At 41.8% G+C, this 130,878-nt stretch overlaps 1 protein-coding gene across 1 annotated transcript; it reads left to right on the top strand.

The window, feature by feature from the left end:
• Positions 1 to 47,136: 47,136 nt before the first annotated feature.
• Positions 47,137 to 115,633, top strand: GRXCR1 (glutaredoxin and cysteine rich domain containing 1). Its single transcript, XM_061584745.1, has 5 exons — positions 47,137 to 47,525; positions 67,796 to 67,805; positions 85,044 to 85,283; positions 113,343 to 113,408; positions 115,454 to 115,633. The coding sequence occupies exons 1-5, from the start codon at positions 47,137 to 47,139 to the stop codon at positions 115,631 to 115,633; spliced, it is 885 nt and encodes a 294-aa protein (XP_061440729.1).
• Positions 115,634 to 130,878: the final 15,245 nt, after the last annotated feature.

Consider the following 130,878-nt stretch of genomic DNA (forward strand, 5'->3'; position numbering starts at 1 on the left):
TCTTTCCCTCCTTCACAGGTTTTACCCATTGTCTTAAAATGTATATTACTACATCTCCCCCCCCACCTTATATTGGCTGTTTAACAAATAAAGAAATGTGCACCTTTTGCTAGTCTGATTGTGAGGTATGCATAGGAGCGTATCCTTTGCCTCTCTTTTGGAATGGGAAGCTTAGTGGGAAAAAGGCAATACATCATATCTGGAAAGGCAATGAGTTTAAATAAAAGTTGCATTGATCTGTTTTTCTTTTACAGACTCCTTAATGAATCTGCAATAATGATATTTACTGGACATTGATTAATTTTGTAGCTCTAATTGTGTCTTAAGCTTTAGAAAAAGTGAGTTTGCAAGTGGGAAGTGTCTTAGGCTTTAGAAAAAGTGAGTTTGTAAGTGGAATTTTTTTAAAAATCCAAATTATTTCTGTGGAGGATGAAATCAAATGTGGATAAAAGTACAGTAACACATTACTGATTATGAAATGTTTCAGTTATGATGAGCACATTCTCCCTCCATGTTCCCTGTGTTTCAGTGCATGCGATTATCCCTCAAGACTATCTTCTGTGTGCTATTAGTAGTATACTATAGCCAGAGCTTGGAAAAGTTACTTTTTTGAACTACAACTCCCATCAGTCCAATCCAGTGGCCATGCTGGCTGGGGCTGATGGGAGTTGTAGTTCAAAAAAGTAACTTTTCCAAGCTCTAACTATAGCATACTTCAACAGCGAGGGTCACTCTAACAATGGGAAGACTGCTGGTGGGCCAGTGGCTCAATCCCTGCCCATTCTAAAGTGGCCTGCCAGAAAATTCAGTTGCCACATGTGATGTTCTCTCTCTGATGCACCAGTAAAGATATTGGCCAGCCTTCTTAAGTATAATGTTTCATTTTTTTAACAGAAGATAGCTTTAATATTGCCTTTTACCTAGTTCTTTGCTATGCTGTACTAACTGTATCTTCCACCACGTCCATAGTCTGACTCCTCTGCTCAGACTCCCTCCAAAACTAAGCAAACTAAGGGATATCACCACATCACAGATTCCACTGAAGCTTTCTTCAGATGTTCTAAATGCATGGTGAGGAGGATGAGTGTACTAGGTTTGCCCCCTGCCACTGTTTTTGTCACCATTAATTAATTGAATCGTGAAAGGAGAAGCATCCTGTACTTGTGGGGGTTCCCTACACATTTTAGAATGCTGGAAAATGAGGATTATAACATAATCAGACATTCACCTTCCAATTCATGGAGGGTGATAAGAATGGAAGGAGGGTACAGCGACAAGCTCTTTCAACAAGCCTTTTAAGTAAAGACCTTATCCCAGTCTGTGTCTGTGTTGGAATTGCTTTTTAAGATGTTTTTAAAGCTTGTTTAAAAAGATCATAGAATCATAGAATAGTAGAGTTGGAAGGGGCCTATAAGGCCATCAAGTCCAACCCCCTGCTCAATGCAGGAATCCAAATCAAAGCATTCCTGACAGATGGCTGTCCAACTGCCTCTTGAATGCCTCCAGTGTCGAAGAGCCCACTACCTCTCTAGGTAATTGGTTCCATTGTCGTATGGCTCTAACAGTTAGGAAGTTTTTCATGATGTTCAATCAAAATCTGGCTTCCTGCAACTTGAGCCCATTATTCCGTGTCCTGCACTCTGGGACGATTGAGAAGAGATCCCGGGCCTCCTCTGTGTGACAACATTTCATGTACTTGAAGAGTGCTATCATATCTCCCCTCAGTCTTCTCTTCTCCAGGCTAACCATGCCCAGTTCTTTCAGTCTCTCCTCTCAGGGCTTTGTTTCCAGTCCCCTGATCATCCTTGTTGCCCTCCTCTGAACCTGTTCCAGTTTGTCTGCATCCTTCTTGAAGTGTGGAAATCAGAACTGGATGCAGTACTCAAGATGAGGCCTAACTAGTGCTGAATAGAGGGCAACTAATACTTCACGCGATTTGGAAACTATCTTTATGTATTTCTATATCTTTATGTATTTCTGTAAACCTCTTGGTTTCCCAAGTATGCTGATGCTAAGGATGGGGGATAAATTGTTTTCCATAAAATAGTTAGCACTTTAACATGAACTTACCAAATTTGCACTTCCGAAACCAATGCACAAACTGAAACACAACTCTCCTTTAAAATTTGCACTTCTCTGAATTTTGTGATGCAACTCTCCAACCAAAAAATTCATACAAAAATGTGTGTATATTGTTAAACATGCACATAAAAATGTGTATAGTAGAGAAAATAGCTACACTTCTGTTAATGCAGCCTAATATAGCATTTGCCTTTTTTGCAGCCACATCGCACTGTTGGCCCATATTCAGCTTGTGATCAACGATAATTCCAAGATCCTTCTCACATGTCATATTGCTGAGCCAAGTATTCCCCATCTTATAACTGTGCATTTGGTTTCTTTTTCCTAAGTGTAGAACTTTGCATTTATCCCTGTTGAATTTCATTCTGTTGTTTTCGGCCCAATGCTCCAGCCTATCAAGGTCCCTTTGAATTTTGTTTCTGTCTTCCACAGTATTAGCTGTGCCCCCCAATTTTGTATCATCTGCAAATTTGATAAGCATGCTCTGTACTTCCTCATCCAAGTCATTAATGAAAATGTTGAAGAGCACTGGACCCAGGACCCAGGACCCAGCCCTGTGGTACGCCATTCGTCTGCTCAGTTTGAGAAGGAACCATTGATAAGCACCCTTTGATTACGATTCTGGAGCCAACTGTGGATCTACTTGATAGTTGGTCCATCCAGTCCACATTTAGCTAGCTTGCTAATCAGAATATCTGTTGAGCCCCAGTTCCCCCAGGTGGATCGGGGAGAGGTGTTGGAGGAGGACGAGGCTTTCGAGGACACTGAGGGAGGGGGAGATGCTGACAGCCCGCAAGTTTCCACGGACAGCCCGCCCGTCAACGCAGCTCCCGCTCCGACTGCAAGCACTCCAACAGAGTCGTTGGCAAGCAATCTCTCTCGCATGCCAACTCCATCCCCCCCAGGATTCCCCGCTTGGCACTTCAAATGCGTCCCTGCCAACCTGTTCCCCGCCCCCAAGGTTGAGCCGGCACCTAGCTAGCCTTTGCTATCAGATGAGCAGCCAGAGGCTCACCCCCTCTCACCCCATGTGAGACGACGCAAGAAGCGGGATGGTCAGAAGGCGGTACTTCGCAGGAATCAGAGATTATGGGCAAAGACCTTCCCTATTTAAGGTAGTGCCCCTTGACTCGGGTGCTGAGTCAACTTACTCCATACGCTACAGAGAATTTCTAGTTAGCTTAGTAAGAGTCATTAGTGAGTCAGCATAGTTAGGTTTATGAAGTGCACTGCTTTTGATGTAACTTACTTTAATAAAACAAGAATTAATTCCAGCCTCACCTCCGTCTCGTGTCTCGTACTCTGGGCAGGACAATATCAGAAGATGTTTTTAAATATTTTGTTTTAATATGTTTTTTAAGATGTTTTGTTTTAATATATTTTAAAGTCTGTTCTTAAGATGTTTTAGAGTGTTTTTAGTACTTTTGTTTGCTGCCCTGGGCTCTTACTGGGAGGAAGGGTGGGAGAGAATGAATGAATAAATAAATACATAAATAATAAACCTGAAGGATCATCTCTAGCCTCCCTCATTTGTTTATTCAAGGCATTGCCTGCAGACAGCTTTTGTTTAATCTGTTTTATCTGTAGCCTGATAAATTGTGGAGGCCAGATAACTTTTCAATGAGTCTAATTTGGCCCAAGGACCTCTAGGTACTAACATCTTCTCTTGACTTCACAAAAAGGCAATTGTGGAATCTATTCAAATACCCAGAGTAGTTTAACAAACAATCACTCTTCCCAGGGAACTCTAGGAATTGTAGCTCTGTGAGGCGAAAAGGGGTTGTCTAACAACTCTCCGCACCCTTAACAAACTTCAAAGTATCATAGAATAGTAGAGTTGGAGAGGCCTATAAGGCCATCAGATCCAACCCCCTGCTCAATGCAAGAATCCAACTTAAAGCATATCTGACTGATTTTATGCAGTGCTGTGTGCAGTATGCAAATGTTATCTGCAATAATCCTGAGGGAGCAATAAGGATCCAAAGAGAAATGTTTATATGTGTAGGAGCTTAAATACATGCTTTTATTTGAACTAGCCAGCCAATTTATTTGGTTGTAGTCTTCTTGTCTTTTGGAATAATGAATTTCACAAAATCATTCCTGGCAAACTGACTCCCAGGCAAGCCTTCAATTCAGATGGAAGGACTCAGGGCCCAAACGGAGGAATCCATGACTGGATATCCCAATGTCTTTTTCAAAATTTAATCTGACATAGATTAGGGAAACATGGGAGACGGTTTCCTCCTACACCATATTTCTGATTGAAATCACAGCTGCTAGTAGTGTTGCTGGCAGGAGTGAGGTATGTGGAGACTGGCATATTATGAATATCTATCCTTGCTTCCCCAGGATGACTTAGTGACTGAATTCATGTAGGGAAATGGTGCAGAAAATGGAAATGGACTGCCTTGAAGTCGATCCCAATTTATGGTGACCTTATGAATAGTGTTTTCATGGTAAGCGGTATTCAGAGGTGGTTTACCATTGCCTTCCTCTGAGGCTGAGAGGCAGTGACTGGCCCAAAGTCACCCAGTGAGCTTCATGGCTGTGTGGCGATTCAAATCCTGGTCTCCCAGATCATAGAGGGGAAGGGATTAAACCAGTACTGCAGCCCTGATCCAACAGTACCTCTGCTGCATTTAAACTTTGAAAAAGATATTGGCAGAACTGCTCATAGATCACCCCCATGCCACATGTCATTTGGCCCCATATGTTTTGGGATTGCTAATTTGGATTGTCCACAATGAGGGTTCATGGTCAATTTTGTCAGATGCAGTCAATTAATATGGCCTTTTTATTATTCAAATTTGTCTTGTTCATGGTTCATTTTCAAGATCAGAATTTGATACATCCTGGAGAAAAAGTTTCAATCAAAATGTGTTGAATCATGATCTATACTCGGCTTGAACATTTCACTGGATATCTATTCTGGCAAAAATAATTTCATAATAACTTCAACATGTAAATTATTATCATAGAAATCTGCTCCCTGTCTTAACAAATTGTGAGACAGGGCAGGAATCACGAGATGTAAAACTTAACAAACGCAGGGTGATTTTTTTCTTCAAAAACTTATTAGGGAGCTTTTCCAATGTGCTTTTCAAGCATATTTGAAGCTGCTTTGAATCATCATTTCCCTCTGCATCCTATAATTATAGATAATTTATTTTCCACAGCTGGAAAATCTCACACTTGTATCAAGAATCCAAGGCTGCAAGGGGGGGTAATGCCTCAGAGACCACACATTTCCTCTGTTGCTCAAATGAATATTTTTACCTTGTACCTAGTCTGATTTAAAATTAATGCAGCTGTGTGCTGGTGCAGGGACTTAACCTTCTGCAGTTCACTGCAGGATGGAAAAAATATTTCAGCTCATTAACTTTGGATAGTGTTTTTCTTGAAAAATATGTTGTTGTGCTATTGCCCTGGCTCAGAGAGGGAGATTCTGATATCATTCACTGAAAAATAATAATTCCCTTGTTTTGTATAGATGAATGTCATTCTTTGAGTCTTGCTTGGGTATCATCTGACAACCATAGCCATCCTTATTCTCATTGGTTGCTATTCTCTTCTATTCTTTTTGTTCTGCCTTTGAAACTTCTACAGATGGTCCCCACAAGATTCATAGCCAAGGAGAAAGAATAAAGAACAATAAAACCTTGCTTTATTTCAGGCACAGGAGAAAAACTGCATATTATACAGCCACGAGAGAGGCTGTATACTATAGCCAGTGTGGATTTTTCACATTCCGCAATGTTAAATTAAAAATACCCCCCATGCCATTTTGATGCTTCCCATAAACTCATTTCAAAACAAAGCCTTACAAAACTTATAGTCCTGAACTCAGAAACGCTTGCTTAACAACTCTCTACATTTTCATGGCGATACACAAAACAGTCAGAGAGAATAGAGAGTTCAAAGTCTAAAAAGAGACCAAAAAAACCCCCAGAGCCCTTTTGGACTTTTTTCTGTCAGAGTTCTCATAATCTGTTGAAATAAATTAAAAATCAGCCATGTTCACGGAGTACCTGTAAACCTATTACTGACCTTGCCACATACTCTGACCTTCATCTTCTGCAGTTTAAAAGTTAAAAAAAATGCCTGGCTGATTTTTAATTAATTTAAGACATTTTACATTGAACTGAATGATAGTGTTGGGCATGCTCAGTAAGAACCAACTGCCAGTGTTCTAAAAGCCAGGTTCCCAGCTGCTGGGATTGCCTAATCAGGGGGCCACACCCACACCAGACTTTGATTTCACTGGAGACAGTCATGGCTTCCCCCAAAGAATTCTGGGCAGTGTAGTTTCTGAAGGGTGCTAAGAGGAGGCTCCTATTCCCCTGACAGAGCTCCAGTGGCCAGAGTGGTTTAACAGTCAGCCACTCTGATTGAAGCTCTGTGAGGGGAACAGGGCACCTCGTAGCAACTAACTTCACTAACTACAGTTCCCAGGATTCCTTGAGAGAAGCCACGACTATCCAAAGTGAAATAAAGGCCTGGTATGGATGTGGCCAGGGACAGCTTTAGTTTAAATTTGGGTGGGAGGCTACATGTGCCTGCTGTAGAATAAAAAAGGAGGGAGAAATGCTGAAAAGCAATGATACTGTTCACAATGTTTTCCTTTTGGAAAGAAAAGGGGCTTCTTCTCTGCCCAGTGCCCACCCACCCAATCTCCTCTCCTGCTCCTACCGGGTCAGTGTTGGACTATGACCTGGGAGACCAGGGTACAAATCTCCACACAGCCATAAAGCTCACTGGGTGACCTTGGGCCAGTCACTGCCTTTCAGCCTCAGAGGAAGGCAATGGTAAAACCACCTCTGAATACCGTTTGCCATGAAAACCTATTCACAGGGTTGCCATAAGTTGGGATCAACTTGAAGGCAGTCCATTTCCATTTTCAAACATGATTGCATGGATATAAATCCTATTGAACTCAAAAAGTATGCAAATGATCAAACCCACCCTCCCTTCTCCTCCCTCCTATCCCCTCCCTCTTCCCCTTCCCTCCCCCTTTCTTTGCCCCTCTATCCCCATCCTCTTCCAATCCCCTCCTTCCACTTCCCATTCCTCCCCCTTCCCCCCTCCCCATGGTCAGTTTTAGCTAAATACCATTGAACTCTATAAGCATGCTAATGATCCAACCTGCCCTCCCCTCCCCCTTCCTTTGCCCCCTCCAATCTCCCCCTTCCCCTCCTCCTCCCCCATAGTCAGTTTTACCTATCTTAACCATGATTGCATAGGAGTAAATCCCATTGAAAGTGGGTCTCTGCCATGTGTGTTTTGTATTGTTTTTGTTTTGTTTAAATATAGTTGCTGGTTTGTGTGTTTTTAACTTTTTTTGCTATTTTTATTGTACATTGCCTTGAGATGCTTGTGTAGAAGGCAATTAATAGAATCATCATCAGAACTTGAAGATCTGAGAATTCTCCATTGAAAAGCAGTATGTTTGAGGGGCTTTTTGAGAGGAGATTTTAGCCGCTGTGTGGCTCATTTGTTTGTGTATAAAACTACAGGCTAGAAATAGATGTGATGGGAGATGTGTAGCCACCACTGAAAACAGAAGCTCCTTGTCTCCTCCTAGCTCATCCACTAACAGTTTTCCAGCCCTCTTTCCACTGACTCCTGCATGTGGGGGTGAGGAAGCCCAGTGTTTTGCATTACCAAGGAGAGAAGAGGAAGAGCTAATGGATGGATGGTTTGGGTAGCAGCCATGCATCTCCCATCACATCTTGCTCTAGGCTAGGGATGGGAAGTTCTGTCAATTTCTATTCACTCAGTTTCTCACTTTTTAAATCTTAAATTTAGTTTTCCACATTTCTACAGCAATTAGTGATTAAAAAAAAAAATTCTCATGAAAATTATCCAGCATTTTTGTGCAATTTTCTTTTAATAAACACATTTTTGTAGGCAGTTTTGACTAATGTACACATTTTTGCAAGCAATTTTTGCATTTTATTTTCACTCATATATTCATTTGTATGCACACTTCCCTTGCCATGTGCATTTTTGTAAACATTGGTTGGCGAACTGCATTGCAATATTCAAATAAATGTGAATTTCAAAGCCTGGCTATGTTTTGGTTCTCATATTGTTTTGGAAAGTGCAAATTTTATAGATTCAGCTTCAAATGTGAACTGAATCGAATTTCTTGCCTATCCCTATTCTACGCTCAGTCGGCAAGTGATGATGAGCATACAAGTATAAATCATTTTTCACATTCTGATGGTCTCTTAGCTCTGGATAAGTGAACACAAACAGAAACATTATCTGTATTTAAGAAGATAAGAAAGATGCAGTGCAAAATATAAATACAATTGGCCGTTTCCTCTCATGCTTACAGTTCTGTTATTTTATGTGTTAAGAAGCACTGAGCATACTACTTGCCAAGGACAACTGTTGGCCAATATTGTCAAGACAAATATCAAAAAAGAACACAGAGCCATTTCTTAACAGTGAAACAAATCATGAAGGATGTTTATTGATCAAGTTGGTTTGCTTATCCATTATTCTCTTATGGAGAATGTTCTGGAGCCCATAAGTTACTGGACTGTGACTCCAAATGATGGATTTACTACTGTATCCATCTGCTCATTAATTAGAATGAATTATTTATAGACCTTCTTGGAGAAAGATGTAATTATTATGGATAATCATACTAACAAAAGTCTTGAGTGCTTTGTGAAAAGAGCATGCCTAATCGGGTTATTCAAAATGTACATAATTTGGCCATGGTACAGAGAGAAGTTGAAATACATTTTGACCTCACTCCATCATTGCTATGCATCAGAACTTTCCAGTGTGTTGGTGAAGAGAGATGATTTTCATGTGATAAAATGTCTGTCAAGAGTGCTCAAGTGAGTGAGAAATAATTAGCAAAGAAAAAAAGGAAAGAGTGCTGAAGCAAAATCCTATAAGAGAATAAAGCAGAGTAAAACATTTGTAAATATTCATTTGAAATTTACCACAATGTCTTAATCTGTCCAGAGGGTTTAGTCATGTGATTATTTCAGCCTGTGGCAGTTGTTTTCAGTCAGCCTATGGTGATGTCCAGTCAAACCAGTTCATTGTGGGTTACCAGATGCAAAGGACCAGGTACTTTGCGTAGAAGAGGAAAAGTTATCAGGTATACTTTTCTTATGTATTGCCTCACAAACTGCACCTTTCAAGTTCACTGGCTGATAACATATTTTTAATGAATTTATAATGATCACTTTATTAAAGCAGATGATGGATAGGATTCAAAACTGTCAAAATATTCACATGAAGCTAATTAGAAATGGCGGGGATGCAGTTGCATTGGTCAACCTGGTTTCTTCTAGAACAAACTTTTCATTCTTGGCACATAACCAGATGTCAAGCATATTCTTTGACTTGTTAATAACTCAATGTTGTTAAAGGCTGAAAAAGTAAAAAATGTTTGTCATGCTGGAATCCAAATTATAATAATGCAGAAGAAACCCACAATCTTTTGATAGATCATATTTTTAAATACTAAACTCTCCTCTCCCAGACTACATGTGTGCACTTACAATGAAGCAGGGATTGGGCTGACTTCAAGCTTGTTGGATCTATTTTATATTTTACTAGAATTACGAGATCTACTAACCAGAGTCACATACAAAACAGAATAGGTGAAATCCATCTAAGTCATAGAATAAACCCATTGAAGTTGATCCAGAGTAGACCCATTGAAATCAAAGAGCATATTCTGAATATGACTAATGTTGGATATCATCCATACAGCTACAATGAAAGAACAGAGTGTCTCTGAACACACTGTGAGCCTAGGAATTTGTTTTCGGTATCAGAACAGAACTGAGCTCATGGCCCTTTCAGACAAAAGTCTGCTTCCTGATTAGCTTTCTTCATTTCAGTGACCTAATTTAGGCAGAGCTTGGCAAAGTTACTTTTTTGAACTACAACTCCCATCAGTGGCCATGCTGGCTGGGGCTGATGGGAGTTGTAGTTCAAAAAAGTAACTTTGCCAAGCTCTGAATTTAGGTGGGAACATCATTTTGCTATTGCTATTGTTTTACATCTAGGGGTCAGGAACCCTTTCTGATCGACTGCAAACCACCCAGAGATACCAGTGTATCCCAGTCTATCTTTTGCCACCCCTGCAATAAGGGTTTATCTGTTTAAGAAAGTGTTTTTTGTATGATACTACTTACCGTCATGGAGTGCTGGCACCTCTTTTTGTGCTGCCCATGGCAGCCATTTTGTGCTGGCACTCATGGCACTTTTATTAAGATATGAGTGCTTATATTTTACCAAAACAGCATTGATTTAAGGTATTTTTAAATATTTCTGGGGTGGTTAATTTATGTGAAATGAATATTATGGAGAACAGAAATGAGGTACTGTTTTTCAACCTTAGGTCCCCAAATGTTGTCAGACTACAAGTCCCATCAACTCCCTTGGCCATTGGCTAAGCTGGCTGAGGTTGATGGGAGTTGTAGTCTGATAACATCTGGGGACCCAAGATAGAAGAACAGTAAGGTAGAGGATGGGCTTGTATAGCAGGCTGTCCCACCTGCCTGAAGTCACTGGTCCACTGACAAGGAGAATTGTATCCCTCAGTGCTCCTAGGCCAATAATATTTCCACAGTCATGAATGGTGCATATTAACATCGAGATGGGAAAGTACAGAAGTGCACGTGAGCACGCATTTGAAATTTGTGAAGTAAATAAAGATGAGAATGTCTCTGAGCACATGCTGCATGCCAGTTCCTCATCTTTGAAATACAGGCCACATCATGAATCTGAAATTAAGAGACTGCGCTTCAGATCACTGGGTGTTAAGTACAGTACCTGATATCCCTTTGTGTGGGATTGTGGGTGGGTGGGTGTGAAATTGGTTATTGCTGCCAGGTTTAAAATAATAATTTAGTCACATTTATAATGATTAACACTAAATATTTTCTTTGTTTTTATGACTTTAAGGTACCTATTTGGAAATGTTATTCCTAGAGCCCAGCTCTATTTAATTAATTTATTTATATGCCTCCTTTCAGGAAGACCTCACCAAGCAGTTTACATAAGATTATTACAACAACAACAACACACACACACAAATGGAAAAGACAGCTTGTTTGTTTAAGAAGAAGCTGTTAGTGCTCCTTCTCACTCCCCTCAGGGCAAGATAGTTCTGCAGATGCCCCTGTGGTGAAGGGGGAAGGAGGGTGGGGCCACTATGGCAGCTGGATAGACATAGTTCCTCCAACTTCTTCCTTCTCTTCACTATGCTTTCGCGAAAATTCCATTAATCTCTGTGGGAGCTATCATATGCTATCATATCACTGCAAGAATTTAGCCACACTAAATTCTGGAGATGGTGAACATAGACTGTCATGACCTACACAGTGGTCTCTGCAATACATTTATTAATATACTTGCATGTATACCCTCATGTGGCAGCATGAAAGTACTACATCTGCACCAAAAGATGGTCATTTATAAGTATGTACATTTTGTTTGGGGGAAAGAATCGGAGAGAAATCCCCCATTACCCTGTTTGTAAATAAGTACGATGTTATAAACATGGCTGTTTAGCCTGGGCAATCCACTGGACAGAACCAAATCTACTAGATTGCCCATAGCAATCTATTTATTACTATTATTTATAAAAATATTTATAAACCATCTATTCATATAAAATATTAACGTAGGGTATAACAATATATGCCAGTATAATAAAAAACATAAGTACCGTAAAAACAACACAAAATAATCATACAAATAATTGGCTCATCTTGAGAAAATATTAAACATCCGAATAGGCCTGTTGACATAAAAAAAAGTCTTCAAGAGACATCTGAAAGTGAGCAGCGAGGATGCCTGCTGAATCTGTGCTGGAAGAGAATCCTACAGCATGAGGCTGGTGACAGTAAATGCTTGACTTCTAGCTGAAGCCAGCTGGGCTTCTGAATTACAGGGGGCAGCTAACAGCGCTCCTTCAGGTTATCTCAGTGGTAGAGCTGGGGTTTAAGGGCTCAGGCAGTCCTTAGGTATCCTGGACCCAGCTATATATTAATACCCACATGGAAGAGAGAGGTACCAACTAATTTGGAGTGATCCTGAGATCTGCATAAGTACATTGAAATTTTTTTTAGCTCGGGGGGGATACATTTCTCAAAAAAGCCCAATGAGAATTGAGCATAGCCCCACTTACTTCCTCATGCAATGTTAATTGCATGGCGGAGAGCTCTCAAAGAGGGTTTTTTCCAGTAAAGACAATTAAAGAGTCTTGTGGCACCTTAAAAAGTAACACATTTATTTATCACAGCATAAGCTTTTGAGGACTCACACTTGGGTATATAAAATCTTATGCCAGAATACATAATTTGTTAGCCTTGAAGATTTCACAAGACTCTTTGTTTGGTTTTGCTGCAAGAGACAAAGCATCTACCTCCCTGGAAATGTTTTTCTAGTATATCTTTAATCAAATTTATCACCACTGTTTTGGTCTTTGAAAATATCAGTGGACAACAAGCTATGGAAATAATGAATGAATATATTATATCCAGTTGGGTGTGTGTGCAAAGGTCCCAAGACTCACATTGTATCTGTTTTTTTTAAAAGAAACTTTTTCTCAGTTACTCTGTGCTCTCTCTGCCTTGATATGCATTGCAGGTTCTGAGCTGCTCTGTAAAAAAAATGAAGGTCTGTGTTCCCCATTCATTATAATGAATATTTCAAAAGGCTGTAACTTCCCCCCTTTTGGCTAAAAGGGATGAAGTTTACAGGTACAGGAGCTCCCTGCCCCATAAAGCCTGCTAAATTGCAAACAAATAGGTCTAGGGGTTTTTTTTTGGAGAGAAAGTAAAAGGGATTCACTTTCCTCCATAATCTCCCAGGGGGGTGGCAGGGCAGGGGTTTATCTCATGTTCTTTTTTATCTTAAAATAATTGAGATGGCTGGATGGTGTGTATTCTTGTTTGTACATTTTTTTAAACCTTTGCAGCTTCACACTGGCCTTTCTGGTGGTTGCTTGTGTCCTCAGATAGGCCTTACAACATGAGGCTGTCTAAACTGTTACCTGCAGAGTTCTGAAGAGCTTTAGGTTGATTTTTGTTGTTGTTAAAGTAGAACAGTGTAGTATTTTTAAAAATACTTAAACGAAGGCTTGAACTTAAAATCATCATCGCCATCCTCTGCAATGTTTTAACAAAAAATAAACAAATCCTGAGCTCTTCAGTGCTCTGCTGGCAATGTTTTCGACAGCCTCACTTCTTTAGGCCCATAGACCTAGAGAAACAGAGAGATATAAGAAAATATAGGGTAGAAAAGTACACAAACAACAGAGTGATGCAAGGCTTTGTGGGGCTATGATCCGAGTGGGGTGTTCTTGACATCACACTTTAACCCAGGGGAGAAAATGCTCCAAATCACTCCAGTATGCCTTGTTATTTGTCTCGCCTACAGAGCCAATGCACACCCTTGATATCCAGATGTTGAAGAGCCTTCAATACAATGTGTAATTACTGTGTGGGCTTCCAAAATTATCCTTGATTTAAGATCAGGGGTGTTACAACCATGTCCCTACCTATCTACATCTGTGATATGTTGGAGGACATAGAGTAAAATATGAATCACAAGAATGGGAGAACTGCCACTTAAGTGACTGTGCAAGATTTCCATGAAAATTTTTGATTTGTTGCCTGACAATTTTAAAGCTTTTAAACATTTAACATATTGGCTAAAATGTTTCCTATTTGAATTACAATTTTAAAAATCTATTTGTATTGTATTTTAAAAAATGTTATGATAGATAAGTGCAGGGGTGTAGTGGTCCAGGGTCTCAGGGGTCTTTGGCCCTTTACTTTTTCGGGAGTAGGGTCCAAGCAGGGTCCCTAAGTCTTCAGCATCCTATGAGCCAATCAGCATAAAAGGGGAGTGTGCTGGCCACAGAGAAGAGTCTCATAACATGCTTCCTTGTCTTTTCCTGCTGATTGGAGCCAATCAGAGTAAAAGGAGGTGAGTCAGCCACTGAGAATACTCTTCTCAGTAGCTAACACACTCCCCTTTCATGCTGATTGGCTCCTAGTGATGTCTGTTGTTACGGGAGAAATTGCACATGGGAAGAACTGAGGAGTATGGAGATAACAGAGCAAGTGAGTGAGCAATGGGGTATGGCTGTAAGGGGATGTGGCATGACTATCACAAAGGGACCCTGCACTTCTGAATTTGTCACTACACTACACTATATATAATTTTGTAAATATAAAAATATATTTTTAGTCATAGAATTCCCTCATGAAGGACCTGATAGGTCTGAAATGCATTGAATTATAAACTTTTGGATATTAAACTGTTTCTTCTATTCCTTTGCTTCTTGCTTGTTTTCTAAAAATTTTAAATTGCCAGTATATGCTCATATTGCTTTATGACTTTAGCTGGATATAATAGCTCAGAATCCCTAAATGTAAGCAAAACAGCTGATTGATTCATTAGTGCATTATAAACGGCACAAAAGCTTATTTCTCATTCTGTCGCTATGTAGATTTATTGCTATGGAAACCAAAATAGATAGTGGGTAGGTCAATACCTCGAAATACCATGTAAGATTGTGTAATTCCTGAGCAAATAGTATGAATTGTGCTTACCACACCTATGTTTATACATCAGACCCAAGCATTGATAACATTGTGCATAGAAGAACACCCTTTTATAGGTTGCCATCAACCTGGCTTTCCTCCAGGTATATTTACATTTTAGAACCATGTGTTGGCAAATCTTCAAGGTAGTCTCCATCACATACCTTAAATATACCTGCACTAAGATACCTTAAAAGGAAACTGCCAAGTTACAGGCCAGAATTTCTGTCATCCGTGTAGCAATTTGCGCTGCAGTGCTTATTTATGACATCAGTTTGTGTGTGTCAGTGGTATCATCAGAACACAACAGCCTGGCTGGATCAGACCACAGGTCCAGCTAGACAAACAGCCTGTTCCCCAGTTTATCTAGCCTGGTACCCTGGAAGCTTACAAGCAGGGCAGAAAGCTGACAGCCTTCCTGTGTTGTTTATCACCAACATCTGGTACTGAATTTGTACATAAAGGTTTCATTTACCTTTAACGCCATTGACAGATCTATCACCCATAAATTATCAGTTCATAGCCACTGAACAGTGGTGCTGTCAGGTTAGGATTTGGGGGCAAAAATCCAGGGCCCCACTCTAGTGTCAAGCAGGAGGGCCATCAAACACAGAAGTGGCAGTTTGTTCCATTTTGAATTAAAGTGAAGCAATACACATTATCACCTAAAGAGGGGCCCATCGTAAGACCATTAAGTCTAGGATCTAAAATTACTTAACTGTATTGCTGCAGCCAAGGTTGTCCTGGGGCTTTTTTTTATGATTTAAGTCAGTAAGACTACTTCGCCGCTAGGGTTTATTTATACATGCATGGTCACCACTTGATGATTCCCAGCCAAATGTTTGACATTGAAAAGTGTTGTGTTTAATATCCATATCACTCTTAGGCAGAGAGCCCAAACACAATTTCCTGGGAATAAGCCCTACTGAACACAGGGGGACTTTCTTTGAGTAGACATTGCCACCCTGGGCTCCTGCTGGGAGGAAGGGTGGGATATAAATGAAATAAATGAAATAATAATAATAATAATAATAATAATAATAATAATAATAGTAGTAGTAGTAGTAGTAGTAGTAGTAGTAATAATAATAATAATAATAATAATAATAATAATAATAATAATAATAATAATAATAATAATAATAATAATAGACATGCATAGGATTCCACCGACAATCCATTGCTGCCTGCTTAGCTATGTGAAAATCCCCAATCTCAAAAAAATGGAAGAATGTTTGTTATACATAATAACAATTGTTAGATTAACCTTTGCAAATAAATGGAAGAATTCTGTAAGACTCATATAAAAAAGAATAGTTACAAAAAACAATGGAGTGGGACCATTTAATAAAATGGACCATATCAAAGGCATATTGGAGACTGTAAAAATAGTAGAATATTGAAAACAGATAACATAGTGACAACTTTAATGGGGTTGTCAATAACCACCATTAATTATATTTGATTTAGAATTTAAAATGTTATATCTATACATATGAGAGTTCTGAATCAGCTCTTTTTAAAAAAAATGTTTTTTTCTTTTTCATTTCATTTCATTTTCATTTCAAAATGTACAATACATACATATGACATCAACATTTTCAATTATTCAAATATTCAGTCCACCCTTTCCCCTCCTTATGGGATTGACAGTACACTGAAAAACTAATCCGATGCTGATCTCACTGCAACACTTTCTCTTTCTATCAAAACTGAGCTCAGGTAAGTAAGACTAAGTAATAATTGCTACTGATTAACTAATAACAACTCTATTTTAATCTGATTCTAATTTCATTTTCTTTTCAGATGTTCCAGGCAGTACCAGGATAAGAATAAAATGCTCCTCAAGCATACCACAGATGTACATAGGCACTTGGGGGGGATGAATGCTGATTTTCATCATTGTTAACAAAATTGATAAAGGGCATCCGTACTCTTATAAAAATGTCTTTTTCTGTCCTCTCATAGCCCTCAGATTTTGTGAAAGCTTCCCCAATAATGCAACCTACCAAACTCTTTTATACCATTATCCCAAAGTTACTTGTCTGAACTCCTTCCAATTACATGCTGTCACTGATCTTGCAGCTGAAAATAACTGATTCAGCAATTCCTTACATTTAAATCTCTATCTATGCCCTCAAACAAACACAAACATGCCGTGTGGGATAATAATAATAATAATAATAAAATTTAATTTATGTGTCGCCTATCTGGCCGATGGCCACTCTAGGCGACGTACATGTAAACAGTTAAAACACAATGTGATAAAATACATTAATACAATATATAAACAATACAGCAGCAACAACAATATTAGTGCAGGGTAAGAGGCATTTCAGTCATAAAAGTTAACCCTCCCCGGAAATCCCAAAGGATAGATCTTATCCTGAAATACTCCTGAAATATTCCACCCAGAAGGCTTGCACCACTGGGCAATCCCACCACATATCACATATGTGTTAATTAAACTGCAGTTTCCTCATCAAACAGAACATCACCCAGGCTTACTCTGGATCCTTATACTAAGGGCCACAGCCTGTTGGACTTTTCTATAACACCTATAAAGATGCCAACAGATCCAGCGGCACTGACTGAGAGGCAGAACCTTTGGGTATATTCTCTGGACACATTGGCACCACATGGTCTTAACCTGGAGGACAGTATAAACTTTATTTAGCTTCAGCAAATGAAGCCCCTCTGAGGATTCCATCCCCAAAGCTCTATAACTGCCACCTTGGTAACTGCATTTGTATGTTAGCAGCTGATGAAGGTGGAAGCCAGAACGTTTTGGTAGAAATATATGTGTGTGGTACCATGTGATATGAAAATTCTCTCTATGCTGACCAATTTGTGAGGTCTCATTCATACTTCATAATGTGTGCATTTGCCAAACTAGGGTGCCCAGATGAAAATGAGAAGCGGGCTGCTGCACCTTTAATAGTTGTGTAGAAGAAATAATTTCAGCGTGATAAGCTGCTTCTGCTGAAATTTCCACTTCTACACAACTATTAAAGGGGCAGGGTCCTTCTCTTTTTTCACCTGGTTACCCTAGCTATAAGATCCTCCGTGGCGCAGAGTGGTAAGTGGCGGTAATGCAGCCGAAGCTCTGCTCACGGCCGGAGTTCGATTCCAACGGAAGGAGGAAGTCAAATCTCCAGTAAAAGGGCTCAAGGTCATGTGACGTCCTTCTCCAGCACCACCTGTGAAGCTCTCACTTTGTGGCTACCAGCAGACAGGAACGTCAGGTTTATTCTTACCCTTTACAGCTCTAGCACCGATCTCAAAAGATCCCACTGCTAGGCAGCACCACCCGACACTCTGTAACCCTTTTAGCCAATAGACTGTGCCTAATCTCTGCCGGGGTATTCTGATACCTTGTGTCAATGGGTATAGGTAATCTGTAACCCCCCCTGCAGCCCCTTGACTCTGAAGCATACAGCCCTGGGTTTCTCTGTGGGACTGGATACACTTTCCTCCGATCCGCCGCTGCCACCATTCAATACAACTGTTCAGCCTTGGTTACTTGCTATCCTCCCTGGTTTGTGTTTCCCAGCTGAAGGAATCAGGCTTTTGTTTAACCAAGAAATATTTATTGAACACTAAAAATAACAAGATGTTGACAAGCTTATGGTTTCATATTATGTTCTGACATGTACTTTACTTCTCATTAATTGCCTCAGAACTCCGACTCACTCTCAACAACAACACCAACCTCCAAAAACCACCAAAACCTCTCTTTCACCTCTTTAAACCTCCAACATCCACCCCCCTGATTCAACTGTCATTCTTCCATTTATACTCCCAGCCATTCAAACACTCAGCCAATCATCCAGCATTCTACTGCTCATGTACTCCCCTCCTCTTTCACTCCACTTACCATATGTCTTCTATATAACCAGCACTTACCATATTTACAATATAAGCAGGAACATCACAGTCCACTCAGCCTTCCATCCATCCGTGGTCGGTAAAATGAGTACCTGGCATATACGCTGGGGGGTAAAGAAAGGCCGGGGAAGGAACTGGCAAACCCACCCCATATATATGGTCTGCTTAGTAAACATTGCAAGATGTCACCCTAAGAGTCGGAAACGACTCGCACTATAAGTGCAGGGGCAACTTTACCTTTTTTACCCTAGCTATAGCTGATCTGAAGTTTTACACTTTGGGTTGTGATTCACAATAAGCCACTTTATCTAGGAAAGTGGCACTTCAGTTTGACTTACCTAATTGCTCTCTGTGGTATTAGACCAGTTTAAAATGTACAACTTTATGTAATTTAAAAATGACATTTGTTTATTTGTTACAACGAAATAAGAAAATGTCCAGAGTGGGTATTTCTCTGCTTGGGATATCCAAAGTCCAAGTGAGCAGGGTATTTTGGCCTATGTTTATTCTTAGCTATCCCACATGGCTAAAATGAACTGGAGCAAGACTGTTACGGGTTGTACCATATTCATTTATTGTACGTATGTACTCATAGGCTTCCTGCACTGTGCGAATTTGGTTATCTCATGTGTCTTTCCTTAGGAAACGTGCTCAAAAGCCAGCTATGTACAACGGTACCCAATTAGAAATACAGAAAGTGAATGTGTGAACATCCCAACCAGGGATGTAGTCATACAGAGTCTCTGGGGGTCTTACACCCCTTACCTTTTTAGAAGTAGGGTCCTGATGTCTCCAGTATCCTACTAGCCTATCAGAGTAAAAGGAGTGAGCCAGCCAATGAGAAGACTCTTCACAGTAGCTAACACTCTCCCCTTTCATGCTAATGAGCTCCTAGGGATGTCTGTTGTGGGAGGAGGCATTAACAAGGACCTCATTCTTAACCCAGCAGCAAAAAAGTCACATGGCTATGACTAACATAAAGAGTTGTTGCACTTCTGAATTTGCCACTACATTATCAATTCCATCAAAATAAATCGGTTTTGCCAAATGTAACATTCAACAACATAGGTTAACTTACATTATTTTCATGTTAAAAATTATGCTAATTTAAAAAAGATATATTTTCTTGATGAAAGCAATTCCACAGGCTCTTTTTAGCTCTCAGCATTTTGTTTTCCTCCCCTTCCTCTGAGTACAGGATGGCATATGGTCCTCACTGGTCATCGGTTTTATCCTCATGACAAGTCTGGGAGAAGGTTAGGCGAGGGCTGACCTAAGATATTTTGCTGCCTGAAGCAAAACAGAGAATGGTGCTTTCCCCAAGTCAAGGTGCACAGCATCCAAAGAGGACTATGTTAGTTTTGTACCTGAGACAAAAAGGTGCACCTTCAGGAGTCAAAACCCAACAATAATAAACTGAATAACTAACAATTTGCTGCCCTTTCATGACACCCAAAATGAGCTGCCTGAGGGAACTACTTGCCTCTGCCTAATAGTAGGACCAAACCATGGTGACTGATCACCTAGTAAGCCTTGTGACTGAGTAAGGATTTCAACTTTGGGCTCCCTGATGTAACACTTTAACCACCACACCTGTTGGCTCTCACATGGCACAAGCAGGAAAGAGAAATTAAGTATTTTCCCCTTTTGTCTTTTATAAAAGGCAAATATATACCATCTGAAAATACCAGAAACAGGAGAATGAAAGAGCCTGAGCTGCTGTGAATTGTACTGTTGATGTGCAGCTATGCAAGCTTACAATATAGGAGCCAGGGGATGACTTTCAAAGAAAGGAATGTGGCATTTTCCCCCTTGTAGAATTCTAATAGCTTTCGAGTGGGGAAATCCATTACTGCCTGATTTAATTACAGTACACTCAGGTGCTTCTTTATGCATATCAGCTGAAAACCTGCTCTCTAAATAGGATTCAATCAATGAGTGGAAAAATGCACATTGGAGCAAATGCTTCTTTCTTCCTGCCTAATATTTGCATAACAACACACAGTTGTATCAAGCCATCCCCAAGGTAAGCAAAATTAGGAAGTAAATGGGATTGGGTATATACTGAAAACAAGAGTTCTATTTTCTTCTTGCTAGTATATAGGATGGGGCGGCTAACTTGTAGCCAGTCAGCCGTTGGAAAACTCTCCATTCCTATCAGCCTCACCCAGCATCGCCAATGGTCAGGATGGTGGAAGATAGACTCCAACAACATCTCTCAGGCCACAGGTTCCTCATTGCTCATACAGCAGAAAGAGAAAGGTAAGGCCACTGACTTTTGGAGCAGTAGGGATGCCCAGTAGTAGGAACAAATACAGAAAAAAGAGGGCTGTGTTTGAAGCAAGCAGGGTGCCTGTTTTCCCTTCCAATGGGTCATTGTGTGTTCTACTGACTGTGATATAGCAGAGACAGGTGTCATCCTCCCTGCCAGTCTTTGGATCAACTGAAAGAGCAAGTCTGTAGTCTCCTGGATCCATCTTTATTGCTAGAGGCCCAGGTGACTGCCGTGGCTAGGAACACCTTTTTCCAGCTTTGGCTGGTAAGACAGCTGTAGCTGTTTCTGGACCGGGATAGCCTGACCACTGTTGTCCACACACTGGTAACCTCCAGGCTAGATTACTGTAATGTGCTCTATGTGGGGCTGCCCTTGAAGTTGGTCCGGAAGCTGCAGCTGGTGCAAAATGTGGCGATGAGACTGCCTAGTGGGGCAGGGTATTGCCAACATGTCACCCTGCTGCTGAAAGAATTGCACTGGCTGCCCTTTTGCTACCAGGCCAAGTTCAAGGTTCTAGTTTTGGTGTACAAAGCCCTATACAGCTTGGGACCAGGATACCTGAAAGCGGATCCCATTGACTTACATTGACCAAAATGGCACCCGGTGGCAAAAAACCGCCATAAAAGCGGAACAAGCGCTGTAAAGCAGGGCCTTTCTACAATTCACAACTGCTGTATTAGTGGAATGCTGTAAAATGAAGAGCTGTAAAGTGGGGCCCTACTGTATAGGAAACGGACCTTTAGTGTGGCGGCACCTACCCTGTGGAATTCCCTCCCCTTGAATATCAGGCAGGCACCATCTCTGCTATCTTTTGGGTGCCTTTTGAAGACTTTCCTCTTTCAACAAGCCTTTTAAGTTGAGACCTGTCCCAGTCTGCGTCTGTGTTAGAATTGCTTGTTAATATGTTTTTTTATAATATGTTTTTAACCATCTTTAAAAATATATTTTTAAAGCTTTTTAAAAATGTTTTTAATGTTGTTTTGTTTTAATGTATTTTAAGGTCTGTTTTTATGATGTTTTAAAGTGTTTTTAGCATTTCTGTTTGCCGCCCTGGGCTCCTGCTGGGAGGAAGGTTGGGATAGAAATCAAATAATAAATACATAAATACATAAGATTGACCACAATGGTAGCAGAGAAAAGTAGAACTACTATTGCCAACTTTCCTATTTCAAACACTTCAGAATGCTGGGGATTGCAGAATGCCTTTTCTCCGGAGAAGGAAAACAGGTGTTTTGCTTTTTTTTTTAAAAAGAAAGGCTTAAGGATACAGTGTTTCTGAGCATGCAGAGAAGATGGCTTTCCCCATGTTTAAGGAGCCAGCATTTGTTATTTAAAGATGATCTAGAGGAAAATAGTCACATTAGTCAATAGGAACAAAACAGAGAAAACCCTGACAGAACAGTCCTTTGTATATTTACTCAGAAGTAGGTCCATTTGGGTTCAGTGGGGTTTACTCCCAGGTAAGTGTGTACAGAATTGCAACTTGAAGCACCTTAAGACTAACTTAAAACATGATTTTTGTGATTCATGATGCAGTGGAGACTGGTCCATTAAGCCAAATGGACCAACCTCAGTCTGTCTTCTGCCAACCCCCATCTGCCTGCCTTTTTATTTACAACCAGCCCAGGGGGTGGCACTGACTGTCAGCTTCCTCCTCCTCAGTTGCAGTGTTGCCCTTTGGAGAATTCAGCACAGAGGATGGGGGTCAAACCAGAATTAATTGGCTCCGCCTGTTATTGGCTCTGGCTCCACCTACTGTTTGAGCTCTCCGACTTCTGCCCCACCAGTTGCAACGAGTACCAACTATCACTGTCAAGATGTACTAGCAGCTAAACCAGTGATTCTCAAACAGTGCGCCGGAGCACACTGGTGCGCCGCAAGAGGTGGCTAGGTGTGCCGTGAATATTATGAAAGTGTATTATTATTACATTATTTTTATTCATAGTTTAAAATATATTAATATATTTTTAATTTTGTACACAAAGTGTGCCAGAAAATTTTTATGTGTTTTACAGTGTGCCGCGAACCAAAAAAGGTTGAGAACCACTGAGCTTAATCAATACTTAATTTCAGCATACATGCTATTAGTGAAAACACATTAAAATGCAGATTGGATCTCGAATTTGTTCACAGCAATTCATTACCTGGTCAAGATTTCAAATTCCTGTGGCGAGGGAGCAGAGGAGCATTTTATCCTGCTTCTAAATGTGCTCATTATAATCCTGGCCTTCATGTATCTTCTCTTTTTGACATTCAAAAGGTCAGTTATCAAATATTTTAATTCGAATCTTGGATGAAACCATCCTCTGGGACCTGAGAAAGGCACACAGTCTGTTGTGCCAAAGAACTGTACAGCTTTAAGAAAAGACATCATTACTGAAGAATTATAAACCATGAATCAGAAATCTAATTTGAATATTCACTCACACAGGAATATGAGGAATAAGCAATGACATACAACAACCTGATGCCTGTCAAAGTTTGACAGGCCTATTTTCTAGTCCTCTGCCCAGCTCACTTTGGAGTTGGGCTCATACAGCCACACAGTCTGATGGGCCATGGCTTGTCATTGTCCATAGTAGACTGAAGAAGCTGAGTGCAAAATCTTTCTCCTGCAGTACTCCCTGTAGCAAAGAGAGATCAGTCCAGAGGGCATTGTGGTTATTATGTCACATCAGATGTCCTGGTACGCACATGCTCAGGGACTGGAAGTTCAACATCAGTTACAGATATATACCAAGTCAACACCCAGCTCCTCAGCCCTGTATAGCCCACCAGGGCTTGACAGATCTTCTGTTTTGCTACCAAAGGGTGAGGGGGCATCCAAGTGGCATGTCCCAATACTTGAGTGTAGGGTTGCACTTGGCTTGGTTCATCGTACATTACACGACTGATATATATTATAACATGGGTATTCTTCCAGATGCTTCAACACTGAAAATGCTTCAATCACATCTCCCTACCTTAGCATGTCTCATTTCCTGGACCTGTATATTTGGTGTCCACTCAGCCTTCCATCCATCCGTGGTTGGTAAAATGAGTACCTGGCATATGCTGGGGGGTAAAGAAAGGCCGGGGAAGGAACTGACAATCCCACTCCATATAAACGGTCTGCCTAGTAAACGTCGCAAGACGCCACCCTAAGAGTCGGAAACGACTTGCTCTACAAGTGCGGGGACACCTTTACCTTTTTAACCTCCTTATACATATTTATATTTATCCATATACCCCTTTCCTATCTTCCACCATGGAATTCAAGGCAGAGGTGTACACAGAGTTACCAGGCAGACTGCCATCCATGCACTAACCAGAACCAAACTATGGATAGATGGATAAGTCTATTTCTGATGCATATCACTTTTGCATGTGTTCACTCATGAGCATGTTCAACACGATTTCAACAAGCCTTTCAAGTAGAGACATCCCAGTCTGCATCTGTGTTGGAATTGCTTTTTAATCTATTTTTAACCTTCTTTCTTTAAAAGCTTTTTTTTTAAGCTTTTAGAAATGTTTTTAAAGATGTTTTGTTTTAATATGTTTTAATGGTTGTTGTGTTTTAATATATTTTAAAGTCTGTTTTTATGATGTTTTAAAGTGTTCTTAGTGCTTTTGTTTGCCACCCCGGGCTCCTACTGGGAGAAAGGGCGGGATATACAGTAAATCAAATAAATAAATAAATGGACTGCCTTCAAGTCGATTCCAACTTATGGCGACCCTATGTATAGGGATTTCATGGTAAGTGGTATTCAGAGGGGGTTTACCATTGCCCTCCTCCGAGGCTACGATAAGTGTTTTCTCTCAAAAATACATTTACAAATTTTAAATGCATTTTTGAACCAAGAACTTCATTGGAGCATTCAGAAAGTGTGAAATCCTGTGGATAGGTGAGTTGAAAATTCACATATTAGTTTGGAAGGCACAAATACGACCAGAAGTCATATAAACCAGATCTGCTTAGTTTCAGCAAGATTGCTCTATTATGTACTTTCAGCCTTCATTCATGTAATTTTCCTCTGCTGCAGGTCTTGTGGCACAAACATCAGATGTAATCAGGTTACTACAGAACATTCTTATTCCTGGACCTTTTCTTGGGTTTGTACTTGAGAATACAAAAGCTGTATGGCCTCATAAATCTTCAAGGAAACAAATCATTTCCCTTTATTCCAGGTCAATCATTAAATAGATATCCTGGAAGGCTTCCAAATTTCAATAATTGAAAAGCAAAACCAGGAAAACCTGTCCAGAGTTGTTTTTAGAAGAGGCATAGTTCCTTCCACCCACACCCAGAAAATAAAGAGGCAACAAACTTAATATTGTGTTAACTAGGGCCACAACTTTATTAATTATTCACTAATAGGCAAAAAAGCTCTTGTGGTTTAAGAATGTACCTATAGCCAACAGATATTTCTATCAAACTTTAAAAAGCAGGGAAATCATGCAGCTATTGTGAATGCACCAGGGGAGCAGGAGAACTGACCTATTTTCTGAGATATTGTACTGCCCTACAAATTTGTAAAAATGCAAACACAATTTGGGTTGGTCTTTCACAGTCCAATCCACTTGCTGTGTAGCTTGGAAGAAATTGGTAACATGTGCCTCTGAGCATATGGTAAGTGGTGGCAACACCTGCCATCTCCACAGGTGGAGAATTACATTTTTGTATGTTTGTTGGTGTTCTTACTTTGCTTTTTTCCTGTGTTACTAATGTTTCTACAGAGAATCTAACCTAGAAAATTAAATTTCTCTCATTATTCATCCTAGAAATTTGTGTCAAATGTATTTTTATTAATTTCAATTCCTTTTTATTGATCAGTGTCATAAGACGGTGCAGACAGCCTTTTGTGTTTTAAACTGGAGGTTATGCTCTATTTCTATTAACAGTTGAATCTGAAACTGCAGTTTGATGTACAGTAGGGCCAGAGCTTGGAAAAGTTACTTTTTTGAACTACAACTCCCATCAGCCCCAGCCAGCATGGCCACTGGATTGAGCCAATGGGAGTTGTAGTTCAAAAAAGTAACTTTTCCCAGCTCTGAGTAGGGCCCCGCTTTACAGCGCTTCGCTAATGCGGCGGTTTTGAATGATGTCCCTGTCCCATATGTGTGGTGCTTGTTCCGTTTTTGCGGCGATTTTCTGATTTTGTGGTATGACGCAATTAATGTTGCCCGATGCTATGAGCGCTTCGTCAGAGCTTGGAAACGTTCCTCCTACAGTTGGGTTGATGGGAGCTGTAGTTGAAACAAGGAACGCTTCCAAGCTCTGAGTCCGAGAAGAGCTTCGGGCACCATTTTACAGTGTACAGTACCCAGCTTCTTTGTCTTCCCCTCCCTCCTCTTTCACCTTTAGTGTTTTCTGGTTTTTGGTTGGGTTGTTTTGGGGGTGGTTCTTTTCAGTTGATGTCCCCCCCCCTTTTCCTTCTACCTGGCTGTTTCCCTGCCTGTCCTCCTTTTGGGGGACAGCGGAGGCTGCTACTGCTGCCTCTGGGAATAGCAGAGGCTGTTTCCCTGCCTGCCCTCCTAGTTTTTGAGGTCGGAGGAGGCTGCTACGGCCGTCTTTGCTTTAGTGGTGGTGCCCCCCCCATCCTGAGCTGGTTGAAGTGGTGAGTCGGAAGCTCGCAGTGGCAACTCCGTCTCATGCCTGCTTTACGCTGCGCTGCTTCTGATCTCCCCCCACTGGGTGCTTGGTGGCGGCTCCTCCCTCTGCGGCTCGCTACTGTGGCTGTTGGAGCTCACCAGCTACTGAGGCAGAGCTTGCGGTGGCGGCGGCTCTCTCTCTCTGGAGCTTGTGGTGGCGGCAGTGTCTGTGGGGGTGGTTGTCTGTTGCCACTCCCCCCCAGCTGGATTTGGTTTGGTGGCTGCTTTTTCCAGCCACTTGGCACTACTCCCCCACCATAAGGAGGGCGAGCCAGCGGGGGAGGAGGGCGATGCACGGAAAAGCGGAACATCGACCAGCTGTTGCATGGGGAGCTTCAGGGCCCAAGTGCTGTCAGCTGGAGCTCCCCGCACTACAGCTGATCGTTCTGCTTTTTGGCAACTTTCGCTTTATGGCGGGGGTCTGATCCCTAACCTGCCGTATAAGCGGGGCCCTACTGTAAAATCAGACTGATTATAATATGTTACTACTTAAGCAATGAATCTAGCAGTTGGAAAAAATAAACTTGGCCTGCTATGCTTAAACCACTCCATGAAAAGAAAGGTGGGCATGGTCAATTAAAAACATAGAGCACAACTAGAACTTTGCTAGAATGTGTTTGCATGTGTTCACTCATGAGCATGTTCAACACGATTTCAACAAGCCTTTCAAGTAGAGACATCCCAGTCTGCATCTGTGTTGGAATTGCTTTTTAATATATTTTTAAACCTTCTTTCTTTAAAAGCTTTTTTTTAAAGCTTTTAGAAATGTTTTTAAAGATGTTTTGTTTTAATATGTTTTAATGGTTGTTGTGTTTTAATATATTTTAAAGTCTGTTTTTATGATGTTTTAAAGTGTTCTTAGTGCTTTTGTTTGCCACCCCGGGCTCCTACTGGGAGAAAGGGCGGGATATACAGTAAATCAAATAAAGTGTTGTTTTTGAATACAGAGTGAAAACTTCTTTTCTCATCTTCTTATAATCATGTCAAAAAGGCTGTGCTTTAAGCTCTTCAGACTCCAATACATTGCAATTGCAGTGTTCAAAGCAATAAGCACCCCAATAAAAGAGGGGTATGAGGCATGAATTATGGAACAGAGGCCATGCACATGCCATTCTAAACCTCCTCGATGTACATGTAGATTTCTTCCTGTGATTGGTAATACAGTTTTATTATTTTGAATGTTTTTAAATACCTGCTTTAACTATATTTAATTATTTGCCAATGATTTTATTGAGGTTTTTTTTTTACAGTAGAGTGGTATATAAATTAGGGTTGCCAGGTTCCTGGCCTGAGACTGATCCTGTATCTTTAGGAGAAGAGAAAGTCAGCCAAGTGCAGGTGTTCTTGCAACACTGTAACGGGAAAAACCACAAGGTGGAATTCTCCCTTCTCCCTGCACAACTTTTAAAGATACAGAAGACCTCTTGGAGGCCAGGCCCGGTTTGAATAAGTTAAAACCTTAATCTGAATTCTGCTTTTACTTTCATGGAAAGATTCAAGCCTTAAAAAAGAAGAAGCTGAAGAGCAGGAAAACAGGTGGTATACATTTAAAATGTTGTATTAGTTCCTCATGGAGACTGTGAACCCTGCTCCCCCTGACATTTTGCTAGTCTTATTGAAACTCTTTCACCTACCCCTTCTGTGTAGGGGTTTTGCATTATTGTTGTTGTTATATTAAAAGTCACTTGTCATTCTGAAAGAGAAAGGAATGCATAAGAGTTTTTCAATATTTCCCCAAATTGGGAATCCCCCAAATCAAACAAACTTTAAGTAATAATAATAATAAATTTAATTTCTTTGTCGCCTATCTGGCCAATGGCCACTCTAGGCGACTTACAAAATTGTTAAAATACAATTGATAAAATACAGTAATACAATATAAAAACAATACATCTGCAGCAACAATATTAAAACTGGGCAGGAGGCATTACAGTTATAACAATTAACCCTCCCCGGATACCCCGAAGGCCTGCTGAAAGAGCCAGGTCTTTAAGGCTTTCCGAAACACATTTAGGGAAGAGGCGTGCCGGAGACCTTGTGGGAGGGAGTTCCAAAGAGTGGGGGCCGCCACTGAGAATGCCCTCTCTCTTGTACCCGCCAATCTGGCTTTTTTTGTTGGCAGGATTGAGAGGCCCTGTGTGGCCGATCTTGTTGGGCGGCATAATTGGTGGTGTTGAAGGCGCTCCGTGAGATAAACTGGGCCGAAACCGTGTAGGGATTTAAAGGTCAATACCAACACCTTGAATTGGGCTCGGAAAACAACTGGTAGCCAGTGTAGGTCGAACAACACTGGTGTGATGTGATCTCAGCGGCGGCTATTCGTAAGTAGTCGAGCTGCCGCATTTTGTATCAGTTGTAATTTCTGGACCGTTTTCAAGGGTAACCCCACGTAGAGCGCATTACAGTAGTCCAAACGAGAGGTGACCAGGGCGTGTACCACTAGTGGGAGCTGGTGAACAGGAAGGTAGGGTTGCAGCCTTTGTATGAGGTGTAGTTGGTACCAGGCTGCCGGGCTCACTGCCGAAATCTGAGCCTCCATGGACAGCCTGGAATCAAGCACAACCCCAAGGCTGCGGACCTGGTCCTTTAGGGGTAGACTCACCCCGTTGAACTTCAGGTCAATGTGCTTTTCCTCTTGAATATTTCAGATTTTGGGGACCTTCACATCTCTAACTGTCCCTCTGCTACTGGGACATCCTTGAACATCCTTGGTATCAGATTTTTGTCTTTTAGGAACACAGAAAATGGCCTTATACCAAATCAGACCACTGGTCCATCCAACTCAGCACTGCCAACACTGACTGGCAGTGGTTTTCCAGAATTTCAGGCAGGAGTCTTTCCCCAGCCCTATCTATAGATGCCAGGGACTGAACTTGAGGCCTTTGCATGCACAGCTTGTGCTCTGGTACTGAGTTTACAGCCCCTGCCCGAGCTTTCAAGAGTTAGCAGCCCTATGGCTTCACAAGAATAATTTACGCTCCACCTAAGCCAGGTATTCTGGGATCAATCCACCAACCGTGTCACTTTGGCTCCTACTGCAAATTCTGTTTCATGATGGGATGGTCACGGTATAGCATATTTATTATCAGGAGATTATCGTGGCAGCTATTATCAAATCAGAATGGCAGAGTATTTTTTACACATGAAAATTGGGCCATTCTGTTCTCACACCAAGGAACATTGTCTGAGCACTGCTTCCCTCTCTCGACACTGTTCATTGCTTATGTATGCTGTATTAGGGTGCATGTAGGTATGACACAGGAGATGAGCAAATCTGTCCGTCTGGGTTTCTTTCTGTTTTTCATTCTTCCAGCCTTAAGTTTGGTTTTTCACATTGCCACATCAGTCTGCGAATTTTTTTAAAATGAAAATTCATCAGCATTTTAGTGATAATTTTCCTAACATACACATTTTTGCAAAGCAATTTCCGCTTCTAAGGCATATTTGTATGTTATTTTCACTAATGTATACATTTGTGTAGATATTTTATCCTATAGATGCATTTTTGTACACATTACTGGGTTGAAGAAGTGCACTGCAAAATTGCTTTTCAATGTGAACTGAACTGAAAATATCCCCAGTCCCTAGTTTATAGGATTTCCATGTTTTTTAAAAAAAATTATTAGCAGCGGGGGAGGGGAGGGGATCAGATCAGGGCCCTGTGGCATTTCTCCTAAGCCATTTTCCCAATTAAAATTACTCCCCTTTGAGCTGCTATTTGCCCCAGAGTACAAAACATACAGTACCCATATGATACCTGTAATTCCTCCCCCTCCCCCAGGAAATAGCCTTGAATACTGTATTCTTAAGTAAAAAATGGTGGAAGAGATATTTGGAGTGTAGCACATGGATAGAAGTCACTGAGCCCCAATTTTTAAAAGCCCAAGAGAGAGAAAGAAGTGCAAGAAAGTAATAACACAAACTCCACTGAAAACAGTGTAAGCTTTATGAATATTTCCTGCTTCTTCTGTTCCTCACAAGCTGGAATAAGGTGGTTTGAAAAGAGACAATTTCCTGGGCAAAAACATCAAAGTTTTCTCAAGTTGTGCTATGCTAATAATGAATAGTCATTTATTTATTTGTGTCTGTTTGATTTTAGGCATTTAGATGCCTAGGCATTTAAAATGCCTAGGCATTTTAGGCATAAAGAACAGAAATGTTGTTGCTAAATGGATAATGCTTATTTTATTTTTTATTAAATTTATATCCCATCTTTCCTTTAGGGAGCTCAAGGTGACACACTTGGTACTTTCCCTCCCCATTTTGTCCTCACAACAACCCTGTGAGGTAGGCTAGGTTGAGAGACAGTGACTGACCCATGGTGAGCTTCATGGCTGAGTATTTTATATTCATTAGCTAAGTGAAGTATATATTTTAGATAAGCATTCATTTTAGATAAGTAGATTCATACATGGCACAGATATGCACAATGTATACATGGCAGGGCATAGGAGTGATGTCTTGGCATATATCTTCATTTAGTGTGAAACAGGGCTTATGTGTGTTCTTGAGTAGGCACTGCCTATGTGATTTGTTCATCCATTTTTCACAGGGGATGAATTGCCTGGGTGGGGACTGTATACCTTGTGCCAGCATATTGTCGTAGCAAGCTATAATAGCCTTAAGCTGATCAATATAGTCAGAATATAGTCCTGAGTTGCCTGGAGGCTTGTATTCCCCTTTCAGGCCCCAGCATCCTTGGGTATGTCAGATCACCTCATAGCCACCTGCAGTCTAATCTAGGTGTTCTAATGAGGATATGGTGGCTTGCCCAGTATGATGCTGGGAATGTATCTCGTTAGTTCAAAGGCATCAAAGGAGCCCAATTAGGCATATATTCAAGTATATGTTTATCAGTAGGCATTTCATAGTTGGCTTAAATCTAAGTTATACTCGAAAGGCAGGTGGATGGGTTGAAGGACGGTCAATGAGCAGATAATGCAGCAGTTGCTTGTTAGTGCACGAGTCAAGTAACGGTCAATGATGAGCTTTGCTTGTTAGCAAAGATGGAGATAAAGATGGTAGCTATGCAGTTTGCCAAAAGAAGATGTCAAGGTGCTCCAGGAAAGATATTATAGTTTTCTAACAATTAGTCTGCTTTGAAGGTGTTCTGTGAAAAGGTCAGAACAGCCAATTATATGCAACAGATGTCATTATGTGTTACTTCAAAGTGTATAATCTCATTAATCATATATGTAACTTCATGTGTATGCTAATGATATGTGCCAAGATTTATGCTATATAAACATGACCTGTGTCCGGTATGGGTGTTCAGTCTCTGACGTCTGCTACTGCAGAGCGGTGGGACTGATCCACTTTTATTGGGAATACTTGGCTGAATGCTGTAAGTTACTCAATAAATTTTAACTCTTTGTAAGCAAACCTCTTGTCTGCATCTCATCTCTGGTAACCCAAAACAACCTGAAGTGTTACAATTGGCGTCACGAACAGGATACCAGACTTGAGTATGTTTAGACTCAGGGGGAAAGAGGAAGTAACGGAAGTCGAAGTGCAAAATCGCCTTCTGGGCTGGCCGCAACATGAAAGGTGGGGGCCAGTGGCCAAGGAGATATCTGTACTGGTGGGACCAGTAGCTTGACCAGAAATAGAAAAGGACTGCACACCAGCTGGCCTGGTGACGGCTGTTGAGTCTCTGAAGCTGGAAAAGTGGTCAGCTAGGGAAAAACAGCGTGCAGGAACTCTAGCTTGGCTTTTGCCGACAGCTGTGCAAGCTGCCGGGCAAGAGGAGCTGGAATGGAAGTTAAAGGGAGGAAAGCTCGAGGATGAGCTAGGAAAAGCAAGAGATATCAAAGTCCTGATTAGGGAGACATTGCAGGACAGTCTTGCCACTAATGAAGCACAGGAAGACTGCACACCAGCTAGAAAGAAGAGCAGGGTACGGAACCTGTGGTGTAGAGCTGAAAAATGGGCAGGAAGGCTAATTCGCTGAGCCCAGAAGAAATGCCTGAAGCATACCAAAGTGCGTAGCATCATCACCTCTCCGGAAACTGAAGATCAGGGAGAGGGGGAAGGTGAGACGGCAGCTAATCCTCTCTCAGAGAAGGGAGAGTGCCAGGAAAAGAGCGTCTCTGGAGAGGAAAAGGAGACCCCATATGAGGAAGAAAACGCCCCGCCTGATCAACTGCTGCAAGGGGGCAAGAGTGGCCCAGGAGTCCAGCTGCAGAGCACCCAGACTGGGGTGGTTGAAGCGGCCCAGATGGTGAATGAGCAGCTGGAGGGGGTGGACTGTGAGGAGTTGCCGTCAGTTACGGAGGAAGAAGAAGAAGCCATGAGTATGCCAGCACCTGCCAGGGAGGAGGACTGCGGAGAGCGGGAAGCAAACCCCCTGGTAAGGGAAGAAACTTTAGAGCAAGTTCAAGTAGGGGCTGAAGAGGGGATGCTGCCGATGAATTCCTCTGCTCCGTGCGAGAAAATACAGGAGAAGGAATGTGTGGGAGATGGGCAGCTGCTGCTGGCTCCTTTCACTCTGTGTGCTAGAGAAGCAGAGCAGGGAGAGGGAGGGGCATGCCCACCAGATCTTTGCGTTCTGTGTGCTCCTGTTATAGAGACCGTGCCGAAAGAGAAGCCATTCGTTCCGTGTGTGCCAGCTGTGAAAGGGAAGAAGCAGGTGGGAGTTCAAGTCCAAGCGGAGCTCCCAGTGTCTGCAGAGATGAGTGAGTTAAAATCCCCCAGTGACATCACCCCTGGGATGTGCCATGATGGTCCCATAAAGGGAGAAGCAAGTCCTATGGTGAGGGCAGTCTCTGGGCGCATTCCAGCTGTAACAAGCACCCCGCGCCCTGTGAAGGTTAAAAGTCACAGGGAGGGTTGTCTACAGTTGTTTGAGCCCCTGAGTTATTGTGGAAAAGGGCAAAAGCAATTTCTCGCTGCCAACCTAGGAGGGTTGGGCCAGCTAATTGCAAAGAAGATTCCCCCCGATAAGGAGGACGCTGGCTTGCAGCAGGGAGCAGCCGTTGCCTACCAGCTGGAAGACCAAACTTTCTCTTGGGAAGAAGAGCAAGGTCAGCCAAGTCAGGGGGCCGAATGGTGTGCTGTTTGGGCAGTGATCACAGGTAAGACAAGAGTGTCCCTGCATGTCTACATAAGCCCCTGGGCAAAGAGTAAAGAAGTAAAGAAATGGGCAGAAGAGGAAGGGGTGGCTTGGATCTACCCTCCAAGAGCAGCTGCCCTAATCGAAAGAACCAGCGGTCTGAAACAGCAAATCAAACTTCTGACAGTCAGGTTGGATTGGAAGCACTGGAAAGAAAGAAACCTGGAAGAAGCCAGCCATCTACTCAGTCAGAGAGGGCCCCTGCGGGGAGGGTCACCCATGGAGCGGCTTGTGAATCCTCCTTCGCTTCAGGAAGCAGGGGGGCACATGTGGCTCAACAGAAGACCTGCTGCGTGCTGCCAAGGAAACACCGCTGTTCGTGGAAGAGGAATCCTGGCACCCTGCCTGTGGCCGCAGAAATCAGCTTGAACTGGAACCTCCTGAAACCCACGATGGGGAAGAGCCATGTGGGTGAAGTTATGCACATGAAACTGTATGCTGGTTTGTGAGTAAGAATTTTCTTAATGCTGGCAGTGTTGCTATGTATATGTAACTGTGTGCGATAACAGCATTTTCTCGATGATTTTAGCATTGCCTTTTTAAAAAGGCTGCTGAATGCTTAAGATTTAGTATGGTGTGTCTGTTAGTATGTGGGAGTGTGTATAGTTGGTTGGGGAGAGGGAGAGAATTAAGTTCTTTGTTCTTCCTTTTCCAGTTATGATACAGCTCACTGCATGCTTGTGGATAATCTGCTGCATTCCATTGGTCTGGACAGCGTCTGAAGTTAAGTAGAACTCAGCTATAGCCTGGCCAAGCTGGAAAACCAATATGACTGCTGGATCTGCTCAGTGATGCCTCATCATGCTGCTGGTTTTCCTTTAATGGTGGTGGAGTTTAATAAAAGGTTATTGTGTGCGTTTTATGATTTTCTAAATGAAACCAAGCAATTGCAGAAATCCTTACAGTCAGTAGTCACCCCACAAGATACCGAGAGAGGACCCAAATGGTTTGATGTGGGGGCCACCCAAGCCAGAGCAGTTAGAATAGACACCCAAAAGTCCAACTCCACTGTTCGGATTAGGGGAGGATTTGAGCAGTTACATGATGGGTTAGGATGGGTCACCCCCTTGAGAGTAAATGCCCCACCACAGCCTGAAGTCTGTTGGGAACAAATAAAGCATGGTAGAACAGAAGCTAGGCTCCAGAGGCGAGTGGGCTTCAATAGGGGGTGTCAGACAGTGCATACATGTCCCAATCCCAGTAATAGTGAGCAAGGCTGGATATGTACTAGTTGGACCCTACGACCTGGCCTTAATTGGGCAGCCCCTAATGGTAGTTATTGGATTTGTGGGGAGAAAGCTTGGCCGTGGTTACCCCCAGGATGGATAGGGAGATGCTCTTTGGGATTGTTATGGGGACCCCATAGATTTGAGAAAACCCTAGAAAGTCCTTTTGTGGGAAGTTATAGAGCCTGGCAGGTAAGATAGCAAAGAGACATTTTTAGTTCGGCTGATTATGCCTGGGTCTTGTTGCCTGGAGGAGGGGTAGCTAACATAATGTATAAGGCAAACATTTTTGGAAGAGCAATGGAAGTGGCTACAGAGTGTAATCAATCATAGTGTAGCAGCATTGTATCGGCAAAGCAGTAGAATTAAGCATTTAGAAGATGATTCCTTTTTAAACCCTATTGTAGAATGGTTTCAAGGAATAGGAGGCTGGTGGAAACAATTCTTCTCTATTGGGCTCACTCTTATTTGTGGTGTTATATTAATATGCATATGCTTGTCCTGCTGGCGTAGCTTTAATGGGTAAATAGTTAAGACTACCCTTGGGGTCAAACGACAGGGCAAATGAAGAACCGGCCCCTTCGGGGGTAAGAAGAGAATGTAACGCGAAGATATTGACGTCCTTTGACCATCCAGGGGTGGAATGTATACCTTGTGCCAGCATATTGTATTAGCAAGCTATAATAGCCTTAAGCTGATCAATATAGTCAGAATATAGTCCTGAGTTGCCTGGAGGCTTGTATTCCCCTTTCAGGCCCCAGCATCCTTGGGTATGTCAGATCACCTCATAGCCACCTGCAGTCTAATCTAGGTGTTCTAATGAGGATATGGTGGCTTGCCCAGTATGATGCTGGGAATGTATGTCGTTAGTTCAAAGGCATCAAAGGAGCCCAATTAGGCATATATTCAAGTATATGTTTATCAGTAGGCATTTCATAGTTGGCTTAAATCTAAGTTATACTCGAAAGGCAGGTGGATGGGTTGAAGGACGGTCAATGAGCAGATAATGCAGCAGTTGCTTGTTAGTGCACGAGTCAAGTAACGGTCAATGATGAGCTTTGCTTGTTAGCAAAGATGGAGATAAAGATGGTAGCTATGCAGTTTGCCAAAAAAAGATGTCAAGGTGCTCCAGGAAAGATATTATAGTTTTCTAACAATTAGTCTGCTTTGAAGGTGTTCTGTGAAAAGGTCAGAACAGCCAATTATATGCAACAGATGTCATTATGTGTTACTTCAAAGTGTATAATCTCATTAATCATATATGTAACTTCATGTGTATGCTAATGATATGTGCCAAGATTTATGCTATATAAACATGACCTGTGCCCGGTATGGGTGTTCAGTCTCTGATGTCCGCTACTGCAGAGCGGTGGGACTGATCCACTTTTATTGGGAATACTTGGCTGAATGCTGTAAGTTACTCAATAAATTTTAACTCTTTGTAAGCAAACCTCTTGTCTGCATCTCATCTCTGGTAACCCAAAACAACCTGAAGTGTTACAGGGACTACAAGCTTCAAGATGTGCTACTTACTGTGAAAATGCCCAGAAAAAATATTTCAGTGCACTTTTACTGTATTTGAAATATCTGGAACTCTGGCCATAACTTTGGTATTTGTATTCAGACATCAATGGGTGTCACCATGTTATGAAATGTGTACAAATTTCTGAAGCAATCAACAGAATACAACTTATGCCTTCCTCTCTGTTCCAAGGCATACAGAAGTCTATCAACACTCACAGTTCATGCAGGGATCTTTTTTGTTGTTATCAGAGGCAGCAAGACAATTTACATATTGTTTGAGCGTTATATTAGGTATAAACTTTTACTTTCTTTCAAAGTATGAAATATAATACATTCACTCTTGTCATTATTTTTAGCTCATTTCTTTTGTGTAAATTGCAGCTGAAAAAACCCATAAAACCATAAATCAACTGTTTTGAGCAGGAAAACATTTCTGATATCTCAATACTAAAGTTAGGAAATGCCATTAATCATGAGTGTGTTTGGGTTATTGAAGCAAAGAAGTCCCCAAACCTAGAGATCTTACTCTGATCTCTGTTAAATGGCACTATGGAAGTTCTTTCCATTATGTAGTGTGAAATGGCCTTGATATACAGCAGACTAACAACACACAGAATTTGTGTTTGTGGATTTCACTTGAGTCACCTGGCACTACAGATGGAAGCAGATGTATTGTTTACCCACATAAGTGTTCATAATGTGGTTTGCAAAGGTAGGAACTAAAACAATGGACCATAAAAATAAAAAAGGCATACATGAACAAATTAAATTAATAATAGAGTTACCTTCTAAATGAGCTTTGTATTCATATCACATTTCTACATTTCTGGATAGGCTTGCCTGAACAAAACTGTTTTAAGCAAGTGCTAAAAGAGTACAGCATGCACACCTGATGTTAATACTGTAGGCAGGGAGTTGTAAAGTGTGGATGCTGCCAAACTAAAAGATGTATTTCGTATAAGTGAGGAGCTAATATGCAGCCTCTGTAACACTGCAAATTGCACAGATTGAAGTGGTTGAGCATGCATATATGGAGTAAGGTAATCCTCGAGTAAACTGGTCCCAAGATGTTAAGGGCTTTATAAAGTAATAGTAACACTTTGAACTTGGCCTGGTAACAAGCAGGTAACTAGTGGAGATCTCTGAGCAGGGATGTTATATATTCACTGACGGTGTGACTCCTGTCAGCAACCATGCTACAGCAGTCTGCATCAACTGCAGTTTCTGGATCAAGCACAAGGGAGGTCCCATGCAGAGTGCATTCCAGTAATCCAATCAGTCACCAATACCTGAACTACTGTGGTCAAGCTTTCCTGGTCTAGGAACAGCTATAGCTGTCACACCAGCCACAGCTGGTAAAGGCACTTCTAGACACCAAGGCTACCTGGGCCTCCAGTGACAAAGCTGGATCCATAAGCATCCCTGGACTGTGAACCTGCTCCTTTAAGGGGAGTGCAACCTCATTCAGGGGAGTACAACCTCATCCAGGGCAGTCAATTGACTAATTTCTTGGACATGTATTGATCCAGCTCTCGGATCTCCGGATGCTGCTTTTGAATGCCAGATCGGTTCATAATATGATCTCTCTCATCCACGATTTAATTGTGGATGAGGCAGCCGATCTGGCATGTATAACAGAGACCTGGGTGGGTGAGCAGGGAGGGGTCAGTCTCTCCCAGCTATGCCCACCTTGGTACTTGGTTCAGCATCAGGGCAGATCTGAGGGCCGGGGAAGGGGGGTTGCTGTGGTCTATAGGAGTTCCATCTCTCTCTCAAAGCACCCTGTCCAATTAGCTACTGTTCTGGAGTGTTTGCACCTAGTGTTGGGTCAGGGGGACAGATTGGGGATTCTGTTGGTGTACTGCCCACCCCGCTGCCCAAAAGACTCCCTAACTGAGCTGACGGAGGTGGTCTCGGATGTATTGTTGAGATCCCCTAGACTTTTGGTGCTGGGGGATGTCAACATCCATGCCAAGGCCGCCTTATCTGGGGCGGCTCAGGACTTCATGGTCTCCATGACAACCATGGGGCTGTCCCAATACACTATTGGCCCAACACATGTGGCAGGGCATACTCTAGACCTGATTTTTGCAACTAGACATGGCGATGGTGATCTGAAAGTAGGGAGTCTTAGATCAGCCCCTTTGTCATGGACAGATGACTGCTTGTTGAAGTTTAGACTTACAGCGGCTTCTCCCCTCTGCAGGGGTGGGGGACCTGTTAAGATGGTCTGCCCCCGGAGACTAATGAATCTGGATGGCTTTCAAAAGGCTCTGGGGAGTTTCCCGGCTGATAGGGCTGGCGCTCCTGTCGAAACCCTAGTCGAATTGTGGAATACTGAAATGACCCAGGCAGCTGACATGATCGCTCCTGAGCGCCCTCTCCTGGGTAGAGCTCATACAGCTGCATGGTATACTCCAGAGCTGAGAGCGATGAAACAGTACAGGAGCCGGCTCGAGTGCAGATGGAGACAAACTCCTGATGGATGCAATTCTGCGCTGGTAAGTGCCTATACCAAGTTGTACTTAGGGGCAGTACGAGCAGCAAAAAAACAATATTTTGTTGCCACTGTACAATCTTCTATCTGCTGGCCGGCGGAGCTTTTTAAAATTGTCTGAGGGCTGTTACATTCTGGTCCTCGGGACATGATAGATCAATCTGAAGCCTGTTGTAATGAATTTGCTAGGCACTTCCAGGATAAAATCTCTTGCATCCATCAGGACTTGGACTCCAATGTTACAGCAGTGGGATCAAATGAGGTATCCGGTGCACAGTCTGGTCATGATTATTTGGATGAGTTTCAATTGGTGCAGCTCGAGGACGTTGACAAGGTGCTTGGACAGGTGCGTGCAACCACTTCTATGTTGGACCCTTGCCCCTCCTGGCTAATAAAAGCTAGCAGGGTTGGAACTGCCGGCTGGGCTAGGGAAGTGATTAATGCCTCATTACGAGAGGGAGTGGTCCCTGGCTGCCTGAAAGCGGCGGTGGTGAGACCACTTCTGAAGAAATCTTCCCTGGACCCAGAAAATTTTAACAATTACAGGCCGGTAGCAAATATCCCATTCCTGGGCAAGGTCCTAGAAAGAGTGGTTGCGGACCAGCTCCAGACACTCTTGGATGAAACCAATTATCTGGATCCATTTCAATCGGGTTTCAGGCCCGGTTTTGGCACGGAGACGGCCTTGGTCGCCCTGTATGATGACCTTTGTCGGGAGGTATCCTTCTGGGGAGACTCGCTGATCTGGGAGTTGGAGTTACTGCTTGGCAGTGGTTCTGCTCCTACTTGACGGGTCGTCTCCAGAAGGTAGTGCTTGGGGAATTTTGCTCGACACCCTGGGCTCTCCAATATGGAGTTCCGCAGGGGTCAGTGCTATCCCCCATGCTTTTTAACATCTACATGAAGCCGCTGGGTGCCGTCATCAGGAGTTTTGGAGTGCGATGCCATCAGTATGCTGATGACACGCAGCTCTACTTCTCCTGTTCATCTTTTTCAGGTGAGGCTGTCAAGGTGCTGAACCAATGCCTGGCTGCGATAATGGACTGGATGGGAGCGAATAAATTGAGGCTCAATCCAGACAAGACTGAGACGCTGTTAGTAGGTGGTTCTCCTGATCAGATGGTGGATGTTCACCCTGTCCTGGATGGGGTTGCACTCCCCCTGAAGGAACAGGTTCGTAGTTTGGGAGTTCTTCTAGAACCATCCCTGTCACTAGAGGCACAGGTAGCCTCGGTGGCACGGAGCGCTTTTTACCAACTTCGGCTGGTGGTCCAACTATGCCCTTATCTGGACAGGGAAAACCTTGCTTCAGTTGTCCATGCACTGGTAACCTCTAAATTGGACTACTGCAATGCACTATACGTGGGGCTGCCTTTGAAGACGGTTCGGAAACTACAGCTTGTGCAAAATGCGGCGGCCAGACTGTTAACAGGGACCAGGCAGTCTGAACATATAACACCAATTCTGGCCCGCTTGCACTGGCTGCCTATATGTTTCCGGGCCCGATTCAAGGTGCTGGTTTTAACTTATAAAGCCTTACATGGCCTGGGACCACAATACTTGATGGAACGTCTCTCCCGATATGAACCTACCTGTACGCTGCACTCAACATCAAAGGCCCTCCTCCGGGTGCCTACTCAGAGAGAAGCCCGGAGGGTGGCAACGAGAAAAAGGGCCTTTTCAGTGGTGGCCCCCGAACTCTGGAATACCCTTCCTGATGAGGTACGCCTGGCGCCAACACTACTATCTTTTCGGCATCAGGTAAAAACCTTCCTCTTCTCCCAGGCATTTTAAACATTTTTAACATCTCAAACATTTAAACATCTAAATTTTTTAATATGTTAATTTTTAATTATCTTAACGTTTTAACATTCTTACCAATTTCACATTTTTACCATTTTCATATTTAGTATTGAGTTTTGCAGTTAGTTATGTGTTTCATTATGTTTACATTTTTTGCTTAATTAATTCATTTTTAACTTGTGTTATATATGGCTTTTTACTTGTACTTCAGATGCTTATTTGTTGTGAACCACCCAGAGAGCTTCAGCTATGGGGCGGTATAGAAATTTAATAAATAAATAAATAAATAAATAAATAAATAAATAAATAAATAAATAAATAAATAAATAAATAAATAAATAAATAAATAAATACTCTAAAGGTGCAGAGGGTCACACAGAAACAACTGAGATCAATGATCAACAAGGAGCAACCTAAGCTTGCATTCCTGCAACAACTTGCTAGGGAATAACCCCCAGTGGACCCAGTGGACATTACATCTGAGCAGACAAGTGCAGGATTTTGCTGTAGATCAAATAAATTAGAGGAATTGCAACAGATGGGGCAAAGTTCCTGTGAACCAATCCAGAGCGGCTATGTGATCTAATACAGATATCAATGCCTGTAACTGCTGCCTGGAATGGGTAAACCTTCAGATTGGCTTGGAAAAATTACTCAAGTTCTTTTCTCTCTCTTTTAGAAGAACTTGGGTAATTTGCCTGTTAATCTGACAAGAGCTTTGAAAAACTCATAATCTCTAGTTGTCAAAAAGTTTAAGGCAGGGGTGGGCAACCTTAGGCCTTGGGGCTGAATAAGGCCCTCCAGACCTCCTTATCAGGCCCTTGGAACTCTTCCTCAGGCCACAACCCTCATTTTCATACCCCAAGTGGTTTTGCCTGGCTGGAATGTGTCCTTCAGCTCTGATAATGTTTTTCTGGAGGATAAAGAGAGGTGTGTGAATGTGTGTAGAAACCAGCCTTCTGTACAAATGGAGAATTTACATCAGTTGCCCTGACCACTTTTGCCTCTGGCCCCACCCCCACTGGCATATGGGCCTTGGAAGGTTGACCAGAAGGGACTGTGGCCTTTGGGTTGAAAAATGTTTCCCATGGCCTAAGACCTCAAGGTCAAAGCATTCTTAGCTGCTCCAGGACTCCTCAAATGAAACACCTCCACAAGAACTATGGATGTAATGTCAGCTTTGTAAGGCCTTGGACCATGAGCTGTGAAAATCAGGGGCACGTAATGGGGAGCAAAGAGAATGGGAAGTCAGTTAAAGGAAGGCTGTTGGAGTGAGGCTGGAAGGAGAGAAGTACCTGTTGAGCCTCGGCTCTCCCTTCAGGGGCAGGAAGGGAGGAGGCATGAGTTGCAGGCGCCTCAGCTGTCTGAGGGTGTGGAAGAACCAGCAGTTATTGAGTCTGAGCAGGACCTTGGGAGGGGAAGTGAGCCTGAACTTGGGCCAATTCCCACTGATAGCACGATCTCAGAAGCAGAGAGAGCACCGCCCCCAGTTGTCGCAGAGGAGCCATTGGGGGAAGTTCAGGAGACTCTGCCAACTCTTCCCCAGCCAAGCAGTTCTCAGGATGCCAACAATGTGACACAGCCTACTGACCTCGAGCCTACTCCGGAGCAGGTGTCTTCCGATGAACCGTTGGAGACCCGCTCCCTGTCGCCTCGTGCCCGCTGCCGTGAGAAGCGGACAGGGCAGAGAAAGGACTTGCGAAGGAGTCAGAGATTACGCTCGAAAATGTTCCCTACTTAAGCTGGCAGAGTACGGGGGGGTTGCTGAGTCAACTTTCTTCATACGCCGCAGAGCATGTCTAGAGTGTAGTTAGGGATTCTAGTGAGTTAGCACAGGGTTTTCTATGAAGCGCCATGCCTTTGATGTATCCATTACTCTAATAAAATGAGATTTACTTGCACCCTCGTCTCAGCCTCGTCCTTCCGGCTCTGGACAGGACAGTACCAGAGTAAAGAAGCTGAAGTGAGAAAATCAAGGAAGAAGAGAAAGACAAGAAGGGATGGAAGCAGATAGATGAGAGAGCAGAAAGGAAAGTGAACTCTGATAGATGGAAAGACCTGTGGCAGAAACTGCCACATAACTAGCAATGGCTACAGGGCATGGCTTGTTTATTTATTTATATAGACAGCAAGTCCACTATTGCCAAGTAACCAGCAGTGAGCTGAGTTGGGTTACTGTGGAATGCTTTTTCTGTATACTTGTCATTATTCATTAATTGGTTGTGTTAGCAGCTGTGAAGCTTAGATGAGATGAAAGAAATATTGTTATGTCCCTTTGATTCCAGGGTGATTGCCAGTCTGCATGCAGAACCATGAGGCATTCAACTAGGACAGCCTTTCCCAATTAGGGCCACCAGGTGTTGCTTGACCACAACTCCCATCAGCCTCAGCCAGCATTGCCAATGGTCAGGAATGATGGGAATTGTGGTCTGTGATGTTCCTGTATGTGAATGTAATGTAAATATGGTAAGTGCAGGTTTATTATAGGAAATATGGTAAGTGGAGTGAGTGAGAAGGGGGAGTACATGGGCTGTAGAATGCTGAATGATGATTGGCTGTGTGTTTGAATGGCTGAAGGTATAAATGAGAGGATGAGAGTTGAGTCGTGGTGGGGGTTGGACAGGGAGGTTGATGTGGAGAGTAAGAGGTAGCTGTTGAGATATTGGATTGGGAGTTCTGAGGCAAATAGTAGGAATTAGGAACATAAGAGAAACATATATGAAACCATATGCTTGTCAATGAAATCTATAAGTAATCTTGTTATTCTTAGTGTTATCAATAAATATTTTCTTGGTTTACTTAAAGCTGGGGGGGCACAGACCAGGGGGGAGGCAGAGTAACCAAGGCTGAAGAAGAAATAGTATCGAATGGTGGCAGCGGTGAAGGAAGAGATATTGTATCAACATCCAGTACCACAGAGCAACCCAGAGCTGTGAGCTTCATAGGCAAGAGGCTTCAGGGGGGTTGGGAATTACCTATACACACAGACACAAGGTATCAAAATAACCAGGAAGAGACTAAGGCACAGTCTAGAGGTTATATTGGATACACAGAGTGTTGGGTAGTGTGGCCTAGCAGGGGGATCTTTTGAGATCTGTGCTAGAGCAGAGAGAGGTAAAAATAAACACGACGATCCTGACTGCTGGTAGCCATGAGTGAGAGCGACACAGGTGGTGCCAGGTAAGGACGTCACATGGTCCAACAACATCTGGTGGCCCACTAGTTGGGAAAGGCTGAACTAGGAGAGCTGGGGTTGTGCACTGATTTAGGAGAATGCCCTGGGGAGCTCCCAGTTCAAATCTCACCACAGCTCTGTATTCACAAGTCAGCCACTATTCTAAGACTCAGCACCTGCTCTGCATCTGAAATACATAATAACAGACCTACAATACAGGGTTATTGCAAGAATGACTGAAATAATGTCTGTAAAGTGCTGCATACAGTATGTTAATGCTGAATAGTTCTGTGTGATTTTCAGACAGTGAAGGGTAGTGGTTCACTCCAGCAGTTCATGATTAAAAAAACACACCACCTATAAGTAAAAAAACACATCTAAATTGCCTTCTCTCCTAGCAAGGTGCCAGAGATGTTTCTGCTGTTCCTTGTTACCAGCTTTGCAAAATTTGTCACGGATCTCAGGTGAATACAAGTGTCTATTTTGACTGAGCAGGAAGATTACACAATTGCTGATGGGGCAATCATCTGATGTGTTGCAGCAACAACGCAGGAAGGACTAGGAACACAGCTGAAGGCAGCTGAAGCAAGAGGGTGAGCACAGCAATGGGAAGAGGCAGCAGCTTGGCTTGCAAAAACAGCTTACGACCTCTGAGTTGCAATCAATGTCAGGCATAGGCCTCTTTTAGTTCTCCTGGCATTGCTGCTTGAGGTTATTTGGAGGCTGATCCCAACAAGAGATGGGTGACTGTTGTTTTTGGTTTCTCTCCATTTTTCATTTCCAATATTCAGCTCTATTCTCATTTCCACATTAGTTTGCAATTTTGTTTTTAAAAAACAAGCCCTCATGAAAATATACCAGCATTTTACTGCAAGTTTGTAATATACATATTTTTGGAAAACAATTTTCCCAGATATAATGTATTTTGTATGTTATTGTCACTAACATATGCATTTATCTTCACACTGTAGCCAAGTATATGCATTTTTGTACACCATACATGTACTCCATACATTACTTGTATGGAGAACTGCATTGCAAAATTCAGAGAAGTATGAATTTTATTTATTATTATTATTTATTAGATTTATATCCCACCTTTTCTCCAAGTAGGAGTCCTATCCTTTTGAAAGATGGCTATTTGCATATATTTTTAGAAAGTACAAATTAGGCAGGTTTGCCTTTAAATGAGAATCACATTAAATTTCTTCCCCATCCCAACAGCATTTTCATGCAGATAATGAAAGGAAACCATTAGCATGCCAATATATGCCAATTGTTGGCAGGGAAACTCTTCCACTGATGAGCCTCCATAGGTGGAAATGTGTCCCTACAGGTGTGCTGGACATTCAGTGAGAAAACTGATATTTGTTATTTTCCCAGTGATAATAGTATTGGTAAATATATCTAGCCTACCATTATCAGAAAGTGAAATGGTTTGCTTGTTATGCTAAGCCAATCCATGGCTTAATGTGAATGTGTGAGTGTATAGGCTCCTGGAGAGGAGATCTTGGCTGCTATACTCCTCCACAAGTTCTCCTCCAGAAAAATCATAAGTTGTAAATCCAAGAAAAAACCTTAGTTACAGTTCATGTTTTGTCTGAAGCACCCTAAGTATGATTAAACTTCAACAATTGTAACTCATAAGTAATAATTATCACAATCACAAACATTTGAGAAGCAGAGTTCATCATCAGGTCCACCAAGAAGGTCAGTTTTCCATTGACTTAAGATGTCAAGCTGGCATCATACAAATACAGAGATATACAGATGTTTTTAACTTTTAAAAGCTATCAATATATGAGAAAAAATGTCTTCTGGGACTGGATTAATACAGGATACTGGTAAAAACCATGTATGTTTGAATAACTTAAAACCTTAATCTGAATTCTGTTTTTACTTTCATGGAAAGATTCAAGCCTTAAAATAGAAGAAGCTGAAGAGCAGGGAAACAGTTGGTATACATTTAAAATATTGTATTAGTTCCTCATGGAGACTGTGAACCCTGCTCCCCCTGACATTTTGCTAGTCTTATTGAAACTCTTTCACCTTCTCCCAACATCCCTCTGGTATTTTTCTTGGGGGGGTATTTCCAAAAGCCCTTTGATCTTGGCATTAAACAAAATTTCAGTAGCAAATCTAGGGCATCACAAAACGATGTGAAATTCTTCTGTAAGCAATATATTATTTTACAAGCCAGTCAGCCTAAAAATCGGCACAGGAGGACAAACAGAGAGAGGGATGGATGGAAAGAGAAACAAGGGGGTGGGGTGGGGAAGAATGTGGGAAAAATGAAGTGGAACTTCCTTCTGAGTAAACATGTGTAGGTTCAATTGCATGAGGACAAGGCAAAGACTGCCCTCCCGAGTGGCATTTAAGGAAAGACTTGGAGGAAGTGAGAGAGGTGGGGGGTCACATAGATGAGATGGAGTCAAAACTTCTCCAACTTCATCATGAGTCAGTTTACCAGATAATAATAGCTGCCATCGGATAGGTGTGATGCAGACTGGCCTAATATTGCTATAGAACAGCTGTGGGAACCTGCAGCCTTCCAGATGTTGTTGGATTCCAACTTCCATCATCCCTGACCATTGGCCCATGCTGGCTGGGGCTGATGGGACTTGGAGCCCAACAACATCTAGAGGGTCACATCTTCCCTGCCCCTGCTCTTGAACATTTTGCTTGAGGACATAATAGCAACACAGCTGCCTAAGTTGATGGTGAGCCAGCTTTCCACATACTGCAAGCTGCCACTTGAGCAACTTTAAGAAGACTTGGCTTGGAAAGTGAAACAGGTAACTGGCCTAAGATTGCTCCAGAACATGTCATTTGAGGATGTCAGCTTGCAGATAGCTCCAAGGACCAGTTGGGGACCCATCCCCAGTTGTCTGGTTAACTGGAGAGCAGGAAGATCTTGCATTCTATCTTTTTCAACTGCTTCCCTATTAACCCATGCAAATGAACATATATATCTTAGATATAGCTTCAGCTATCTTTTTAATTTTTAAAAAAAATCATACTCTTTTCCTTCCCTCTCCCTTCTGCCACTGAGAAACATATGCAATGGATCATTCATATTTAATTGATTGTCTCATTTTACAGGTTTTAGTTTAAAGGTAACCATAGCACACACACACATTCATTATTAATTGCTGAACAGAGCTGTAGCTTCTTGGGAATCCTCTTTCCTTTAGATGTTGGCTTCATATGAGCAGTGCCGCTGTCACTGGAAAACAACTTTGATATTGTTTTATGTGTGAGAATCTGGCAAATGTGATGACAGCCTAGACCAGGACAATGTAAGCGGCTTATATCAATAGATGGGACAATGTTTAAGAGCGACACCAAGGGTGAGGGTGAGAGGCAGCCGAGGAAAGTCCGATTTCGAATTGCATCTTCTCATAGCGGGAGAGTGCTAAAAGAGGTGTATGCTGATGGGGAAACATCTGATTCCCTAGATTCGGAATGCACTAGCAGCTCAGAAACTGACCTAAACAGCAGGCTGAGTGAGGCAGAAGGACAGCACAATGGGAACCTTGGATCTGAATGTGATGAAAACGAGAATGAGGCTGATGATATGCTCATTTTCGTGAGAGCTGCCAAAGAGAGGGGATTTGGCACTAAAAGAGTCAACATCCTCAGCAAAAATGGCACAGTTAGAGGAGTCAAGCACAAAGTCAGTGCTGGTCAAGTTCTCTTCGACAATTTAACAAAAGTGTTTGAGGTAAGTAAAATGACTTTGCTCCTAGTCTAGAATCACTTTCTGTCTCTTCTTTCATATATCCCAGAGCATGCTCCACATTTTTGTCTATGCATGCACAGAATTCAGAGCTCTTAACAACACAACAGAGATTAATTTCTAAAATGAGAGGTTCTGGGTGCACACGTTTTGACCTGGAGGTCAGCCTTTGATATTTTTGCGCCCAAAGCAAAAAATAAAATTGACACTCTCTTCCCTTCAATATAGCCCGGTATTTACATCACTGATGGCCAAATGGAAGCCAGTGCAGGCTAAATTTCCACCACCATCACCTCAAAGGGAACACCCAAAAGGTGCCTGAAAAAAAATTCACCACATGTTGCATTAAATATCTTTTTTTCAAGCACTATTGGGATATACAGGTGATCAACATAATGTGTGAAGGCTCAAATTGTGTAAGGGCATGGGGGTGGACACCCAGGCTCCTCTCTGAATGTTCCCCTGTGTCTCCTCCTCTCCTGAGCTTTTTTACATTGAGCGTCAACATCTGCAGGAAGTTTCTAACTACATCCACTGGAATTCTTCCCATGAACATGAGCTCTATGCAGTCAGATTCCCTGACTGCAGAAAACATTCTCACCATGATCAGCTGAACTCAGAATCCCCCAGCATACCTTTATGTTCCATATGTAAAAGGTCAGTCAGGAGGGGGCAGGACCAGAGCACATGGGGATGTTGGGAGGAGGGCAGCACCAGATAACTAAAAATGGTGCTTCCTTTGGAAACCATCACCTCAAACGGGCAGCTTCTTGCCATTCCATTTTAAGCTTGACTCAGTTGGACACATTGCCTTTTAACACCAGATCTTGTGTGGTTACTCAGACCTGTTTAAATATACCAATTTCTTGTTGTAAAAAGGGAACATCATATTGTTACATGGTCCCCACAACAACAATGTTATTATGACATACTACTGTGTTTGCATTTTGACAAATTTGTAGGGCAGTACAATATTTCAGAGAGAAGGTTAGGTCAGGTCTCCTGCTCCCCTGGTGCATTCACTATAGCTGCCCAATTTCCCTGCTTTTTAAAGTTTGGTAGAAATATCTGTGGGCTATAGGTACATTCTTAAACCGCAAGGTTTTTTGCCTATTAGTGAATTAAATTAAAATCAAGAAGAGTAGTGTATGCCGTTTGCATGACTTTTCTTACAGGTATGAATCTTGTCATGTTTGAAGTGGTCCTTGGTGGTGAAACAAAAGGACTCAGCAAATGCTCAAAGGCTCTGTCTTGTATCATCCTTTTTTTACCTGTTCCTGATTGTAGCCCTGGCAGTGCTAAGCTGTAGTGGCATCCAGCTTAACCTCTGAAAGCCACTGTTGGTTTATACTAGGGACAGAAGGTTCTGTCAACTTCAGTTCTCAGTTGCTTATTTTTCCAATCTTAAATTCAGTCCTCCACATTTTTGCAGTACTTTTTAAAATTAAAAAATCCTCCTGAAAATTCTGCTGCATTTTAGTACAACTTTCTCCTAATAAACACATTTTTGTAGGCAGTTTTGACTAATCTGCACATTTTTGCAAACTATTTATCATGTAATGCATTTTTGTATGTTATTTTCATTTATATATTCATTTTTATGCACACCTTCCTTTAACACATAGTTTTTTGTAAACATTGCTTGGTTGGCAAACTGTATTGCACAATTTGACTAACTGCAAATTTTGAAGGATGGCTATTTATTGGATTTATATCCTGCCCTTCCTCCCAGTAGGAGCCCAGGGCGGCAAACAAAAGCACTAAAAACACTCTAAAACATCATAAAAACATACTTTAAAATATATTACAACAAAATATCCTTAAAAGCATATTAAACAAAAATCCTTAAAAACATCTTTAAAAAAAAAAAAGCTTTAAAAACATATTAAAAGCAAGTCCAACATAGACACAAACTGGGATACTTAAAAGGCTTGTTGAAAGAGGAAGGTCTTCAGTAGATGCTGAAAAGACAACAAAGATGGTGCCTGTCTAATATTTAAGGGGAGGGAATTCCAAAGGGTAGGTGCCGCCACACTAAAGGTCCGCTTCCTATGTTGTGCGGAACGGATCTCCTGATAAGACGGTATCTGCAGAAGGCCCTTAGCTGCAGAGTGCCATGATCAACTGGGTATATAAGGGGTAAGATGGTATTTCATGTATCCTGGTCCCAAACTGTATAGGGCTTTGTACACCAAAACCAGCACCTTGAACTTAGCCTGGTAGCTAATAGCTAATAGATGTTTTAGTTCTCATATTGTTCTGGAAAGTGCAAATTTGATAGATTTGGCTTGAAATGCAAACTGAGTTGAATTTCTCACCCATCCCTAGTTTATACATGCAGGGGGGTCATGATCCAGCCTCTGCTAAGCACTTTTAAGACCCACTATTTCAGTGGGAGAGTTGAGTACATGCTGAAGGCTATAATCCTATGACTGCTTCTCTGGGAGTAAGTCCCATTGAACTCAGTGTTCCTTTCTCCTGAGCAGACATGCAAACAAGTGCACTATTACTCTCAGCCATTGAAATTGACAGGACTTAAATATGCTTACGTTTGGCTGAATCATGCCTACCTTAGCTAATGAGAAAGACAATGGATTGTATCCAACAGTGTTGCTCAGCTGACAGTATGGCTTCCATCACCAAATGGGACTTCAGGTGGGAGGGGGCATCACCTAAAATTGCTTCTCTCCCTGTTCTGCTTACTATCACCATTGAAAACAACCCAATAATTCCTAGGGAGATATAAGGTTGCAAATAAATTATGAATTTCTCTTATCATGCTTTTCTTCTGGTGACTTTCAGGTTAAAATAATGAATGCTATTTGCACATCATGTTAAGTGTTGAAATGATTACATATGTGAAACATTAATTTTGAACCTCTGAAAACAGATTAAGAATGGAAATGTGTGGGTATATCACAGTGATATATAATTTTAACAGGTTTAGCCACAATTTTAAAAAATCTTTCTTATTTAACCTTATACAACCAGTTCAAACACAAATATTATATTTGATATTGAAAAATGCCAGTAACAGTTTTCACATAGAAACATTGTAAGGGAGAGGGAGTGAAAACTGAATTAGAGCTTTCTGTCTTAATAAGGCCTGATTCTCACTAGCTGTGGAAAAGATTAAATTGCTTCATCTGAATTCCTTCCCATTCTGTATATTTAAACTGCAACCTGCTTTTTATAATAAACATAGGAATTCTGAAGAAATAAGTCAGTCAAATCTTATGCCTATCAACTCAGAAGTAAATAATTTGATTTCAGTGGCAAACGATTATAGCCTGTTGGGTAATATAAACTGCAAATATTTGCATTCCAAGAAAATAGAAAAGATTAAAATATCTATTATTTAATTTTAAAGTCTTTTGAAGCCTTGAAATTTGATTATTGATTGATATTGATAAATGTTGATATTATTGATTATAATTGCTGCTCATTTTATTTATTTAAATATTTATAATCAAATTTATATACTGCTTAATCTAATAAGATCATCTAAGTGGTGAACAATAAGAAATATATAAAATAATAATCACCAAACCCCTCAAAACACAAGGCTGGTCATATAGCAGGGAAAACTTGAGTAAACAGGTATGTTATCAGCAAATGCCTGAAACTTAGTGCAGAAGATGCTTGCTTGATGATCATAGGAAAGGTGCTGCTACACTGAATGACCTACTACTAAGAATTGAGGAACAGAAATCTTATGACATACAACATAACCTCTACTGATGAATGCAATGGTTAGGCAGGGATATATGAGCCCAAGTAGATAAGCTAGCCCAGTGGCTCTGTAAAGAGTCACATGCAACAACAAGTGGCTCTGAATGGTGATGTGAATTCCACTCTGTATCAAAAGACATATGCAGCTACTTAATTCAATGGAACCAGAATTAGCATTGCAGTATGAATGTGCATCAGCTGCATTCCTAGAACATGTTACTTTGTATGCATAAAAATGTCGGGGGTGGATGTGTTCTCAATGCCCAGCCATGCATATAGAATTCAAAGCAGGCAGCTGCATAGAGAGGAGATTCATAGCTTCAAAGAAGGCATCACTATATAATATGCAACACTTTCACTATTCAAAGAGGCCCCCTCATAAGGAACTGAACAACTTTGGACTGACTCCCTCTACATCGCTGTGCAAATGATTATGAAAATCTCTTTCTCTGAAGTTTCTCCTACAGCCTCCACTTGCAGAGTTTGTAATGTCAAACCATCAGCTCAGGGGCCCATCTACACAACATCTAGGACAATCTGCTGAAAGCAGAAGGGGAAAGAAGCAAAGACGAAGTATGAGGGGCATGATCAGTTCCTGATGCTAGGAGAAAGAGAGCTCAGATAGCTGGTTCTGAGTTGCTTCTCTGTTATGAATCTGCATTTCAGCAGCTAACCAACCAGAGCCGGCCCCAGACATGTCGGGGCCCTTGGGCACAAGCCTGCCCCAGGCCCCGGTGCTACCTTTCTGTGATTCATGGCAGGATCGCTGCCGCAGATAGCACGTCCCGCCATTCCCTTGCTTAACCTACCTTTCTCAGCTGTTCTGCAGTTGGACACACAGCGCTGCCCTTAACAAAGATGGTGGCCAAGGTTTCCCTAAGGGGCTGAAGCCTTTGCCGCCATCTTGGCTCATGTGCAACCGCAGAACAAGGTAGGTTAAGCAAGGGAATGGCGGAACTCCAAAGCTCTCGCCGTGCGATCTGCTGCAGCGATCCTGGCATGAGTTGTGGAAGGGAAGAAGAGGGGCCCCTTGGCCAGTGCCCCACCTGGCCGCCCTTTAGAACCGGCCCTGTAACCAACTAACAGTATATTTAAAGTAAATCTACCTGGAGATCATCTTTTGTACAGTTTTCTGCAGAGCCCTACCACCAATAAGCATTTAAGGTGTACTCTTCAACAAGTGGTTTGAACTTATCCACACAGCCAGCTTCCACAGTAGCCTATGTTGCTGCACAATGACAAAGCCATGGTTGTTTCCCATAACCTTTCTCTAGTTTTCTCTCTTCTTCACCTAACACTTTCTCCAACTCACTGATAGTTCAGGTACCCCTCTCTTGGCAAGATCAAGAGATGTGACTTGGGTGTGTAAAACAGACATCATAGCTTAGTCTCAGCGTTCATATATCTCAAAGTCAGTGTCTCTCAAAGGCATTACTGTTCAACCAAGGGAGTTAATACATTCTGCTGAGAGCTATCAAATGATGAGAATGTATACCAACCAGTCTGTGATGCTATTGCCTCCAAAGTAATGGAGTTGCAGCCTCTGTAAAATCTTACCATTTGATGAGCTTGATTTTAATAAAATGCACAAGTCTATTTAATTTGAACTGAGTAATTCATCATGTAACCTATGGAAAAGATTTAGAAGAAGACACCTGGCATCTGAACAATCTAGCCAGAGTGATGCAGATTTCTGTCACTCTGTCATAGAGTCTGTCAACAATGATATCCTAGATGTGGCCCTTCAGGCCTCCCTATCCCTTCTTCTCAGGCTACAATCCACATCAGCCCTGCTTCATATCCTCCTTGAGTGCTTTTGCCTGGCTGGAGTATGTCCTTGAACCGTAATAATGCCTCTTGCTCGTCTGGATAGAGAGACGTGTGTGAGTGTGTGTAGAAACTTGCCTCCTGTACAAAGGCAACATTTACATTTGCTTCTTGGCCCACTTTTGCCTCAGGCCCCACCCACTACTGGTATGTGGCAGCTGGAAGATTGCCCAGAAAGGAATCTCCCCATCATTGTCCGAGATTTAACTGGAACTGTTTCCTGTAAGGATCCTTTGGGCCTAACACGGCTTTTAAATTCTCTCCAACTAAGAAAGGTCCACACACTTGACCTAGTTACAGAAACTCTTTTCAGCTAAAAATAGGAGGAAGGTATTGAAGGAAGGAGAAAACAACAAAGGCAGTGCCATGCTACAGTCACTAGCTGGTTTCCCTGCCTTTTGCCCAGAAAGGCAACAGAGTCAAGTCTAAGAAAGGACTGTCAATTTTTTGTCAGCTGAATTTTGGACACACATTTTTTCACCTAAAAGAGTGTCTACACATCTTAGTGCTTTTTCAGGGAATGAAAATGTTGCCAGGAGGCTATCCAGGATTTTTTTTAAAAAAGTAAGCCAGGAACTGGTGTGCATGAGTGCATACCTTTTTATACCCCATTATTTATCTCAGTTCAAAGCCTTTTAAATAGATTTTTGAGAGAGAGAGAGAGAGAGAGAGAGAGAGAGAGAGAGAGAGAGAGAGAGGACTTCAGGCAATGCCCCTTCATTTGCCCTCATTGATGTCACCAAATCTGACTACAGTCTGATTCGTACCATACATTTATTCCACTATTACTCTACTTTAAACAATCATGCCGTCCCTCAAAGAATCCTGGGAAATGCAGTTTGTGAAGAATGTTGACAGCTGATAGGACACCTGAGAGTTGCTAGGAGACCCCAATTTCCATCACAGAGCTACAATTCCCAGAGTTCTCTTGGAAGAGGGACTGATTGTTAAACCACTCTGAAGACTGGAGCTCTGTGAGGGGAATAGAGCACTCCTAAGCTTTCAGCACCCTTCACAAACTACAGTTCCCAGGATTCTTTGGGGAAAACCATGCCTGTTCAAAGTACAATTATAGTGGAATAGATATATGGCATGAATGTGGCCTGGATTAGTCTGTGATGTCCTCATGTTCACTATGTGATGTACATTATTTAAAAAAGGAACAATGTCTACTAAATACACACACACACACACAGAGATATACACACAAACATATACATACACATATATGCAAATAAGAGAAAGTAGATTATTTTGAGGGGCAGTTGCATAACCTTTTATGCCTTTTCAAATGGCCAATTTTCCCTTTAAAATAATTTGCCACACCACTAGTTTACACTCTGCTTTTCACAAAGTAGATGTGCCTGAACTAGAGTATTCAATATTCCATGAAAGTAGTGCTACTGATGCTCTGATGGGGGTGTAATTTATCCCTTCAGACTTGCCTTTTGATTGCTGCTGGTGTCTGGAGTGGAAAAGGTTGCTATGGCAACCCCTCCCCCCTCATCTTCTTTTGCTTGCTTCAATGAAGAGGGAAATGCAGTTGCCATGACAACATTTTTCCACATTCTCTCTGCATGAACTGAAGCAGCCAGAAGAAAAGGTGACATAACAGTTCCTAGGTGGTCTTTTCTGCAGGCTTTTGTATCTTGGGACTGAGAATGAGGGGCTTTGAGTGTGGTTGTCTGGCTTTCCATGCTAAACCAAGGGGATGCTTGGATGCAGCTAAATGTTACTGCTTCTGAAACCAGGAGAGGCATGCTCCTCTAATATGTGGAATGCTGTACATTGAACTCAGAAATCGCAGTTCAAATCCCAGTTGAGTTATACTTGCCTAGCCTGGCTTGGCGAAGCACTATTTTTTTAACCCCAGTTCCTCTTCTGTCTCATGGAAATAAAAGTGCTTTTCTTTCGCTATTTAAAAAAAAATTGCCAATATAACAGAAAGAAAACAACAACATCAACTCACATTAACAATTAGAAAAATGCGTCAATCCTAATTTGAAGTAGCAGGCATGCAGCTTGGGGTGTTCCTGATTCCAACATTGTCATTGGAGGCTCAGGCGGCCTCATTGGCTAGGAGTGCCTCTTTGCAGCTCTGGGGGGTTTGCCAGCTTTTGCCCCTTTTGGACAGAGATCACTTGGCCACAGTACTCCATGCTCTGGTTATCTATCTATCTATCTATCTATCTATCTATCATCAGATTTATATCCCACTCTTCCTTCCAGTAGGAGCCCAGAGTGGCAAACAAAAGCATTAAAAACACTTCAAAACATCACAAAAACAGACTTTAAAATATATTAAAACAAAACATCTTAGAAACATTTTTTAAAAAGCTTTAAAAACATATTAAAAAGCAATTCCAACACAGATGCAGACTGGGATAAGGCTTAAAAGGCTTGTTGAAAGGGGAAGGTCTTCTGTAGGCGCTGAAAAGATAACAGAGATGACGCCTGTCTAATATTTAAGGGGAGGCAATTCCAAAAGGTAGGTGCCACTACACTAAAGGTCCGCTTCCTATGTTGTGCAGAACCAGAGCTTGGAATATTACTTTAAAAAAGTAATAAATTACAGTTACTGTTACATGGCCCAAAAAGTAGTAATTACCGTTACAATTACAATTATTTTGAAAGTAACTGATTACTTTACTTTTCCTCCAAAGTAATCACTACAATTACATTTCAGTTACTTTAAAAAAACTGCCTACAAGGTGCTGGCCTTGGCTGCTACACATCTAAATAGCCTAAAACAACATTAAAAATAAACAAACACATACAGAGGTAGTAGAATAATTATTTTTATTCATAAGATAGCAATGGTGGTCTCTCCGCTGGTAAGGGAGGTGGGGAGGGAGGCTGAGGCCACTACTCAGATCTTTGCATGTCAAACCAATTGCAATCCCCCCCCACGCCAGCAAGCATAATGTCTCTCACTTAACCACATCCTGGACCCGGCCCTGCCACCAACTAAGGGACATTCACTCAAGCAAACATTTTCCCCTGAGATGCAAAAAAGTTAAAATACTACAAATGCAGCACAGTAGCCAGAGAGGGTGGTGGAAGCCACTTTGTGTGCCAAAACATGTTGTCATCTTTCACCTCCACAGTTCTTTATCTCCATTCTGCTGCTGCCTCCTTCTCCTCCTTCATCCATGTTCTTGACCTCCGGATCCTTTCCCCCTCCACTCCATTCTTCATCACCACTATCCATTTTTTTAAATAATTGTTTTCTCCACTCCACCTCATCTCACTGTCCGCCTCCTCCCTCGTTGCCTCCTACCCATCCACAGAGCATGAGGGAAGAGCGACGCTGTACAGAAGCACAGTTTGAGACACATGATTTTCATCCACAAATCAAAGGAGCAGAAGACTTCCCCTGCTCCCCCCCGAGTAATGCCCAAAAGTAATTCTGGAAACGTTACAATTACTCCACAAAAGTAGTACAATTACTCCTAGTTCTATTACAATCAAAATGTAAAGGAATTACCCACTCGTTACTCAAAAAAGTAATGAATTACAAGTAATTCGTTACTTGTAACTAGTTACTTCCAAGCTCTGTGCGGAACAGATCTCCGGATAAGATGATATCTGCAGGAGGCCCTCACCTGCAGAGCGTAGTGATCGACTGGGTATATAAGGGATAAGACAGTCTTTCAGGTATCCTGGTCCCAAGCTGTATAGGGCTTTATACACCAAAACTAGAACCTTGAACTTGGTCCTGTAACTAATAGGTAGCCAGTGCAATTCTTTCAGTAGTGGGGTGACATGTTGGCAATACCCTGCCCCAGTGAGCAGTCTCACCACCATATTTTGCACCAGCTGCAGCTTCCGGACCAACCTCAAGGGCAGCTCCACATAGAGCGCATTACAATAATCTAACCTGGAGATTACCAGTGCATGGACAACAGTGGTCGGGCTATCCCAGTCCAGAAGTGGCCACAGCTGTCTTACCAGCTGAAGGAGGTAAAAGGCACTTCTAGCCACTGAGGTCACCTGGGCCTTTAGGAACAAAAATGAATACTGGAGCATTCCCAGACTATGGACCTGCTCTTTCAGAGGGAGTACGACCCTGTCCAAAGCAGGCAACTGAGCAATTACCCAAACTCAGGAACCACCAACCCACAGTGCCTCCATTTTGCTAGGATTCAGACTCAGTTTATTGGCCTTCATCCAGCCCACCACCGAATCCAGGCAGCGGTCCAGGGCTTGCATAGCCTCTCCCAATGCAGATGTTACAGAGAAATAGAGCTAAGTATTGTCAGCATACTGCTGACACCTCACCTCAAAGCTTCCGATGACTGCTCCCAAGGGCCTCATATAGATGTTAAATAGCATAGGAGACAAGATGGTACCCTGAGGCTTCCCACAGAACAACTGCCGGGGGCCCAAAATATTCTCTGAAAACAACCCTGGAGATAGGATTGGAACCACTGTAAAACAGCACTTCCAATACCCATGTCACCAAGTCAGCCCAGAAGGATACCATGGTGAATGGTATAAAAAGCCACCGAGAGATAAGTAAGAATAACAGGGTTGTACTCCCCTTTCCTTCTCCCGATAAAGGTCATCCATCAGGGCAATTAAGGCTGATTCAGTCCCATAACTAGGCCTAAACCCAGACTAGAATGTGTCAAGATCAGAGCTTGGAAAAGTTACTTTTTTGAACTACAACTCCCATCAGCCCTAGGCAACATGGCCACTGCATTAGGCTGATGGGAGCTGTAGTTCAAAAAAGTAACTTTTCCAAGCTCTGGTCAAGATAATCTGTTTCATCCAAGAGTATTTGCAATGCTGTGCCACAACCCTCTCAATGACCTTCCTTAAAAAGGGAGGTATCAAGAATGCCTGGTTTGAAAGGTTAAAAACTAAAATGGTTCTGAGGCAAGGAATTGTGGGGGAAAACATCTTGCCTGAAATGGGGCCTCTGAGAAGGCCATGAAATTGCAGTTCTCACAGCTGAAGCTAGTTAATTAGAACTAGCAAGAACACCTGCTTATCAGTTGAGACTGGTACCTCAAGGCCAATTGGCCTGGGGAGGTTGGGGAGTTCATGACCGTTAGGCACAAAAGCTTTCATCATCAGAAAGCCCCCTGATTAGCTAATTAATTCCTGGCTGTTGCTAGGCATTTCCCCATAAGAATAGGATCCAGACCTTAGCCTTTGTTCCTCAATGTTCTTGATGTTGAGGGTCCATCTGCTATCCAGGGTATGCATCTCTGAGGAGATGTGGATCCATGAGGTGGTTTGCTGTTTACCTGTACTGTAAGTATAGATTAGGCTAGACAGTTTTGTTATTTTTATCAGTGCCTGTAACTCTCTGTATTTTACTTGGGGGTGTTTGGTTTAAGGAATTATTTTGTTATACTTGTGCACTTATATTTTATTTAATAAAGCTACTTCTTATTTACCAGTGTGTGTCCATTAGAGGAGAGATTTGGCTCTGAGTCCAGTGTGATGTTCCTATATTAATGTATATATGGTAAGTGTTGTTGTTTTAGAAGATACATGGTAAGTGGAGTGAAAGAGGAGGGGGAGTGAATGGGCAGTAGAATGTGAGATGATTGGCTGAGTGTTTAAAATGGCTGAATGTATAAAAGGAAGAGTGAGAGTGGAATCGGGGAGGAGAAGAGAACTGAGTGGGTTGGTTGGTGGGGTTTAGAGAGTTGTTTGCCAGGAGGGAGGTGGAGTTTGGATTAGTATTGAGTAAAACCATATGCCTATGTGCCTTAAGAAGAAATCTTGTTAATCTTGTTAGCTTCGTTATCTGTAATAAATACTTAACTTGGTTTACCAAAGGCCTGATCCTTGGCTGGGGTTTCACAGACCAGAAGGGAGGGTAAGTTAATGACCAAGGCTGAAGGGGAACTGTAACAAATGGTGGCAGCGGTGAAGAGAATAACAATACCAGTATTCAGAGTCTCTGGGAATACTAGTATTGGGACGTTACTGGTGCTTGCCTAGCAGGGGGATCTGTTGAGATCTGTGCTAGAGCGGGGAGAGAAACCATAAGAGAGAGCGGTCCGGACTGGTGGAGTCCCTGGTGGTGCCTAGAGACAGGCAGTAACCACGAGCAGGTAGGAACCTGACAGGGAGAGCCAGGGAAGGACGCATCACATCCAGCACCTTGGACAATTAGCTATGCACTGCCATATATTTGGATATTTTGCCTAAGGCTCCAAGACAAGGAGTGCATTCTTGTCTCTTGTCTCCTGGAATCCTTGGCAGGTCTTTTTCTGGCCCTTTGGTTTTCCCCTTGGCACAGAGTGGGTGAGCAGGATTAAGGAGTGGTGGAAGTCTACCTACTTTGCAGAATTGATGTTGATTTACTCACCCCTGGTAAGACAGGCACGGGTTGTGCCTGGCCAGGATCAATTGCCCTGGGTTTGGGAATTGAGTGCTGGGACTGAACTGGAAGCATTTCATGACAAGGGGTATTTGCTACCGGGCGGTAGTTGTCACAAACCAATGGATCCAGGGTGGGCTTTTACAGGAGCGGTCAGATCACCTCTTTGAGGGCAGCTAGAACCACTCTCTCCTGCAACAATGTATAGACCACACCTTGGATCCACTCTAATGCCTTTGAAGATTACTTGGAAACTTCAGATGGTCCAAAATGCAGCAGCCAGATTATTGCCTGGGCTTCCCTTTAAAATTCATATAACCCATTTTAAATCAGCTGCATTGATTGTCAATTTGTTTGCAGGTCCAATTCAAGGTGCTCATGTTAGTCTTTAAAGCCCTCAACAATTTAGATCCCAAATATCTGAAAGACTGCCTCCTTCCCTACAGACTCTCTTGGGTCCTGAGATCAGCAGAAGGGTTTTTTTTTGGTAGTTCTGCCACCCTCAGAAGCTTGGGGGGTGCAGCCCCTAAGTTGTAGAATTCCCTCCCTACTGAGGTGCATCCAGCAACTTCATTGTAAAGTTTTCAGTGAATGCTGAAGACGCACCTCTTTACCCTGCCCTTTGACACTTGAAATGTATATTGTTAGGACTCACCCTAGTTTTTGTGATTCTAGGTTGTTTTTAACTGTTTTTAATGATGTATTTTAAAACTGTTGTGACTAGCCCTGGGTCCTTTGGGTGGGGTGGGGTGGGGTGGGGTGGGGGTAGCAGCAGCAGCAGCAACAACAACAACAAATTTCAAACATATATATTAATATGGGCAGTCTATATGTTCAAGTAGATACCCAGATGAGATTGATGATTATAAGATACATGTTCAAATGTAGAAATAGCAGCTAGTTCTTCAGTATTAGATTGTTGGTGTTAGTCCTTCCAACCTTGAAGTATAATTCGCTTTGCAACCATAACAGCTTGAAGGATCAAATTTTGTTGTTCATCTGTTAAGCCCCACATCACAGGAGTACAATTTTAACGTATATGTGAATATCTGCAGATATCAAGGATTTTTCAAAGCAAAATGAATATGAACCATTTCTGACCAAAAAAGACACCACAGGATGTGCCCATGTCATATGTCTCAAAGAGGTATTATCAGCATTGCATTGCCAGTACCTATCTGAACTAACCAATTCCTTCCTGTAAAGGTGCTGTGGAGTCCAATATCCCCAAAACATCAATTTTCCAAATCTAAACAATTTAAAGTAGTTTACTGTAAACTCTGTGTAGTATTCGGAATGCACAAGGGTGATTCAATCAGATATTAAGGCTGGTATCCTAACTATGTCATCTTAGAAGTAAGTCCCATTGATTTCACACTTTGGATGTAAGGTCTCAATATCCTCTCTGAAAGCTTGTGATTCAGGCTTCCGATACCAGATCTTCTGTGAGCTCAGCATAGCTAACCTGAGTTGATTTTTATAACTGAAACTGAATCGACTGGCCAATGCAAGTTCTTCAGCTATTAGTAGGGACACAGAAACTTTGCCCCTGGATATAATTGTTCATTGAACTCTAAAGTTATGAAAATGGTTGCCAATTGTATAAGGAACTGAGTGATCTTAATAATGCACAGAACAAGAGATTTGCTTCTACATAGTCCACAGGTTTTCTAAACTCTAAAGTACATGCATCATTTTAAGACTTTTTTAATCGACATGGAGGTGGACTTCATTATACTTCCTAATTTTAAAAAAAACTTATTCACATACCTGTGAGTAACCAGGGACATTAAAGACTGTTAGCATTGGTTTGTTCTGCTTCTATAAAAGCTGCTCTGTGAATTCTAAGTGCAGGATTATTGCTTCTACCTAGCACAACTTGGGCCCTAGATAAATATTAAACAAGTGATAGTACTAAGTAGGTGTTCTATTATCATTCAAAGGAACACTTATGCCAATGGTGCATTCTTTTGATTCTCTGTATTGCTGGAGGGTATTATCAGGAGAGAGATATAAAGGCAGGTGGCACAGATGATATAAGAAAGAGGGAAAATTAGATCCTGTTTATGGACAAAGAAAAAGTCAGAGTTGGACCGCTATCAAAAATGGCAGGGATATAATAGTTATATTCTGATCCCTTCCCCCTTTAGAGCTAATAAACAACAGTAAAGGTCTGTGACTCATAGTACCATTACTCAGTTTTCTGATAATCAATCCTCTCAATGCAACAATGTTGCTTCCAAATAATGTTGTGGTGTAGCTCCCGCTCCTTGCAGATGTTCAGAAGAGTTGCAAGACAAATCTTTTCATAGTTTTCTTAATGGTTTTTGTGCTGTCTAGGTTGTGTTTTGCATTGTTAAAGGCTTGCTAGTTTGTTAGCTCCCTCCTGCCTCGATTGCTTTCTTATTTGTGACTGATTCCATATTTTATTTCATTACGTAAATTTGTATTTTGCCTTTCTTCGATCAATGAACTAAAAGTGGCATATATGGGATTCCCAAGCAATCTACCATTCAGGCACTGACCCGCTGGTCCACTTCAGCAAAATGGCTGCATCAGGTATCCTCCGACAATGCAAGGTGGCCGACATACATGTCTGCATGTGTTTTTAATCTGTTTAAACAGTCATCATTATCTGCCTTAAGCTTTGGAAAAGTGGCATAGCAAATAGTGTTTTAAATACATAAATAAAAACTCATGTTAGGATTTTGGGATTTGCTCTGTGTGAAGAGTCTCTCTACTGAAAACTGTTAAACTGTTGCTGCAAAAAAATAAAGAGTCTTGTACTGGCACCTATGTTACAGCTCATACTTTTACAAGTGCCACATAATGTTGATTCTGATCCTTCGGTGTGGCAGCACCTACACTTTGGAACTCCCTGCCTATTGATATTTGGCAGACGCCTTCATTGTACTGTTTTTGGCACTTTTTTTTACAATTTTATTTAAGCAAGCCTATTCAGACATGTGTATTTTAATATGTAATTGTTTATAATGTATATTTTAAACTGCTAACTCTATATTTTTTAACATTTTAGGTTAACATATTTTAACATCTGATTTTATTGGTAATTTAATGTATCTTTGATATTTTATGTAAGCTTTTTTTGATGATTAAGCAATATAGAAATCCTGTTAAACAAACCATAGAAAAATAATATTGTCCATTTTACCACACATCTGCACTTGCAGTGTAGTAATATATTCCTTACCATTTGCCACATAGTACAGATGACTGTGCTGAGGGAGAAAACTTGCCTTGAGCTAGTTTGCTTGTTTGTATTGGTTCCAAGTCTGTGACTGGGGGGGGGCATGAATGAACTTTTATTTATTTATTTATTGTACTTATATACCGCCCCATAGCCAAAGCTCTCTGGGGGGTATACAGTAAACTTCTCTGCTCTTATGTTTCCTTCAGTGCATATCTCAACACTTTCACAGCAAGCAGGGTAAAAATACAAGGGGAAAATTAAGCAATAGATTCCAGAACAGAAGCCATAAACCCTTCATAGTTTCTCCTCTTCAAAGATCATCCAAAGAGGTTGTTATAAACCTTACGAGCAAGATACTTATTTCACACCACAGGAAAGATGACAAAAAGCCATCTGGATGGCTAGCCTACGCTGTGGAAAGTATTTTTAACACCATCACTCTAGAAACTAAAGTGATTTTCCATCATTATTTTCAGAGAAATATGCCAGCCATATCATGAAGGAAAAAAATTCCATGAGCATGTCTGAAGTTTGCCCTCATTTGTTATGTATGGACACAAAGGTAGCTCATAAACACAATAAGATTCTTATCTTTTCTCCTTCCCTTTCCTGTCCCTTTAACATATGAAAATTGCTTTGATTTCTGCCTATCATACAATTGTTTAAAAGACCACAACTCCTGCAAAAAACCTTGTGGTTTAAGAATGTACCTATAGCCCACAGATATTTCTATCCAACTTTAAAAAGCAGGGAAATTGGGCAGCTATAGTGAAAGCACCAGGGGAGCAGGAGATCTGAGCTCCTCTCTGAGATATTGGACTGCCCTACAAATTTGTCAAAATGCAAACACAATTTGGCTTGGTCTTTCACAGTCCAATCCGCTTGCTGTGTATCTTGGAAGAATTTTGTAACGTGCCTCTGAGCATATGGTGAGTGGTGGCAACACCTGCAATCAGCCCAAATAACAGAAAGAAGACATGTGCTGTGCTGATCTTGTTTTAGCAGGGAGGAAGCAACATTATTCAGGCAGTTGATATAGTTCAGACGGTCATTTTAAATATTTTTGATTTACTTTGCAATTTTAGTGATGTTTCCTATAGGAAATCATTTTCTTTTGCTTCTGTTTCTATGAATATGTATTGTACAACAACGCTTTGCAGAATTTACACTAAAAAAACTTCAAAAATAATTGTGGAATAATGGCAGAATAGTCTCCAGTGGACATCAGGAGTGTCTCAGTTTGAACAAGATAAAACAGTGGGAGGTGAAATATATTCTAGCAAAACTGCTGTGCTGTGAGTTAAAATCAACATTGTCAAGAATAACAATATTTATATATTTGTTGAGGTTTGTTTTGTTTTTTAAAAAGAATCCGGTGTTGGGAAAAGCCATGGCAGTTCGCAGCAAATGAGATTGCTCTGTAAAGATAGTGAACATGTGAGTTATAGGGAAATCCAGTGCCAAATCCAAGTTCAGGAAAATTCTCCCCCATTCCTAGTTGGCCCTGATCCTACCTCTGTAGCATTTATGAATTTTGCATGTTGTAATCTTGTAACTCCTGTCCCAAGGTAGGCACTTTAACTCGGAAAATGCTTGTCCTCCCCAGGTACCTTGCTAAGAGCTAATAGCATGACTTTCTATTTTGCTCCTTCATTTCATTTCTATTTGACGCACACTTGTCCCCTAGAACCTCTACTTTGTGTGTTTTGCTTTATTAGTCTTGCTAGGAAAAGTCTCATTTGAGACAAGTCTTGCTACCTCAGCATTTTCAAGCATATAACAAAGAATGGTAAATATAATCGGGGGGATGAATATGGTCAATGTTATATCATTTATTAATGCTTGTACAGCAGTGTGAAGATGAAAAGCCCTCTCCATGTTGTTGGCATGATTAAATAATGAGGAACAGTTGGGAGGTATGATTCCAATTATGTTAATCAAGCTGCAAGGAGATTGTGCAACTCTGAGCCTTCCAATGGCTGACTCTAGAGTTATATGTATTAGCATAGGATTATAAGTGGCTCTTTTTGTAGTTCTTGCACTTCGGAGTTTTCTCAAAGACACAGCAGTAGCACTGCAGTCTCAAGACTGAGTCAATACTTCATCAGCACTTCGCTAGTCTAAAGATAGCCCAAAGGTAGAACATTCTTTTGAATGGGTGGAAAAATGGCAAATGCAATTCAATATAAATAAGTGCAAAATTATGCATATTGGAGCAAAAAATCTTAATTTCACATATATGCTCATGGGGTCTGAACTGGCGGTGACCGACCAGGAGAGAGACCTCGGGGTTGTAGTGGACAGCATGATGAAAATGTCGACCCAGTGTGCGGCAGCTGTGAAAAAGGCAAATTCCATGCTAGCGATAATTAGGAAAGGTATTGAAAATAAAACAGCCGATATCATAATGCCGTTGTATAAATCTATGGTGCGGCCACATTTGGAATACTGTGTACAGTTCTGGTTGCCTCATCTCAAAAAGGATATTCTAGAGTTGGAAAAGGTTCAGAAGAGGGCAACCAGAATGATCAAGGGGATGGAGCGACTCCCTTACGAGGAAAGGTTGCAGCATTTGGGGCTTTTTAGTTTAGAGAAAAGGTGGGTCAGAGGAGACATGATAGAAGTGTATAAAATTATGCATGGCATTGAGAAAGTGGATAGAGAAAAGTTCTTCTCCCTCTCTCATAATACTAGAACTCGTGGACATTCAAAGAAGCTGAATGTTGGAAGATTCAGGACAGACAAAAGGAAGTACTTCTTTACTCAGCGCATAGTCAAACTATGGAATTTGCTCCCACAAGACACAGTAATGGCCACCAGCTTGGATGGCTTTAAAAGAAGATTAGACAAATTCATGGAGGACAGGGCTATCAATGCCTACAGCTGTGATGGCTGTGCTGTGCCACCCTAGTCAGAGGCAGCATGCTTCTGAAAACCAGTTGCCGGAAGCCTCAGGAGGGGAGAGTGTTCTTGCACTCGGGTCCTGCTTGCGGGCTTCCGCAGGCACCTGGTTGGCCACTGTGAGAACAGGATGCTGGACTAGATGGGCCACTGGCCTGATCCAGCAGGCTCTTCTTATGTTCTTATGTTCTTATGACATATTAATGCCGCAGCATATAAAGTCACTAATGTACTTAAAGTTTTGGAAAATATTTCAGATGAAATGCAAATCAGGGACAAATGGGAAAAGCTCCTTTAAAAAAAGAAAAGAAAAAGGAAAGCAAGACTAGTTATTATTTTAATTATATTTATTTATTACATTTATATCCTGCCTTTCTTTCATCATAGAAACCAAGGCAGCATACATATCATTCCATAGTAGTTCCAGCTGCATATCTGATGCAGAACTATAAGGGCTGATTTAGATATTGAGTCGAAGGGCAGGGAACCTGTGGTCCTTTAGATGTTGCTGGACTACAGCTCTCAAAATCCTTGATCATTGGCCATGCTGTCTGGGCTGATAGTAACTGGAGTCCAACAACATCTGGTGGGCCACAAGTTCTCCAAGACTGCTCTAAACAAACAGATCATCACATGGTAAAATCATTCCCGGACTACAGTTGGGGGAATGTGTGACTGAATGCTTCACCAAAACAAAACCCTACACGTAGTAAGCCGGCAAATAGCCTAGAACTCTTCTTCTTGACATTCTCATGTTCTCTGTGCAGGGTTTTTTTATATATATATGGAAGAAGCATTGTGGTCTCAGCTCAAAGAGATGCCTATATCACTTGGAATAAGCAACCTATTTCAGCTGAAAAGTATTGTCCTTGAAAGGACACAAAGGTTCACTGTGTAGCGTTCTTAGATACAATATTGTGTGTAGGGCTGCCAAACTGGCAATTGGGACCTTTCTTCTCCTTTAAATTGACTGATTCAGCTGGTAAGATGGAGATTGTACTGGCTTACCACAGCTGAGTAGCAAACAGCTTCAAGAGGCAGCACTGGAAGCAGGAGGGGAGGCTGGGCCACCACCATCCAGTTGCTCTTGGCAGGAACATTATCTCTTGGGTCAATCTGATAGCACATAAGGTACTGCTGCCCAATCAGCAGCTGCAGACATGCATGGTGCAGACCCAGCCTATAACCCTGTTTCTCCTTACCTCCTGGCAAGGGTGTAGGAACCCTTGCCTCCTCAGTGGCTACTCAGTGTGGGCAGCCAGGTACTATCTCCTGCTCAAAGCCTCATCAAAGGCATCAGCCAATTTAAAGGAGAAAAAAGTTCCCAGGTTGCCAGCTGGCAGCCCTACACACAATATTGTAGGGTTCCCAGGTCTTTGGTTTTGCCGAGGGACTACAGTTTTTGGGGGTCCTCTCCGAGTCTCTGAGTGAGTCAGCTTAACCTCCAGACTCTTAGCTTTAATTTTTTTTAAAAAATTAAGTTTCTGGATGGTCTGGTTCAAAAGATACAAACCAAAATATCAGCTGCCTCCCTCAAACTTCTGTTAGTAAAGGCTGCTCTAATCCCTGCCCTATCAGGTTTTTAGCCAATAAATGAAGTCAGGGTTGTGATTGTTTGTTGACACCCTCCCCCCCCCCCGGCCAATACCTAAACCCCATTTCAAGTTCTGAGAATAGTTTCCTTTTCCTGCTTGTCTCACATCAGGAATTCAGTAAATATATAGCTTTCAGCAGCATAAAGAGTACTTTCTCTGTATGGGATTGGGGATTGCTTCTGAGTAAATATGCATAGGATTGCACTACAACAAAAGATCACAGCAGGTGGGCTTGGTGGGCATGCACAGTAAACAATTTCAGTTATAATTATAATAAAACTGTGCATGCAGGGATTTTTCAATTACTTCTAAAGAATGGCATTATACATTTTATCTTTCAAATAATTTTTGAACAGAAGTTTTAAGAAGTGTACATGCTGCACTATTACACTTTTCTAATTAAGCAGTCAAACAAGATTAAATTTTATTGTTGAAGAGGGCAGTTTATTTGTCTTATTCATAACCTGTTTTGAAAATAGGGTTGCCAGGTTCCAGGCCTGAGACTGATCCTGTATCTTTAGGAGAAGAGAAAGTCAGCCAAGTGCAGGTGTTCTTGCAACATTGTAATGAGAAAAACCACAAGGTGGAATTCTCCCCTCTGCACAACTTTTAAAGATACAGAAGACCTCTTGGTTGCAGCCTCCAAAAGGTCTTCTGTATCTTTAAAAGTTGTGCAGGGGGAAGGGAGAATTCACCTTGTGGTTTTTCCCATTACAGGGTTGCAAGAACACCTGCACTTGGCTGACTTTCTCTTCTCCTAAAGATACAGGATCAGTCTCAGGCCCGGAACCTGGCAACCCTATTTGAAAACCTTCCCAATATGAAGCTTTTCTGGGAGTAAATGCTAATTCTACATACCTGGGAGTTAATGCCATTGAATGGACTTACTTTTGAGGAGACATGATTAGGATTGTGCTGAAAATCAATGAGACTCTTGAGTGAACATGGAAAAGGATTGTGTTGTAAATCTTTCCCCCTCCAATCCTTTTTTTCTTTTAAAGCAGTTATGTAGGGTTTACTTAGGTGTCACTGCTTTTATTTGGCAAAAACTAATACTTTTTAAAAAAAGTTCTGCAATGACCAACTGGTTTTGACAATAAACTATTACATGGTGTAACTAATACATGGGGTATATATGGAATCTTTCCAACAACCCTGTGAGGTAGGGTTGGAAACCAAGGCAGCTCACAACAAGAAATAAAGATATTTAAAATCCAATAACCATAAAGCAAGTATAAAACAGTTGCAAAACAGCTTAAAGTGGCATGATTCTGAATTTTGGATTGGGTGAGTGAAGTTCCTGATCACTGAATTGCAGTCCTGTGCATGCTTCCCTGTTTTAGTAAGCCCAATTGAATACATTGGGACTTGCTTCTGAGTAAACATTCATAGGCTTGCACTATAAATATTTTTCAGGTTGTGTCAATAATAAACATCTTTGACATTCATGCTTACATAAATATTTCTTCATATTATGTCTTGATATGTATCTTTCACACTTTGGTTGTAAATTATTATTTCCTCTACATTTTAAGTATGCCCTTCTTCCTTGGGGTAGTCATGGTCCCGCTCTGTTGTTTTCATCCCAAGGGGCAGATTAGGCTAGAGATGGTATGTAGCCCATGGTCACCCAGTGAACTTTGTAGGTTATCTCCATTTTAAAATTTAATTAAAATGGTTTATATGCAGGCAATGCTTATGAAATAATACAGATCCACACAATACATTTAAAGCACATGACTTCCCCCAAAGAATCTTGGGAAGTGTAGTCTCCCCCTCACAGTTATAGTTTCCACCACTCTTAACAAACTACAGTTCCTATGATTTTCTGCTGGGATTCATGTACTTCAAGTGTATGTTGAATGTGCTTTAAATGCGTGGTGTGGATCTGCCCTAGTATGCTGTGCATTCATTAGTAAATTGAAAAGAACAATTTTAGAAGATACATTTTTAAACAGGGCTGTAGCTCAGTGGTAGGGCACATGCTTTGCATGCAAAGGTCCAAAATTCAATCTCTGAAAGAGACTATTGTTTGGAATCCTGGAGAGCCAATGCTAGTCGATGTCATCAGTACTCAGCTAGATGGTATTAAGTGGCCTGAGTCAGAATAAGACAGATTCCTTTGTGCCTAGAAGAGGAAAGAGACCCAAGGGCCACAGTGACTCCGAGATTTATTTAGGTATTTTATTTACAACATTTGTATACCCCTTTATTGTAAAAAAACCTCAAAGCTGTTTAGAAAATTAAAACAATTAAAACAATAAAATTATTGGCAAAACAGTTAAATACAGTATTTAAAAACATTCAAACTAATAATACCAACAATGGGTTTAAAAAAGATAAAAAAACATAATAGCTTCTACATGTCTGGGTTGGCTTCCCTAAACAAAAATGTTTTTAGCAGTTGCCAAAATGAGTACAATGTAGCACCTGCCTAATGTAAGTAGGCAGGGAGTTCTAAAGCGTAGCTACTGCCACACTCGGATTGGTTTCTTATGAGAGCAGAACAAGTACTATGTGGAACCCATAACATGGAAAGCACACCTTGAACGGCCTTGTAGCAAATTGGCAACCAATGCAGATTTTAGAGCAGAAGTATTATGTGCTGATAGGATCTCACTCATGTCAGCTATCGTGCAGCAGCATTCTGCATTAAGTGCAGCCCTCATGTCATGTTGTGCTGCATAGGGATTTCTATGACCTTGGCTGACTGGCTGCCAGCATTTTTTTAGTTTTGGTTAGGAACCCTGACTGGCTGTGAGATGCTGAGTTTTCTGTTTTACTCATAGGAATCTTGTTGTGGTTGGTATGGTATTGCATTTAGGAAATCGTCGTTACCTTTTCTTTTTCTATTTGCATTTCAATTACCTCTGACCTTACTCCCTTACATCCATAGAAGCAACAATAGTGGTTCCATGTGGTCAGATCAACCCCTTTAAACCCACTGATGATGCACCTTGTTATTTGCATGATGGTTTGTTCCTTGCCCAATAGTGGTAAAAGAATTCATATACTGGAAAGTGTGGCTTCAATTGCTGTTCCCAATCTTATGCCTATGAAGCAGAGCTTGGAAAAGTTACTTTTTTGAACTACCATGCTGGCTGGGGCTGATGGGAGTTGTAGTTCAAAAAAGTAACTTTTCCAAGCTCTGCTATGAAGGTAGACCAAAACCCTAAACAAAAATGTTTTTAGCAGTTGCCAAAATGAGTACAATGTAGCACCTGCCTAATGTAAGTAGGCAGGGAGTTCTAAAGCGTAGCTACTGCCACACTCGGATTGGTTTCTTATGAGAGCAGAACAAGTACTATGTGGAACCCATAACATGGAAAGCACACCTTGAACGGCCTTGTAGCAAATTGGCAACCAATGCAGATTTTAGAGCAGAAGTATTATGTGCTGATAGGATCTCACTCATGTCAGCTATCGTGCAGCAGCATTCTGCATTAAGTGCAGCCCTCATGTCATGTTGTGCTGCATAGGGATTTCTATGACCTTGGCTGACTGGCTGCCAGCATTTTTTTAGTTTTGGTTAGGAACCCTGACTGGCTGTGAGATGCTGAGTTTTCTGTTTTACTCATAGGAATCTTGTTGTGGTTGGTATGGTATTGCATTTAGGAAATCGTCGTTACCTTTTCTTTTTCTATTTGCATTTCAATTACCTCTGACCTTACTCCCTTACATCCATAGAAGCAACAATAGTGGTTCCATGTGGTCAGATCAACCCCTTTAAACCCACTGATGATGCACCTTGTTATTTGCATGATGGTTTGTTCCTTGCCCAATAGTGGTAAAAGAATTCATATACTGGAAAGTGTGGCTTCAATTGCTGTTCCCAATCTTATGCCTATGAAGCAGAGCTTGGAAAAGTTACTTTTTTGAACTACCATGCTGGCTGGGGCTGATGGGAGTTGTAGTTCAAAAAAGTAACTTTTCCAAGCTCTGCTATGAAGGTAGACCAAAACATGTATGTTTTCTCTCTGTCAGTTATTACTTGCTGGAATTGGGTTTGCTGTCAAAGTGAGTTTATAGCAGTCCCACAGAGTAGGCAAGAAAGAGTAGAGAAACTTCTTAACTCTTACTCATTTCTCATCCTCTCTCTGCAGTGTAAAGAAGTTTGGAGCAGCCATGTTAAAAGGCAGGCAGAGCATTCCAGGCAGGGGGTTGCCAACTCTGCTTTGATATTGATATTATTGCAGAGGATACCTAGTCAATCCTGTCCAACAGCACAATACTAACCCTAAATTACTCAGAAGTAAGTCCTGTTGAGTTCTATGGGGTTAGTCTCTTAGTAAGTGTGTTTAGAATTGCATCCTTCAGGGGCATCCAGTTTTACTCCTGAGTGCTCCCATCTAACATTTCCACAGCACTTACTTACTTCCTACAATGGTCTTCTGGCGACTGGCCTGGCCTGAGGGCAGTTAAACCCTTCTTGCCAGAAGCAAATAGGCAAGATTAAATGTTTGTTTTTTTATTTTTTTATTTGATTTATATCCCACCCTTCCTCCCAGTAGGACCCCAGGGCAGCTGTGTAAATGTTCCTTACTCAGGTGAGAAGGCATGATCCCGTCACTTCATCTGGACCTGGAAACACCCTCATTTAGCTAAGATTTCTATCTTAATTTCCAATCAGAGATTTTTGTTTGTTTGAGTGGTATGCTCCAAGCTGGTTGATGCTTAATGTATCATGCTTAATGACATTACTAGGGCCCACCCCTATGACATTGCTAAGACCCCCCCATGGCATCACTAGGGCCTGCCCCTGAAATCTCAGGGTTTGGGATGTTTCTGACCTTAATACACAGTGAAACTTTGTGTCCTCTCAAGGACAATTTAAAAGGGGGGAAATGGTTTCTTCAAACCAGATGTCCATCTTGCCATCTAAACTAGAGTTACTAAGACTTAAAAAGGTAAAGGTGTCCCCGCACTTATAGTGCGAGTCGTTTCCGACTCTTAGGGTGACGTCTTGTGACGTTTACTAGGCAGACCGTATATATGGGGTGGGATTGCCAGTTCCTTCCCCGGCCTTTCTTTACCCCCAGCATATGCCGGGTACTCATTTTACCGACCATGGATGCATGGAAGGCTGAGTGGACCTCGACCCCTTTTACCGGAGATTCAACTTCCTCCTTCCGTTGGAATTGAACTTTGGCCGTGAGCAGAGCTTCGGCTGCGTTACCGCTGCTTACCACTCTGCGCCACGGAGGATCTTTACTAAGACTTACTGATTCGTAATATTCTATCATATTGTTTAGAAAGAATGCTTTAACAAAATAAAATAAAAATACACTTCCATAACTAGCCTTCACTTACAAAAATCTAGAAATATAAGCCTATTTCAATAATGCCAGTGCTTTTGTATATACTGGATGAGAGAAAAAATGGGTTGGTTTTTTTGCAAGGTGGACTGGAGTGTAATTAATCCTGGGATGAAAGGTTAGATCAACTGCCAAGGAAAAATGCTATACATTTTCAGTAGAGCTCAGTGTATCTGATACCAGCTTTACTAGCAACTGCTAGTTGCTCACTGATTGCAATCTATAACACTAAGAGGGTTACTATTAGAAGCAGTGACACTTGTTTTAATTAATATAAGCTATCACAGAAGGCTAGCAAATCAAGCATACAGACAGGGAACACAGCATACAGATGAGTGTCTTGCATTTCTTTGTTAATGAAATTGACTGAGCCTGCTGCCTAGAGATATAAATGCAAAATGTAAGGCAGAGAAGAAAGCAGGTGTGGCATAATTTTGGGATCAGTATATCTGCCATAGTAGCAAGAAAGACATGTTGGGAGGCAGACAATGCAGTGCTACAAACTAGACTGCTGTAAAGGTAAGGCCACCACGCCTTTTAATTAAGTGAAATGCAATGTTCTAATAGATGCCTCCTTTTTTAATATGTGAAAAATGCCAAACTATTGATTTTATTCTGACTCCTGTTCTTTTGCAAGGGGGAATGGCATGTCCTACTTAGAAGCATGGAAACTGTGGGTGCAGACCTGCTTTCTATATGCAGAGTTTTGGGGGGGGGTATGGAGCCACATTCACACCCATGAGCCAAGCCACTGCATGGCTACCAAGATCTCCCTTTTCTTTTCTTTTTGGGGCATTCCTTATCCCAGATATGGATGAATGCCTGCTGCTAGTAAGCATTGCTGGACCACCCCTTCCTATCAATGTCTTCAGTCAGTGACAGAGGCTGAAGTAAGTTTCTGAGCACATGGGCTCATGCCAAAACAGACAATCCTCACGTATGACCATCTATATGCCATCTCCATGCTTTCTCTTACATGGATGTGTATGAAATGCCTTGCTTTCAAAACAGCCCTTGAAGGTGCCAAAGGAAAACCCTTCCTGCAATCTGAGCTTGAGGACTGGCAAACACGTTTTTCAACGCACTGCAAAGTAAGCTTTTGTGGCCTGAGTGACTGAATTATATTTATATTCTTTAAAGCTTTGGACAAGCCACATTTCCCTCCACCTCAGGATTAAGTAAAGCCCTATTATTCCAGTTAGGAGGTACTGAAATGCAGAGATAAATTTGCCCAAAGCTGCCCAACTGAATTCAAGAATGAGTTGGGATTTGAATCCAGTTTGGTCAACTGGAACAATAAGAGCCACCTTACCCAATTGGGAGACTCACTTGGTAAAGGTTTTCCTGGACTGTACCACTTTGTGCTGCAGGTGGGGGAGCTGCATATTTGAATGCTGTCCCATGAAAAACATTCTTTGTACAGAAAGCTAGCATGTCAAAGGGACTTAACCTTCCCACTAACTTGGTTTTTATGCACAGGGAAGGCTTTATCTGGGGAGGCTGTATGGGCGCGCACACAGTCCCAATCGTAGTGTCAGTTTTTGCAGGAAAATCTTTACCATATTAATTTTGGTGAGTGTATACTTTGGCCCATCCCCAAGGCTCCATTGCCACCACACCAAAGAAGACTCGTGAAACACTTATGGATTAATGTTATATTTATTAAAATATAACAATTATATTCTGCCAATTACCAAATTAAAGCTACTTCGGGCAGGTGAGGATACCTGACTGAGAGGGATTTATCCCTCCAATTCACTGGGCATGTCAGTCTTTACCGACCATGACTCCCTAGCAAACAATGTGGGTAAATTATTCCTCCTTGCCAAGAGTCAATCACATGTTTCCAACCTCCGCATCCCAGCTCCGCCGTACAGGTGTTCACCCTGATGCGCAAGTTGGTCCCACAAGGACACCCCCAAGTTCCCCACCAGCCACGCCTGACTGGCGGTTCCCTAGTGAGTGCCCTTTAATACAATGCCTCAGTCACCTATTTTGTACCCCACCTTCCTCACCTGTTCGAATTCCATGCCAGCCAAAGCGAGCAACCCCAAAAAACCCTTTTAGCTAATTGAATCAAATCCCAGCAGTATGGAGTAGGCAAAACAAAAGGGATGCTGAAATCGGCATCACCCCCCCCAAATTTCTACTCAGCCCCAACTGGCGACTAGCAAAGCCCATACTGACCAGGGAGGTTGGGTGGGTGCCGAAAGGCAAAAGAGAGGCAAGAATTAAGGGAGGATCAGTCTTATATGCCCTGCTCCTGCCTTACTCGGATTGGCCCAAGGGGCCCCATGTGATATAGTTTTGAACCCTTCAGGAATGTTCCCGAGCCTTCTGGCAACGTGGGGTGGCAGCAAACACGGCCCTGCCTTAGCGGAAACGCCATTGTCTCCTAAAGTAATTGGCACAGTATTTTGATAGCTACTGTTCACTGCTTGTGACCCAGATTGCTGTTAGTCGCCTGTAGCATTCATTATCACAAGGATCACACTTGGGAGTGTGAAGTATTTCAGCAATATGTAACACAATCTCTGTAAAGGAAAGAAGCAGGGGAGACAATGGTTCCCTCTGCTGTAGAGCATTTGAGATTAATTTTATGTTGAAGATGGAAGAAACAAGAAAGCGGAGGGCAAGGAAGCATGTGAACTGTGCATCTTTCCTAGCAGAGACATAAAGTGGTGACTGTTGAGATTTTATTCATTAGTCTTTGTAAGGGGCATTGAGATCTGCAGATGGAGGTATTTCATAAGAGAACTGTTATTGTAACTGGAGAGAATAGGCAGTTGGAAACACTCCCCTCTCTTAGTGACTAGACCAAATTGTGAAAATATTTTGCCCTTTATCTTGAAAATAAGTGCTGTAATAACTTGTTTGGCCTAGCAAAGCATATTCAACTACAAGTAAAGTGTTCCAATAGCTTATATGGATCCACTTGCTTATATGATTAACTACTATTTAAGGACAGTCCCCCTCATGTCTTATTTATATTTATTCCTTTATTTATTCGTGGCATTTATATATTGCTTTTCAATTGGACCTCACAAAGTGATTTGCATTTATTTATTTATACAAATATTTATATACCATTAGACATTTACAAAAATCAAAGGGTTTACAACATATATTCACTAATAGGCAAAAAACGTACTTATAGGAACGTACTTATAGCCAACAGATATTTCTATCAAACTTTAAAAAACAGGAAAATTGCGCAGCTATAGTGAATGCACCAGGGGCGCAGGAGACCTGTCCTCCTCTCTGAGATAATGTGCTGCAGTACAAATTTGTCAAAATGCAAAAACAGTTTGGGTTGATCTTTCAGTGTCCAATCCACTTCCTGTGTAGATTGGAAGAATTTGGTAACATGTTCTTGCCCTCTGGCTCCTTTCTCCTTCCACTCCATTCTTCTCCATTAGAGTCCATTTTTTAAAACAATTGTTTTCTCCACTCTACCCTGTCTTACTTTCCACCTTCTACATTGTTGCCTCCTAAATACCCACAGAGCACAAGGGAGGAACGACATTGCACAGAAGCCCAGTTTGAGGCACATGATTTTCATCCACAAATCAAAGGAGCAGAAGACTTCCCCTGCTTCCCCTCCCCCAAGTAACGCCCCAAAGTAATGCTGGAAACATTATAATTCCTCCACAAAAGTATTAAAATTACTCCTAGTTCTATTACATTCAAAATGTAAAAGAATTACCCACTTGTTCCTCAAAAAAGTAATGAATTACAAGTAATTCGTTACTTGTAACAAATTACTTTCAAGCTCTGGGTCAGTAATAGGATTACAGGTACTCTTTGAACACGGCTGATCTTTAATTAATTTCAACAGTTTATGAGAACTCTGACAGAAAGAAGTCCAAAAGTGGTCTGGTTTTTCTCTCTCTCCTTTTACACTTTGAACTCTCAATTCTCTCTGACTGTTTTGTGTACAGGCTTGAAAGTTTAGAGGGTTGTTAAGCAAGCATTTCTGAGCTCAGAACTATACGTTTTGTAAGGCTTTGTTTTGAAATGAGCGTATGGGAAGGATCAGAATGGCATGGAGGGAAGTATTTTCAATTTAACATTGCAGAATGCAGAAAATGCATGCTGTCTATAGTACACAGCCACTCTCATGGCTGTATAATAAACACAGAATAAAACCATATAAAATTTAAAACCAGAAATTAATTAACTGTTTCAGACAGATATTGTCTCTCAATTGCCTGCATAAGCCTGGAGATATGGAAAAATTTTCAGCAGATGTTTAAAAATCAGACAACGAGGGACCTGCTGATCTCTATTGGCTAAGCATTCCACAGGACTAGTCTGATGATACTAAAGGCTCGATTTCTTCTGGTCATATGAGTCTGGCCAACTCATGGGATGACCGGTGATGTTCTGCCAGATGATTTCAGTGATTGAGCTGGGATAGAAAGGTTCAAGTGGTCTTTAAGGTACCCTGGACTTAAGTTGTTGAGGGCTTTGTAAATGAATACAAGGACCTTGAACCTGGCTTCGTAGTGGATAAGCAGCCAGTGCAGATGTTTTAACAATGATATCACATGTTGTCAGCCATGTGCCCCCATCAGCAGTCTGGCTGCCACATTCTGCTTCAGCTGGAGCTTCCAAACCAGGCCCAAGGGCAGCTGCGCATAGAGCACATTGCAGCAATCCAGCCTCAAGGTTACCAACACATAGACTACAGTGGCCCGGCTGTCTCTGTTTTAGCTGGCGACCAGACAAAGTCCATAGCTGGCAACTAAAGCTGGTAAAAGGCACTTCTAGCCACAGAGGACACTTGAGCCTCTAGTGACATAGATGTATCCAGGAGTACCCCCAAGCTGCACACCTGCTCCTTCAGAGGGAGTGCAACCTAATCCAGAAAAGGGAAATTGCCTATCTATCGGACACAGAAACCACACACCCCAAAAGCCTCCGTCGTACGTTAGATCCATCTGGAGACAACAGCCTTTGTCAATCTGGTGTCCTCCAGATGTTTTGGGACTACAACTCCCATGAGCCTCAGCCAGCATGACAAAAGTTTGGGTAATGGAAATGAGGACGAAGCCTTGTGGGAGGTAAATCCACCAGTGTCCCATCAGGGATTTTCCCACTGCAGTGGAAGCTGGTCAACTAACCTCAGTCTGCCCTCAGCCAGCCCCCAACCTGCCTGCCTTCTTACTTACAGCCCGTCAGGAGATAGCTTGGCCTGTCACAATTCTGGCTAAGTTCTTCTTTGCCTCTGGCTCTACCTACTGCTGTTCTCCCTGCCTTCCACCCTACCAGTCCCAATGGACACAAGCCACCATTGCACCTAGGGTTGCTTCAGATAAATCTTAATATACAATACCTTATCTCTTTATTTATAACCCCATGGCCCATCATGGCTTCCTCATAAGGTTCCAAGAATGTCCTCCTCTGGCCTGAGGCCTATTCTGCAGCCCTGTCTGCATCCCCTGGGGGTCATGCAATGTTATGTATCCCTCTGCTGTTCCTAGCATCAGTTTCCATACGGGCTGGATGTAACTTCTGGTCCCACCTATCAAGCCTCTTTATATTAAAGTACACTTTCTCATGGTCAGGCCATATGGTTCTCCCAGCTGTTACTGCAAGTACCTTTGGGAGCAGATATCACCCCAACACATAGACCACCATTCAACTGATAGCAACAGAGTAAGTGACTCATGGATAAGAACAGTGTTCTGCTAATAGCACTGCTATAAACTATGACATGGGGTGGGAGGGAGAAAGAATTTAGCTTAGTATATGTATATAGCGATTTTAGCTTCCAGTGCACCCAGTGATTAACTACAACAAAGAAAGCATCTTTGTCTCTGTAATTGGATTTGAATTGCTCAGCTGAGAAACCATTTGTTATAGAATAGGTAATTAAACAGCATTAGATTTAATTTGCTCCCCCTGGGAACTGCAGCTTCAGTTCAAAGGGTGTTTTAAGCTACATATAAAGAATGCCACACCGATGTACCAAAAAGTATCAGGCACCAGAGTAGAGGGACACTGTACTGTGAGACAGAAGAAGAGCATGAATACCAGTGAGTAGGACATTTGGTGCAGAATATCTGCATATGGAGAGCTGGATGCGGCAGTGAAAAATTCATTCTTCTATGTTCAGTGAGAAACAGGATTTAACTAAACAGGGTGCCACGGAGGGAGGGAGGGAGCAAGCCAGCAGCCAGCATGTGATTATTCCTCAGGACCACCTGAATCGCTAGCCAGTTCACTACTTGAAGGTACCAAGTGACAACTGCTGTTAATAATTAGATGGGCCCATAGGGGGAAGCCTTATTGTTTCAGAAAACAAGTGTGCCTGCTTGTTCTTTGCTGAGAGCACAGTTATATTTATTTCAAGGTACAAGAAAAATAATCACAATAAATGCTATTAAAGTTCGTTCTTCCTCTTTTGCAACTGAATCTTGTATATGCAAGAGCAAGCTTTTGGATTTTGTGAAACCTCACCCTCCCACTGAAAATACTTTTCCATGCTAGCTGGGGCAGATGGGAGTTGTAGTCCAAAACATTTGGAGGGCATCCGTTTGGGGAATGCTGCTGCATAGGCTTTGGAGAGTGTTGCTCCATCCAATAGTGGACTCGGTGACAGAGCCCCCGTGCCAAGAGAAAAGAAGCCAAAAAGAGCCAACGGGTGTGTGTGTGTCAGAAACTGATATCTGCTATTCATTTCCATTTCTCTCTGTTTTTCAAATCTTAAGTTCTGTCCACTCCAGAGTGATTTTTCTGCCCATTTCTTCTAATGTACACATTTTTGTGTGGGATTTTGCCTAGCATATGCATTTTTGCAAGCAATTTTCCTTTGTAGAATGCACCTGCACATTATTTTCTCTACTATACACATTTTTATGTGCATGTTTAACAATACACACACATTTTTGTATGAATTTTTTGGTTGGACAGTTACATCACAAAATTCAGAAGTGCAAATTTTGAAGGAGAGTTGTGTTCCAGTTTGTGTATTGGTTTGGAAAGTGCAAATTTGGTAAGTTCATGTTAAAGTGCTAACTATTTTATGGAAAACAATTTATCCCCCATCCTTAGCATCAGTATACTTGGGAAACCCAGAGGTTTACAGAAATATATAAAGATATAGAAATACATAAAGATAGTTTCCAAATCGCATGAAATATTAGTTCCCCTCTGTTCATCACTGGTTAGGCCTCATCTTGAGTACTGCATCCAGTTCTGGTCTCCACACTTCAAGAAGGATGCAGACAAACTGGAACAGGTTCAGAGGAGGACAACAACGATGATCCGGGGACTGGAAACAAAGTCCTATAAGGAGAGACTGAAAGAACTGGGCATGTTTAGCCTGGAGAAGAGAAGACTGAGGGGAGATATGGTAGCACTCTTCAAATACATGAAAGGTTGTCACACAGAGGAGGGCCGGGATCTCTTCTTGATCGTCCCAGAGTGCAGGACACGGAATAATGGGCTCAAGTTGCAGGAAGCCAGATTGAACATCAAGAAAAACTTCCTAACTGTTAGAGCCATATAACAATGGAACCAATTACCAGAGCTTGGAGAAGTTACTTTTTTGAACTACAACTCCCATCAGCCCAATCCAGTGGCCATGCTGGCTGGGGCTGATGGGAGTTGTAGTTCAAAAAAGTAACTTTTCCAAGCTCTGCCAATTACATAGAGAGATAGTGGGCTCTCCAACACTGGAGGCATTCAAGAGGCAGCTGGACAGTCATCTGTCAGAAATGCTTTGATTTGGATTCCTGCATTGAGCAGGGGGTTGGACTTGATGGCCTTATAGGCCCCTTCCAACTCTACTATTCTATGTTTCTTTGATATACTTTTTAAAAACACCCAAAGACCCCCCCCCAAAAGCCTAGTGAGGATTGAGCATGCTCAGTAGACATCAGGGAGCTATGGAACATTAAGCTTCAGCTGTGGGGGGCAGTGACTGAGGAAGGAGAGAGGAGAATTGTCCCTAAGTATTGTGGTGAAAGGTCTAGTTGGTTAGTTATCTTCCTCTCCCCTCCCTTCTGGTGTTTTTGAGTCAGGGCAGGGCAGGATCACTGGTCTAGATGCAAGCAAGGAACGAAGCAGGCAAATGAAGATAGATAGTTCTGCTCAGCCTCTACCTGTTGCTCAGATTAAGTCACCTCAGAGCCAGTGTCTCCGTAGGCTGCAGTGGAACCTTACTGGTTCCTAATATCAGAGCTCTGTTGAGTTGGTAGCTGCAGTGCCACCCTCTGGTCATCTGCAGTGGTTGTACTGCAATATATCAGATAGCAGGCTGGCATCTTCTTCTTCTTGGAAGCTGCTGCAGTGGCACTGTCCTACTATTTTCCAGTTCAAGATCTCTCTTGCCTTACACATTGTGGCTGCTCATAGTGGCTGCTGATGTCCTGTTTCATCTCCCCAAATTTCCTTATGTACACACTCACATGCAAATGTGCATGAGATGGGTAACTGTCCCAGGGGTGGCAGGTTAGAGGGATGAGCTCACTCATCATCACTCAGTGTATTTGAATGATATTTCTCGACGTCACAACCCAGACTACTTCCCTGTAATTAGTATGTAAAGAGTTTGGGTTACCAATGGAGCATGGAGCTAGTTTGGGTGCTTTCAACAGCATAATTACCATCTCAAACATTCACATGCCAATAGATATTTATCTTGGCAGTATTACAGGGCTGCTTTGGAGTATAGCAGGGTTGAACTTGTTTTGAGATCAGAATTTTCTATAGATTGTTATGAGAAGTGGACATAATGGGCAAAACTGTGTTGGAATTTTTAAATATGTTTTTAAACAATTTTTGTTTTAATATATTTTAATGTCTGTTTTTTGATGTTTTATAGTGTGTTTAGTGTTTTTGTTTGCCCTGGGCTCCTACTGGGAGGAAGGGTGGGATATTAATTTAATTAATTTACTAATTAATAATCAATCATAATCATGTGGAGTAGTTTGCCATAATTGCCACTCCCAGATTTTTTAAACTATTTTCTTTGCATAGTACCATTTAGATCTTAGGCACTTTGGAAATAAATTATTATCATTAGAATTATTATAGTAATTATTAATAATATCCCTCAATCATACATTATGTGACTTTTCAGTATGTTGCTAGGTGAAATAACTGGATTCTGTGTCCATATCTTTTTCACTCTTTTATATAATTTATATAATTTACTTGCTGAAGTTTTGGAGGTTATGTGTACAATCCACAGCCTTCTGAAATAAGTAGCAGTGCTCCTTTTGATTTGAAAGGTGCTGGATTGTAAGACAAACACTGAATATCCCAATGTTTCCTTTGTAATTGCTTTAAAAAGATCTGTGAGCTGCAGATTGGTGTGGGGTGGTAGCTAAAGAGACTGAGCTATGAATTCTATAGTCCCCAGTTCAAATCTTGCCTCTGCCATGAATTCTCTATATAGCCTTAGACAAATTCTCTCAGACTCATTCTATCTATCTGCAATATGATGGTAATGATATAGTTGAGCACCACCCCAATCTCCAAGTGGTGAGATTTCCAGGGCTCCCTGTGCTTGCCCGGAATTTGGTTTCCTTGGAAAGAAGATCAGTGGAGACTTTATGAAATATGGTTTATTTACACACATTCCAATCTGAGCTTAGGATGGAGGGGTTCAAGACATCAGCAGTCCAATATCCAGCTTTTCCATCAGGGTTACAGGAGGCACCTCAAAGTCATGGTGCAGAGAGCCAGTCTCTCTGCCTGCCTCCCGTTCCCAGCCTTTCCCAGACACAACTGAAAACACAAAACTCTCCTTGGCCCCAGGAGGGGGGGAGGCTTTCTTGAAGAGTTTCAATGACAAAAATATCTCCCTGGCCCATTCACCAGTTGATGGGCACCTGCTAGACCCATTAACTCACCTGGCTGCTCTATTAGATTAACAAAAGAAACTCATCTGACCAGCAGAGTGGGTTTCTCACCCCCAGATGCAGGATTCCAAATCAGAGGCTGGAAGCGGACTCACAGAAATCATCCGTCTCAACCCAAACCCATAACAATATTAATTGCATAAGAATTACAACAAAATAGTCTACGTGATACATTCTAGACATTCTTTATAGTATGTTAGAGTGTCCAAAGTTTTTCATGTAGACTATTTGTTGTAATCCCTACAGGAAGCCTATAAAGCAGATCAATGTTGCAGATAAATGGAATGAGGCTAAGAGAGATTGGCAAGTTCTTATTAACAAATCTTTCTGTCATTTGTCCTTCTTTCAGCACAAAAGATTGCTCAAGACATGAGCTGACAATGTTCCCCTCTTCTTACAGCCGTATTGAGCTACAAAATATGTTGATGTGTAGAGTTGGGATCTGATTGTTGCAGCCTGTCCAACTGCATTCCATCAGACTGAGATGTGGCTCATTTCAGTTGGTTTTCTGCAGCATTCCACTTTTACCATCCCATTTTTTCCCCTCCTGAGAAATAGTGATACTTAGATCATTATTTCCAACAAATGAAAAAAAAGCAGCTTTCTCTCAGGTGCAGATTCCCTCTTCGTTGTCTCCTCCTTCTCCTCTCTGAAATGTATCACACACACCCCTGCTCCATGGGCATGGAAAACAAGAGATCACCTAGCTTACTGGTGTGTCTGCCAGTTTGGTCAGTTTCATGTTAGCAAAGCAGAGAGCAGACTAGTCAATTACTCTTCCTCTTTGTTTGGTTGCTGCATGCTTCCTTTGCATGTCCACTCAGCCCAGTGCAATACCCCCCCCTCTGTGTGTGTGAAAAATCAGCTCAACTGCTGTGCTGGAAGGAAAGCAGCTGCCATGATCACAGTTTGATTGAGATTTACACACACACACACAGAGCGAGAGAGAGAGTGAGAGAGAGCACGCGCGGAGGATTTAGCTTTTACAAGAGGAACATCCAGCTCTTTCTCAGTTCTGGCCCCCTTTGGCTCAAGACAAAATCCCAGACCTGTGACTCAAGGTCAGGCTACATTCTCATTTTTCCCTTTGTCAAAACAGCATCCTCTCACCCTCACCTTCCTTCTTCATTCCTAATTGTATTTGATTCTTCCCCCACCCAAGGAGAAAGCACCATTAATCATAGTGCGCCACTTCTTATCTTAACTGTTCTGGCTACTTTGATTTTTGGCCAGACTTCTCACAACAGATTGTCATTTGGGATTAACCAACATTAAAGACACCGTTAAAGTTTTTTTTAAAAGATATGAGTCATTTTTTTCTTTTCAAAGCTTGCCATAAAAATGAATGGCACAACTCTTCACCTGTAATGAGTATGCATAACAACCAAACTTTGATGTAAAAAAACCAGTAAACAAAACATGCAGCCATGAGACATGCTTGGAGGAAGGTGAACAGCATAACAGTGCCAAAGGAAGCCATGCCATCAAAAATTGGGTCTGGAAAGCCATGTGTGGTCTGACTACACCCTTGTATAATTAATTGCTTAGGGCAACATAATTTTTAGGGAAATAAAACGGTGCAATTTGAGAAGCATATGCCAAGATCTCTTGCAATGGCACTGAAAATACTGTGATAAGTGACACAGCATTCTCTCTTGGGGGGAAAAAAGACATAAGGCACAACATATCTTAGATTGCACAGTGCATCCTGTTGGGGTGGCCAAATATTTTGGCTCAGTCTGGTGAGTAGCAGCCTTGGCACAAGAGAGAGGATTGGTACTTCCTTAATGTTACTTCTGAGAGATGAATTCTTTGCTATGTAGCAATGGATACTGTGATGAAACTGATTTCATGTAGCTGTGCATGTTGTAGGAACTTTGCCCAAGACTGCATTCCCTGCAACATTGCAAGGGACCCTGGAGTGAACCTCTGACATTGCACACTGCTTCACTGGCATCCCTAAGAATATGAAAAATGGAAATGGACTGCCTTCAAGTCGATTCCGACTTATGGTGACCCTATGAATAGGGTTTTCATGGTAAGTGGTATTCAGAGGGGGTTTACCATTGCCTTCCTCTGAGAGGCAGTGACTGGCCCAAGGTCACCCAGTGAGCTTCATGGCTGTGTGGGGATCCGAACCCTGGTCTCCCAGGTTGTAGTCCAACACCCTAACCACAACACCATACTGGATCTAAGAATCTAGGATTGCAAAAAAGACAAATAATTGGGTTTTAGAACAAATTAAACCACAGCTATCATTAGAACCTAAAATGATGAAACTGAGGTTATCATACTTTGGACACATAATGAGAAGACATGATTCACTTGAAAATTCAATAATGCTGGGAAAAACAGAAGGGAGTAGAAAAAGAGGAAGGACAAACAAGAGATGGATTGATTCCATAAAGGAAGCCACAGACCTGAACTTACAAGATCTGAACAGGATGGTTTATAACAGATGATCTTGGAGGTTGCTGATTCATAGGGTTGCCATAAGTCGAAATTGACTTGAAGGCACATAACAACAAAGTGACTGCTTGTGAGAAGGGCTAGTCCTCTGTGACCACAGTTCATTTAGCTTCAGTTGAAAGCTAATGAAATAAATGTGAATTAATTTATTACTGTTTAACCAAGGATGCTGTTTTTGATTTATCTTGAAGGGACATTAAAAGAAAAATGATGCCTTTTCTCTTATAGGTATCATCAGTTCTGGAATATGGCCGCATAGTAATTTACACAACCAGCCTTCGAGTGGTTAGAACAACTTTTGAAAGATGTGAACTGGTTCGAAAGATCTTCCAAAACCACAGAGTGAAATTTGAAGAGAAAAACATTGCACTGAATAGTGACTATGGAAAAGAACTCGATGAGAGGTGCAGAAGAGTAGGTGAAATTCCATCGCTGCCAGTTGTGTTTATTGAGGGCCAGTATCTAGGGGTAAGTACAATATATCTGTATATCAGAGTCCTACAATGCACATTTTAATTGGTAAACATGAGAAATAGTTAGGAATGGATTAATTAAAAAATGAGATACAAATCATTATTTGTTGAATTTCGGTAAAATACACCACTAAGAGTGAAGGAATACAAAGAACAGAATTATATATATGTATATATATGTGTGTGTGTGTATATGTATGTATGTAGTCATAACAAATTCAAGCAGAGTGACTTAATGAAATGTGTATATAATAATGTGTACATAAAAATAAGTGAATTTTGTTACACAAATGTTTTGTGTAATAAAACCCAATGAATCTTCTTCAATGGCCTATACTTGTAAACAACCATACATAACGAGAACTGTCTCCTATGTCCATTAGGCCAATTACTTATTGTGAAGTCTTCAATAAACTTGCTATACATCATGGTAATTTCAATCACCCTTGTTTATAAAAATTGCTTTCCCCACAAGTTATAAGCACTGGTTCCCTATATGATAGCCCATGCCTTGGTAATTTCAGGCTGCTGGTTACCTACCAGGCTACGTTTAAGGTTCTGCTTCTGTTGTGCAAACACTATACAGCTTTTCCAGTCTGCATTTGTACTGGAATTGTTTTTAGATGTTTTCATTGTTTTATCATTTGTGTGTGCCCTGGGCTATTTTGGGAGGAAGGGCAGGATATATATTTAATAATAAATAAATAATAATACAGCTTGGCAGCAGGATACCTACAATATCGTTTCCTCTGTTATATACCCAATCAATCACTGTGCTCTGCAAGAGAGGACCTCTAGCAGATATCATCATATCAGGAGACTTGTTCTATATGATGTAGGAATTGGTCCTTTAATGTGGTGGCACCTATCCTTTGGAATTAGATGGGTGCTGTCTATTTGGCACCTACTGAAGCCCTTCTTCTTTCAACAAGCCTTTTACGTAGAGATCTTTATCCCAGTCTACATCTGTTTTGGGATTTTTTTTGGTAGATGTTTTAATTGCATTGTGTTATCACTGATGTGTTTACTGCCCTGGGCTCCTATGGGAGGGCTGGCATGATATAAATATAATAAACAATTTCATTGCTGGGTTATTGCAATACATTTTAAATGGGCCAGCATTTGGGTCTGGTTCAGAAGCTGCAGTTAGTGCAGAATGGTGTGGCAAGACTGCTGGTGGGGACAGCTTGCCATCAAAATAAAACAGCAGTGTCGAATGCTCTGCACTGACTGTCAATACACTACCAATCCAGATTTAAATGGCTTGTTTTGACATACAAAGCCCTAGATAGAAAGGGGTGCCCTGTGCTGGGCTGATGTAGCTATGTTGTTAGCATATTACTGGTTTTTACATTGTTGTGTTGAAATCAAATATTATTTTGTTGTATTTTAATGTTGTTTCTTGCTCTAGGATTGTGTGAAGAATGAAGAGCAGATTATAATTAATTTAAATAAATAAATAAATATTGCTATCATAGCAAAACATACATATTCATTCACTGTTACAGATAAAGTGCCCTAAACAGGCAGTGAACCTGTGAATGTTATCACTGGATCTGGAGAAACAATGGTGCTCAACTGTGCAATAAGCCAGTTGTGATATGCAGTAACATTTCTTTTCTGATTTAATTAATACTACTGTCTCCACTTTTGAACAATGGGCAGTTAAACCGATTGTGCATGCAATGTGCAACAGTGATACAAGTCTGCATTGCTGTTTGTGATTATAAATGTGGAATATAAAGCAGAATTATGAATAATAACAGATATGAAGAGTGGGCTATAAATAATGTACATAAATAAATAAATAAAACTGTGATTTGGACCTGCTTTTGTTGATCCATGGCCTGAGTACCATCTGGCAGTAGCAGACAGCGTCACGGGGCAGAGGTGCTAACCTACCTTCCTGGCATATGAGTTGCTGTTGCTTTGCAGGAGGGGTAGCAAGGTGGATGCAAGGTGGATGCAGTGCAAATGTACTGGCTGAGCCAGTCTAGCACTCCTGATGATGCATTTGCACCACTATCCTTAACCCTCTCTACTCTCTCTTTCCCCTCCACCTTTCCCTCCCAGTGAGGAACACTGACTCAGCTGCTGGAAGGTCAGATAAGCACCTCCACCCCACCATGCTGTCAACTGCTGTTACGTGGCAAGGCAGAAACTTCCATGAAGATAAACAGGCATGTTTCAAGCATCACTGTAAATCATTATGTGTTTTGTTGCAGGACCACTATCTCACATATCTCACATGGGCATCAATCCAGTAATGAACCTAGGAGACCAGAGACAGAGAGAGAGAGAAGAAAATGGCAGCTATTTGAGTGACTGGGGTATCACTTAAAATGCTAAATGGAAGGATGCAAGGGAACTGCCTTTCTCAAATGCTGAGTTAGTGAAAAGCCTTACATTATTTACCCTAACAATCTACAGAAGTCTTTCCTAATCTGGTGCCCTCCATATGTTTTGAACTACAACTCCCATCATCCTCAGTCAGCATACCTGTGTTGGCTAGGAATGACAGGAGCTGTAGTCCAAAACAATTGGAGGGCACCAGGTCGGGGAAGGCTGATCTACAGCATGGCTCAGATTTTGAAAGTCATTATTGTTGAAAAGTCTTGAAATCCTTTCAAGAATTCTCCCTACCTTTTTTGCATCTAGGCTCACTACAAGAATTTTTTGAAAGTTAGCCGTGATTGCCAAGACTGTATAAGCATAAAATGCCATGCGGACATGGGATGGCAATGGCTGCAGCCGCCACTGTGGGAGGGAAAGGAGGCAAGTACACCAGCCAAACCATCCTCTTAACTTCATCACTGCCACCAAGTGGATATACTTATTTTTCTCTTGTTGCCTCTACTAAATAGCCCCTTAACCTTCTGGAATTTATCTGGCCCAACATACTTCCTAGACTGGGTAGAGTGCTGTGGCATTTAGGCATGGTGTGAATAACAAGGTCTCAGGATATTTCCCCCAAAAAACCAACTATGTTTTTACTTCAAACATTATTCTGCCTAAAATCTCTGTTGGATTGGTCCTCTAACTTAATTTGCAAGTCCTGGTGATGTTTTCCAAGGAACTCAGCCTGGCGCTGTGCTTAATGCCAACATTCAAAGCCTCATTAGCTGCCTCTTCTATGCCTGCTATTTTACTTGAAATGTCAGCTAATTGCTTCTAATGGGAGTCAGCACAGTGGTCAGAGCAAGTTACAAATGACCAGTCTCCAGCAAAATCCCACTGAATGTGTGCCCAAGGTCTGGCTTCGCTGACAGCATTTTCAGCAGTTGCATGCTCTTAGTCACTTTCAGACTCCACCCCCTCAACTGCTATTCTGACAGTGATTTACCTGTTTGAAAGACTGGAGCTGTCAAAATCTTCAGTACTTTCTAGGCTGAGGTCAGGAACTTGAATGGGGCTTTGGTGGATGCCCTGGTGTGTTACCTTTTTGATGCAAGCTTTAATGATGGGACTGTTTGCTTTTTAGGCTGCCACAACTGCAGAAAAAAAATCAGCTTGGAAGATAAGCTGTTGGCTCAAAGTGCCATTATGCTTGCTGGCCTACTTGAGGGTTTATTAAAGCAAAAAGTTAAACAATTTGAGGATATAATTTTAGAAACCCCCCTTTATGGTTTTAGTAGTTACCCATAAGAGCTAAAACACATCCAGCTTTAACTATACTAGACTAATTCCCTAACCAAGCTAAAGCTTACCAATTTGCATCCCTCAGTTCAGTTCAGCTTCCAGGTTCCTTTGGGATTGTCACAGTTTGGATATTATACATCTCTGGTTTCTAAAAGAAACTGATTGGTTCCCAATTGGAAAGAGTGTGAGACAGGGGTGTATTTTATCACCCTATATGTTCAATCTATACACAGAACATATCATACAGAAAGTGGGATTCGACCAAGATGAAGGTGTTGTGAAAATTGGAGGGAGAAATATCAGGTATGCAGACGATACCATACTAATAAAAGCAACCAGAAATGATTTCAAACAAATGCTGATGAAAGTCAAAGAGAAAAGCACAAAAGCAGGACTAAAGCTGAACGTCAAAAACTAAAATAATGGCAACAGAAGATTTATGTAACTTTAAAGTTGACAATGAGCACATTGAATGTCAAGGATTATCAATATTTTTATGAACATTAAAATAGTTCATAGAACATTTGCATGGTGTATTTTTAATCCCTTTGGGCTGCTGGGTAAATAGTTCAAGGACTGAAGCTGGTTTTATCAGAATGTCATGAAATGGCCATCTATTTATTTATAGGAGCACACTGGGGTTGCTAGACAGTTGTCTCTGGAAACAGTCTCTTGGCAATGGTTTTGTCAAGATGTCGGCTGTCATTTCTGTAGTTGGACAGTAGTTCATCTTGATGAATCCTTTCTATCAACTCACGCACGATATGGTACTTTATCCCTATATGTTTAGTGTGTGGTGCAATTCTCTGTCTGAGAAAGTCTAATACAACTTTGATTGTCTTCCATCATCTGAATTGGTTTGTGCACTCTTATTCCAAAATCCTTTAGTAATCTGTTAAGCCAAATGGCTTCTTTACATGCTTCTGCAGCAGCTACATATTCAGATTCTGTGGAATAAAATGCTATTATATCTTGCTTGTGGCTAGGCCCAGGAGATAGGTCCATCTCCATACATAAACAAGAAGCCATTAGTTGATTTCGAATCTGAATTGTCTCCAGCCCAGTCAGCATCAGTGTAACATACAAGTTTTTGAATCACTATTAGCTGGCCATCTCAGCTTAAAGCCCATAGTCCCTTTCAAGTATTCAGCCACCCTTTTGACAGCAATCCAGTCCTTTTGTGTGAGTGTGCTAGTTTTCCTACATAAAATCCTTACTGCACTTGCTATGTCAGCTCTGGTATTGGTGGTTAAGTACAGAAGCTTCCCTATTGGTGTTCTGTACTGGTTGTTGTTTGGTAAAGGTTCACCAACATCATTATCTTTAAGAAAGTCTGTCGTCATGGGCGTTGCTACAGGATAGGCATCTTTGAGTTCTAGAGTCTCTAAAAGATCAACAATCTTTTGCCTATGGTTTAGTAAGTAGGAGCCATCTGCTTCCCTTTCGATTTGGATGCCTAGGTAGTATGTTGCAATGCCTAATTCATTAATTTCAACTTCCTTGTTTAAATGATGTACAACTTCTGTGTAGTCTTGATCTCGTTGAGAAGCCAAAATCAAGTCATCAACATAAATCAAGATATAAGTCAAATGTCCATCCTTGCTTCTGGTGTACAGGCATTGGTCTACCTCACCTTGCTTGAAGCCTTGCTCCTTGAGCATTTTGTCCAGTTTCTCATTCCAGGCCCTTGCAGCTTGTTTGAGTCCATACAAGCCCCTTTTAAGTTTGCATACAAGATGTGCTTGCTTCTGGTTCACAAAGCCTGGGGGTTGCTGCATGTACAATTCCTCTGTTACTTCTCCATGCAGAAAAGCAGCCTTCACATCAAGGTGTCTGACGTGCATTTGTTTAGAGGCTGCCGCACTTACTAGCATTCTTATCGACATGTGTTTGACAACAGAACCAAAAATAGTATCATTGTCTTCTCCATATTTCTGCAGGAAATCCTTGGCAACTAGTCTTGCCTTGTAGCTTTCAATTTCTCCTCCTACATCTTGCTTGACCTTGAACACCCATCTGCATCCTATGGCTTTCTTGCCTGATGGAAGCTCTGTCAGGGTTCACATCTTATCATTGTGCAGTGCATCCATCTCCTCCTGAGCAGCTTTTCTCCACTGAGCAGCCTCGGATGCTGGCATCTGCTTAATCTCCTCCCAAGTTGATGGTTCGCTAGGTAGCACCGACTTTGCGAGGTAGGACAGGCGTGGAGGTGGTACACCCTTGTTGGTTTTTGATGAGCATCTAGGAGCTTGTTCTAGAATCTAGGCTGGCTCTGCAGCATCTTCCAGTCCAGTCATCTCACCATCCTCATCTGTGTCCATACCTCTCTCAGCCTCATCATCACTTTCTGCAATCTCTGCCTCTTCATCCTGCACAAGGCTTGGTTCAGGTTGTGTAGATGTCTGTGATGTCACTGGTGTTCCGTATGTGGGTACTGCCATATCTATGAGAGATTGGACGTGGTGTCCTTGCTCTTCTGAGAAATCTAGCACAGTCCCTCTTTCGCCAGCTCCGTGTTGCTCATCAAAGTAGACAACATGTCCTGTGCTGACTTCACCTGTCTTTAGGGTCATAACTCTGTAGCCTTTGCTACCAGGAGCATAGCCTATTAAAATAGTCTGTTCCGTTCTAGCATCTAGCTTCTGCCTCTTTGCTTTTACTATATAGGCAAAAGCCATGCTTCCAAATACTCTAATATGTGCCAGGTTTGGAATTCTGTCATGCCACAGTTGGAATGGTGTGTGTGTGGTGTCCTTGGTTGGCAGTCTGTTCTGGATATATGTTGCAGCCACGATTGCATCACCTCACAGTCTTCTGGGTAGAGCAGTGTCAGCAAGCATGCATTTTGTCATTTCTAGAAGAGATCTAAGTCTCCTTTCAGAAATCCCATTCTGCTCCACAGTATGACTGACAGTCCTCCTGTGCAAAATGCCTTGTTCCTCCAGGAAATTTTGTGTTTGGTGCGATATAAACTCACTACCATTGTCAGTTTGTAGAGCTTTTGGTTTCCTCTCAAACTTTGTGTTCACCATGGAGATGTATTTCTTGAGCATGCATGTGTTTGATTCTTCTCCTTTAATAAATTTAATCTTGGTTCAGCATCAGGGTAGATCTGAGGGCCAGGGAGGAGGGGTTGCCGTGATCTATAGGAGTTCCATCTCTCTCTCTCCAAGCACCATGTCCATGTAACCACCGGTCTGGAGTGCTTGCACCTTGTGTTGGATCAGGGGGACAGACTGGGGATTCTGTTGGTGTACCGCCCACCCTGCTGCACAACAGACTCCCTAACTGAGCTGACGGAAGTGGTCTCGGATATATTGCTGAGATCACCCAGACTGTTGGTGCTGGGGGATGTCAACATCCATGCCAAGGCCGTCTTATCTGGGGCGGCTCAGGACTTCATGGTTTCCATGACAACCATGGGGCTGTCCCAATTCGCTACTGGCCCAACACACGTGGCAGGGCATACTCTAGACCTGATTTTCGCAACTGGACATGGGGATCGTGATCTGAATGTAGGGAGTCTTACATCAACCCCGTTGTCATGGACAGATCACCGCTTGTTGAAGCTTAAACTCACAATGGATTCTCCCCTCTGCAAGGGTGGGGGACCTATTAAGATGGTCCGCCCCCGGAGACTAATGAATCCGGATGGTTTTCAAAAATCCCTGGGGAATTTTCCGGCTGATAGGGCTGGCGCTCCTGTCGAAACCCTGGTCGAATTGTGGAATACTGAAATGACCCGGGCAGTTGACATGATCACTCCTGTGCGCCCTCTCCTATGTAGAGCTCATACAGCTCCATGGTACACTCCAGAGCTGAGAGCAATGAAACAGTACAGGAGACGGCTCGAGTGCAGATGGAGACGAACTCCTGATGGATGCAATTTTGCACTGGTAAGTGCCTATACCAATTTGTATTTAGGAGCAGTGCAGGCAGCAAAAAAACAATATTTTGCTGCCACTATACAATCTTCTATCTGCTGGCCGGCGGAGCTTTTTAAAGTTGTCAGACGGCTATTACACTCTGGCCCTAGGGACACGGTAGAACCATCCGTTGCACGCTGTAATGAATTTGCTAGGCACTTTCAGGAAAAAATCTCTCGCATCCGTCAGGACTTGGACTCCAGTGTTATAGCAGTTGAATCAAATGAGGTATTTGGAGAACATCCTGGTCATGACTTTTTGGATGAGTTTCAATTGCTGCAGCTTGAGGACGTTGGCAAGGTGATTGGACACGTGCGTGCAACCACTTCTGTGCTGGACCCTTGCCCTTCTTGGCTAATAAAAGCTAGCAGAGATGGAACAGCCGGCTGGGCCAGGGAAGTAATTAATGCCTCACTGCGTGAGGGAGAGATTCCTGCCTGCCTTAAGGAGGCAGTAATGAGACCACTTTTGAAAAAATCCTCCCTGGACCCAGAAAATCTTAATAATTATAGACCGGTAGCAAATGTCCCATTCCTGGGCAAGGTCCTAGAAAGAGTGGTTGCGGACCAGCTCCAGACACTCTTGGATGAGACCGATTATCTGGATCCATTTCAATCGGGTTTCAGGCCAGGTTTTGGCACGGAGACGGCCTTGGTCGCCCTGTATGATGACCTTTGTCGGGAGAAAGACAGGGGGAGTGTAACTCTGTTGATTCTCCTTGATCTCTCAGCAGCTTTTGATACCATCGACCATGGTATTCTTCTGGGGAGACTTGCGGATTTGGGAGTTGGAGGTACTGCTTGGCAGTGGTTCTGCTCCTACTTGGCGGGTCGTCTCCAGAAGGTAGTGCTTGGGGAGCATTGCTCAGCACCCTGGGTTCTCCAATATGGAGTTCCGCAGGGGTCAGTTCTGTCCCCCATGCTCTTTAACATCTACATGAAGCCGCTGAGTGCCGTCATTAGGAATTTTGGAGTGCGTTGTTACCAGTATGCTGATGACACGCAGCTCTACTTTTCCTTTTCATCTTCATCAGGTGAGGCTGTCAAGGTGCTGAACCGATGCCTGGCGGCGATAATGGACTGGATGAGAGTGAACAAATTGAAGCTCAATCCAGACAAGACTGAGATGCTGTTAGTAGGTGGTTCCCCTGACCAGATGGTGGATGTTCCACCTGTCCTGGATGGGGTTGCACTCCCCCTGAAGGAGCAAGTTCGTAGTTTGGGAGTTCTTTTAGAACCATCTCTGTCATTGGAGGCTCAGGTAGTCTCGGTGGCACGGAGTGCTTTCTACCAACTTCGGCTGGTAGCCCAGCTACGCCACTATCTGGACAGGGAGAATCTTGCTTCAGTTGTTCATGCTCTAGTAACCTCTAAATTAGATTACTGCAATGCACTCTACGTGGGGCTGCCCTTGAAAATGGCTCGGAAACTACAGCTTGTGCAAAATGCGGCGGCCAGACAGATTACTGGGACCAAACGGTCCGAACATATAACACCGATTCTGGCCCACTTGCACTGGTTGCCTATATGTTTCCGGGCTCGATTCAAAGTGCTGGTTTTAACCTATAAAGCCTTGCATGGCATGGGACCACAATACCTGATGCAATGCCTCTCCCGATATGAACCTACCCGTACACTACGCTCAACATCGAAGGCCCTCCTCCAGGTGCCTACTCAGAGAGAAGCCCGGAAGATGATGACAAGAAAAAGGGCCTTCTCAGTGGTGGCCCCCGAATTATGGAATACTCTTCCTAATGAGATACGCCGCGCCAACATTACTATCTTTCCAGCGTCAGGTAAAAACCTTCCTCTTCTCCCAGGCTTTTTAGCATTTTAGCTTTTAGCATTTTTAGCATTTAGCATTCTAACATTCCTGCATTTTACTATTTAATATGCATTCAACATGTGTTTAATTTTGTCTTAACTTTTGTATAATTAATTTATTTTAATTGATGATACGTGGTTTTTAATTGTATGTTACTGGTTTTGTTTGTTGTGAACCGCCCAGAGAGCTTCGGCTATGGGGCGGTATATAAATTTAATAAATAAAAATAATAATAAATAAATAAATATAAATAAGTCACACAGTACCTTCAAAAATAATCCACAAAAATTAGAACATATCTATTCTTCCCAAGTGTGGGCACATTAAATGGTCCACAGAGGTCACTGTGTATGAGATCTAGCACCTTGGTGCTTCTCTTTTCAGTTCTTGGTGGAAATGAGGGCCTAACACCCTTTTCTTCAATGCAATGTACACACTTGTTTGTTTTATCATGGTACTCTTGGTTTGCCTTGATACCTGTTGCAACGTTCTGCTTTTGTAGTTGTAGGATTGCCTTTGGATTGGGATGTCCCAGTCGCCTGTGCCAAAGTTCTAGGGTGGTCTCACCTTTGTCCACCATGGCTGTATTTGCTTGTTCAGCTGAAAGACTTAGTTCATAAACACCATCATTTTCAAAAGAGTGTGCAAAGTATTATCTTTGGTTACTGTACACTTTCCATCCTGGAAATGTATTGCAAATCATTTCTTAGCTAATGCAGAAACACTTAGCATGTTGCAACTCAATTGAGGTACAAATAAAACATGATCTGCTACATTTTCTATGATTCTATGAGGTAGTTTGCATTTTAGAGCAACAGTTCCAGATCCATAAATATTCATATATTGACCATTGGCAGTCTGAATTCTTCCTTTAGTATTTCTGTTTATTTCATCAAATAAGGCTTCATTAAATGAAGAATGATTTGTACATCCAGAATCTGAAATCCAATTGTTTGATTTTTGCTTATAATTATTTGCCATAAGACCTTTATGCACAAAAAGGAAATTGCGTCCTTTGGATTCCTCTCTCTCTGAGGTCCCTGCTTATGGTTAGGTAAACCATGCTGTTGCTTTCTTTGTTCCCTTTGTTTGAAACTTGGAGAGCTACCATTGGTTGTTGAACTCTTGGGTGAGTCACAGTGCTTAGCCAGGTGACTACACCTCCCATAGGCAAAACAGCATTATGATTGGTTCTTGGGAGGGGCTTTCCCCTTCCCTTTGTCCTTCCCACTACCCAGGTAATTTGAGCCACTCTCTTTAGGATCCCTTTAGACAATGCATTCCTCTTTTAGCTTTGCAATAGCTTGTTCAAACCTAATCTCATGTTTGTCATTTAAAAGAGAAATAAATGGTTCAAATATCTCTCCTAATGTGCCCATAAGGAAACCCAGCTGCTATTGGTCATTAAATTCAAGTCCAGTTAACTTCAATTTGCCAAATATAGTAATCATGGAAGTTATATGTTTTTCACGGTTTCCTTTTGTATTAAGTCTGAGTCTCATCATTTCTTGAATCAACATTGTCTGAGAACTAAAACTTGTAAAGCCAAATGCTGTCTGGAGTTTGTGTAGCATCTCCTTAGCAGTTGTACATTCTTCAATATGGATCAGCTGGTCATCCAAAAGAGAATAATAAATAATAGCTTTTGCAATTGCATCTTTCTTTTCCCAATCTCTTATCTTTTGGGCATCCCCTTCTGGTCTAGGTTTCTCAATACTGAAAAGAGCTCTTTCTGCTCCCAGGGCAATTTTAATTGTTGAAAGTTAACAGCAGTTAGTTGTGGCAGTCTGGCAAGACTTTTATTCTTATGCTGATACATTCTTTCTTGCTGGTCTGAGAAGAGCTTTGGTATGCTAATACAACTCAGAAAAGCTTCAGCCAAAAAATGTTTCTTTAAAAACTAGTGTCTGATACAGAGCAAAGGGGGAAATAAACATGCTAAAAATACTCAAAGTAAAACCTGAAAAATCTGGTTTAATTCTCAATTTACTCTGGACCACATAACCTGTTGGGTTTAAAAATGAAATAGGAACAGTATGTAGTCCTATTTCTTAGCAGAAGTATTTAGTCACAACAGTGGATTTGGAGAATCAACTAGCCCACCTTTCCCTCAGACACAAATAACAGACACAGTCTTCTTAGGTAAAAAGAGATAAAGAATATTTACTCACAACCTTTCATATGTTCAGGAAACACAGGCTCTAGCTTAGATGAAAAAGTAGGAGTCTTAGTCCATTTTAGTCTTTGGTGATGATGCTCCTGGAAGAGCATCTGCCATGCTGCCTCTGCTAGAGGTTAAAGCTCAATAATGGTGGATATGCAGGAATCTATAATATCCCTAGACAAAGGAGGAGGAAGAAAAAGGTAAATAACCCCACCTTTAAGGAAGTTACATCATAGTAAACAGGTATATAGAGATATTCCTCAAATATTGGTTAGAGGGAACATCTCCCTATTAAAGGGGGCAGCATGCAAGCTTGCTTCCAACAGAAATATAAATAATTTAAGATATGTAGATGATACCATACTACTAGCAGAAACCAGAAATGATTGCAAACAAATGCTGATGAAAGTTAAAGAGGAAAGCACAAAAGCAGGACTAAAGCTGAACGTCAAGAAGACCAAAATAACGACAACAGAAGATTTATGTAACTTTAAAGTTGACAATGAGCAAGGATTAGCAATACTTTCATGAACATTTAAATAGTTCATAAAACATTTGCATGGTTTAATTTTAATCCCTTTGGACTGCTGGGTAAATAGTTCAATGGACTGAAGCTGGTTTTATCAGAATGTCAGGAAATTTTTATTTACAGGAGCACACTAGGGTTGCTAGAGAATATAATGTAGTCTTTTTGAGGTATTTGCATCTGGATAGTAAAATATTGTTGGAATAAACCTAGCAATCCTATTTTACTCTCAAAACCATAAGAAGATGCATTGTGTGTTAATACATGGATTTTTTAAAATCTTGTGTTCTTTAGTCTTACCTTATTCAGGTTTGTTTTGTTTTGCATTTTTCTTTTTGTTGCATGAGGCTCCTTGAGTACAGAAAGGAGACCCATACATTTATAGCTAATTATTACCATCATCGCAGAAAATGAAAATGAAAAATAAATCTTGTATTTTCTTATAATTCTCCCAATAGCTGATTAATAAATCTGAACTGTTTCCCAACTCATGTCCCTTCACTGAAAAGAAGGCAGGGAAAGGGAAATAGTTTTCAGCTGTGAGAAACCAATCTGATCCTGACTTGGCAAAATGTATTTGTTGTGGGAAAACTATTTCAGACAAAACAAAAACGCTCAACCCCGTAGGTGCACGGGTTTATAGCAGCTGCTGTGAAGATCTTTTCAAGAATCAAAGGTCCCACTTGAAAGAAGCTTATGGATAGATACACATAGAACCACAATTAATAGAACCAGAGTCTCACAGAAGGGGTAGTGTGTGAATTACAAGTATGATTCTCTGGTTACTGCAATTCCCTCAGTCCCAGGGTTCTCAAGAAGGACAGGATTAATTTCTTCTATCATGTATAACAGGCACAGTCAGTGATTCATCTGGTACCTCCTCCATGCGAATGCAAACAAGTGGGAATGTAACAGAGCAGTCCAAACTGAAGTCCAGCCCCCTCATGTGCTGCAGTGCAAGGGGTTTGGATGCAGCAGAGATCTTCCTCCACTTGGCTCCACCAGATTCTGACAGGGGGAGGGGCCTTGGCAGATCTCTCTGCTGTGCCTTCCAAAAGGGTGGGTGGGTAGGTAGAAGCTACTGCCAGTGGTATTGAAGTGGAAAATTCCACCTCTGCGGGTCGTTGGTATTAGTATGTAGATAAGGTGGAAGGGGACGGATGTTACGACAGGACAGGGCAGACAAAAGATGAGTATGTGCGTTCTTACTTCCCTGTAATGGAGAATTACCTGGCGAATCATGGAGCCAGGTAGAAGCGGGAAACAGGTAAAGCCCCTGACTGGGTACCTTGGGACGCATGACTGTACCTTGTATAAACCTATAAAAGACCCTTGGTGTGGGGAAGAAGGCAGTCTCCCACCATAGCACATGCTAGCAGGGCCTCCTTACAATTGTAAGTATAATAGCTTCAGACTGTCCCCGTGTCGTTTCCTGGACAAGAACTCCATTTAGGAGAAAATTCCACAACAGTATCACTCAGGGTGTTTCTGGGATAGAGAAGGAGTGGAGTGGGGCGAGGCCTGCTGAGGATCCTCTGGATCCTAAGGTGATGCTGTTACTGATCGTTGGTTTGATGAGGGAATCTTTGCTATAACAGCATGGAGCTGGCACATGAAAACATGAGATGAAACTGCCTCCTTCATCTTCTGCCCTGACCAGTGTAAGCTGCAGGGCTTGGGATGAGATGGTGGCTCCATCCCCATCATTCCCCAATGGGAGTCAGGATTGCTCCCTAAGTGACATTGGATGGATGATTTTTAGGAGCATGTCTTACATGTGAACCCTCAGTGTCGATTACCCTTATCTTATATGCCAGGGATGGGGAACCTGTGGCCTTTAAGATGTTGTTGGACTCCAACTCCCATCAGCCCCTGCCAGACTGGCCAGTATACCAGCAACATCTGGAGAGCTGCAGGTTCCTCATCCCTGTTATATGGATTGACATTTGAGTTTAATTGGATAATATTAAAGATGGCCTTTCCTTTTAACAAGTAGTAGTTTTTGTTTACTAAAATTGTACACTGTGTGATACTTCCCACTGTATCCCCCAAAGACACCTGTACTGGGGCTTTGCCATCAATACGTTTCATCAATTAATTAGTAAGTTGACCGGCCAACTATGTATCAACTATTTTTAAAAAATTTGATTGACAGCCTTATTGAGTTTATATCCAAGGAAGGATAAACAATCTCATGGCATTAGCCTGCCTCTGTCCACATTATTAAGTGCAATTTAGTAGGTCTATAAGATTTATTTTAGTTGAGGGCTGCCTATATCTGAAAATGAATCATGCCCTCTGCTGGGATAATGAGGAAGCATACATCATGAAAATATTCCAGCTGGAACGTTACATAAAAAGGAACCTGAGCTTTTTTTATTTCAAGGTATTGAAAAATACTGAGAAATGGAGGGAAAGCCCTGACTAGGGACAAGTCATCATAACCTTACAACCAGCTTGCTTATACAAGTTGATATATTAAGGCCATTCAAAAACACCAAACAGCTCCTGTAGTCACCCTTAAGATGAACCAGGCCCATTCAGCCACAGCAGAATATGGATCACTCCTAGTGTTGCCAGGCTCACGGCCTGAGACTGATCCTGTATCTTTAGGAGAAGAGAAAGTCAGCCAAGTGCAGGTGTTCTTGCAACTCTGTAATGGGAAAAACCACAAGGTGGAATTCTCCCTTCTCCCTGCACAATTTTTAAAGATACAGAAGATCTCTTGGTTGCCAGGCCCGGCCTCCCAGAGGTCTACTGTATCTTTAAAAGTTGTGGAGGGGGAAGGGAGAATTCCACTTTGTGGTTTTTCCCATTACAGTGTTGCAAGAACACCTGCACTTGGCTGACTTTCTCTTCTCCTAAAGATGCAGGGTCAGTCTCAGGCCAAGAACCTAGCAACCCTAATCACGCCAGTAAGCCAGTTAGCTCTGATTTCCTCTGAAATCTCTCAGGTTGTCAATCAAAGCACTAAATAAAATAAGTAACTTGTCAAATAGGAATGTTGAGCTGACCACACATTTACTTAAAGCAGCAGTGGTGAATCCAGCAGTAAGAGCAGATGTCTATGGTAATGGTCCCAGCCGATAAAGGTATAGGACAAAGGTGGGGAACTGGATCCAGCCAGCCAGTGTCTTTGACACCGGACACTACCATAACATTAGGTGAAGCATTGTCTTTGTCTGGACTGCACAACTTGAAATCAAACCACACAGGCAAAGGAAGCGGGGTTTGCAGCTGCCACTGATCACCTGACTAGGCAGCTGGAAATGGTTTGGGAGAAACAGCCTCATGAGCCAATTTAGGAGCCCTGCCAGGCATAATTTAGCCCATGGGCCAGCGGTTCCCCATCCCTGGTATAGGAGATAGCTATCACTGAGGATAAAGACCATCATCTATTCAATGTCTTTGTAATTTTGTATTGTATTGTATTGTACATTGTGATGCATTTGCTGCGGAATTTTTTCTGTCTGGTGCAGTGAAAGTTAGTTGAGCTGCTACATGGGGCCTTAACTGACAACGGTGAGTTAGAATTCTCTGTATGCAAAAGGACAGAAGACATGCATATTTCTGTTGCTGAGTGCAGGTTTAGAATTTCCAGTTAGACAGTGTGATTGGCTGGGGCTGGACTAGAGGAGCCAGAAGTGCAGATGTGGCCAGGTGCTGGTCATCAGGATGTGGTTCATTGGTTGGAGAGTTTGAGTTGATGGTTCTTAGTGTTCATGGAGCCAGCCAGAAGATGACAGCACAGGAAGAGGATCAGGAAAGAAGAAAGACCTGAGAAGCAAGTGGAGTGGCTGGGTGGCCAAAGACTTGCTGGGGAACACTTGGCCAGTGCCGTAACTAGGCAAGTGCAACAGGTGCACAGGCCCAGGGCCCAGGACCCAGGACGAAGGGGCCCCTGAAATGGAACTGACAAAAAAGAAGTCAAATATAATATTTTCAAATTTTAAATTTCGCCACCGTCCTCTGCTGTGTGGTTCAGATGTTGGTGAACCGAGTGCGTCGAGTGGGCTCAGGCAGCCCATTGCGTTATTTAGCGGTGTAGGGATTGGTCATTGTGTTGCTCAGTCCCTGGATGCCCTCGACGTACTCTGCTCACCAACATCTGAATGACTGAATCGCAGGACTGATTGACGTGTCACGCGTGCGACGGGAGTGAATGTTTATGTTTATGTTTATGTTTATGTTTATGTCTATGTCGTGGTTTATGTCACTTTTTGCCCAACAACCACAGCTGAAAATATTGTTGAAGCTGTTTGTTAACTAGTCTGACTTCGACTTGTGATTCGATAACGAACGAATTACTTTGTTTTCGCGTTTATGTGTTATTGTGAAAACAGGTAGGTAAGCTTTATTAAATAATAAAAATCTCAAAAATACGTTTGTATATTTTAAGGTTAAGGTGGTGAATCATCTATTTGAATTTAACAATGTAGTTTTTTGAAGTTTTCTTCAATAATAATTATAATTAGTATATTACATTATTTTGCTACAATTCTATACAGGGGTAGATATTATTTATTTAAGATTGACTATTGGACAAGAACGATTATCCAATCTTTCCATAATTTTGATTGAATATAATATCGTTAAAGATATGAATTATAATGATGTGATCAATGAATTTGCTGAAATGAAAGCCAGAAAAGCGCAATTAAAAAAATTATTTTCATTTATAAATACATGTGAATGATCTTGTATATTTCTTGTGTACACACAAATTATTTATAAACAATTGTTTTATTGTATTTGTTTTATTATTATTTCCACCCCCTAAAAAAAAATTAAGGGGCCCAAAAATAAAACCTTGCACAGGGTACATGAAAAGCTAGTTACGGCACTGCACTTGGCTTAGACTGAAGAGACAAGGGGAGAGAGAACCTATCTGCAACATTGAGGAGAGAAGTAAGAAGTGGCTTGGACTGTAGGTCTCTGGTGACTGGGAAGAGGACAAGAGGGAAGATGTCCAGGGCAGTACAGTATGGCTAACCCACACTTCAAAAAGTCAGTAACGGGGATGGGGGGGAAAAGGCTTCCAGCAGAGTCTTCAGTGATTGTGTTAGTATAAGTGTAATTTGGCTTAAAAGGTTTTCATAGGGTAACTAACTGCTCCCCTAAAGCTGTGTTAATTGAAAATAAGCTGTTAGTCTTTAAAATGGCAAGTTAACAAAGTGTATATTCACTTAAAGGTACAGTACTATTTTAAAATAACCAGATAAGCTTGTGCACTTACTACTCTTGTAATAAGTAATAATTAATTAATTAATACCTTTGTTAAATATAACGTTTACATCTGACTGGCTTGGTACCATGTCTGTACCCCATAGTTACTGGATTATTGGCAAGTGAAGGGTTCAGAGGGAAGAACTGAGACTGAATGGTGTCATCAGTTTAGAAGACCCATTGGTATGTGAGTTGGATTTAGTTATTCTAAATACATACCCCCTTCCCTCCAAAGTCTCCAAGAACAAAACACCTGGGAAGTAGGAGATGGTATTTGAGTATCAGAGACATTTTGTCACTGAAATCCTTGTAATATTGTAATTTTTTTTGGAGAAATAGTAATTACTGTTGTAACACTTTACATTGTTTAAAAAGTAATAATCCATATATGGGTCCATGTACCTATCCTTGCACCCAGTTAGCAATTATATGCAAGGATCTCTGCATATTCACCTATTGACTCATCCTTGGTTGGGGTCTTCCAGAAGGGCACCCAAGTTTCAAAGGAAGGGGAGTTTTACAAAACTGAGAAAAGCTGATATAGAGGGGAAAGCTCTTTTGGGTGCTATAACAGCTACAGTGCTTTGAGTCACTGAGAGGTTGAATATGGCAGAAATTACTAGACTTTCCTCTCCTCCCAGGCATTTTAGCATGTGTTTTAAATTGTTTTAAATTGTTTTTAAAAGATGTGTTTTTAAATTTGTATATTTGTTTTTAATGTTTTTAGTTATTGTAAACTGCCCAGAGAGCTTCGGCTATGGGGCGGCATATCAATAAATAAATAAATAAATAATACAATCATTTATTTATTTTATATTGCACCCATCCTCCCAGTAGGTATCTGCAGGGGGCCTCACTTGCAAAGGACACCACTGTTCCCCACCCCTGCTCTAAGAGAATATTGGCTCTGATACTGGGAGCGAGCCAGCCTGTAAAAAAACCATCAAACAAGAAAGCACAGTGACCTAAGGCAGGAGAGGGGCAACTTTGGGTTGGCTTCCTAACACATACATTTTATATAAAGAATAACCTCCCTCCTCTAAAGATGAACAAGGCAGATACATGACCAAAATCTTAGCTGAGTGACTGGAATAAAGTAGATGGAGTCCAAAGCAGTAGTGCAGGGCCCCTTCATAATAGTCACAGCCATGCCCCCCACAGCCATGCCCCCTTCTAAGATTATACAACTTTCTAAGATTATAGAATCATCTGGCCAGGCTTTCAGCTTCTCTGTCACTGTCACCATTTGGTTGTCCTTTCTTACCATCAGAGATATTGTTTGAATTACTGAATTCAATGTCTACACCAGCCTTTTTCAACCAGTGTGCCTCCAGATATTGTTGGACCACAACTCCCATCAGCCTCAACCAGCATTGCCAATGATCAGGAAAGATGGGAGTTGTGGTCCAACAACATCTGGAGGCACACTGGTTGGGAAAGGCTGGTCTACACATTTATTTCCTGTGGCAACCAAACTGTTGGATGATGTAAATGGGATTCTATCATCTGGATTCACTATCTCTTCTTCTGAAATTACGGAATTCTCACTCTCCACAACTTGGCTTTTTGAAGTAGAAACCAATAAAAGCTTGCTTGCAGTTGACACGCATTGGTCCCTGCTTAACTGACTCAGAAAGTCCTACAGCAATAAAACCTCCCCCCCCGTCCCACTCTCTTTCTCTGGGGGCTGTTTTGCTGCTGGGTTAAAACAAAAACTGTTTTTTCCTGAATGAAGGAATTCACACTCTCTAAGCAGACCACTCATAGGAATTTGTAACCTTTTGAGCTTTGCCACCACCTAGAAAGTAGAAAGGGATTTTTCCACCCCTTTCTCCTATTTCCCTGTGTCTCCCCTCCTCCTTCCGCCCATACTTAGAAAAAGACAGAGGTTTTAGCCCATTAAGGCAGTTTTTCATCATCATCATGCTGTAAGGTAAGGAACTTCCTTTGCCAAGTTTCCCTTTTTGGCTGTCATACTAAGATTCAGATTTACTGCATTTGGGCAGAGTTTATGACTTTTAGGAGGAAACTTAAGCATGAAAATTCCTGATCCTAACCTCTGGTGTTGGCTGCACCCCCCCCACATTCTTAGCTATATTCATTTGCATTTCACCTTATCATGCACACCACAGCCATATACTACATCATTAAAAGCTGAAAACCATCACACATATATGCGCACACACATACATATACACTTTCCCTCCCACCCTTAAATGCATTTTTTCTCTTTTTTCCTCCTCTATTCTTGGCTTTAGTCTGAAACAAAACCACACATCTTCTCACCTTGCTTTGCTGCTGTGTTGAGAATAAGTTCCTTGTTAACAAACAAACTGGGTGACATGTTATGTTATGTTTTATTTCTAGGCCGCCTTTTGACATGCAGCAGAGAGAAAGAGAGAGGGAGAAACCCCGCTTCAATCCAAGTTCTGCCCCCTCCTTTTTCCTCTTTCCCTCATCTCCTGTTGTCCTGGTTATGTTTACTGTCCTCCTCTGCAGGCTCCATCACCCACTTGTTTGCTGTCCATCATCATGTCCATACACTTCAGTCCTTCCTGTGCATGCCTTCTCCCACAACAACAGACACCCCTAGGAGCCAATCTGCATGAAAGGGGAATATCTTAGCTGCTGAGAAGAGTCTTCTCAGTGGCCAACTCACCTCCTTTCAGTCTAATCACTAGGAAAGCTCTAATGGCTCTAATTACTAGGAAAGAAGCAAGTTAGAAGACTCTTCTCAGTGGCTAACATACTCCCCTTTCATGCTGATCAGCTCTTAGAATGCGGAAGTCACAAGGATCCTGCTGGGACCTGGCTCCCAAAAAAGTAAGGGGTCTAAGAGCCCTACGAGACTTGTGATGACCACCCCTAGTCCAAAGGGGAAAGAAACTGATAATATTTTACTGAGGTAAAATGAAGAAGAACAAGGTATAATATAAGAAACAACAGAGAAGTTTATCTTTCTTAGGGCCAGCTTACACATGGGAAAAATCTCTTTCAGAAGCACACTTTCCCTCCAACTCCTCCAGTTGTCAAATCTCAACAGTCTTCCTTGTGAGGCGTCCTTCCCTGGCTCTCCCTGTCAGGTTCCTACCTGCGCGTGGCTACTGCCTGTCACTAGGCACCACCAGGGACTCCACCAGTCCGGACCGCACTCTCTTAATGTTTACCTATCCGCTCTAGCACAGATCTCAACAGATCCCCCTGCTAGGCAACCACCAGTAACGTCCCAATACTAGTATTCCCAGAGACTCTGAATACTGGTATTGTTATTCCCTTCACCGCTGCCACCATTTGTTACAGTTCCCCTTCAGCCTTGGTCATTACCTTACCCTCCCTTCTGGTCTGTGAAACCCCAGCCAAGGATCAGGCCTTTGGTAAACCAAATTAAGTATTTATTACAGATAACAAAGCTAACAAGATTAACAAGATTTCTTCTTAAGGCACATAAGCATATGGTTTTACTCAATATTAATCCGAACTCCACCTCCCTCCTTCTTCACTCTCTCCTGGCAAACAACTCTCTCAAACCCCACCAAGCAATCCACTCTTTCTCTTCTCCCCCCCCAGATTCCACTCTCACTCTTCCTTTTATACATTCAGCCATTTTAAACACTCAGCCAATCATCTCGCATTCTACTGCCCATTCACTCCCCCTCTTTCACTCCACTTACCATGTATCTTCTAAAACAACAACACTTACCATATATACATTAATATAGGAACATCACATTTCCCCCTCCCCTTAAACAACAGCAGAGTATTATTCCTGTTCCAGGATTTATACGTCGCGTTAACAAATAAAAGTCTCTATGGGAAAATGTCTTTCTTTGTTCCTCTGCCTGGTCACGTCACTGCAGTCCCAGCCACTTGCCTGGAAAGTCCATCGGCCAGTACATTGTCCTTGCCTTTGATGAACTGGAAGTCCACTTGATAGTCCTGTAGGACCCAGGACCACCTCTGCAGCATAGTGTTATGGTTTTTCATAGTCTGCAACCATAACAAGGCCCGATGATCCGTAGTCACTGTGAATCTTCGTCCCCACACGTATGGGCGCAACTTGTTCAGTCCCCACACGACTGCTAGGCTCTCCTTCTGGACCGATGAATAGTTTTTCTCCCGCGGCGTCAGCTTGCGACTCAGGTACGCCACTGGATGTCTGGTGCCTTCTCTCTCCTGCAGCAAGACGACTCCCAGCGCCAGGTCCGACGCATCTGTAGCCACGATGAATGGTTTCTCATAGTCTGGTGCTATTAATATGGGTCCTTGGCACAAGGCTTGCTTCAGTAGATCAAAAGCCTTCTGACATTCATCCGTCCATACCACACGCTCAGAACACTTCTTCTTTGTTAATTCATGCAAGGGGGTTGCTATTTCCCCAAAATTTCTCACAAACTTCCTATAAAATCCAGCCACACCCAGAAATGCCCTTACTTGTTTTTTGGTTAAGGGGATCGGCCACGCTTGTATTGCCTCCACCTTGCTCCATAAGGGGGTGATTTTCCCACTCCCCACCTTATGTCCTAAATAGATTACTTCCTTAAGTCCAAACTGGCATTTCTTAGCTTTTATTGTGAGGCCTGCTTTTCTTAAGGCCTCCAATACTGTTGTCAGGTGTTGGACATGCTCAGGCACCGACTTGCTAAAAATGGCCACGTCATCGATATAGGCCACTGCAAAATCTGACATGCCTCGCAACACAGTATTGATTAGCCTCTGAAATGAACTTGGTGAGTTCCTTAGTCCCATGGGTAAGGTCACAAACTCATATAACCCATCTGGTGTACTGAAGGCAGTTTTGGCTCTGGATTGCTCGTCTAGTTCCATTTGCCAAAATCCTTTACAGAGATCTAGTGTAGAGATAATGGTTGCTGCCCCCAATAACTCTAACATTGCGTCTACCCTAGGCACAGGATACGCATCTGGGACAGTAATTTTATTGATTAGCCGATAATCAATGCAAAACCTTGTTGTTCCATCTTTTTTCGGAACCAGGACAATACTTGAGGCCCAGGGACTGATGGATTCCCTGATCACTCCTAATTCCAGCATATCTTCCACCTCCTTTTTGATCTCATTCAAAACTTTCCCATTCACACGGTACAGAACAGATCTGATTGGGGCATGATCTCCAGTATCAATGGAATGTATAACTATACTGGTTCGGCCAGGTTTGTTGCTAAAGAGATTCCTATAGGTTTTCAAAACTCTCAGAATCTCTTCTTTTACTTCCTCCTCTACCTCCTCTGACCATTCCACTTGATCTACCCCTCCTTTGTCTTTGCTTTCCTGTACCAAATCTGGAAGTTCAGGCCCACTTCCCTCAGGGAATAAGGTAACTTGCAACACCTTTGCATCCCTGGTAATGGTAAGGCTTCAACATATTTACATGAACCACTTTGCTTTTGTTTAATTGGTCTGTGGTGATTACATATGTCACTGTGTCAAGCCTTTCTCTGATGGTATATGGTCCTTCCCAGTTAGCCTGTAATTTGTCATGTTTCCTGGGTAGGAACGCCATAACCATATCTCCCACATCATACACACGTTCCCTGGCTGTTCTGTCATACCAGTAACTTTGCTTCTCCTGTGCATGACTCAAATTCTCTTTCACTACTTCCATCATTGATGTTAATTTATTGCGGAATTCCAATACAAAATCTACTACATACGTTTTGTACTCTCCCAGGGTTCCTTCCCATGAATTTTTTAATAGTTCCAAAGGTCCCCTCACTTTTCTAGTGAACATGAGTTCAAAGGGTGAGAAGCCTGTTGACTCTTGAGGGACTTCTCTATATGCAAATAAGAAGCATCCCAACCGTTCATCCCAGTCTTGTGGGTGATCTTGAACATAGCTTCTGATCATGCCCTTCAAAACGCCATTGAATCTCTCTGTTAACCAATTAGTGGCGGGATGGTAAGTAGTGGTCTTTAGATGTTTTAGACCACAACATTTCCACATACATTGCATCACTTCTCCCATGAATACACTGCCTTGATCTGTCAGCACTTCATGAGGGAAACCCAGCCTCATAAAGATTTTTAATAAAGCCTCTGCCACTACAGGGGCTTCTACAGATCTCAATGCTTCTGCGTCTGGGTACCTGGTGGCAAAATCCACCACCACCACTAGATATTTCTTGCCATGCCTTGTGGGTTTGGAAAAAGGGCCCACCAAATCTATTCCCACTCTATAAAAGGGTTGTCCAATTATAGGAAGGGGCTTTAAGGGTGCCTTGGTCGTTACTCCACTCTTTCCCACCTTTTGGCATATTCCACAAGATAGACAATGTTGTTTTACATCCTTGGAGATATTTGGCCAATAATAATGTGCAGCCAATCTCCTCTTGGTCTTTTTTATTCCCAGATGTCCTGCACATGGGACATCGTGGGCTACCTCTAGCAATCTGGTTCTGTATTTGCTAGGTACTATCAATTGCTTCACTGGTTCACATTCATCCTTTCTCTCAGCAGGCATCCACAGTCTATATAAAATCCCATTCTCACACACAACTTGATTCCTCAGTTTGTCAGTGAAAGGAATCTGTTGGGTCAGGGCTTGTTCCTTTATCTGCTTCAAACTGATATCTTTATGCAGCTCTTCCCAGAATTGATCTGCTTCTTCCCCAGAGACCACTTGATACAGTTTGTCTTCTTCAGCAGGCCTGCTAGTGGTTGCTATGGTGACCTGAGGCTGGTTAACAGATTCCACCCTGTTTGTTTCAGCCCCCCTTAATATGGCTTCTTTTTCTCTGCCAATTTGCTGTCTGGTCACTACATAGATCTTTCCTTGGGTGCCCATTACATCCCTTCCCAGTATTACTGGTTCTTGCTGCTGGGCATTAATGCCTACTTTATATCGGCCCTCTCGGCCTCTCCAAGTCATATCCACCAGGGCCACAGGCAAACTTTCTGGTTGACCCCTCACTCCTTGGATAATCATTACCTCAGATTTTATTAAATCTGGCCTCAGTAATGTCTGAGTGGCACCAGTATCAAGCAATGCCCAATAATTTGCCCCTTGTACACTCACTTCCTCTCTCAGACTTGACTCAAGGTCTGTTACTTCTGTCCAGTTTATCTGGCAGAACTGAACCTTTTTCGCTGTTTCTAAAGCCTTGGGCTCTGTTTTCACTGTCCTTGTCTGAGCAGGATTACTAATGGGGTTGGCAACCTCACATTGAAAACGTAGGTGCCCCGGTCCACCACATTTGTAGCATAATTTCTCCTCACCTTTAGGGTACACAGATCCACTCTGGGGTGTCCTGTGTCCTTCAGATTTTACTGGAGGACTCACTCACTGTGGTACCACATCCCTTCTGCCAGCGTTATATGGTCTGGGTTTAAAATCTCTTGATGTTTTCCCCACCCAGCCAGTTCTGTTGGAGGCGAAGTGATCCACCATCTCTGCGGCCTCCTGCACCGATGTAGGGGAACGGTCCTTGACCAGGAGCCTTATTTCTGGTGGTAACTGATGGTATAATTGATCCAATATCATGAGGTTTTTCACCTCCTCCACAGACTGAGCTTTTGCACTTGTCAGCCATTTCCCAAATATGTCCATCAGTTTTGCCCCCAGCTCCACGAAAGACCTCCCTGTCTGTATCTGGCAGTTTCTGAAAAGCTTTCTAAAATAATCAGGCCCCAGTCTGAATCTTTTAAACACTGCTTCTTTGAATTCAGCATAGGTGACGGGCCTGTCTGAGGGGAAATATTGGTATACCTCTGCCAATTCCCCTTTGATCAGGTTTGATAAATACTGCATGTATTTATCTTCAGGTAGCCCCCACAACTGAGCTGCTTTTTCAAAGGTGCTGAGGTAAATTTGAGGATCTTGACCAGGCTCATAGACAGCAAAGTCCTTTGGAGTAATTTTTATTTTTGCTCCATCTCTGTCTTTCCTTGTCTCCTCAGAGTGAAATTTCTCTCTATCAAATTTTAACTTTTCTACTTGTAATTCAGCATCCAATGCTCGTTGCTTCTCCCTCTCCTCAAACCCCAATCTCATTCTCTCAGCTTCCAACTCTCGCTGTTTATCTTTTTCCTCAGCCTCAAAAACCCGCTGCTTTTCTTTCTCATCAGCCTCCATCCTCAATCTCTCAGCTTCCAACTCCCTCTGCTTGTCTTTTTCCTCAGCCTCCCATCTTAACTTCTCTCTCAAGTACTCTATATAAGCGGGATTGCTTAAATATCCTTCTGGAGTCTCTTCCCTGACAGGTTGTTTTTGCTGGGCAGTTGCAAATCCTATAAGTGCTACCCTCAATTCATCTACCCCTTTACCCTCATGAGGTAAATTGAATGTTATGCACTTCTCCACCAGCTCCTCTCTTTTCATTTTTATGTATTCAGCCATGGTGTTTGAGTTCACTCACTCTTTGCCACACACTCTTTGCCAGTCACTCTCACAAGTAATCTTGTTTTGTTATTTCTGTTTCCCACACAACTATTAGGGATTGTCTAGTATTTGTATCTCACTGCTACAGCCAACACCTGTGACGTAGTCTTCTTTGTCACCACGTGTCTTTGGGACTCTCTTTGGTTCGTATCTGGATTCTCTGTTGTTCGTATCCCACCGCTACTGACACCACATGTGAGGCGTCCTTCCCTGGCTCTCCCTGTCAGGTTCCTACCTGCGCGTGGCTACTGCCTGTCACTAGGCACCACCAGGGACTCCACCAGTCCGGACCGCACTCTCTTAATGTTTACCTATCCGCTCTAGCACAGATCTCAACAGATCCCCCTGCTAGGCAACCACCAGTAACGTCCCAATACTAGTATTCCCAGAGACTCTGAATACTGGTATTGTTATTCTCTTCACTGCTGCCACCATTTGTTACAGTTCCCCTTCAGCCTTGGTCATTACCTTACCCTCCCTTCTGGTCTGTGAAACCTCAGCCAAGGATCAGGCCTTTGGTAAACCAAATTAAGTATTTATTACAGATAACAAAGCTAACAAGATTAACAAGATTTCTTCTTAAGGCACATAAGCATATGGTTTTACTCAATATTAATCCGAATTCCACCTCCCTCCTTCTTCACTCTCTCCTGGCAAACAACTCTCTCAAACCCCACCAAGCAATCCACTCTTTCTCTTCTTCCCCCCCAGATTCCACTCTCACTCTTCCTTTTATACATTCAGCCATTTTAAACACTCAGCCAATCATCTCGCATTCTACTGCCCATTCACTCCCCCTCTTTCACTCCACTTACTATGTATCTTCTAAAACAACAACACTTACCATATATACATTAATATAGGAACATCAGCTTACACATGGGAAAAATCTCTTTCAGAAGCACACTTTCCCTCCAACTCCTCCAGTTGTCAAATCTCAACAGTCTTCCTCACTGACAGCTGACAAGAACCTCCAGCCAATCAGAATCTGCTGGTAACTAGAACAATAGCAGAGTTAACCCCTTAAGTCACACCCTGAATGGTCCTTGCTGTTTTACTTCCAACACAAATACAGGCATACCCCGCTTAAAGTAGCTTCACTTAAAGTAGCCTCGCTGTAAAGTACATGCTCCATACTCCACCATAGCCCGCTTAAAGTACGAGCGCTTCGCAACAATGGACATTTTATTGGCCTGACGCCGTTGCCATCTAGTGGTGATTGTGTGCAGTACAAGTGAAGATAATTGCTTCACTTTAAGTACATTTTCACTTAAAGTACACTCTCCGGTCCCATTGAGTACGTTAAAGCGGTGTATGCCTGTATACATATGGCTGCCTCCCTGTTTGGGACTATTATTGATGACAATTGCAGCTTGTTTTTCTTTTTCTCTTCCAGACCCCCACCTCCTGACTGGTTATTCTTTCTTCCTTGAACAGCCACATGTGTGATCTCATGAAGTCAGGGATCATTTTGTGAATAAGATGACATTACAGTGCTACTCAGCCAGTCAGATTTGACTATGTGATGACATCACTGATGGCAAATAAGATCAGTGTTAATGAACATGTGAACATCTTTACAGAGTGCTGAAAAATGGTCAAAAAGGGAACTAATTTCAGATCAGTGCTAGTATAATCACACGCACGCACGCACGCACGCACCCCCCCCTAGAATAATACACACATTAAACCCCAGTGCCTGGTAGCATTGCTGTTCTTCAACAGGTCCTCTCTGATTAGCAGAAAGAGTCAAAGGAAAGTTTTAAATCTTATTTGGCAGTTTCATTTTCTTTCTAGTAGCCTTTTGTACTTTAAGAAAAATGAAAAACCTCTTCATTACTGCTTTGCTTCAGAGCTCAGAAATTCCCCACAGTACAATGTCCTGAACCTAAATTATTTTTATTATTCACTGCTGAATCTTGATTTTAGGGTCCTCATATTTTTCATCACCTTTCTTCCCCTGGTATTATATATGCAACATTCTCCGTATGAATTCAATGCTTGAACAGTAGAAATACTGTTTTTCTCATGCTCATTTTGATATATTCTCTGATGCGTCATATATTTAAGAAATTGCCTCTTTGAAATATTAACAAGGTGCCTCCGTTTTCCTTTTTTTAAATAAGAAAGTATGTATTGTAAAAGAAGGAAAAAATATCACAGTGATCTTGTAGCACAATATATAAGAGACACAATATAGAACAATCCTAGGTTCAGCAGCCAAGATGCATGAAAGAATTTGATTATATTGTTAGTACATTTATTTGAGAAAAAATCTCCTTTTAGTCAAGACAAAAACAAACAAGCTTATATATCTCAGCAATTACATTAATAGATTTTTGTCTGTTTCCTCACAGGGTGCTGAGAAAATTTTATCAATGAATGAATCAGGGGAACTGCAAGATCTCTTAACCAAAATTGAGGTAATTGATGAGGTTATAAAAGACGACACATTTCAATCTCACTTTTCATAAATTAGTTGCTCAAATTTCCTTGTCAGAACTCCCAATGTACTATCACAGTGACACCAAAAATGCATGTTTGATTTCTCCAGGCAATAAATTCTAAGTGACTCTTATTACTATTTGCGTTGATAAAGTTGTATGATTGATAAGAATAATGGCTGCTTTAAAGCAAATGCTGCTTAGCTTTTTCTTTCTGTTGGTGAGAGTGTATGTTCAAAGTTTTGTATTCTGTGGTAGGCTTGTAGATGTGTCATCTTTTCTTTGTAAAAGGAGACCAACATAAATATCTCCAACCTTTGGCCCACTCTCCGGTGCAAGTGCTGCTGGTCCTACACTTGTATTAATTCTGTAAAACTGAGTTTGGAAACATAGCTGTACCAATGTACTATGTGATTCTGCCCAGAGTATATATCTGATACCCACCCTAACGCTACCCAACCTCTGCCAGCCTAAGTGTCCCACATGAGAATAAAGCACCACAGGCTAGAACTCTATGTTATACAAAACAAAATGGCAGCCACATATCTTCTTTTCACCCTCTTCTCTGTCATGTTGTGATAGCATAAGGTTATGCATTTCCCTGCTCATGGAGTCTGAACTGATGGTGACAGACCAAGAACCTTAGGGTCATAATGAATAGCTTGATGAAGATGTCAACCCAGTATGTGGCAGCTGTGAAAAAGATGAAATCCATGCTGGGTACAATTAGGAAAGGGATGGAAAATAAAGCTGTCACTATCATAACACCATTACACAAATCTATGATGTGACCGCACTTGGTAGACCATGTACAGTTCTGGTTGCCTGTCCTCAAAAAGATATTGTAGAGCTGGAAAAGGTTCAGAAAAGGGCAACCAAGATAATAAAGGGGTTAGAAACAATTCCCCTAGGAGGAAGGGCTTCAACATTTGGGGTTTTTTAGTTTAGAGAAAAGAAGAGTAAGGGGGTATATGACAGAGGTATATCAACAAATGCATAGTGTGGAGAAAGTTTTTCTTCCTCTCTCATGCTACTTGGGCCATCCAATCTAGCTGAATGTTGGAGTATTTAGGAGAGACAAAAGAATGTACATCTTCACACAGTGCATAGTTAAAATATAGAATTTACTCCCAGAAGAGGCAGTGGTGGCCACCGACTTGGCTGACTTTAAAACAGGATTAGACAAATTCATAGAGGATAAGGTTATCAATGGCTACTAGCCACAATGGCTATGTTCTTCCTCTACTGTGAGAGGCAGTATGCCTCTGAATACCAGTTGCTGGGAATCACAAATGTTGCACTCCAGTCCTGTTTGTGGGCTTCCCTTTGGCACCTGGTTGGCCACTGTGAGAATAGGATGTGAGATTAGATAGGTCTTTGGCCTGATTCTGCAGGGCCTTCTTATGTTTTGTTTGTTTGCTATGTAAATCACAGCTGTGAGAAAGCCTGAGCAGCCTCATGACCATGGAGGGTGAGGAGGAGAAGTTTATCTGCCACTGTCTCAACAAAAAACACCCATCTGAAGCTGCCATTTCCATTTCAAAAGCTTCCACTGGCAGGTATGGAGGGTTCTCTTGAAATACAAATACAGTAGGGCCCTGCTTTTCCATGGCCAGCTTTTCAGTGTTCCGCTAATACGGCAACTTTCAATTAGAGTAAGGCCCCACTCATACGGTGCTTGTACTGCATTTATGGCATTTTTTGGGCGTCGGGCACCATTTTATTGACAGAGTTCCCCTTTCTGGCAGGTTTCGCTTTTAGGCGGGGGTCTGACACGTAACCCGCCATGAATGGGGCCCTACTGTAGCAGTTTCAGAGAGGTGTTTTTTTTGTTGGGACTGTGGAAAGAAAGAGTGAAATATCACACCCCCTTCCCAATTGTTCTGAGACCAATATTTACATAACAAGAAATGTACCAGTTACTTGTATTTATGCAATTAAAATCTTGTCTAGTTTGGCTCTCAGAATCCAGAATATAATGCGCATAATAGATTATGGCTTTCTTCCTTTCTTTTTCTTTGCAGAGAGTTCAACACCCTCATGAATGCTTCTCATGTGGGGGCTTTGGTTTTCTTCCGTGCTCAGCGTGCCATGGGAGCAAGATGTCAGTGTTTCGGAACTGTTTTACAGACTCATTCAAGGCACTTAAGTGCACGGCTTGCAATGAGAACGGGTTGCAACGCTGCAAGAGTTGCCTGAGCTAAGAATGGCACCTTGATACACACAACCACCTCATTTTATTATGTCAATGCAGCAGTTTGTTATACTCTTTTATATTAAGAAAAAACACCATGTTTATCTGATTCAGTCAATAAAAGTTAATTTGCTAAAAAAAATGAAAATAGACAATTGCTAGAGTCCTTCATGCAATGAGATCTCAGTTACTTGAAATTCAGCATATAAAAAAACTAATAGAGTACTTCTGTTTATTTATTTATTTTATTTATACAGAAAACCCTTGTGTAGATTAAAACATAGCTGGACATATCATTGTGATCATATCATCAAATTAAAAGAATATTCAAAGACAATTCAATGAACTGTAGTGTTGCTCCCAAATATCTCTCAAAGTGCTATGGGCCGCATTTCAAAGTTCTACCGACAGAAGAATTGGCTTGCTGAAACCTTGAACAGGTTCACTCTACATGGCAACATTTTGTTGCAAGTCCCACTTGTTTCAAATATAATGCGTAACATTTCATAGGTAACATTTGTGTTGGTATTGATGGTGCTCCTTTACAACTACCCCACTATCTAAAACCAACTTTCTTCAGCCTCCCCTATTTCATTATGGAATTCATGCATGTGTCACACACACAATTGTATTTATACACACAAGGCTACTGAGGTTTCTTTTGTCATAAGCTGAACATATTTCTGCTCATCCTTTAGTTTAATAATGCTTGCAGCTTTAATACCAATTCAAACTGATGCCTAAATATTTTCTAGGTTTGAGCCACATTGCTTCCATATTTATGTGCTGGTGGAGGCTTTAGTTGTATCTGCATAGTCTCTGGGGCTGCCATATTAATTTTACTTTTTTCTAAGTGCTCTTGCACTTTGTGCTGTCCACCTGTTACCATGTGTTTGTCTTTGTAACAAAAAAGGCCAGTTAAGACCATAGTCTATTAAATATATAACAATGAAGAAAATGTAAAACGTAACAGGTTTGGGAAGCAGTCAGGCTTTGAGTGAGCATCAGCTTCAGAGCAGGTCTAATAGAAATGAGCTGCTCTAACTGCACTGTGGACAATAAACTCTATGGTATATTGGCCTTGGCTATTTTGCTGCTTATCCTGGTTCTTATAACACTGTGCCCTCTGGAATCCTCTCAGTTCCTAGCCCCCCTCTTGCTGGCTGTGTGAGATTCCTTTGGCCTAGCATCACAAGAGCTTAATTGACCTCTTCACAGCCACCATCCTCATTATCTCCCAATGACCCTGACTACCTAGAAATACTTCTGGGTCACCTTCCAGCTCTTGCCTTTATTGCATGTGCATATATTTCTCAACTCCCATGATATCTCCTTGGTACTCCCCTGCTTCTTGTTCATTTCTTCTTGGCTGGTTCCTACCCTCTAGCTTTTTTGTTGCTCCAGGTCACTGAGGCCTTTGCTCTGGCTGAGAGGAAGTCTAATTCTCCCATCAGTTCCTGCCTTCACTTACAGGACTAACACTGCAACTTAAAAGGTGCATGGAAGTATGTTTGCCCTACTCACTATGGAAAAAAAATGGACTGCCTTCAAGTCGATTCTGACTTACGGGTTTTCATGGTAAGCGGTATTCAGAGGTGGTTTACCATTGCCCATCACTAAGCAGAGGTTTTTGCCAGTACTGTGATGACACAAAAACATATGTGTGTTGCTGTAGCCATAAATATTTGCATTGTTGGTGTTCCAAAATACATTTCTATGAAGCCTGGAACACAATCGTTAATCCCTTCCATGCTGAGAGCAGACAGACATGGCTATTGAGGTTTACAGTGTAAATCCTATGTGCGTTTACTCAGAAGTAAGTCCCACTGTAATCAATTGAGCTTAATCACAAGTAAGTGTGCATAAGCAATCACAGTAGCTGTTGGAGATATTTTCCTGCTTTGATTGCTTGAAAGCTCTTGTAAGATTTTATTAAGTGTTGCATGGGGAAAAAAGATCAAATGCATTTCATTTTATGTGTACTTTCAAAGCTCCAGGCAATTTCTTCCACTTAATCCCATATTTTTGAATGAGATTCTTGATGTACAGAACAGTTTGGGTAAGAAAAAAGTGTTTGTTTTTTAAACAACAGTAGGAGGTTACTTTATAAGCTTCAAAGCAGCGGCGTCACTAGCGGGAGTGTGGGGGGGTGCATGGACGGGGGTGGCTGATCTTGCATGCGTGTGCGTGCACCCACTCACCACATGCTCCAGGCTGCTGGTGGAAGGCCCATCCCGGCTTCACCGCCAGCGAGTGGGTGCCTGCTGTCGGTCTCGCCCCCCCGCCTCCGAGGAGGAGTTGGCTGTGCCGACCCAGAGCGCTTTTCGGCTCCTTTGCTGGCCAACAGTGAGGGGCAGAGTGGCTCTGGGTGTCACCCCACTCAGGGTGTCACCCAGGTGCGGTCCGCACCCTCCGCACTCCGGTAGTGACACCCCTGCTTCAAAGGGGCATTCAATCTTTTCTGTCTGATAAGAAATGTAGTTATATGCCTTCAAGTCGATTACGACTTATGAATACATCCAAAGGATTCATAGGGTTTTCATGGTAAGAGGTATTCAGAGGTGGTTTACCATTACCTTCCTCTAAGCCTATGGCACCTGGTATTCCCAGGTGTTCTCCTATCCAAGTACTAACCAGGCCTGACTCTGCTTAGCTTCTGAGATCACAAGAGATTGGGCTTGTTCAGGGTAGTATGGCTGTAGTGATTAAAAACAGTACCTCTAAAAATTGATGTCCAACAAATGTGATGTGTTTTGTCATTTGGAAAGATATATAATAGCAGAGATCCAGTCATGTCTTCCACACACTAAATTAATGCCACAATTTTGTATTATTATGATGTTACCAAATTCTTCCAAGCTACACAGCAAGTGGATTGGACTGTGAAAGACCAACTCAAATTGTGTTTGCATTTTGACAACTTTGTAGGGCAGTACAATATCTCAGAGAGGAGTTCAGGTCTCCTGCTCCCCTGGTGCATTCACTATAGCTGCCCAATTTCCCTGCTTTTTATAGTTTGGTAGAAATATCTGTGGGCTATAGGTACATTCTTAAACCGCAAGGTTTTTTGCCTGTTAGTGAATTAAATCTCAAAGCTGATGACAACCTCCATTCCTTCCCCAAATTATCTTCTAAATTACACATCTCAAAGTGCTTATCATATTATAACTAACTGAGGGGGGCATGTTTTGATGAAGGTCTTGCAAATTGTATATTCCTGCTGAATTATAGCACACCAAGACCAAATAGTTTGGTATTAGAAGGAATTATGATGATGACAATGATGACTGTTACCACTGTCATCATTGAGACAGGAACCCTAAACAACCTCTCAACACACTAGAATTAAAAACAAAATAAAGCACATCCGAATAAAATAGAAATGTGCACAGTGACCTGTTATTGATAATATTTTTCTGTAATACCCAATACAAAAAGGATGAACTAAGCCTTAAAATGTACCAAATCAGAATAAATTCACTAATAGGCAAAAAAACCTCTTGTGATTTAAGAACATAACTATAGCCCACAGATATTTCTATCAAACCTTAAAATGCAGGGACATTGGGCAGCTATAGTGAATGCACCAGAGGAGCAGGAGAACTGACCTCCCCTCCGAGATATTGGACTGCCCTACAAATTTATCAAAATGCAAAAACAATTGGGTTGGTCTTTCACAGTCCAATCCACTTCTTGTGTAACTTGGAAGAATTTGGTAATGTGCTTCTGAGCATATGGTGAGGAGTGGCAACACCTGCAATTAGGACATCTCCAAAGATTGAGCATTACTGTTTTTGTATGTTTGTTGGTGTTCTTGCTTTGCTTCTTTCCTGTATTGGTACTGTTTTTACAGAGCATCTAACATAGAAAATTATATTTCTGTCATTAGTCATCCTAGAAATCAGTTTCAAATTTATTTTTTATTAATTTATTGATTTCAAAGCCTTTTTATTGGTCGGTGTCATATGATGAAGACAACCTTTTGTGTTTCATACTGGATATTTTTTTTTCTATTTTGGGTGCATTAACAGTTGAGTCTGAAACTACAGTTTGATGTAAAATCAGACTGATTACAATATGTTGCTGCTTAAGCAATGACTTCAGCTGCTGGAAAAAAAGCTTGGCTTGCCCAAGATACATGTGTTACCAAATTATTCCAAGCTACACAAGAAGTGGATTGGACTATGAAAGACCAACTCAAATTGTGTTTGCATTTTTACTAATTTGTAGGACAGTACAATATCTCAGAGAGGAGGTCAGGTCTCCTGCTCCCCTGGGACATTCACTCTTGTTGTTGTTATGTGCCTTCAAATCGATTACAGCTTATGGCAACCCTATGAATTAGCGATCTCCAATAGCATCTAATATAAACCACCCTGTTCAGGTCTGTGGCTTCCTTTATGGAATCAATCCATCTCTTCACTGCTCTTCCTCTTTTTCTACTCCCTTCTGTTTTCCCCAGCATTATTGTCTTTTCTACTGAACCATCTCTTTTCATTATGTGTCCAAAGTATGATAACCTCAGTTTCATCATTTTAGCTTCTAGTGATAGTTTTGGTTTAATTTGTTCTAACACCCAATTATTTGTCTTTTTCGCAGTCCATGGTATGCACAAAGCTCTCCTTCAACACCACATTTCAAATGAGTTGATTTTTCTCTTACCCACTTTTTTCACTGTCCAACCTTCGCATCCATACATAGAGATCGGGAATACCATGGTTTGACTGATCCTGACTTTAGTGTTCAGTGGTACCTCAAGCTGTCCAATTTCCCTGCTTTTTAAAGTTTCATAGAAATACATGTTGGCTATAGGTACGTTCTTAAATTGCAAGTTTTTTTGCCAATTAGTAAATTTCTCTGCTTTTTAATTCAGGAGGTAAGAAATGGGATCCTGTGCAAGTTTGCTGAGAATGGATCAATCATTTGCATACTTATTGAGTTCAATGGGATTTACTCCTCTGCAATCATGCTTTGCATAGGTGAAACTGACCATGAGAGAGGGAAGGAGGGAGGGCTGGAGTTGGCAGGGGAGGAGGAAGAAGGAAGAGGGGAGGGATAGGAGGGAAAAGGGAACGGTAGACGGGACAGAGGGGAGGGGAGGAGAGAGGGGGAGGGGAAAGGCAGGTCCGACCATTTGCATGCTTATTGAGTTCAATGGGACTTACTTCCATGCAATGATGCTTAGGATAGATGAAAATGACCACATGGGAGGAGGAGAAGGGTGGAGGGGAGAGGAGAGGGAAGGATAAAGGGAGGGCAGAGGGTAGGGGAGAGGGGAGGGGGAAGGTGGGGAAGGGTATTGGAAAGGGAGGGTGTGAGGAGGCAAGAGGAAGGGGATAGGAGGGAGAAAAAGGGGAGGGAAGGTTTGATCACTTGCATGCTTTTTGAGTTCAATGGAATTTACTCATGTACAATCATGCTTATGATAGGTGAAACTGACCTGGGGGAGGGGCAGGGAGGAAGGGAGAGGGGAAGAAAAGGGGAGGAAGGCTAGGGGTAGGGTGGAAGAGGAGGTGAGAGGGAGGGCAGGGGAGGAGATTGGGTGGGTGGGCACTGGGCAGAGGGAAAGCCCCATTCCTTACTAAAAGGAAAATGTGAACAGTATCTTTGTTTTTCAGGGTTTCCCCCACCTTTTTATTCTACAGCAGGCACATGTAGCCTCCCACCCAAATTTAAACCAAAGCTGTCCCTGGCCACATCCACACCAGACCTTTATTTCACTTTAGACAGTCATGGCTTCCCCCAAAGAATCCTGGGAAGTGTAGTTTGTGAAGGGTGCTGAGAGTTGTTAGGTGACTCCTGTTCCCCTGAGAGAGCTCCAGTGACCAGAGTGGCCACTGTCAGGGGAACAAGAGTCTCCTAACAACTCTCAGTACCCTTCATAAACTACACTTCCCACAGTTCTTTGTGGAAGCCATGACTTTCTAAAGTAAAATAAAGATCTGGTGTAAGTGTGGCCCTCTGATTAGGCAAGCAAAACAGCTGTGAGTCTGGCTTTTAGAACACTAACAGTTCTTACTGAGCGTGCCTAACGCTATAGTAGACTTCAATGTTAAATTTCTTAAATTAATTAAAAATCAGCCATGCATGTTTTTAACCTTTAAACTGCAGAAGATGAAGGTCAGAGTATGAGGCAAGGTCAGTAATAGGATTACAGGTATTCTGTGGACATGGCTGATTTTTAATTAATTACAACAAATTATGAGATCACTGACAGAAAAAAGTCCAACAGGGGTTTGTTTCCCTCCCTGTTGTTTTACACTTTGGAGTCTAGATTATCTCTGCGTGTTTTGTTTATCACCATGAAAACTTACAGGCTTGTTAAGCAAGCATATCTGAGTTGAGGACTATATGTTTTGTAAAGTTATGTTTTGAAATGAGCTTATGGTGAGCATCAGAATGGCATGGGGGGTATTTTCAATGTAACATTGCAGAATGTGAAAAATCCATGCTGGCTATAGTATACAGCCACTCTTGTGGCTATATAACAAACAGCATATTTAACAAGTCTCAGTGTACCATATCGATTCATTTCACTGTAATTCATAAAAGGTGGTCAGACTTCCAAGAAAATGGCTTTTTGATTATTGTCTGTTGTTCCAATTTCACCTGATCTATAATTTTTTCCAGTGCAAGATTATCCCTATTTTTAACCACTTTTCTCCTCCCCATAAGTAAAAGTTGACCCATTTTTCATCGGCACTGGATTTCATTAATGAGAAATGAAATGATTTTGTTGATGAACAGGGCTCTATCCATCCTCACCCTCTTCATGTTGAAAAGATAATGGCAGAAGCTTCATGTATTATTTCTGACCCTTGCTTTGTATTATGACATTAAAGCTAATTTTATTCACTTAGCGGTGAGACACACAATATGACCACAAAAGCATTCAACGGGAAACATTTATGCCCTAAATAATTTAGGTGGTGGGAGTATTTCGACTGCTCAGCTTACTTTAAATAATTTAGGGGCGATACGAAGGAGTATTGTAATCCAGTGACAATCAACAGAATGAAAATTAGGGGAAATCATTCTTTATGTTCATCTCTCTGCTCTTTCTTTTGACATCTTTTTCTCTCTCTTGTGGATGCTGAATCAGCAAATGATGGTATTTCAGTAAAGGGTTATGAAAAGAGCAATCTGGTGTGAAATGCTTCTGGCCTATCAGCCCCATTGTGAAAAATGGCTTTCAAGTGAGTTTAAAAGATTTATGAAATCCGATACGTTCTCACTAACGTAATGCCACTTCGCAATGATTTAAGTGTATGTCTTGCACAGGCTCTGTATTTCAATGTCCAGACTCCACACTTTGCCTTTTGAAGGAGACAACATGTCTCTTGGCAAAGGACCTTCTTTTAATAGCCAATTAGCAGGTATCAAATGCTCACACAAAAAATATTGCAGCCTACTGTGGTGTATGGGGGGAAGAAGCGTCATGTGAATTTATTCTAGGCTGCCTTATCAGGTGATCTGGCAACTAGTTGTGTTTTGAATGAAGTGACAAAACCTCACTGTGGAGGCATTGATGCTTAATGTAACTGTAAAGCTATACCATAGCTTTTTGATGATTGAAAGTAGTGCGTGCCACAATCTGTCTTCCGGTTTCTTGAACATTTTTCTTCCTCTGTGATAGACTTCAGTATTTCTGCCTCATTCTCAAGGCACTCAAGAAATCTTTTGAATGTTGGTGGGCATGTGGGTTTGAGCTTACTTTATCCATGCAAGGTGGAATGAGCATTTTTCTTTGCAGTAAGCATTTCTCCAGCACTGCAGCCCCCTTGTCTGCCTGTGGTCCCTAATCTGAAAAAAAGCCCCATGTTACTTCATGATGGCTTTCACTGGGCTTTAAAATTGAAACACAGACACCCTGGAAGGCTGCAGAGTTCAGCCTATTGGTGAGAACGAAAGAAAGGAGATCCCCTCTGCCCCTGGCCACCTCAAAGGTAAGGAAAGTGCATCAAAATTGTATTGCATTTTTCTCTGCATTTCCCCCCTCATTAAATGATAGAGGATGGTCAGAGAGGAAAACAGATGAGTTTTTTTTAGTACAGCAGTAGCTAAAAGTTAGTGGCTATGTGATCTAGAGTACCATGCACCCACATTTCATTGTATAGCTTGCTCTATTCCTTGGATTAATGACAGACTATATTTTTGAATCACCTTTGTTCTCATAATGGTTAGAGACGAAAATATGCAAATGGTTCTCTTGCCTCCTCTTTCTCATTTCTTCCCTTTACATGTTCATACATATAGCCGTTTCCATGTAGGCCTCTCCCTATCCCCTTAACATGGCCTTTTCATGCGTGCTATGACTTTAAGGAAATCATCTTTCCATTTCAGTGCGTGTAGCTAGATTGGAGAAGGGACGTGTGAGTGGATTTCAAATGGGTATTTGTATAGTACAGAACAGTCAGAGCAATGGGAGGCATTTTTGTTTCCCCGTAAAGGCTCCTCCTTTGATCTCTTTCAGCTCTCTTGGTGTCTTTAGCCATTCTGCTGTGGCGTCACAGTGGGCAAGGATAGACAGGGTATTTCTAATCTGTTGCCACTGGTCAGGGTGCCACATACTAAGAAGGACGGTGGCATCAGAGCAGGGATGGGTGAGAATTTCAGTTCAGTTCGCATTTCAAGCTGAATTTATCAAATGTACACTTTCTGAACCAATATGAGAACTGCTACATGACCATCCTTTGACATTTGCACTTATTCAAATGTTGCAATGCAGTTCACCAACCAACCAATGTTTACAAAAATGCATATCTTAGGGGAAAGTGTTCATAAAAATGAATATATGAGTGAAAATTGTTGGAAGTGGGGCAAGAGCAACTCCTGTTTGGGTTCTTTTGTTTGTATTCCAGAAGGATAATAGAGTTAGGGTCCTCCAGCTGGCTAGGCTGGCCTACTTTTACCTGTGCTGTTCTCTACCTTACTTCCTTCTGTTGCAAACTGTCCAAGGAGAGAGGAGACATCTTTGTCTTTGCTCTCTCGCCTGAGCCATGAGGGCAATACCCAAGTCTGGGCATTGCGCCTCCAACTTAGTTAGTTACAACTAGGTATGCCTTTCCTATCTACTATGTATTTCTATAAATAAAGTAGCTTTTCTTATCTGGCTAAGTCTTAAGTCTCAGTGATCTAAATGCAGGGAAAATACACACATTGGCACCCACACAGCTCAGACCGCTGAAACAGTTTGCATATACACATTTCCATAACAGAAATAGCATGCAAAAATGCATTATATGATGAGAAATGGCTTGTACAAATGTGTACGAGTCAAAACCGCCTTCAAAATGTGTTTAAAATGGTTTAAATTTGTATATTTGTTTTAATGTTTTTAGTTACTGTAAACCGCCTAGAGAGCTTCGGCTATGGGGAGGTATATAAATACAACAAACAAACAAACAAACTTAGGAGAAATTTGCACTAAAATGCTGGAGAATTTTCATCAGGATTTCTTTTTAAAATATCACAAATTGCTGCAGAAATGTTGTTGTTATGTGCCTTCAAGTCGATTTTGACTTATGACGACCCTATGAATCAGCAACCTCCAATAGCATATGTTAAAAACCACCCTGTTCAGATCTTATAAGTTCAGATCTGTGGCTTCCTTTTTATGGTATCTGCAAAGCTCTTCTCCAACACCACATTTCAAATGTTCGGTATTATAAAAATACACACAGAAACAGGAACTAATTTGGTTGGTCCTATTTCTTAGCAGAGATATAAAAATACAAGCAGCAGAATGAGAATGTAACCAGCCCCACCTTTCTCTATATAAATAACAACAGGCACAATCCTTTAGGTAAAAGAAAAGGATGTTTACTCACAACCTCTTCACATGTTCAGAAGAAGATAGGCTCTAGCTTAGAAGAAAGAAAAATATAGAAGTCTCAGTCCATCTTGGTGTTTGTAATGATGCTCTTAGCAGAGAGAGCATCTGCCATGCGGCCTCTCTCAATGGTAGGAAGATCAGCAATGGAGAATATTCAAAAATCCCCCAGGACAAAGGAGGAAGAAGTCAGGTAAGTAACCCCCACCCATTAGGAAGTTACATCATGGTAAAACAGGTACATGGGATATTCCCCAAATATCCCTTAATGTGACCATGCAACATTTGCCTATTTCAACATCAAATGAGTTGATTTTTCTCTTATCCAATTTTTCACTGTCCAACTTTCACATCCATACATAAGAGATCGGGAACACCATGGTCTGAATGATTCTGACTTTAGTGTTCAGTGTTCAGTGATACATCTTTGCATTTAAGAACCTTTTCTAGTTCTCTCATAACTGCCCTCCCCAGTCCTAGCCTTCTTCTGATTTCTTGACTATTGTCTCCATTTTGGTTAATGACTGTGCCAAGGTATTGATAATCCTTGACAAGTTAAATGTCCTCACTGTCAATTTTAAAGTTACATAAATCTTCTGTTGTCATTCGTTTAGTCTTCTTGATGTTGAGCTGTAGTCCTGCTTTTGTGCTTTCCTCTTTAACTTTCATCAGCATTCATTTCAAATCATTACTGGTTTCTGCTAGTAGCTTGGTATCGTCTGCATATCTTAAATTATTGATATTTCTCCCTCCAGTTTTCACACCTCTTTCATCTTGGTCCAATCCCGCTTTCTGTATGATATGTTCTGCATATAGACTAAACAAATAGGGTGATAAAATACACCCCGTCTCACACCTTTCCCTTTGGGAACCAATTGGTTTCTCCACATTCTGTCCTTACAGTAGCCTCTTGTCCATAGTATAACTTGACCATCAGGACAATCAGATGCTGTGGCACCCTCATTTCTTTTAAAGTATTCCATAGTTTTTCATGATCTACACGAGTGGTTCCCAACCTTTATGAGTATGGGACCCGCTTTGTAAGCTCAAAATTTTTTGTGCCCCCCCAATTGTAATTTTAGTCTCTGTAAATTGAAAAAAATGGTGCATGGCAAAATCACATCTCCAAATATCCCTTTCCATTAAAAGCTCCTGGCAGACAGAGAGGTGTTGCTTTCTTTTCTTAATGCAAAGAGCCAATCAAATTGGCATCCCCTCCCCACACACACACAGTCTGAAGATGTACAGTCCTGTCTCCCAACACCAGTGGGTTACAGTGTTGAACAAAGAACCAGGTTTAAATCCCCACCCAGCCATGAAGCCCACTGGGGAAACCTTGGACCAAACACATTCTCTCAGCCTAACTATCTCACAGGGTAAGTGTAAGAGGTAAAATGGAAAGGGGGGGGGCCTTGAGCAACTTGGAGGAAAGGTGGAATATAAATGCAACAATAATTCAATAAATAAATACATTTCTGCTGCAATATCAGGATCTCAGCCTCAGCTAACCTGCTGAACTTCCCCCCCTTTTAATAATAATCAAGAAGCAGCAATGTGTTGGTGATGCGGATGCTAGACTGTGCACTGCAGAGGAGGGGGGTTAGTGGTTTTAGGTCTTAGGATGATCATCAGAACTGATGACTTGGTTAGCGTGCACTTGGAGAATGAAAGTGCAGCAGAAGACAGATCAGCGCATACACACACGCAAACACACCTGCCCTTTCTGCAAGCATCTGCAGGCGTGCATGCATTCAGGCACATGGGAGGGGGGAAGCCCTCAAACTGCTGCAGCATCTTAGAGAGAGAGATTGGGGGGCGGAGTGTAGGTGGAAGAAAGGAGGGACACTGGCACACACACAGCCTCAGAGATGGGGGGTGAGCAAGTCCTGCGCTTCCTCACTATTTCTTGGCTTTATCTGGGCTAAAGTCAAGTTCTGGGTGGCTGCGCAAATAAGAATAAGTTTTAAAAGGAGGTGGCAGTGAAGCAGGAGCCAAGAAAGGTCGGTAGGCCGGCTGCCAGTAAGGACGGGGGAAATAGCCTTTCCTTGTTGCTGCTTTGCTTCTTTTTGCTTCACAAAAAGCCCTCTTCTCTCATTCTGACCAAGGGCGTTGTCAGCAGTGGCAGTGCGAGGAGATGGGAGTTGGCAATAGTAATCCCCTCTTCTTCCTGGTAGCTCTGCCCTCAGCCTCCTTCGGTGTCTGTCACATGTTTTATAGGCAGACACCTGCCCTTGGCGTACCTGAAAGACATTATGCCGCTTCAGGAAAAGTTCTCCCTTCTTGTTTGGAGCAAGGGGGAGGTATCATCTGCAGTGGCAGTGGGGAGCAGACAGCATCCAAGGACAGAAGACTTTTTAAAAAATAAACAATTCATTTCTTTACTGTTTGCAGCCTCCCCAGAATACTTTGCACCCTCCCTGGGGGTCCCGGCCCCCAGGTTGGGAATCACTGATCTACATAATCAAAGGCCTTGCTATAATCTGTAAAGCACAGTGGGCCATTGTTTTCTTTTCCATACTTGTTGACAAATTTTTGTCAACATTTGGACAGATTCAGTCTCAGTAACTTGTAGCAATTCTATTGGTATGCCATCTGTTCCTGGTGATTTGTTTCTTCCAAATATTTTACAAGCAGCTTTCACCTCACTTTCTAAAATTTCTGGTTCTTCATCATATGATTCTTCCATGAATGAATCTGTCATCCTTGCATCTCTTTTATATAGGTCTTTAGTGTATTGCTTCCATCTTCCTTTTATTTTATCTCGGTCCCCTGTTGATTATTCAACATCCCTACTCTTGGTTTGAATTTCCCTTTAATTTCTCTAATCTTTTGGAATAGGGCTCTTGTTGTAGCTTTTTTGTTGTCCTCTTCTATTTCTATACAATAACTATTGTAATAGTTCTCTTTGTCCCTACGTACTAGTCACTGTATTATTGCATTTAGGGTTCTGACCGTGTTTCTGTCTCCTTTTGGTTTTGCGTTCCTTCTTTCTTTAACCATTTTAAGAGTTTTGTCAGTCATCCATTGAGGTCATTCTCTCTTTTTAACTAAAGGTATAGTGTTTTTGCATTCTTCCCTGATAATGTCTCTGACTTCAATCCATAGTTCTTCTGGTTCTCTATAAAGTAAGTTTGAAGCCTCAAATCTGTTCCTTCTTTGATCTTTATATTCTTCTGGGATGTTATTTAAATTGTTTTTTTGGAATTATGATTGCTTTGTTGTTTCTTCTTTAGCTTTACTCTGATTTTTGATATTACCAGTTCATGATCTGTACCACAGTCTGCTCCTGGTCTTGTTTTTGCAGAAAGTATGGAACTGCTCCATCTTCTGCTACCAATTATATAATCAATTTGAATCTTATATTGACCACTTGGTGATGTCCACGTCTTTTCGGTTGCTCAAAAAATGTGTTTGCAAGAAACAAATTATTGGCTTCATAGAATTCAATAAGACTTTCTCCTGCTTCATTTGTATCTCCTAAGCCCCATTTCCCCACAATTTCTATTTCTTCTCTATTCCCTGCTTTTGCATTCCAGTCCCCCATGGTTATTAGAACATGTTGTTTTGGTGTGTGATCAATTTCCTCCTGTACTTCTGTGTAAAATCTCTCCAATTCCTCTTCTTCTGCGTTTGATGTTGGAGCGTAGACTTGGATGATGGTTATCTTAAGAGGTTTCCCGTTAAATCTCTTTGATATCACTCACTCAGACCTTGTGTTATAGCTCCAAGTTGCTTTTGCTCATGAGGTCTCGCTATTAAAGCTACCCCGTTTCTTCTTGATTTCTCATTTCCTGCATAAAATATTTTGTAGTTGCCTGATTGAAAATGTCCCATTCCAGTCCATTTTAATTCACTCACGCCAAATATTGTAATGTTGATACGCTCCATTTCTTGCTTGACAATTTCTAACTTTCCCTGGTTCATGCTTTTCATATTCCATGTTCCTATTGTGTACATTGTACAACTCTGGACTCTCCTTTCACATCTGTGCGCATCAGCCTCTGGGCTTCCATTCGGCTTTGACCCAGTGGTGTCATTACTTACAGCACTACTCATACTTGTCTGTTGTTCGTCCCCAGTAGTTCGGTGAGTGCCTTCTGCCCTGGGGTTCTCATCTTCCAGCACTATCTCGTGTTGCATTTTGGATACTCTGTTCATAGGGTTTTCATGGTAAGAGGTATTCAGAGGTGGTTTACCATTGCCTTTCTCTGAGTCTGGATGCATCTTAGTCTGGTGTCTCAGCTTTGACCATTCTGCCCTGGGTGATCCTGCTAGAAGTCTAGCCTCTTGATCTAGACTCCTGATGGCATTGCTCTCAGCTTCTTTGACACTCTCAAATCCTCTCACCACGTTAAGGTGTTCATCCTAGAAATGTAGAGAACTGAATTTAAGATTGGAAAAATGAGAAACTGAGAGAAGCGAAATTGACAAATCTCCTCATCCCTACATCAGAGCCTCTTTGCACAAGAGCAACTCTGCTAATAGTATCAAAAGATTTGGACCTAAAGCTCTATTAGCAGCTTTTTGGGAACTGACACACTTCAGGTATCACTATTTGCCATGAGCTTTTGAATGATATCTTAGGTGTGCAAATTGTTAATTGTTTTCAGAGCATTTTGACAAAAGCCAACAAGCAGAGTAAGGATGGATGATCTCATTCTTAGAAGGTGAATAGATTTTTTGGGAGAAAACAAATTATTTTCTTAGCCAGAAATTACTCAGGCTTACTATACTCATAAACAAAATTCAGATATCAATTTCCATTCATACCTTTTAACCAAGTTCATACTTTTGAATAATTTCAATATTATATATATATTAAAAAATCTGTACTTAATAGCAAGAACAGCCTAGGCACAACAATGACTATGAATAGGCATGAAAAAATTGCAAAAGGGAGGCAGTTAAGAGTGTTGGTTTGTTTTTGTTTTTTTGCAGGCTTTGGCCTGTAGTTTGTTAAGGGTGCTGAGAACTGTTAGGAGATTGTTTAACAATCAATCCCTCTTCCCAGGGAACTCTGGGAATTGCAACTCTGTGAGGGGAATAAAGGTCTTCTAACAAGTCTCAGCACCATTAACAACTGTAATCTGTATAGCACAGATGGGGCCTTTTTTGCACCCTTCAAAAGAACAGTTTTAGCACTGAGAACGGAACATCACAAACATTTATCACACCTTCAGCTAAAATCATACGATTTATAGTGCTAGAGTTGTCACCTGCTTAGTGTTGCTCAAACCACTTATCAAAGATCATCTCTTCCCTCAAAATGAGGATTTGATAATGACTTCTCTTGCTCTTCTTCCTTTACAGAAAGTCTGATTTCCTTCTTCACCAAGGAATGTAGCAGCAGAGAGTAATAGCCAAATATCAAAATGGACTGAGGGGAGTAAACTTTGTTTGACGAGTCTGGAGATATTTGATCT

Source organism: Rhineura floridana, chromosome 9 (assembly GCF_030035675.1).
Source record: "Rhineura floridana isolate rRhiFlo1 chromosome 9, rRhiFlo1.hap2, whole genome shotgun sequence".
NCBI classification, from domain to species: Eukaryota; Metazoa; Chordata; class Lepidosauria; order Squamata; family Rhineuridae; genus Rhineura; species Rhineura floridana.

Coding starts and splice junctions, on each gene's coding strand:
- GRXCR1 (XM_061584745.1), top strand. CDS start 47,137: ATGTTTAAGAGCGACACCAAGGGTGAGGGTGAGAGGCAGCCGAGGAAA. Junction 85,284..113,342: donor TTGAGGGCCAGTATCTAGGG/GTAAGTACAATA, acceptor GTTTCCTCACAG/GGTGCTGAGAAAATTTTATC. Junction 113,409..115,453: donor ATCTCTTAACCAAAATTGAG/GTAATTGATGAG, acceptor TTTTCTTTGCAG/AGAGTTCAACACCCTCATGA.